Source organism: Oncorhynchus masou, chromosome 21 (assembly GCF_036934945.1).
Source record: "Oncorhynchus masou masou isolate Uvic2021 chromosome 21, UVic_Omas_1.1, whole genome shotgun sequence".
Lineage (NCBI taxonomy): Eukaryota > Metazoa > Chordata > Actinopteri > Salmoniformes > Salmonidae > Oncorhynchus > Oncorhynchus masou.
Window position 1 is genome coordinate 33,731,900 of NC_088232.1, and position 116,684 is coordinate 33,848,583.

A 116,684-nucleotide genomic window follows, 5' to 3' on the forward strand; every position below is an offset into this window, starting at 1 on the left:
CACACATATGCTCCCACAGGAAAGCTTGTATTACACAAACAATTTTTCTTAAAAATGATAACAGGATACACACCAGGCATATGACATTTAAAAATTTTTTTTGTTTCAGCAGCAAAATTTGATGAGCGTCCTGAATCTATTTTAAACGATCTGAAGATGGCTCTGTTTTTGCCCTAGTGGTTGCAATAACATAGACAGTGAGTAGAGTGTATGGCAAAAAAAACTGTAAAGCAGACAGGGAAATATAAAGGAAGCTGAAAACACACACACATAACTCAGCCAGTTGGTGTGAAAACTCTGCTCGTTGAATTGCACAGTGTTATATGAGACCGGGCTAATGAGGCACACTGTAATTGTGCATGTGTGCGTCTGTCCCGCCTGAAGAGTGTTGAAACTGGTAATCCCCTCTACGTGCAGGTTCAGCACCAGCCATCTCTTCTCTGGTCCAGATCCATCTGGCTGTGGAGCTGCCAGGAGGCAGGCGTGGATGGGGTTGGGGCATCCAGGACTCTGTACAATGGCTTTATGAGCTTATCACCTCTATTCATATGACCTGTGATGGACAACTGTCTCACCATCTCTCCTCTGTCCTCTCTCTCTCCTCTCCCCCAGTGTTAATGTTCCAGGAGGTGTGGGGTCGTAGTTTCTGCCGGACCATAGAGAAGCTGGTGGAGGTGGTCCAGGAGTACCCCGGGGAGGTGGAGCACATCTATAGTCCCTCCTGTGTGCCCCTGGTGCGCTGCGCTGGTTGCTGTGGCGATGAGAATCTGGAGTGCCATCCTACTCAGACCTCTAATGTCTCCATGCAGGTAATAGGGCCCGTCCCTTCTGAGGATGGCTGCCATGTTGTGAGATCATCAGTGTATTATATTTGCATGCCAGAACAAAACATATATATATACTTTTTAACTTTTCCGCCCGCAACATGTTCAACAATTTGTCTTAATTCTCAGTTGTTGAAAATCAAGCCAGGGGAACAGGGTCAAGAATACGTTGAGATGTCTTTTGTGGAGCACCAGACATGTGAATGTAGGTAAGAGACAAAAAGACTTCCTGCTTTGGTAATAATCATTTTGGTCATGTAAATCAGTTGCATTGTAATAGGATCTTATGTGAAATGATATGACTGAGTTTTATATAATGAATCTGTGTTGTTCATATTTCATTCTCAGAATCAGGAAGGCTGTGGTGAAAAGTGAAAGGTGAGCATAGCAATTGTCATAATATCCATTGTAAAGTTTGAGAGTGGGACAGAAATCTTGCTGTCTCTATAACAGTGGATACAAGCATTTCGCTACACTCGCAATAACACCTGCTAACCATGTGCATGTGACCAATAAAATTTGATTTGATGTGATTTAGTTGAGCTCATATTGCTGATGTCTTTCTGCAGGAGGAGACAAAGAGGAAGAGGAAGAAAAAGAAAGGAGAGACAGAGAGTGAAAGATTGTGACAGGTGAGTACTGATGTCTGGAAAAATAAGAAATAAATCCATCCATCGACCACACATTACCCCTTCTACTTCCATGTACAGTAATAATGCCCAACATTTTAATGTGTCATCTATCTTGTTTGTGTCCAAGGTGTCAGCCCCCTCGCAGGTAACTGCAGTAGCAGCCCTACACCTGTTGCAACCGGCATCTCTATTTATTCTCTGCCCAGCGCTAACAGTATCAAGAGTCTTCTAAACACAATACTGTGTCTCTCTGCACCTAGAGACTCAATCAGCTGGGTTGTTATGGTGACTGAGAGGCCCTCCAGCCTAGGGGAGTTTTTCTGACTTAAGTTCTACAGGAAGCACATGTTGCTGGGTGAACAAAACACCTTGGTGACAACTGACCTGACAGACGTTTCTGTGAAGCAGTGCAATGGAGGACCAAACTTTTTAAGGTTTTAGACTAACAATCATGATGGATATGTTTGGCATTATTACATGATTATTATTGTTTAGTGTTGTTTTTTATTGCTGTGGTTGTTTTTGCTGGTGATCCCATTTAAAAATAATAGGTCTACTTATGAATAAATGTTCTATTCATGAAATTGCAATGTTGTTTTAATAAATCTTTAGGACTAACCGACTAACCAAATACTTGTGGTCCTCTCATGGCACGTAGGTTCCTAAGTAGACTAGCAACTCGTTTTCACAACTGAATGAGTCATATTTAACTTTTTGTCTTGTGGTATAAAACTTTGTACAATCATACATGGACTATGGATTAGTACAGTTAGTGCTATCCTTCAGGGTTGGGTAAGTTACTTTCTCATTGTAATCTGTTACAGTTACTAGTTACTGGTCCAAATTTGTAATCAATAACGTAACTTTTGGATTACCCAAACTCAGTAACGCAATCTGCTTCCCATTAAGAGGCATTAGAAGAAGACCAAAAGTATCCATCAAACGCATTTGGTGTGTCATCATAGTGGTCTCTGACTTGTAGACCGACTCGCTCAGGTGGAACAAACTTAAACTTGCACCTTTTTTCAATTTTGAATTGAATGTCATTGAGAAAACAGAAATGTGTAATTTACATATTCACAAACATCCTTTCTGAATTTAAAGTAATCCAAGAAGTAATCATCTAGTTTTTCAAAAGTATCTGTAATTGGATTACAATATTTTTGCTGGTAGCTGATTACAGGTTAAAAAAAATGTGTAATTGGACTGCGTGTAATCAGTTACTCCCCAACCCTGCAAGCCTTAAGTGGAGACCAGGATGTACTGAGCGCTCAGTAGACACTGCATCAGTAACAGGACTATACTAGTAGAATATCTCCCTCCAGTGGTTACAGAGGGAATTTTCAGATTAATGTATTTACATAAAAGACAAAGGTTTGTTTAGTATTAAGTCACAGGAGTCTGCTGAGGGGAGGACGGCTCATATGGCTGGAATGGAATGGTATCAAACACATGGAAAACGTGTTTGATGTGTCCGATACCATTCCATTGATGACTTTTCAGCCCGTCCTCCCCAATTAAGGTGCCACCGACCGCCTGTGGATTAAGTATATAATGATATTATTGATATAATAGGTACAGTTATATGTCTATTGTCTTTTTTTCCATAGGACAATGTGTTGGTATGCCCCTGTGAGTTTGTACGTTTAGGGAATTAAATAGTGACATCATAAAAGGACTATGAAATCAACATACATGTAAGGCTATGCAATATACTGTAACATACACATCGTATCATTCATCTTAGTGTTAAAAAACCTGGCACCAAGTCATTGACCATGTAGCATAATAATGAATAACTCCAAAGCAAGTAGACCTATACTCCAGTATCAATGTAAGGAGCTGCATTAGAACGAGCTACGTTAAACCAATTTAGGCAACTGACTGGTTGCTGTGAAAAGGGCCTACTGGACCATATCAACTCTGTTAATATTTTAACCTGCTGATCAAGACCCTCAGAGTAGGTGGGCTCCTTGTTTCTCTATTTCATTTATAGGCCTGTAACTTCTGCTGTCGTTATTCCTTGACTTATGGCGTCATTGTGCCTTTTCAGACTAGTTTGTCATTAAGAAATGCAGTATGTCAAAATACAATGGATGTTTCTGATTGTCTCACAGCTGAACCAAAGAATAAAATGAGTTGCTGCTCTTGGGGTTTCAATGTTTTCTATTCTCCTCTCATCCTCTCACCTATCTATCAAATATTGCAAGTAATTTTACAGTCACACTAATCTAGTACACTATCACATCGCCCTCCACTGTGGTAGGTCTGTCTTTAACATGACTTTCATTCTGGCCTTTTTGTGTATTGTTCATTGAATAAAGAAGTGGCACGTGTGTGGGTTGATGTGTACATGTACAGGACTATGAATGACGTTGAACATTTGGGAGAGGACAATTATTTCATCGTTTGTGCTTGTTGTGTATTTTTGTAAACCACTTGAGGACTAAGATCTCAAATGTCATGAAATATGACCAAGAACAAATTTGCTCCTGAGAAGTGTACTGCACACCTATCCATTTTATCTCAAAATAAAATCTGTGATGTAATCAATCATGAAAAAGAATATGCCCAAACCTCTGAGTGAATATTATGTATTGTAAATAGATATAGATATATTATAACTGTGAAGCGTGTGCAACAGTTAATAAAGAAATATATAACTGTCTTATGGGGCTAAAATATCATTTTTTGGGGTTGTTGTGATAAACCCTTTGTTGGGAGGATGGATCGTATGTGTGTGTGTGCGTGTGTTAGAGAGAGAGAGAGAGATGGAGATATAGAGAGATGTTGATCACAGCTCAATCTGTTTTAAAGGGTTTTTATTTCTTTTTTACTATTTTCTACAATGTAGAATAATAGTGAAAACATCAAAACTATAAAATAACACATGTGGAATCATGTAGTAACCAAAAAAGTGTTAAACAAATCAAACTATATTTTATATTTGAGATTCTTCAAAGTAGCCACCCTTTGCAAAGTGTATTTGTATTTATTAAGGATCCCCATTGCCAAGGCAGAAGCTACTCTTCCTGGGGTCCAGCAACATCAAGGCAGATATATACACAATTTGCAATATTACATGACACTACATTTCATAACACTTTTCACAAAACATTAAGTGTGTTCCCTCAGGCCACTACTCTACTACCACATATTTACAATACAAAATCCATGTGTACGTGTGTGTAGAGTGCTTGTCTTATCATGTTTATGTGTGTCTGTGCCTGTGTGTGTGTCTCTTCACAGGCCCCACTGTTCTGTAAGGTGTATTCTTATCTGTTTTTTAAATGTGATTCTACTACTTGCATCAGTTATCTGATGTGGAATAGAGTTCCATGTAGCCATGGCTCTACGTAGTACTGTACGCCTCCCATTGTCTGTTTTTGACTTGAGGACTGTGAAGAGACCTTTGGTGGCATGTCTTGTGGGGTACAGTGCCTTGCGAAAGTATTCGGCCCCCATGAACTTTGCGACCTTTTGCCACATTTCAGGCTTCAAACATAAAGATATAAAACTGTATTTTTTTGTGAAGAATCAACAACAAGTGGGACACAATCATGAAGTGGAACGACATTTATTGGATATTTCAAACTTTTTTAACAAATCAAAAACTGAAAAATTGGGCGTACAAGTACACCCGACATTAGAGTTGTGTATATTTTTAATTGTTTTAAATACATTAACCAATGAGAAGCGATTGGGAAGAACTCTTAGATTTCATTGGTGTTCTTATTTAATCAGACAATATTTTAGCTAGCCTAGCAATATGTCCTCCAGTATTTGTCGGTCTACTAGATCAGGGTTAGACTGTATATTACTCACTGTGATACTTCAGAGGGCTGTACATAAAGCTTTTGTATTAATCTTATTATATTGTACATCTAGTGAAATAAGGCTTCGTTGTTGATGATGCTATTTATTTTTAACCTAGCTTTGAATTATGACAAAATCAAGAACTGAATCGAGGGAAGTTAATCACATACAGTTGAAGTTGGAAGTTTACATACACCTTAGCCAAATACATTTAAACTCAATTTTTCACAATTCCTGACATTTAATCCTAGTAAACATTCCCTGTCTTAGGTTGGTTAGGATCACCACTTTATTTTAAGAATGTGAAATGTCCGAATAATAGTAGAGAGAACAATTTATTTCTGTTTTTATTTCTTTCATCACAATTCCAGTGGGTCAGAAGTTTACATACACTCAATTAGTATTTGGTAGCATTGCCTTTAAACTGTTTAACTTGGGACAAATGTTTCGGGTAGCCTTCATCAAGCTTCCCACAAAGAGTTGGGTGAATTTTGGCCCATTCCTCCTGACAGAGCTTGTGTAACTGAGTCAGGTTTGTAGGCCTCCTTGCTCGCACACGCTTCTTCAGTTCTTCCCACATATTTTCTATTTTCTAACAGTTCTATTTTTGGTTCATCAGATCAGAGGACATTTCTCCAAAAAGTATGATCTTCGTCCCCATGTGCAGTTGCAAACCGTAGTCTGGCTTTTTTATGGTGGTTTTGGAGCAGTAGCTTCTTCCTTGCTGAGTGTCCGTTCAGGTTATGTCCATATAGGTCTCGATTTACTGTGGATATAGATACTCTTGTAACTGTTTCCTCAAGCATCTTCACAAGGTCCTTTGCTGTTGTTCTGGGATTGATTTGCACTTTTCGCAACAAAGTATGTTCATCTCTAGGAGACAGAATGTGTCTCCTCCTGAGCGGTATGTTGGCTGCGTGGTCCCATGGTGTTTATACTTACGTACTATTGTTTGTACAGATGAACGTGGTACCTTCAGGCGTTTGGAAATTGCTCCCAAGGATGAACCAGACTTGTGGAGGTCTACAATTGTTTTTCTGAGGTCTTGGCTGATTTCATTTGATTTTCCCATGATGTCAAGAAAAGAGTCACAACGTTTGAAGGTAGGCCTTGAAATACATCCACAGGTACACCTCCAACTGACTCATATTATGTCAATTAGCCTATCAGAAGCTTCTAAACCCATGACATAATTTTCTGGAATTTGCCAAGCTGTTTAAAGGCACAGTCAACTTAGTGTATGTCAACTTCTGACCCACTGGAACTGTGATACAGTGAATTGTAAGTGAAATAATCTGTCTGTAAACAATTGTTGTAAAAATGACCTGTGTCATGCACAAAGTAGACGTCCTAACCGACTTGCCAAATGATAGTTTGTTAACAAGAAATTTGTGGAGTGGATGAAAAACTAGTTTTAATGACTCTGACATAAGTGTATGTTTTATTTATTTTACCTTTATTTTACTAGGCAAGTCAGTTAAGAACAAATTCTTATTTTCAATGACGGCCTAGGAACAGTGGGTTAATTGCCTGTTCAGGGGCAGAATGACAGATTTGTACCTTGTCAGCTCAGGGATTTGAACTTGCAACCTTTCGGTTACTAGTCCAACGCTCTAACCACTAGGCTACCCTGCCGTAAATTTAACTTACTGACTTCAACTGTAGTTACAATGCACCTTCTACTAATTAAATACATCAAATGTAGTTCCTGTTAAATGCAATAAATGATAGCTACTGAAGTACCGGCACCTATTCTTATGTTTTGTTATTGAAATAACTGCTTGCATAATAGTTTGTACTATATATGACATCATGATATTTAATTGAACATTTGAGTTGAAAAACCCACCAATGGTTGCTGGCTAACAAATTTTTTTCACAATGTTTTTCACTCAAATCTGACCCGAGCTAGATGGCTGATGAAAAGTAGCATTATGTTGATTAGTTAATAAAACTAGTCCTTCACATATTGTGCATAAGACAGAGAAAGATATTGTCACGCCCTGACCTTTGTTATCTTTATTATTTTGGTTAGGTCAGGGTGTGACGAGGTTGGTTTGTGTAGTTTTTGTATTGTCTAGGGGTTTTTGTATGTCTAGGGGTTTTTGTATATCTAGGTGTTTATATGTCAATGGTTGCCAAGATTGTTTCCCAATCAGAAACAGCTGTTTATCGTTGTCTCTGATTGGGGACCATATTTAGGTATCCATATTCCTTGGGTATTTTGTGGGTTATTGCCTATGTGTAGTTGCATGTCAGCACTAGTTGTTTATAGCTTTACGTTTGATTTGTTGTTTTTGTATAGTTTGTTCATTGTTCTCTTTTATTAAAGAAGGAATGTATTCATATCCTCGTGACTGTATTGGTCTCCTCGTGACAGAATAACCCACCAAACCAGGACCAAGCAGTGTGAAAAGGAGGAACAGCGCTTAATGGGGAAATGGACCTGGGAGGAGGTATTAGATGGAGCAGGACCCTGGACACGGCCGGGGGAGTATTGTCATCCTAAGGAGGAGTTAGAGGCAGTGAAAGCGGAACGGCGATACTACAAGGAGAAATACAGGAGAATAGAGGAACAGTGACGATATGAAGGTACACGGCTAGCACGGAAGCACGAGAGGCAGCCCCAAGATTTTTTGGGGGGAGGGGCACACGAGGAGATTGGCTGTGTCAGGTAGGAGACCTGAGCAAACTCCTCGTGCTTACCGTGGGAGGCGTGTAACTGGTCAGGCACCGTGTTATGCAGAGATGCGCATGGTGTCTCCAGTGTGCTATTCTAGCCCGGTGCGCTCTATTCCAGCTCCTCGCATTTGCCGGGCTAGAATCGGCATCCAGCCAGGATGTATTGAGCCAGCTCCATGTTCTGGATCTCCAATGTGTCTCCACGGTCCAGTGTATCCTGTGCCTCCTCCCCGCACTAGCCCTGAGGTGCGTGTCACCAGCCCGGTACCACCAGTTCCGGCACCACGCACCAGGCCTCCAGTGTGCCTCCAGGGTCCAGTACGCCCTGTTCCTGCTCCTCGCACTCGCCCTGAAGTGCGTGTCCCCAGCCTGGTACCACCAGTGCCGGCACCATGCACCAGGCCTATAGTGCGCTTCGGCAGTCCAGTACGCCCTGTTCCTGCTCCTCGCACTCGCCCTGAGGTGCGTGTCCCCAGCCCGGTACCACCAGTGCCGGCACCACGTACCACGGCCTACAGTGCGCTTCGGCAGTCCAGAGCGTCCGGGGGCGGTACCCAGTCCAGAGCTTCCGGCCAGAGCATCCGGCGACAGTACCCGGTCCAGAGCGTCCGGCGAAAGTACCCAGTCCAGAGCGTCTGGCAACAGTACCCTGTCCAGAGCGTCCGGCAACAGTACCCTGTCTAGAGCATCCGGCAACAGTACCCAGTCCAGAGTGTCCGGCAACAGTACCCGGTCCAGAGCGTCCGGCAACAGTACCCGGTCCAGAGCGTCCGGCAACAGTACCCGGTCCAGAGCGTCCGGCGACAGTACCCTGTCCAGAGCGTCTGGCAACAGTTCACAGACCGGAACCTCCAACGACCGGCCACAGACCGGAACCTCCAACGATGGGCCACAGTCCGGACATTGTTGCTTAATACTCTAAATGGTTTTGAAATTCATTTACACTCTGTTGGCATAGTGTTTTTGTGAGCTCACCCAGTCTGAGCCAGGAAAGACCACTGCCATATCAAACAATATTATTGGTATAACAGGAATAGAAAATTGACAATAGTTCTACAAAAGCAGTTTGTTATTCCCTAAGATAAATCCTTTGGTCTTGTTCAGATGGAACCTAATACCAGATATTTTCATGACAGTTAGTGACAGGCTGTAAAATGTTGTGTTGCTAAAGAAATTGTCCAGTCTTTAAAAGTGTCCAGTCTTTATTGTAGGATCCAATCATGAACAAATCCATACTGTGTATGGTTCATCATCTTTGGGGTCATTTGTAGGTATAGGACAATAATATACAGAATAGTTTGGCACTTCAGGATCAGCAAACTACATTTTTAGCCTGTTTCCTCTGCTGTAGAAAAAAACATGTGTTTCTCCTTGTATGTGTAACTACAAATTGCCAACACATTTCAGCACCAGATGGTGAAGCGTGATTCATCACTCCAGAGAATGCGTTTCCACTGCTCCTGTCCAATAGTGGTGAGCATTACACCCCTCCAGCCGACGTTTGGCATTGTGCTTGGTGATCATAGACTTGTGTGAAGCTGCTTGGCCATGGAAAACCATTTCATGAAGCTCCCGACGAACAGTTCTTGTGCTGACGTTGCTTCTAGAAGCAGTTTGGAACTCGGTAGTGTGTTGCAACCGAGGATAGGCCATTTTTACAAGCTTAAGCACTCTGCGGTCCCGTTCTGTGAGCTTGTGTGGGCTACCACTTTGCGACTGAGCCGTTGTTGCTCCAAGACGTTTCCACTTCACAATAACAGAACTGACCGGGGTAGCTCTAGCCGGGCAGAAATTTGACAAACTGACTTGCTGGAAAGGTGGCGTCCTATGATGGTGCCACGTTGAATGTCACTGAGCTCTTCAGTAAGACCGTTCTACTGCCAATGTTTATCTTTTGCGATTGCATGGCTGTGTGCTCGATTTTATACACCTGACAGCAATGGATGTGGCTGAACTTGCCGAATCCAATCATTTGAAGGGACACTTTTATATATATACAGTACCAGTCAAAGGTTTGGACACACCTACTAGATGGTACGTTCCTCTTTATTAATTTACTATTTTCTACATTGTAGAATAATAGTGAAGACATCAAAACTATGAAATAGCACATGGCATCATGTAGTAATAGCACCACTAAATGTAAAAGATATGTCATACATTGTAAATGATTATAATCTTTCCGCTGTCTCATGTTGCACAGACAATGAGCATTAAGGAAACATAAGTATTCCTGAGGCCTTTAACAGTTTCCCCAGGAGAGGCATGCAAAAGGTAGAGAGGTGTATGACATGGGATCCGACTTTGTAACAGTATTGCTTCTGTCCCACTCCTCACCCCAACCTGGTTGTGAATCAGGGAACCTCTGCACACAAAGACAAGTCACCCTCGAAGCATCATTACCCACCGCTCCACAAAGGCCACGGCCCTTGAAGAGAAAGAGAAACACCTACTGCAACGTCTCAGAGCGAGTGATGTCACCGATTGAAACACTATTAGAGAGCACAGCTAACTAGCCATTTCACACTGGTTGAAAACTTATTTCTATGTGTGAGAACTTGTTCGCTAAGGTCCAAACACTTAAAAGACACATGTATCACCTCAGCCCTCTAATTAAGTGGACACTTCTGATGACGTTTCATCACGTCTGACTTGTATACACTTGCAGGGCAAGGGATGAAGGAATTATTTTTAAATGGACCACCCTTGGGTGGAAATTTGTCCCGCGATGATTGTGTTTTTAGCCATCCGTAGCTTGTGGTTGCTTTATATGAACTACAGTCAATTATGAGAACATGTATATTAAATATATAATTATTATTAATTAATTATTAATATACGCCTACTGTTTGATAGCTAGCAAACGAATCAGCTAACTAACGTTAGCCTGGATAGCTGGAACTTCTGGAGAAGGAAAATGTTATATTTCTACAATTTCCAAAAGTGTTCCAAACTCTTAAAAAGACATCCCCTCGTCCACTTACCCTCGCCTTATGCCCTTGGGGGGAATCCCCGTCGCCATCTTAGAGAGTGGTCCAAATTATCAGCCAAGCAAGGGAAGTTTGCCATGTAAGCCCATCAGCCCTCGTTTTTAGTCGGCTTTGCGAGTGTACAATAATGTAATGACATGACTAGATCATAAAGGAACAATTGTCCAGACAGAGGATTGACTTTACGAATTGACGGTTTATTAACCCAACTTTACACAGTAGGGCTACTGTTTGGCCGTAGCCCACGCCAAATAAATGAAAGCTAACCCACAAGCCAACAGTGACCTTCTCTTGTGAAGCGTAAGAGAGAGAACAAAGGCTAAATCTGGTCTTAACTTGCAATGCTCCATCCCCATGCCCAACCCCCCCTCCGCCAACCTCCAGGATGCCCGGCATCAGAACATTCCAGGCATTCCCGTGATTGGCAGATAGCAGGTTGATTGGCATGTCGAACCCCGCGAACACTGGTAAGTACAACACAACCCACAACAAGCCTAACACATAACACACAGCTGTCTGTGCGGGTCGCTACAATAATATTCACTCCGGTGCCTGAAACTCTCCATAATTCAATTTGCGATGATTGTACATCCGCTAAGAAAAGTCTGCGAAAAGTTCAAAACAACATCAATGGAGAAGTCATCATACAAGTGTAAGTAAAAAACAAATGCAAATAAGTTAGGAAATTGTGCTACTAATGCACATGATGGCACAACCATGTCTTGTAAATATGTTTTTGTTAAGTTTATCTTTATGAAATTGTAGAAATAAAACATTTTCCTTCTCCAGAAGTTCCAGCCAGGCAGGCTAACGTTAGTTAGCTAATTAATTTGCTAGCTATCATACAGTAGGCATATATTAATAATGATATATTTAATAGAAGTAGGCACTCAAAATTGACAATAGTGCATATAAAGCACCCACAAGCTACTGGTGGCTGAAAACACAATCATCACGGGATGAAAAGTGACGAATTTCCGACCATTAAATAGTAACATACAGAACATTTTTGACATTTTGTTTGGAACACAATTGAAGTCGGAAGTTAACATACACTTAGGTTGGAGTCATTTAAAACTCTTTTTCTCAATCACTCCACAAATGTCTTGTGAACAAACTATAGTTTTGGAAAGTCGGTTAGGACATCTACATGCATGACACAAGTAATTTTTCCAAAAATTGTTTACAGACAGTTTATTTCACTTATAATTCACTGTATCACCCAGTGGGTCAGAAGTTTACATACACTAAGTTGACTGTGCATTTAAACAGCTTTGAAAATTCCAGAAAATGATGTCATGGGTTTAGAAGCTTCTGATAGGCTAATTGACATCTTTGAGTCAATTGGAGATGTACCTGTGGACGTATTTCAAGGCCTACCTTCAAACTTTGTGCCTCTTTTCATGACATCATGGGAAAATCAAAAAGAAATCAGGCAAGACCTCAGAAAAATAATTGTAGACCTCCACAAGTCTGGTTCATCCTTGGGAGCAATTTCCAAACGACTGAAGGTACCACGTTCATCTGGTCAAACAATAGTACGCAAGTATAAACACCATGGGATCACGCAGTCGTCATACCGCTCAGGAAGGAGATGCATTCTGTCTCCTAGAGATGAAAGTACTTTTGTGCGAAAAGTGTAAATCAATCCCAGAACAACAGCAAAGGACCTTGTGAAGATGCTGGAGGAAAACATGTACAAAAGTACGGTAAAATGAGTCCTATATCGACATAACCTGAAAGGCTGCTCAGCAAGGAAGAAGCCACTGCTCCAAAACCGCCATAAAAAGCCAGACTACAGTTGGCAACTGCAAATGGGGACGGAGATTGTACTTTTTGGAGAAATGTCCTCTGATCTGATGAAACATAAATAGACCAGTTTGGCCATAATGACTATCATTATGTTTGGAGGAAAAATGGGAGAGGCTTGCAAGCCAATTAACACCATGCCAACTGTGAAGCGCGGGGGTGGCAGCATCATGTTGTGGGGGTGCTTTGCTGCAGGATGGGCTGGTGCACTTCGTGTCTTTCCGTCGGTAGATTAGTGGGGTTCCGTGTGGTAGAGGGGACCAATCCAATTGACAAAATAGATATAGTTATAGTGATCCAAGAAAATTGTCTGATAAACCTATTCAGATAGCAGCCGATAAGACAGCTAGAGATTAGTGGGCCGCTGATGGGCGTTCAGGTAACGTCACGACGGAGGGGCCAGTTGGACAACTCCCTCTGGCAGATAACGTCGGTAGTCCAGTTGTGAAGGCCCGGTGGGGCTCGGCGTCGGCAGTAAAACGGGTCCGGATAGGTGATTGTAGCTCAGTGTAGAGTGCCATTGAGGGCTTTCACCATTTTGAAGTAGTCAACTAGGTGGGACTTGTTATGAGTTAAGGAAGAATCACAGAATTCAACAGGAGGGGTCAGACAATGAAAAATATACTCCTGAGCAAACATTTCATAATTGCAGATGGCAGTAAATTAGCAACCTTATTTTTATTTCTGTTCAAACTATATAAACTCCAGCACAGTAGGTGGTTGTATGCACATTTTCAGTTTACTTACAAACTACCAATACACTCATAAAAGTAAACAAAGAAGAAATTGACTACTTTAATATGGATATAGCATCAATGGTGCTGCCCATGCTGTCACAGAAGCAGCCATTGCAAAGGTAAGAGATGAGCTCTCTAGTACATCTGTATTGCCAGCAGCCTTCTATAAAACAAAACGTTACTCGTCACATACTCTGTTAACAGCAGTGAAATGGATGTGCGCTAGCTCCCTCAAAAGTATTACTGAGATTTAAAAATATTTTCATATCTGTCACATAATTCAACTGTATAATTATTGTCACTTAAGGTAATTGGTTGTCTATTTCAGGAGAGGAAGGACATGCATGACTTTCTTTCTGGCTCTCCTCTCTGCTAAGGCCGATCTGGCCCCTGCAGCGCAGACCTCTGCCAGCCACATCACCACTGCCCCTGAAAGCTTCTCCCTGGGCCCATGAAGACAGGAGTTTGTCCTGGACCACTGCTAGTGGACAGAGCCATTGAGAGAAGCTATTAATGGGCTACTGGCCAAGCACCACAGGAAGAAAGAGATCCATAAGCAGTTGGATCTGCTCTGCTATTAACACCAGCCCAGAGAACTCCTGGAGTCACTCAGCTCTGGCATTATGTTACTGCAGAGACTGAAACGGTCAGTGTCCCAGTCATGTACACTACCATCTGCACTTACAAAGCAGAAGGCCTCATCAACTCAAGGATGCCATTTAAGGATTTTGCTACCTTCCTTCAGTGGACGCTGGAGGCCACGAAGCAGAGGGGGGGGGGCAGTGTGGAAGGAGCAAACAGAGGAAATAGAAAATCCCCAGAACAGCATCCTTCCGGCCATCTGTCCAGGTTCTGCCACCAGACGCTGAAACAAACCCCTAACAGCCCTCAAACACATACCGGCTTTCCTGGAGTGGCAGGAAAATATCTACTTGCTAGCCAAAGTGTTTTGCCTGCACCGGGCACAGGAATTGGAGGAGTTTCAACAGTGTGCCTTTTGATAGACTAGAAAGTAGAAATGGATGGTGGAGAAGGGGGAGTGACTCTAAAGACAGAACAAATCAAATTATTTGGGTCAGAAACACGTTTCAAAGATGTTAATGCGAGTGTAGCGAAAATTGTGCTTCTATTTCCGACAGATATTACTGCACTAACAAGTAATCTAACAATTCCAGACACACAAGTGCAGAAATAAATAGCTGAAAATCTATTTCCATTGAGTGAAGTGGATTGGACTCGTTTGATTTGTGCTTATTTCAGTTACTTTTCATTCTATTACATTACTGTGCATACATTGCCGTTTATCTATTTTGTTTAAATGTTGAACAAAGACTAACATTTTATTCTTATAGCTGTGATTATGTCTTAAATTATAAACCAATTGCTATAGTTAGTGTGTGAATGTTTGTTGAACAAAGGATTGTGCTCCAACACTATCATAAATATGCCTTTGATTTCAAAGTAAACCATTCTTTTTTATGTTGTCTTTATAAGATGGACATATATACATTACGATTGTGCTCCAACATTATAAATACGCCTTTGATTTCAGTAAAGTAAATCTCAACGATTGAGAAACATGGTAATGTTTCACTGATTGCCCATAAAGGAAAATGGTTCCTACATGATAGTGCTGCTTTGTTACCCAACTGATCTGGTGTCCTTTCTGTCATCCTGTGAACCCCGTTCATTGCTGCTCGCAGCTATATCTCGATTCATAATATTTCTGTGGTTACAATTATGACTGAGGCATCAGAACAAACGCAGCGAAGTCAGAATCCTGAAAAGCTAGTTTTATTTACAGCAGAATATACTTTACATGAGAACAGGACTTAGAATGAAACAATACACACTTTATTGCCTGTAAAACAAATGATATTTAAGTACAATGTAAGATAAGTTCATATGTATCCATAGTTAGATATAGTATTTAATTTAAGTTGCTATTCCCGACATACATCACATTACTTAGTACATATTATATGCTTCAATGAATAACACACACACAGTATGTAGACTACCTACATTAAAATATAAACATTTACAGAGTATTGATGCTGAACATGAGAAAGAATAAGAAATCGATACATGTATAACTTTCAAGTGGATCTCCCTCAAGATGTGGCTGTTACTCTGACTTGTAAGAACAGGAAGTTATTCTACATGGCACAGACACACAACCATGATGCCAGACCTAAACCCTGCATAGAGGGGCTCAGCGAATTGTACATTTACATTTAAGTCATTTAGCAGACGCTCTTATCCAGAGCGACTTACAGTTTGTACTTAAGGTAGCTAAGACAACCACATATCACAGTCATAGTAAGTAAAACGTTTAAAAACAGCTATCAGCAAAGTCAGTGCTGGTAAGAAAAGACAAGTGTGAGTGTTAGGCAAGCTAGATGTTTGTTTTTTATTTTCAAGGGGGATGTGTGCTGGGGACTCACTGGGCAGGGACTCTAAAGATGGGCAGGGAGAAGACTGTAGGAGGACTGTAGGAACAGGCTATTCTATCTGGCACAGGGACACTGCAGAATCATGACACCAAAGCCGAATTCCTAGGTAGAGTGGCTCAATGAATGTGGTGTGGAATGTGTGCAGGTGAGTCAGTGTGTCAGAGGAGACACTATAGAAGGACAGAGTGCCGGCTGACCAGTCCAGATACACTCCTACTCTGTTGGTGCTGGAAGGAGGGATAGGAATGGTAGTGGGAGTCTTATCATGCCTGGTAGTGAAGTAGTTTTTATAACAACTGAGAGCCCAGGAATTGTCATTGTATCCAAGCCCACACTCATCACCCCGTCCTTGCCTGTCAAGTCCATGGTAAGCCACTCCTATGTGAGCCTCTAGGCCTCTCCACTCCACCTCCCAGTAACAGCGCCCAGTCAGATGCTCTTTGGACAGTACTTGTTTCCAGAACAGAAACCTCTCTGGGTGATAAGGATACGACTGCTCATCTTCAAGCCGTGTCACTTTCCTGTTCTTCTCAGATAGAGTCATGTCATTGTGTGCTGTGTTGGGGTCCAGGGTCAACTCACAGGCATCTGATAGAGACACAAATACACATTTAAAGTAAGACAACAGATTTGCACCTCAAATCTGAATAGGTAGAATAAAAACTAGATGAGGTAAGGTTAAGAGTTTTGCCCAAATTTCAAGACTTCAAATATAGTCATTCTTCACTGCAACCAAGACTTACATTTCTTGAGTGCTGATTTCAAATAACACTCTTCATTATGGTCCACGCTGTGACAAAACAGAACACCACCATATTTTAGGGTGTGAGACACCATTAGAATCATAGGGTATGTTTTGTCTATTCAAAAATACAAAAGATATCTTTCAATATCATACAATTGTTCGCATCAATTACATTTCTACCTGAGTTTCTTCAGTCTGAAGTTTGGATCCCCTCGTACAGCAGTGAGCAGTTGCACTCCGAAATCGCCTGGGTGATTGTAGCTCAGGTCCAGCTCTTTCAGATGGGAGGGGTTTGTTCTCAGAGCTGAAGCCAATGACGCACAGCCTTCCTCTGTGACCACACAGAATGACAACCTGCAAAAAGAGTGGTCACTCTTAGAAATAGACCTATTGGTTCTGTGACATCCCAAGTATTATCCATGCCATGTGAAAGGCTGCTACACATCAAGGTTATGTTAATTTATGTACAAATGGGAGAAGTACTGACCTCAGTTTCTCTAGTTTACAGTGTGGACTCTCCAGTCCAGCAGAGAGCAGCTTCACTCCAGAATCTTTCAGGTTGTTGTCAGTCAAGTCAAGCACTCTCAGCTGTGAAGAGGTTGAGCTGAGAAGTGAGGCTAATGGTTCACAGCATCGCTCTGTAAGGTTGCATCCATTCAGCCTACACAATGGGAATATGAAAACAACACAATATCATGCTTTTAAAGTTCCAGTCATATGTTAATGTCCCCTTGCTGTGGTTTTTCAGCTATCTTACTGGAAATAATACAATGTCACTTTAAAGGAGTACTACCCTACCTACTCCTCTTGAGGTCAAATGTGGTACTCAAATGTGGACCTCTATTCTTTCTAGTTTACATTAAAATATCTGCCAAACAAAACTACTTTCAAAACTACATTCTCAGATACCTTATGAAATCTGTCTCTATTTTAAAACAAAATATTGTTTCATAGATGTATACTTACAGAGCTGTACTGGAGGCTTTGACCACTGGCAGCAGCCTTAGAAGACCTTCCTCTGATTTTGAGTATTTCTTCAGGTCAAACACCTCCAGCTCCTCTTCTGAAGTCAGTAACACAAAAACCAGAGCTGACCACTGTGCAGGTGAGAGTTCGGCTTCTGAGAGACTTCCTGAGCTCAGGTAGCTTTGGATCTCTTCCACTAGAGAATGGTCATTCAGTTCGTTCAGACAGTGGAACAGATTGATGCACCTCTCTGGAGAGGGATTTTCCCTGATCTTCTCCTTGATGTATTTGACTGTTTCCTCATTGGTCTGTGAGCGGTTTCTTGTCTGTATCAATAGGTCTAGTAAGTGAGTGTGATTGGACTCCATTGACAGGCCGAGAAGGAAGCGGAGGAACAGGTCCAGGTGTCCATTCCCACTCTGTAAGGCCTTGTCAACAGCACTCTTGTGGAGGATGGTTGCAGACGTGTCTTCAGACATCTGAAGTATTCTGGTAGTGGTTTCAGGTTCTGACATTAGATTTACATTGTCATTGTTGAATGTGACAAACACATACACAGCAGCAAGAAACTCCTGGATGCTCAGATGCACAAAGCAGTACACCTTCTCCTGGTACAGCCCACTCTCCTCTCTGAAGATCTGTGTGCACACTCCCGAGTACACTGAAGCTTCTGTGACGTCGATGCTACACTCTCTCAGGTCTTCCTCATAGAAGATCAGATTGCCTTTCTCCAGCTGTTGAAAGGCTAGTTTCCCCAGTTTTAGAATCATCTCTGCATCTGCTTTCATCTGTGAATCTGTCTCAGCTTTCTCTGGTCCCTCTGGATATTTCTGTGTTTTGCGCAGTATGTTGCAGATCAGGAAGTGGTTGTACATTTCAGTCAGAGTCTTGGGCATCTCTCCACTCTGTGCTTCCAACAGTTTCTCTAGAACTGTGGCAGAGATCCAACTGAAGACTGGTATGTGGCACATGATGTAGAGGCTCCTTGATGTCTTCATGTGTGTGATGATTCTGCTGGCCAGGTTCACATCACTGAATCTCTTCTTGAAGTACTCCTCCTTCTGTGGGTCACTGAACCCTCGTACCTCTGTCACCTGGTCAACATACTCAGGTGGGATCTGATTGGCAGCTGCGGGTCTGGAGGTTATCCAGAGGAGAGCAGAGGGAAGCAGATTGCCCTTGATTAGGTTTGTCAGCAGCACGTCCACTGAGGTTGATTCTGTGACATCACAACAGCCCTCGTTGTTGAAGTCTAGAGGAAGTCGACACTCATCCAGACCATCAAAGGCAAACAGAACCTTGCATTTGTCAAAGTTAGAGATTTCAGATTCTGCAGTTTCATTGAAAAAGTGATGAAGAAGTTCCATCAAGCTGTATTTCTTATCTTTCATCAAATTTAGCTCCCGAAAAGGTAGAGGAAAGATTAATTGGATATTGTGATTTGCTCTTCCTTCAGCCCAGTCCAGAATGAACTTCTGCACAGAGATCGTTTTCCCGATGCCAGCGACTCCCTTCGTCAACACAGTTCTGATATGTTTGTCTTGTCCAGGTAAGGATTCAAAGATGTCATTGCATTTGATTGCTTTTTCTTGTGCTGCTGGTCTCTTGGATGTTGTCTCAATCTGTCTCACCTCGTGTTCTTTATTGACCTCTCCACTTCCACCCTCTGTGATGTAGAGCTCTGTGTAGATCTTGTTGAGAAGAGTTGGGTTTCCTTGTTTAGCTATCCCCTCAAACACACGTTCACATTTCCTCTTCAGATTGGATTTGAGTTTATTTTTACACACAGCAAGCTCACCTAGAAGACCTGAAAATGCAGACATCACTCATGTGTTAGGGTTGAGAATCAAGTGGACATTTATGATAACCTATTCTCTTCATTGAGAAGAACATGTAAAAAGAAAATGGAGTATTAAAAAGGGGAAGTTCACCCAAAAACACTTACAGTAGCAAGCCAAATACATCACAAGCTACAGTAGCTCGCCGAATGGCAAACAAATAACGTTATAAATTACATTGTAGTGACTACAGGTGTTAGCAATTTAGCTTGCTAGCAACCTACTGTACCTCAAATGGTTGCATATTTTCCATCCATAGTGGAAAGACGGTAAACCCCCCCAAAAAATGCTGGGTTAAAAACAACCCATTTTGGGTTATTCAGTAACCCAGTGCTGGGTAAATATTGGACAGAACACACAGTTATTTTGAGCTAGCCAGTTGGGTTGTGTGAACAACCAAGCATGTTGGGTTGTTTGGATTACCCAAACATGGGTTAATTTAATAAGGATCAGACACTTTTTTTTCAATTTTCATCAGTTGGTTTATTTTTAACCATCAGCTGTAATCCTTTTCAGGAGGCGTGGCATATTAGGGAGGTGGCTTTCAGATCATTATTTTTGGCCACCAGTTAGTCATTGCTGTTCATCATGTTATGTATATACACTGCAAATTTCTATTTTCTTTTAATATGTTTTGCATATTATAATATAAAATTCATAACATGAATATTTGCATATCCCAACATAGTTTTTAAGCTTTAATGAGGCTTAAACAAGTGTATCAGTGTTCAACCTTAACAATACAACAGTACAGATGAACTGGAATGACATCTACTCTCACGGGTGGTCAAGAATAACAATACAATCCATATCTCAATAACCCAGCATCAATAGCCAAGCAGTTTAAAAAAGTAATAATAAATGACCCAATGCAACCCAGCTGTTGGGTCAACCAAACAACCCAGCATTTTTTAGTGTGTGAACAGAACCCGGTTTCAACCAGTCCCAAAATAATCAATAACCTTTTTTCATTAAAAAACATACTTTTTTGGCAATTTAATCCCGAGACACCAATCGTTGTTTATGCAACAATAAATACACATAGTTTTTAATGCATTTTAGGTCATTTCGGAAATGTACCATCTTGACATAAAAACACAGAAAACTATATACCAAAGCAATGGACCTGTGGTGGGGGATAAATTGAGCCAAAGGGGGAAGTTGAGACAGCCTTGTTTCTAGGAAACCATACACAAAAATGAATCATTTGAACAAATATTTAGGAAGATTTCATGGAGTCTGTGATAATTTCAGTCTGTGAATATTATCTGCTTGTAGTCATAGCAGATAATATTCTAATTTTTGTTGACTTTAATATTCAAAATGAAAAGTCCACAGACCCACTCCAAAAGGCTTTCGGAGCCATTATCGACTCAGTGGGTTTTGTCCATCATGTCTCTGGACCTACTCACCGTCACAATCATACTCTGGACCTAGTTTTGTCCCATGGAATAAATATTGTGGATCTTAATGTTTTTCCTCATAATCCTGGACTATCGGACCACCATTTTATTACGTTTGCAATTGCAACAAATAATCTGCTCAGATCCCAACCAAGGAACATCAAAAGTCATGCTATAAATTCACAGACAACACAAAGATTCCTTGATGTCCTTCCAGACTGCCTCTGTCTACCCAAGGACGTCAGAGGACAAAAATTAGTTAACCACCTAAGATGCAGTTGCACCCCTAAAAACTAAAAACATTTCTCATAAGAAACTAGCTCCCTGGTATACAGAAAATACCTAAGCTCTGAAGCAAGCTTCCAGAAAATTGAAACGGAAATGGAGCCACACCAAACTGGAAGTCTTCCAACTAGCTTGAAAAGATAGTGCACTGTACTATCGAAGAGCCCTTACTGCTGCTCGATCATCCTATTTTTCCAACATAATTGAGGAAAATAAGAACAATCCGAAATACATTTTTGATACTGTCGCAAAGCTAACTAAAAAGCAGCATTCCCCAAGAGAGGATGGCTTTCACTTCAGCAGTAATAAATTCATGAACTTCTTATAGGAAAAGATCATGATTATTAGAAAGCAAATTATGGACTCCTCTTTAAATCTGCGTATTCCTTCAAAGCTCAGTTGTCCTGAGTCTGCACAACTCTGCCAGGACCTAGGATCAAGAGAGACACTAGTGTTTTAGTACTATATTTCTTGACACAATGTTGAAAATAATAATGGCCTCTAAACCTTCAAGCTGCATACTGGACACTATTCCAACTAAACTACTGAAAGAGATGCTTCTTGTGCTTGGCCCTCCTATGTTGAACATAATAAACGGCTCTCTATCCACTGGATGTGTACCAAACTCACTAAAAGTGGCAGTAAATAAAGCCTCTCTTGAAAAGGCCAAAGCTTGACCCAGAAAATATTTTTAAAAACTATCGGCCTATATCGAATCTTCCATTCCTCACAAAAGTGTTAGAAAAGGCTGTTGCGCAGCAACTCACTGCCTTCGTGAAGACAAACAATGTATACGAAATGCTTCAGTCTGGTTTTAGACCCCATCATAGCACTGAGACTGCATTTGTGAAGGTGGTTAATGACCTTTTAATGGCATCAGACCGAGGCTTTTCATCTGTTCTCGTGCTCCTAGACCTTAGTGCTGCTTTTGATACCATCGATCACCACATTCCTTTGGAGAGATTGGAAACCCAAATTGGTCTTCACTGCTATGCGGATGACACACAGCTGTACATTTCAATGAAACATGGTGAATCCCCAAATTGCCATCACTAGAAGCCTGTGTTTCAGACATAAGGAAGTGGATGGCTGCAAACATTCTACTTTTAAACTCAGACAAACTAGGTCCCAAGAAACAAAGAGATGTTCTGTTGAATCTGACAATTAATCTTAATGGTTGTACAGTCGTCTCAAATAAAACTGTGAAGGACCTCAGTGTTACTCTGGACCCTGATCTCTCTTTTGACGAACACATCAAGACTGTTTCAAGGACAGATTTTTTCCATCTATGTAACATTGCAAAAATCAGAAACTTTCTTTCCAGAAATGATGCAGAAAAATTCATCCATGCTTTTGTTACTTGTAGGTTAGACTACTGCAATGCTCTACTTTCCGGCTACCCGGATAAAGCACCAAATAAACTTAAGTTAGTGCTAAATACGGCTGCTAGAATCCTGACTAGAACCAATTTTTTTATCATATTACTCCAGTGCTAGCCTCCCTACACTGGCAAGGGCTAATTTCAAGGTTTTACTGCTAACCTACAAAGCATTACATGGGCTTGCTCCTACCTATCTCTCTGATTTGGTCCTGCCGTACATACCTACACGTACGCTATGGTCACAAGACGCAGGCCTCCAAATTGTCCCTAGAATTTCTAGGCAAACAGCTGGAGGCAGGGCTTTCTCCTATAGAGCTCCATTTTTATGGAATGATCTGCCTACCCATGTGAGAGACACAAACTCGGTCTCATCCTTTAAGTCTTTACTGAAGACTCATCTCTTCAGTGGGTCATATGATTGAGTGTAGTCTGGCCCAGGAGTGTGAAGGTGAACGGAAAGGCTCTGGAGCCTTGCTGTCTCTGCCTGGCCGGTTCCCCTCTTTCCACTGTGATTCTCTGCCTCTAACCCTATTACAGGGGCTGAATCACTGGCTTACTGGTGCTCTTTCATGCCGTCCCTAGGAGGGGTGCGTCACTTGAGTGGGTTGAGTCACTGATGTGATCTTCCTGTCTGGGTTGGCGCCTCCCCTTGGGTTGTGCCGTGGCGGAGATCTTTGTGGGCTATACTCGGCCTTGTCTCAGGATGGTAAGTTGGTGGTTGAATATTTCCCTCTAGAGGTGTGGGGGCTGTGCTTTGGCAAAGTGGGTGGGGTTATATCCTTCCTGTTTGGCCCTGTCCGGGGGTATCATCGGATGGGGCCACAGTGTCTCCTGACCCCTCCTGTCTCAGCCTCCAGTATTTATGCTTCAGTAGTTTATGTTTCGGGAGCTAGGGTCAGTTTGTTATATCTGGAGTACTTCTCCTGTCTTATCCGGTGTCCTGTGTGAATTTAAGTATGCTCTCTCTAATTCTCTCTCTCTCTTTCTTTCTCTCTATCTCAGAGGACCTGAGCCTGAGGACCATGCCTCAGGACTACCTGGCATGATGACTCCTTGCTGTCCCCAGTCCACCTGGCCGTGCTGCTGCTCCAGTTTCAACTGTTCTGCCTGTGATTATTATTATTTGACCATGCTGGTCATTTATGAACATTTGAACATCTTGGCCATGTTCTATTATAATCTCCACCCGGCACAGCCAGAAGAGGACTGGCCACCCCTCATAGCCTGGTTCCTCTCTAGGTTTCTTCCTAGGTTTTGGCCTTTCTAGGGAGTTTTTCCTAGCCACCGTGCTTCTACACCTGCATTGCTTGCTGTTTGGGGTTTTAGGCTGGGTTTCTGTACAGCACTTCAGCTGATGTACAAAGGGCTATATAAATAAATTTGATTTTGATTTGTGAAGGAAGAAACCACATGGAAAAAGTGGTAAGCAAGTTAGGTAATTTGAAAAAAAATCACCAAGTCAATTGAATTTATTGCGTTAAGAGGTTTCCTGATGCTTGCATCTAAAACAAAGTAGATCAAGTACCAAATGTTTGTGAGGTGTTAAGCCTGTTTTGAAAGATGCTTAAAAGACAAAAAAATGCAATTGTGTTTCAGAAATAAAGATACACATGGTTTTAAAAAGGTTCTGGTAATATTCCATTCAGTACAGAAATTTGTAGGAGTTTAACTTACCCTGTCCCGTGGATCAACTTACCCCATACCCAGAGATCACTTTTTTTGGACAAGCTATGTTTTCAGAACTCTAATGTTTAAATGAATTCTGATTATTTCCAGGGATACACACAATCCTGAAATATATGTATATCTCTTTATTAGAAATAATACTATATTTTCCTCGACAGAGTGATGTTGAATAAATAAAAAAAGGCTCAACCCCACTCTCCCCTACTGACAAACAGCCAGGCAAGCATTATAAATGGTCCAGAAGTATTTTGGGGTGAACTTCCCCTTTACGGAATAAAGTAAGGAACCTCTTACTGTTCTCCAGTGTGTCAGCAAGCTCCTTCTGGTTCATTTTCCTCAGAATGTGTAGTGTGATCTTCAGTGCCCCCTCTCTGGGAATGCTCTCCTGCTCCACATCTTCAGCGTCCACCAATTCCTTATCCTCTGTCTGACTCTCAAAGCATTCTGGGAGATCTGGACACAGAATCTTCTTGAACTTCTTCAGCTCCCGTTTTACCAAAGCAATGGCATTCTTTTCCACCAACTGAAATGGATCAAAGGGTGTGAAAACCAATACAGTATGTATATGAATACAAAGATATAATACAAAATACTGAGGTTGGGAAAGTAAGGGAAATTGTAAGTAAGCATTTCACGGTAAGGTTGTATTCGGTTGTATTCGGCGCATGTGACAAATAAAATTTGATATGCAACCAAAAATACATTATATGTTAATGAGATACTTTGGGATTTTGGTAATGAAGCCCTTTTATGTCTCTGCATCCAGTATGAAGGAAGTTAGAGGTAGTTTTGCGAGCCAATGCTAACTAGTATTAGCGCAATGACGAAGTCTATGGTATCTACTAGCATGCTAGCAGTTACCACAGACTTCCAGCCATTGCGCTAACACTAATTAGCAATTGCGCTAACGTTAGCAACTTCCTTCAAACTGCATGCCGAGACATAAAAATGGTATCCACGAGTTCATCTGACTCTGGGGAAGTAGATTAAACACTGCCGAATAACACGTGAGACATAAGCCAGCCCACCCTGAATATGGAAGACAGGTCTGTTTGATGACTCTGGGAAGACTGACCACTGGGAACTTCTGACTCTGATCTCTCCTTTTTGTCTCTGTGGACAAAACATGAGATTTCACTTTACAACAACTGAAGGAAGGCCAGCTACAGGGGGTGGCACAGAGACGCCCCCGGCACCTCTCCACCACCAATAGATGTACAAGGAGAAAAGTATTGAGCAGTGTTGGTTCCCTGTCTGATGACCATAGATATCCAGAAGGAAATTACCTTCAACTTGTAAAAGCTGCACATTAATTAAAATGTACATATTTTAAATCGTTTTGGGTTATTATCAACGTTAATTAGGTTGCCATGTTACATCTTGGTTACAATTGTTACACATGTTCCGTTGTCCATGCTTGCAGAAAGCAGCGCATGTACAATCCGTCCAATCAAAGATGGCGTAGCAGTGCAGGCATGGTTTGTCGTCCTCTCGTGTACTTTTTTTTTTCTTTGTATTTTTTGTATATATATATATATATTTCAATTTATTTTCAATCTCTTTTCCATTTTTAAATTAAATATACCTTCCAGTAACCCGCCTCACCTAATGTGACACGGATCCGCTAATTTTTAGACCTTATAGCCAGAACATCCATCAGAAGCTAACCAGCTAGCCATCAGCTAACCAGCTAATTAGCGACTAGCTATTTAGTCATTGTTAGCCACTGCTAGCGGCCTTTACCTTCTGCACAGAGACCAGCCGTTTTTTTAAGCCTGAATAATACTTGCCAGGTTACCAGTATCGGACTGTTTTCTCCACTACAATGCCGGACTCCTGCCGTAAACCCTGGACCATTACTCCTGATCATCACAGCTAGCTATCTGCCACCGAGTGACCCAGCCCCGAAGCTAGCCCTGTGCCAGGCCCACCTCCCGGATTACTCTGTGATCACTCGGTTACACAGCCGATGCCTCCCGGACTACCCCAGCACGGCTAGAATCCACTACTCCACCGGATCCTTGCCGTAAGCTTTGCATCGGATCATCGTTGCTAGCTAGCTGCTACCGAGTGGCTATAGTGTCTAACACCCCTGCCCCGAAGCTAGCACCAGTTAGCCGCGAGCTAACTGCATCTCCCGGCTAGCAAACAAAATTACTACAACTACAATACCTCTTTCGCCATCTGGCCTGGACCCTTTGTCGACACGGCGCCCCGCCATACCACCATTACTGGTCCGTCGACGTAACTCCATCCGCTGTGCCCTCAACCGGCCTTTGCCGGATGTCGGAGCAGACGCCTCTACTTACCCCGGCCTGCTAACTTTAAATGCTGTGTCTCCCACGTGCCAGCGTAGTAACGACTACCCTGTACCCGGCTTCCCTGTTCCATCTATTGCTGTTCACTGGACCCTATGATCACTTGGCTACATAGCTGATGCCTGCTTGAATGTTCATTAATCACGGAACTCCATTTTGTTCATTTTTTGTTTATCAGTTGGCTCAGGCCCTGTGTGTAGTTAACCGACCCTCTCTGCCCATTCATCGCCATTTTACCTGTTGTTGTTGTCTTAGCTGATTAGCTGTTGTTGTCTTACCCATTGTTGTCTTAGCTAGCTCTCCCAATCAACACCTGTGATTGCTTTATGCCCCACTTTATGTCTCTCTCAAATGTCAATATGCCTTGTACACTTTAGTTTAGTTTACTGCGGAGCCCCTAGTCCCACTCAACATGCCTCAGATACCTCCTTTGTCCCACCTCCCACACATGCGGTGACCTTACCCAGCATAACTAGCACGTCCAGGAATGCAACCTCTCTTATCACTCAGTGCCTGGACTTACCTCCACTGTACCCGTACCCCACCATACCCCTGTCTGTACATTATGCCCTGAATCTATTCTACCATGCCCAGAAATCTGCTCCTTTTATTCTCTGTCCCCAACTCACTAAACGACCAGTTTTGATAGCCATTAGCCGTACCCTCATCCTACTCCTCCTCTGTTCCTCAGGTGATGTGGAGGTTAACCCAGGCCCTGCGTATCCCCAGGCACTCTCATTTGTTGACTTCTGTTACCAAAAAAGCCTTGGTTTCATGCATGTCAGAAGCCTCCTCCCTAAGTTTGTTTCACTCACTGCTTTAGCACACTCCACCAACCCTGATGTCCTTGCCGTGTCTGAATCCTGGTTTAGGAAGGCCACCAAAAATTTGGAGATTTCCATACCCAACTACAACATTTTCTGTCAAGATAGAACTGCCAAAGGGGGAGGAGTTGCAATCTACTCCAGAGATACCCTGCAAAGTTCTGTCATACTTTCCAGGTTTTTGCCCAAAGAGTTCGAGCTTCTAATTTAAAAAATAGTCTCTCCAGAGGTAAGTCTCTCACTGTTGCCGCCTGTTATAGACCCCCCTCAGCTCCCAGCTGTGCCCTGGACACCATATGTGAATTGATTGCCCCCCATCTATCTTCAGAGTTCGTTCTGTTAGGTGACCTAAACTGGGATATGCTTAACACCCCGGCAGTCCTACAATCTAAGCTAGATGCCCTCAATCTCAGACAAATTATCAAGGAACCCACCAGGTACAACCCTAAATCCGTAAACATGGGCACCCTCATAGATATTATCCTGACCAACCTGCCCTCAATCAGGATCTCAGCGATCACTGCCTCATTGCCTGCATCCGCTATTGGTCCGCGGTCAAACGACCACCCCTCATAACTGTCAAACAGTCCCCAAAACACTTCTGCAAGCAGACTTTTCTAATCGATCTGGCCCAGGTATCCTGGAAGGATATTGACCTCATCCCGTCAGTCGAGGACGCCTGGTCGTTCTTTAAAAGTAATTTCCTCACCATCTTAAATAAGCATGCCCCTTTCAAAAAATGTAGAACTAAGAACAGATATTGCCCTTGGTTCACTCCAGACCTGACTCCCTTGACCAGCACAAAAACATCCTGTGGCGGACTGCACTAGCATCGAATAGTCCCCGCGATATGCAACTTTTCAGGGAAGTCAGGAACCAATACATGCAGTCAGTCAGGAAAGTAAAGGCTAGTTTTTTCAAACAGAAATGTGCTTCCTGTTGCTCTAACTCCAAAAGCCCGAATCATATCTCTATGGCTGGCCATGCTTTCCTCCAGGCTACCCAAACCCTGGCTAACAGCTCCGCACCCCCCCTCAGCTACTTGCCCAAGCCTCCCCAGCTTCTCCTTCACCAAAATCCAGATAACAGATGTTCTGAAAGAGCTACAAAACCTGGACCCGTACAAATCAGCTGGGATAGACAATCTGGACCATCTCTTTCAAAAATTATCCACCGCCATTGTTGCAACCCCTATTAACAGTCTGTTCAACCTCCCTTTCGTATCGTCCGAGATACCCAAAGACTGGAAGGCTGCCGCGGTCATCCCCCTCTTCAAAGGGGGTGACACTCTAGACCCAATTTGCTATAGACCTATATCCATCCTGCCCTGACTTTCTAAAGTCTTTGAAAGCCAAGTTAATAAACAGATCACTGACCATCTTGAATCCCACAGTACACTCTCCACTGTGCAATCTGGTTTCCGAGCTGGTCACGGGTGCACCTCAGCCATGCTCAAGGTACTAAACGATATCAACGATATCATAACGGCCAGTGATAAACGACAGTACTGTGCAGCCATCTTCATCAACCTGGCCAAGGCTTTCGACTCTGTCAATCACCGTATTCTTATCGGCAGATTCAACAGCATTAGATTCTCAAATGACTGCCTCGCCTGGTTCACCAACTACTTCTCTGATAGAGTCCAGTGTGTCAAATCGGAGGGCCTGTTGTCCGGGCCTCTGGCAGTCTCTATGGGGGTGCCACAGGATTCAATTCTTGGGCTGACTCTCTTCTCTGTATATATCAATGATGTTGCTCTTGCTGCGGTTGATTCCCTGATCCACCTCTACGCAGACGACACCATTCTGTATACATCTGGCCCTTCTTAGGACACTGTGTTAACTGACTTAGAAACGAGCTTCAATGCCATACAACACTCCTTCTGTGGCCTCCAACTGCTCTTAAGCACTAGTTAAACCGTTTGCTGCCCGCACCCGCCCTACCGACTAGCATCACTACTCTGGACGGTTCCGACTTAAAATATGTAGACAACTACAAATTCCTAGGTGTCTAGCTAGACTGTAAATTGTCCTTCCAGACTCTTATCAAACATCTACAATCCAAAATTAAATCTAAAAATCGGGTTCCCATTTCGCAACAAAGCCTCCTTCACTTACACCGCCAAACATACCCTCATAAAACTGACTATCCTCCCGATCCTTGACTTCGGCGATGTCATTTACAAAATAGCTTCCAACACTCTACTCAGCAAACTGGATGCAGTCTATCACAGTGCCATCCGTTTTGTCACCAAAGACCCATATACCGCCAACCACTGCGACCTGTATGCTCTTGCCGGCTGGCCCTCGCTACATATTCGTCGCCAGAATCACTGGCTCCAGGTTATCTATAAGTCTATGATTGGTAAAGATCCAACTTATCTCAGCTCACTGGTCACGATAACAACACCCACCCGTAGCACGCGCTCCAGCTGGTATTTTGCACGGGTCATCCCCAAAGCCAACACCTCATTTGGCCACCTTTCCTTCCAGTTCTCTGCTAGCAATGACTGGAACAAATTGCAAAAATCGCTGAAGCTGGAGACTTATATTTCCCTCACGAACTTTAAACATCAGCTATCTGAGGAGCTAACCGATCGGTGCAGCTGTACAGTCCATCTGTAAATAGCCCACCCAATCTACCTACCTCATCCCCATAATGTTTTTATTTACTTTTCTGCTCTTTTGCACAACAGTATTTCTACTTGCACATCATCATCTGCTCATCTATCACTCCAGTGTTAATTTGCTAAATTGTAATTACTTCGCTACTATGGTCTATTTATTACCTTACCTCCTCACACCATTTGCACACACTGTATATCGACTTTCTTTTTTTTCTATTGTGTTATCGACTGTACGCTTGTTTATTCCATGTGTAACTCTGTGTTATCGTTTTTGTCGCACTGCTTTGCTTTATCTTGGCCAGGTCGCAGTTGTAAATGAGAACTTGTTCTCAACTAGCTTACCTGGTTAAATAAAGATGAAATAAAAAGTGTGACCGAAGGAATCCTGAAATAATATAATAATATATAATAATATAATAAGATAAGAAGCTGTTGAAACATGCTAAATATATTTTTTTCTCAGATGCCAGAACAGTGCTTTATTTAGCTTGCCAGGAGCTTGATTGTTTTGAGAGCTGGTCTAGCAAACATTGTGCTGTCATTATACAAAGGCAGGCAAAAGCAATACGGCCCTTAAAGGCTAAATACAGCTGCAAAAACATATTATAGGAACTGAGAATATCATGATAAATCCTGTTTATTCGTTGCGAGGTTCCTCCGGATCAGTGAAGGTAACATGTTGGTTCTTGAGCAGATGCAAGGACAAAGTTCTGTGCACCAGCGTGAAACAAAAGTAACCAAGGTGAAACACGGGAAATTACCCAAGATGTGCAACTTTTACATGTTTTGAATCACATATTGTTCATGTTAATAAAATTATATATATAATGATGTTGACATTTTTCAGTTTACGCTTCCTGGACCACCGAACACCACAACAGGTCTCTGAGATCACTTACCGTTGTCTTATGGTGATGTCTCTGAACTCTATTGGATGACCAATAGACTTGACACTCTGCATGGACACACAGCTGGGTGTAGAGGAGTCTGGTCTCTCCATCTGGTTCCTGTTGAAAGGAACACAGTAATCAGAGCTGTTAATACTATGTTCAGAATAAGTACATATTCTGCTAGTTTCACAACATGGTAATAAGGAGAGGGTCGAGGAAATCATCAAACACAAACTTGTGATCAGTAGAAACAGCTCTCCTCTGGAACTCTATTGGATGCCCCATTGACTTGTCACTCTTCATGGACAGACAGCTGGGTACAGGGGAGACTGGTCTCTCCTTCTGGATTGGGCTTTAACACATCAAAGACAGATCTTCAGACAAGCTAGTTTAGCACAGTCTGAAAAATACAGGCTAATTTAATTTCCATCCCTGCATATTATCACTGCTGAGCTTTGAGATGGATACACAAGATAACACCATCTCTTTTATACTCACCTTTCTGTTACATTGGTGGAGGCAGTGGCCCCCTCCTCTCTGTCCCCAGAAAGACTCCTTTTAGAAGCAGTGTCACTCTTCTCTTTCTCCCCAGAGACACTCATTTTACAGGCAGTGCTCCCCTTTCTGTTTTACTGTAGAAAAAGAAAGGGAACAAGTAAGATGAGATTCAGGGCAGCCTGGAAAATAAATCAAGAACTTGTACTGAGAGTGTTCTGACTGGGTGCATTACAGTATGTTTGGTATGGCAAATAACTGTAGCTTACACCACCTTAAGGCTTACACAAAGGAATGTGAAAACAGCACAGAAAATCACTGCAACAGAGCTGCTATACATAAATGACCTTTTCACCAATCACTGTCACAGCAAGGCACTCGTTCTGTATAGCCTAGTTAAGGACGGCCATTCTCATTGTATTGTTGTGGCAGAGCCCCACCTGTTTAGCTACACATATACACACATATACACACACACATATACATTGTGGTATCCCGGGAGGTCACCCTCTTGGTGATAGAGGGGAGGTACATGCCGCTACCGCTGGCTCCCTCTGCTGGGAGTACATGGGCTGGGTACCCCGACACTGATGGCTCCAAGTAGAGGTAATTAGGGGAGTGTGCAGGCCACATAAAGGGAGCACCGTGGCACACCGCAAGGAAAAACAGAGAGACAGATACGGAGCAGACCCTGAGAAGAACGACCGAGCCAAACCTACGTTATTTTGTTATGTTTATTTTGTTGCCTAGTCAAGTCGTGTTTTCTGACTAGAACCTCCATGTCTCTGTGTTAATCTTTGCACGCTCAACCCAACACCCCACGGATTACCACATATGGTGGAGAATGCGGTCATCTCAGTAGCTTTGGGTGCCGTGCGGTCGAGAGTACAGAGATTACCATGGAGGAACTGGTGGCTCAGTTTATCCTCAGCGAGCAGAAGAAACAGGCTCTCCAGGAGCGAACACTGGAGGAACAGCACCAACAAAACCTCAGACTGGTAGCAGATGTAGCCCAGATGAAGGATGGGATGGCTGAAGAGTCTAGCCCAAATTAGTTCCTGGTTAAGTTAATGGAGGAAGATGATGTGGAGATGTATTTGTGCACCTTCGAGAGGACGGCGCAGAGGGAAGGATGGCCTGAGCCCAAGTGGGCCAGCCTTTTGGCACCCTATCTCTCCGGGAAGGCCCAGAAGGCCTCCTTCGATTTGAATGCCGACCAGGCAGCAAATTATGAGGGATTCAAATGTGAAATCCGTTATGGATTCAGCCTCGCACACCATGCACAACTGGTCCATGACTGGGCCTTTGACTCCACCGTATCTCCCCATGCTCAGATGAGCGAACTGGTGCCCCTGACCAAGGGTTGGCTACGGACCGACGTACCATCCCTCCCAATAATCGATAAGGTCGTCCTGGATCGATACAGTCAGGCCCTCCCATATGAGATGAAGTCGGAGAGCATGCAGAACCCCCAGAGCCTGGAGGAATTGCTGACAGTGGTGGAAACCCACCAGAACACCCAGGACCTGCTGAAAGGGGCCTGGGATGAGAGAGTGGACACGGGGAGGGGGAAGAAAAGCACAGAGAGAGGCGAGGGGCTGAAGGGGGCCCAGACGGAACCAGCCGAGGCTGTGAAGCGGGAGGGCGACCTGAACAGACGCCGACATCCGCTGCTGGACCTAGATCAGAGGCGCTGCTATGAGTGTGCCGTGCCGGGACACCTTGCGTGGAGCTTCCCGGGCCGGGAGGAGTCCATGCCCTCTGCGTCCCCCCAGCTCCGGGGTAACCCAAATGGCGAGTTAAGTCACCTCCTGTTGGGCACACACAGACAGCCCCTCTGGTGGTTCCTGTACGAATCAATGGCGTCGATGCCAGCGCTCTGCTGGACTCTGGCAGCATGGTGACCCTGGCCCAACCGCAGTGACTCACAAGAGAGGGGAAAGACAAACCGGGAGATGAGGAGGTGACAGTGTCCAGTGTACACGAAGAGGTACCCAGCCGTGCCAGTTTGGATAACGGCTCCAAGGGGGGGGGGAGTGCCAGATGCGCGCAGGGGCTGTTCCTAAACTGCCCGTGCCCATTCTCTGCAGTAGAGATTGCCCTCTCTTCCAGGCATGCGCATGAGGTAGAAAGGAGAGGAAAAATGATGGCCGCCTGCACAACCCCCGACCTGCCGTGGGAGGTGTCCACTTCCGGTTCTGACTTGGTGTACAGGGAGAACCCTGTAAGAACGGCCCATGTTCTGAATTCTGTCGCTGTATATTTCAAAAGGGCTAAACAAATAGTTATTGAGTAACGTTACGTCCGTCCAAGCTCGCTCATTAATGTCTTAATCGAAATTACGGATGCCTCTTATCCGCTTGTCGTCCCCTTATACAATAGTTTGTACATCTCAATTGTCATTAGAAACCACATTTGTTTAGGCAAGTCAACCATATCAGCTATGTTTTTTTTTAAATGAGTAAATGAGGCTGAATGAACTGTTTCGCTGCCAGACAAGGCTCCGCATATAGCCAGGTGTTGCAGTGTTAAGATGTTGGGACAGCTTTATGTAGGCCCTAACAGTTCGTGGGCACCGTTATACTGCAATTAATGTGTTGTGTAGTGGCTTTGCTGGCATGCATCCCTGTTTTTTTGCCCCACCAAGATTTACATGCTAAAATAGCAACTGCATATGTATAACTCCCATTTATATATGGATTTGGTCATCGTCCAAAAAGTTATTACAGCTTTAAGACCAAGTGATATTCGCTGTTATTTTAGAAATGGACATCTACAAAATGACTTCGACAGTCTATATTAGCCATATATATAACTCAAAAGAGAAGTCGTTTTACAATCGGAGTTATTTGTATCTCTTATTGTCATACACTGAAGGTAAAGTATCTTTCCATATAAACCCCACACCCCTCGAGTGCAGTTCTGCAGCAACAAACATTGACGGTTTTAATATTAAAGCGTATTTTAAAGCCTACCTTTCATCGATCTAATGCGTGTTCGAGTTAAGTTTCACTTTCCAAATGAATGTGTTTCTATGAGCGCACGTCAATAAACAAAGGCGCTAGTGGAATGGAAAATGTTAAAAATAGTCAGAGGCTGCGGATTGTAGTTAGTAACCCTAACCATTTGACATTTCAACCATGAATGCTAATTCTTCAAATTTGACTGGTGAACTGTCCCAACCTGGACTCAGGGGTAGACGTAACATAGTAAAGTAAATCTGGAACAATCCAATTAGTATATGTTACATTTTGTATGGTATATATTAATTTGTGGATTTCCATCATCCATTTCGTATGCCATGTTATGAATTGCAATTCGTAGAATATGTTCAGAAATTGCTAAACGTATTTCTTACGAATGTCAATTTGTTGTGGGTAATGTTAGCTAGGGGTTAAGTGTTAAGGTTAGGTTTATTAGGGGAAGGTTTAGCTAACATGCTCTATACTACAGCTTTTGTCAAATAAAATAAAATTGTATTTGTCACATGCACAGAATACAACAGGTGTAGTAGACCTTACTGTGAAATGCCTACTTACAAGCCCTTAACTAACAATGCAGTTCAATAAATAGAGTTAAGAAAATATTTACTAAATAAACTAAAGTTTTTTTTATTTTTATAAAATCAAAAAGTAACAAGAAAAGTACATAACAACAGCGGGGCTATTTACAGGGTCAATGTGCGGGTACAGGTTAGGTAATTTGTCATTTGACTATGTATAGATAGAAAGGGAAAGTTCACCCTGGCTCTACCACTGCATATATATATATATATATATATATATAGTCATTACTACATTACGTGTTTGTCATGAACATCAAAAGTATCCACACCACAAGCTAGAACGAACGCAATTTCATTTTACTGGTACAATCATAATAATAGTATTCTACATAACATAACCGAAAATATAGTAGCACCGCCTAACGGCGTCAGCATGCTTCAGTTCTGTTTGTCCATTTTGAGAAGCCGTAGCCAGTATATGCTTCCTCGATTAGTCAGCATTAATCTAAAATAACTCAAGACATCTGTTATTCATTTTCATGTTTTTGGCTAGGAGATATTAGTCGCGCAATTTCAAATCAAACTACGATGTTTGGTGCCTCATTTCTAAATGAAAAAGAGTCGTCTCTCGTTGAATGATAACAAACACTTTATTGAAGAATTACTACAGTTGACCAATCGCTTACGAAGGGGCGTAGACTCCCGATCTTCCGCTGGCCTGGAGAAAAAAAAATGTGTGTCCGAACAGCCGAACAAATCCTTACCGATGTCTAAAACGTCACAAAACTCTCCCGAACTGTTTCGGTTGGGAAGAATGCAGCAACTAAAAAAACAAAACTATTTCTTATGAGATTTTAGGATGATTATGTGAATGGTCACATTTCTCTCATGATGCCACAACTCAACAACACGTGCCACCAGGCAAATATGTGCTGTCAATTAAACAAAACACAGGTAGTCTATGATACAGTTAACACTGTCTGCTCACTGTATAATTCCAAACAACACTGTACATAACTAAGAAGATCTAAATGCATATTCCATGAAACTAATTGGAATCAAATGGTTGGCATGCAGATGCTGCATAGACGTTCAGCCTGGTCTCAAGTATTTCTAGCCATGACCATCGCAAAGCGCATGTTTGTCAAAATTATTCTCCAACAGGTGGCGATGATGCTTCTTCAAACTCCCTGAGTGTGGCAGTGGTCTAAGCATTAACATATGCTTCTACTTGTAAAACTTAAACTTTCCAAACATACATACAGACAGTAGCTTCAGCTTACAATGATGGGCTACATGAATATGATATTGCTCCATATGAATTAAAACCGACTTGTTAAACGCAGCTCAATGTCATATGTTAAATTAAAACATGTGTAGGCTAATAGACCCGCCATTGCACAATTTCATATTAAGTGTGAAAAAAGTGAACTGTCATAGCATATAAAAGTGCGGCATGTAGCCCAGTGGTTAAACCGAAAGTTTGCTAGATCGAATCCCCGCGCTGACAAGGTAAGAATCTGTCGTTCTGCCCCTGAACAAGGCAGTTAACCCATTGTTCAAACTATAAATAAGAATTTGTTCTTAACTTACTAGCCTAGTTAAATAAAGGATACATAAAAAAATACTCAATATAGAAATGCAGTCAAAACAATAACATAAGGTCAACGTCGATGCTAAACTACGTTTGTGCCCTTATCTTGGACTGGTGTCTAATTTACAGGCGGCCTGTTAGCCAACCCCTGAGCAGGTGGGAGTTCCTGCTCTTATTTCTTGGAACTGATGCAAAATGAGCAGCAGTAATGCAGCATCCTTCCCGACCGGACGCTAGCGATAAGGAGCATTTGAGAGGTAATCCACATTCATTGGGCATTTAAATCAAATTTAGCTTTTGTGCAATCTAATTATATTTGGCGAGAGGTTGCTGGTTTTGGTTAAGTTATACAGCTTTAAAAAAGTGGACGGGTTGACTGTTTTGATTGTAGCCTGATAGTAGCGTACAGCAGTGAACAGCTAATAAAACCAACGGAATCACAGGGAAAATCGAAAACCTTGTTTCCTCATGCATTCCAGGATAATCCACATTTCCCTAAAAGGTTTGATGTGCAGCACTGGAGACTTGATGAAGACATCAATCAATCTGTAGGCTATTGGTTCATTTGAAGAACTTGTTGTAGTCTCTCGGTCTGTTAGGAAACAACTCTTTTTTTTTTTCATAATGGACCTATTTAGTTATGATGCGTGTCTGTGGGTCAGGATAATGTAATATTGTGCAGGTTTCAGTCGGTTAGTGCGACACTGAAGGTACATTGCAGAGATTTTACACCACTGACAGACACACCCCTCACTATACCGTCGCCGATATTGTGTTGATTAGTGCCCATGCACAGCCTGTTACTCTCGGGTCACTTTGAATACATTTAGGTTAAAGGCTATAACCTAATTAAATCAAACCAGCAACGGTTACACCAGCTTCTTCTTCTAAGATGTCTGATAAATGTGGATTAGATTGCCATATCAGTGTGTTACTGCAATCACCAGTGGGATGTAAACTCAAACATTACCAATCCCCAAAGCAACATGGTAATTGCTACTCCACCTTAAATTATTTTATGCTTTCAGTCACACGAGGTATTGAGAAGCCATTATTAGCATCCATTATTAGCCCCTTTCTTAATTTTCTGTGATTTTTATTTAACTAGGCAAGTCGGTTAAGAACAAGTTATTGTTTACAATGACAGCCTAGGAACAGTGGGTTAAGGGGCAGAACGACAGATTTTTTTTTTTACCTTGTCAGCTCAGGGATTCATTCGAGCAACCTTTCAGGTACTGGCCCAATGCTCTAACCACTAGGCTACCTGCCGCCCCCTGCATTTGGAAAGTATTCTGACCCCTTGACTTTTTCCACATTTTGTTACGTTACAGCCTTATTCTAAAATGGATTTAAAAATAAATCCTCAATCTGCACACATAATGACAAAGCAAAAACAGGTTTTTAGAAATGTTTGCAAATGTATTAAAAAACTGATAATTTATTTACAAAAGTATTTAGACCCTTTGCTATGAGACTTGAAATTGAGCCCGGGTGCATCCTGTTTCCATTGACCATCCGTGAGACGTTTCTACAACTTGATTGGAGTCCACCTGTGGTAAATTCAATTGATTGGACATGATTTGGAAAGGCACACACCTGTCAATATAAGGTCCCACAGTTGACAGTGCATGTCGGAGCAAAAACCAAGCCATGAGGTTGAAGGAATGGTCCGTAGAGCTCCAAGACAGGATTGTGTCAAGGCACAGATCTGGGGAAGGGTACCAAAAAATGTCTGCAGCATTGAAGGTCCCCAAGAACACAGTGGCCTCCATCATTCTTAAATAGAAGAAGTTTGGAACCACCAAGACTCTTCCTCGAGCTGGCCACCCGGCCAAACGGAGTAATCAGGGGAGAAGGGCCTTGCTCAGAGAGGTGACCAAGAACCCGATGACAGAGCTCTAGAGTTCCTCTGTGGAAACATACATTTCTGCAGCACTCCACCATTCAGGCATTTATAGTAGAGTGGCCAGACGAAAACCCCTCAGTTAAAGGCACATGACAGCCCGCTTGGAGTTTGCCTAAAGGTCTCTGACCATGAGTTACCAAAATCGAACTCTTTGGCCTGAATGCCAAGCGTCACGTCTGGAGGAAACCTGACACCATCCCTACGGTGAAGCGTGGTGGTGGCAGCATCAGAGACTGGGAGACTGGGCGATTAGTCAGGATCGAGGGAAAGATGAATGGAGATAAGTACAGAGATCCTTGATGAAGTATTTGCACTGGTGCCAGACAATGCTGCAAACATGAAGGCTGCTTGATGTAAAGTGGATGAGTCCTACCCTGGCATCACACCCGTTGGCTGTGCTGCTCATGTGTTGAATCTGCTCCTCAAGGACATGGCACTGAAAACAATGGATACACTCTACAAGAGAGCCAAGGAAATTGTTAGGTATGTTATGGGTCAGTAAGTTATAGCAGCAATCCAACCTCACCAAGCAAAGTAAGAAGAATAAGAGCACCACATTGAAGCTGCCCAGCAACACCCATTAGGGTGGTGTTGTCATCATGTTTGACAGTCTCCTGGAGGGGAAGGAGTCTCTCCAAGAAATGGCCATATCACAGTGTGCCGACATGAACAGCCCCATCAAGAAGATCCTCCTGTATGATGTATTTTGGGACAGAGTGGTAAGCAGCCTGAAACTCCCAAAAGCAGTAGCCATTGCATGGATTGAGGGAGACTGTGCCATCCTTTCTGATGTTCAGACTCTGCTTGCAAATGTAAGAGAAGAAATCCAAACTGCCCTGCCCACTTCACTGTTGCTCCAAGCAGAAGAAACTGCAGTTCTGAAATACATCAAAGCGTGAAGACTTCTGCTTGAAGCCCATTCACGCCGCAGCGTACATGTTGGACCCCAAGTATGCTGGCAAGAGTATCCTGTCTGGTGCAGAGATCAACAAGACCTATGCTGTCATCACTACCGTGTCTCGCCACCTTGGCCTGGATGAGGGCAAGGTTCTTGGCAGTCTGGCGAAGTACACTTCCAAGCAAGGGCTTTGGGATTCAGATACGATATGGCAGTCGTGCCAACGTATCTCATCAGCCACCTGGTGGAAGGGACTTTGTGGATCTGAGGCTCTTTCCCCTATTGCCTCAATCGTCCTCCAAATCCCCCCAACATCAGCCACCTGAGAGTGCAACTGGTCCTTGTTTGGGAACACACATACCAAAGCACGCAACAGGCTGACCAATACAAGGGTTGAAAAATTGGTGGCCATCCGGGCAAATTTGAGGCTTTTTGAGCCTGACAACGAGCCATCCTCAACAAGGTTTGAAAGTGACAGTGAAGATTAGGCCTTAGCATCTGATATTAAAGAGGTGGATATTGAGGAGGTCCAGTGAGAAGACATGGAAGCTTGAGAGGAAGACAACCATAACTTTAGTTTCTAGACTATCATGTATGTTGGAAAGATTTCTGGGAGATTTGTTGTTCAAGAATCAACTCATTTAATTAAAGTTCAATTTATAACTAAATAGGTTTTTATTTCTATTGGAGGGATGTAATAATTTGCAATTATGTCTACTTATGATAAGGTAAAAGGTGTATATTTCCAATGCAAAAAAAAATCTACATTTTAAATGGTATTAATTTGCATATATTTTTGTTAATTCCATGGAAAGTTTCCACCTCTGAATATTCCCCAAAATGTTGAACCCTAAATACCATATAGCTTCCCTGTTACGTTTCATGCTATTCAATAGGAATGCACGATATATCGGTGAGCTTATTGGAATCGGCTGATATTAGCTAAAAAAGGCCAAGATCGGCATTGGCCCAATGTCTAGTTTAACGTCAATGTCAAAACTGACGTGCATACCTAACGTACGCAGATGGCGCCATGAAAATTACAGCGCTACACACAACAAAAGCAGAAACGTACTAAGGGAACACTTCCAACAACTGTTCAAGTCGAGCAGTCATTTGAAAGAGTAAGAAAATTTCAGCGAGACAACTCAAAGGTGAAATCCTATTAACGCCAAGATAATGGAATTCATTGCCCTTGACAATCAACTTTCCTCTGTGGATGATGTTGGTTTTTGCCAACTGGTCAAGCCCCGGTACACACTATTTTTCAGATGTTGCCCTACTTGAGTTACACAGTATTGTTGAAACGTACATCTATGAGCTACTTGCTATGGGTGTCACTGCTATTAGCTTCAAGACTGACATTTGGACCAGCAACGTCAGCCCCAAGAGCATGCTGAGTCTGACAGCACAGTGGGTCGACGAGGATTTCGTACTGAGAAAAGCCGTATTGCATGTTCAAGAATGTGCTGGTTCTCATACCGCTGCTGCCATATCATTGGCATCTGAGAACATGTTTGAAACATGAACACCCTCCTAGTGCCATTCGAACAACTGACTCGAGAGAAGCTAATCAACTGTGTCTGCAGCAGACGTGAGCAGACGCTGGGCCAATTTGTGTGCCACCTTATGGGACTCCCAATCACGGCCAGATGTGATACAGCCTGAATTCGAACCAGGGACTGTAGTGATGCCTCTTGCACTGAGATGCGGTGCCTTAGACCGGTGTGTGTGAACTATTTAACTGTACTAGAATGCTTAAAATGTTTATCGTTTCTTTGGCAAGGAAAATATTGGATATCTGTATCGGCCAGAAAAGTCATATCGGTGCATCCATACTATTCAACGGCAGTCCTCAGGGACTCGTTCTAACACAACCCAACTCAAACTTCCTCTCACATCAAATATATCCGTTTTCCCCATAGACATGTACCGACAGTCATGTATCTACCTCGCATTTGCCTTTGGAATTATACTTCTATTACCCTCTCACAGGTCCCATTACTCCCAATCCATGACTCCCTACTGCCCAGGGCTAAGCTGTCTGTATTGGACTGACCCCTCTGCAACAGACTGGTTTAGGCCTCATATTGGGGCTTGGTCTAGTTCTGAACTGTGGGACTCTGCTCCACACAGAGATTCAGTCAGACACCCCAGGAGCCCGGAGAGAAGCCTGGGATTTGTGGTTTTACTCAGTGCCTCTAATTGGCTTCATTCGTGTAACTCATCTGTCTACCTGTTACATGGGTGATATGTGAGTTGTGTTGATTAAATACATTAATGAGATTGTTTGCCAGTGCCATTTTTTTAAATGTCATTTTTTTAATCATCTATTGATGTCTAAATCAAATCTGCCAGACATCACTGACTAGGAACAGAACTCTCAACAGAAATGTTATGAGGTTGTATCGCCACTGTTTCTTATTCCAATCTAAGACAGTATATCTAGATGTTTATATAAGTAGCCTCTAGTTTTTATAGTAGCATGAATGCTCTTCCTTTGTAGCCTACAAAATGAGAGCTACTTAAACTGCCAGCCTGGCCACAATTATCAATGGCATAGTCTATACAGCAGGCTGGGTATACACACAGTGACAGTGCTCCTTAGGGAGCCTACTGAGCATGTTCAGTGCAAACAGGAAACAGGTGTTCAGTTTGTTGAACAGGGCCAGTGTGTGCAGTCATCACCATCGTCACGTTATGGATCACCCAGCCTTCAGTAAGAGGCTGCCTTGGCCAGAAGAGTCCTTTGAGCAGCCATTCTGAGTGTGTGTGTGTGTGCATTTGTGTATGAGAGAAAGGGTGAGAAGGTAGTAAATAAGGAGAAAGCCCCCCTCCACCCCCACTTTAGAACAGGTGGAACAGCAGATTGTATCCCCTAGGCCTCCTCCAGGCTGGGCCTCTTAAGGACTCCCCTTCTTCCCCCTGTGTCTATGGACAGATGGACGTTCCTCAGTAGCCTGTGGTCTGCAGACAACCAGAACTGCTCAGGCCTAAACCAACTGTGATACAGAAATAAACCTGACATAATAACTAGCTTTATAACAGCGTTTTGCCTTTTCCAATAGAACCTACAGTATTAGTAGAAAGATAGTCTTATGGCTTTACATTCAATTGCATAACTAATGACCATTAACCTCTTACACTTATGGTGGCGCTATTTCATTTTTGGAAGAAAAACGTTCCCGTTTTAAACAAGATATTTTGTCACAAAAAGATGCTCGACTATGCATATAATTGCTACTGTTCGAAAGAAAACACTCTGACGTGTCCAGAAATACAAATATCTTCTCTGTGCGTGCCCTTTAACGTGAGCTTCAGGCAAAACCAAGATGACTTGGCATCCAGGAAATGACAAGGATTTTTGAGGCTCTGTCTTTCATGATCTCCTTATATGGCTGTGAACGCAAGAGGAATGAGTCTGCCCTTTCTGTCGTTTCCCCAAGGTGTCTGCAGCATTGTGACGTATTTGTAGGCAGATCGTTGGAAGATTGACCATAAGAGACTACATTTACCACGTGTCCGCCCGGTGTCCTGCGCCGAAATTGGTGCGCAAAATTGGTGCGCAAAAGTCACCAGTATTTTTCCATGGGGCACAGAGAGAGAAGCAAGCTTCCACGAACTGCATGTCAATGAAGAGATATGTGAAAAAACACCTTGAGGATTGATTCCAAACAACGTTTGCCATGTTTCGGTCGATTATTATGTAGTTAATCCGGAAAAAGTTTCACGTTGTAGGTGACTGCATTTTCGGTTCGTTACGGTAGCCAGGCGCAATGTAGAAAACGGAACGATTTCTCCTACACACAGACGCTTTCAGGAAACACTGCGCATTTGGTATGTGGCTGGGAGTCTCCTCATTGAAAACATCAGAAGCTCTTCAAAGGTAAATGATTTTATTTATTTGGTTAATCCGGAAAAAGTTTCACGTTGTAGGTGACTGCATTTTCGGTTCGTTACGGTAGCCAGGCGCAATGTAGAAAACGGAACGATTTCTCCTACACACAGACGCTTTCAGGAAACACTGCGCATTTGGTATGTGGCTGGGAGTCTCCTCATTGAAAACATCAGAAGCTCTTCAAAGGTAAATGATTTTATTTATTTGGTTATCTGGCTTTTGTGAAAATGTTGCGTGCTACATGCTACACAAAATGCTATGCTAGCTTTGCATACTCTTACACAAATTAGTCAATTTCTATGGTTCAAAAGCATATTTTGAAAATCTGAGATGACAGTGTTGTTAAGAAAAGTCTAAGCTTGAGAGCAAACGCATTATTTTAATTTTATTTGCGATTTTCAGAAATCGTTAACGTTGCGTTATGCTAATGAGCCTGAGGCTTAGTCACAATCCCGGATCCGGGATGGGGAGTTTCAAGAGGTTAACATAATAGGAGCTATTAGGGCTAGATTCAGTCTTTATCACTTGCTGTGTGATGCTGGTCATGCGTATATCACATCCTTCTGTTATTAATTTTTTTTTAATTTGACCTTTATTTAACCAGGTAGGCTAGTTGAGAACAAGTTCTCATTTGCTACTGCGACCTGGCCAAGATAAAGGAAAGTAGTGTGACACCGACAACACATGGAGTAAACAAGCCAATGACACAGTAGAGAAAGAAAGTATATACAGTGTGTGCAAAAGGCTTGAGGAGGTAGGCAATAAATAGGCCACAGGAGCTAAATAATTACAATTTAGCAGATTAACACGAGTGATAAATGAGCAGATGATATGCAAGTAGAGATACTGGTGTGCAAAAGAGCAGAAAAGTAAATAAAATAAACTGTATGAGGTAGGTTGATTGGGTGATCTATTTATAGATGGACTATGTACAGCTGCAGTGATTGGTTACCTGCTCAGATATTTGGGGGAAATGAGTCTCCAACTACAGCTTTTTTTAAATTATTTTTTGCAATTTGTTCCAGTCACTGGCAGCAGAGAACTGGAAGGAATGGTGACCAAATGAGGTGTTTGCTTTGGGGATGATCAGTGAGATATACCTGCTGGAACGTGTGCTACGGGTGGGTGTTATCGTGAACTAAGATAAGGCGGAGCCTTACCTAGCATAGACTTATAGATGACCTGGAGCCAGTGGGTCTGGCGACGAATATGTGGCGGGGGCCAGCCGACTAGAACACACAGGTCACAGTGGTGGGTGTTATAAGGTGATTTGGTAACAAAATGGATGGCACTGTGATAGGCTGCATCCAGTTTGCTGAGGAGAGTTTTGGAAGCTATTTTGTAGATGACATCGTCGAGGATCGGTAGGATAGTTTTGCGGCATGAGTAAAGGAGGCTTTGTTGCAAAATAGAAAGACAATTTTTACTTTGGATTGGGGATGTTTAATATGAGTCTGGATGGAGAGTTTAGTCTAGCCAGACATCTAGGTATTTATAGTTGTCCACATATTCTAGGTCGGAACCGTCCAGGGTGGTGATGCTAGTTAGGCGGGCGCGGGCAGCGAACAGTTAAAGCATGTATTTGGTTTTATTTGCGTTTTAAGAGCAGTTGGAGGCCACAGAAGGAGTGTTGTATGGCATTGAAGCTCATTTGGAGGTTAGTTAGCACGGTGCTCTGTTATCAGAGCTCTGCTGCTCCATTGCTTCAAAATGGCAATATTCACTCATCTCAATTCTTTAATTTGATAGGATTATCGGCGGGCTTTACTCTGACCTGTGAAAAGTGAGTGATGTCAGAAACCACCCGAGGAGTCTTTCGGTGTGTGCTTCAAAATCTCTCTTACATTTCAATTAGGGGGCTTCAGAACATTTCTTTAGCCTGTGGGGAGAACCTGCTACCTCTGCTTTAGCCTGTGGGGAGGACCTCCATGTCTGGACCTGCTATTGTTTTATTTATGCTAATTGCAAGCCCTCGGAGAGGGTCCTTTTTATATAGAGGTCGACCGATTAATCGGAATGGCTGATTTTAATAAATCAAGTTTTCATAACATTCGGAAATCGGTATTTTTGGACACCGATTTTGCAGATTTTATTTTTTTATGTAATTTTTTTAACACCTTTATTTAACTAGGCAAGTCAGTTAAGAACAAATTCTTATTTTCAATGACGGCCTAGGAACGGTGGGTTAACTGCCTTGTTTACCTTGTTAGCTCGGGGGATTCAATCTTGCAACCTTACTGTTAACTAGTCCAATGCTCTAACCACCTGCCTCTCATTTTATTAAACCTATCTTATAAAAAATCAATCAATCAATCAATCATAATCATTAGTTAACGACACATGGTGTATATTACTAGTTCATCTAGCGTGTCCTGTGTTGCATAAAATCGATGCAACGCAGGGAGATGATTTAACAAAAGCGCATTGGCGAAAAAAGCACAATCATTGCACGACTGTACAATGATTGTGATTACACACAGGTGGATTGTATTTATCATTAGTAATTTAGGTCAACATTGGATCATTCAGAGATCCTCACTGAACTTCTGGAGGGAGTTTGCGGCACTGAAAGTAAAGGGGCTGAATAATTTTGCACGCCCAATTTTTCAGTTTTTGATTTGTTAAAGTTTGAAATATCCAATAAATGTTGTTCCACTTCATGATTGTGTCCCACTTGTTGATTCTTCACAAAAAAATACAGTTTTATATCTTTATGTTTGAAGCCTGAAATGTGGCAAAAGGTCGCAAAGTTCAAGGGGGCTGAATACTTTCGCAAGGCACTGTAGGTCTATGATTTGATAGAGCAGTCTGACTGAGCGACGGTGGGCAGCAGTAGGCTCGTAAGCATTCATTCAAACAGCACTTTCGTGCATTTTGCCAGCAGCTCTTCGCAAGCCCAGCGCTGTTCATGACTTCAAGCCTATCAGCCAACTGGCTGGTGTAAACGATGTGAAATGGCTAGCTAGTTAGTAGGGTGCGCGCTAATAGCGTTTCAAACGTCACTCGCTCTGAGACTTGGAGTAGTTATTCCCCTTGCTCTGCATGGGTAACGCTGCTTCGAGGGTGGCTGTTGTCGATGTGTTCCTGGTTCGAGCCCAGGTAGGAGCGAGGAGAGGGACGGAAGCTATACTGTTACACTGGCAACTAAAGTGCCTATAAGAACATCCAATAGTCAGGTATATGAAATACAAATGGTACAGAGAGAAATAGTCCTATAAATACTATATTAACTACAACCTAAAACCTCTTACCTTGGAATATTGAAGTCTCATGTTAAAAGGAACCACCAAGTTTCATATGTTCTGAGCAAGGAACTCAAACGTTACCTTTCTTACATATCACATATTGCACTTTTACTTTCTTCTCCAACACTTTGTTTTTGCATTATTTAAACCAAATTGAACATGTTTCATTATTTATTTGAGACTAAATAGATTTTTATTGATGTATTATATTAAGTTAAAATGCGTGTTCATTCAGTATTGTTGTAATTGTCATTATTACAAATTTAAAAAAATGTAATCGGCCGCTTTAATCGGTATCGGCTTTTTTTGGTCCTCCAATAATCGGTATCGGTGTTGAGAAATCAGAATCGGTCGATCTCTAGAGGCTGCTTTGTCATAATTCTTGAACATCACTCTCTGTTCCTTGTTTTACTTCATTTAATGATTGAATCAGATTCAGATGGCATGCCTACTAATAATCAGTTTAATATCGGATTTATGGCAGAGTGCTGAGTATTGGCATTAGTCATGTAAACACCTTACTCTGCTTATCTTATCTGATTTTTCTGACCAATGTTTCGATTTATTAGGACATATAAACATCTTAATCGGTGTTCCAGTTGTGTATTTGATCTGCACATGTGCCAGCACCAGATAGCGCAAGCTTCCCTCTTATGCGCGACTGAAAGGTTGCGTCTTATAAATTGTTTCCACACACAAACTTTATTTAACCAAACTCCCAATCAAATAGCATCTCAAAAATAACAAGGTCACTGTGGTAGAACGTTTATTTTGATTGGCAAATTTCTGCATTTATCAAAAGTCTCATCAGTAGACAAGATTATTGGGGAAATCGTACTTCTTACAAAGCATGTAAACATTTTAAACAAACTATATTAACCTAACTATCCAAAATATTTGCATCATTGTGTGTGTGTGTAACCATTAGTGTGTTCCCCTCATGCACTGGCAGAAACATTGATCAGAAAACCGGCCATGATTACAACCCACTCCAACTGACAATTGCTTTCAGTCAGTATCCTGAGGTACAAACATGGACTAGGCCTACCTCAGTTGGCCTTTGTAACATAATGTGCTGTTTGCAGGCTTGATTCGTGTTTCACAATAACCTTTTGAAGGGGTACTCTAATTGGGATGACACAGCTGTTGGTCAGAGATGCAGATAATGGATTTCAGAGAATGATTTGACTGAACTGGTTGTGAGTAATGGGTAGAAGCAGACCCATTGAGCTGTTTGCATTGCAGGTTTAGTGTTACCCAGATTTACCCTTTCAGGGTTTGTTTGTATAAAGTATTTTTCTGAGCATCATGGCAGCAAAACCTCAGTTGAGCGCGCGCGTATGCGCACACACACACATCCACTTCTGCTGTTTTTCTGGTGCATTGAGCAAATTAGCCGGTCTGAGCTAGCATTGCTCTTTTTTTTTTAAATTGCCTCCTCGTCTTAACTGAGGTTTCAGGATCAGCTCTTTTCCCTTCCGCTTTCTGATGCTCTGGCCAGATGAGCCTCTGTTCCTAGTACTGCCTGCCAGCCAGTCATGGGAGAGAGGCACTTTTATAGCCTGAGCCAAAAATCCAGTTTCTAATCTGCTGCATTGGCTCATTGTTCTTATTCAGGAATGAGGATCAGAGGAACGATCAGAACACCCAAGGCTCTAATATTCCCACGCAGGCAACAGAGTCTGAAGGACTTATAGGAAAGTGTTTGTACATTTTACTTGATTGCCTTTTTTTAAACCAGGCTGCCATTTTGGAGGTCGGAATCATAAGTGAGTGTGTGTGTGGGTGTTTGTTTGTTTGTGAGGAAATGTGTGTGTGTGTGTGTGAGCCACAGAGACTTAGTGAGGGGTGGGGTGTAGTACTGTACAAAACAGTGTAGCGTAAACTGCTGAGTTGCATTGCTTGAGACTGAAGTTGGTTGTAGTGCCCCATGACCTGACAGTGGGTAGCCCACAGCATCCTGCCCTGCAGTGTGGAGCTTCTGTACAGTAGATGAGGCACACATCACATCAGGAGCAGGATCAAGCCCTCTGGTGATGAAAGACTCAGGAGGGATGCTATAGCTAGCAAGGAGTGGCTATGGAGGAAGGGGAGGGACATCTGTGAGCCGATGCAGGTCTGTCTGAACTACAGTATGTTAAGCTCTTATTTGTTGGAGAGTGAGTATCTCTACCTTAGATTGTCGGGCTGTTTCCCTGTGTGTTGTATACCTCTATTGTGTATCTCTCCCTGTGCACGGCCGTTCAGTTTTGTGGTCTGCACTTGCTCACCAAGCGATGCAGTCACAGCTACTGTCTTTAGTGAATGGTTATTGGTTATATTTAATATCTGTAATATTCACAATCCTCTCGGTGCTTATCATTTCATCTATAACTAGTATGATAAAGCATCACCATTATACACTAAAGTAAAAGAAAATATCATTTTAATACATGTCATGCAAGTCTCTCTTGTGCTTTTGGTTACTGATAGGTTGGGCCACAGTTGGGCATTTGTGTTATTCCATCATTTTGTTTGTTTGCATAAACAGCAGTGTTCATTGTTGGATAGCCCTTTCCGAGATCACATTACTGTGTCTCTGGCTGTATTGCTTGTTGGAAGAGCGCTTTTGCTTCAAGTCTGTAGTCAGCATATTTTTTACTGTGCACAGCTGTAGTTAAGTGGTTAGAACTCTTATTGGAAGTGAACACTCATTTAACAGATAATGAAAATGGCATGCTGGGACAGTGAGGAGGGCAAATTCGATCACTCGTGTAGAACCACATCTCCTCAGACAGTGTTGGGTCTGATTTGGTCCTGTATCCATGGGAACTTCCCTCCCAGTGTTGTCCTCAGAGAAACCCAGATGCTCTGGGCAGCAGACAGATGCTGCACAATGATCTGATACCAATCTCTTCACAGATAGCGCTCTACATGAGTGTGCCCAGTGTGAAGTATATGCCTAGTGGTTTTATAGCTTATAATGTCATTTTCAAATCTCCATTCATGTAGCCATGTCCCAGTCTGATTTTTGCATCTGCTAGCAGTTCATCAGCTCGCCCACTGATGCTTGCAGGAAATATCTGCTTGTTGCTCCAGCTCTCCATCTGCACAGCAAGCGCCCCATGGGTTACTCTAACATCACATACCGTAAAGTGCCCTAGATTCACAGGAAGTGACGTCATTGACGCAGTCAAATCACACCAAAGTGCAGTCCATTAATGTTTTGAGGGTTTGGATGCCTAGTAGCGTTTCCTTGCTCTCTGCAGTTTTGGCTGCCTTTTTACTGCTGCAAATAACTGACTCAGTTATTTGAGGAACCTTTAAAATTAAAGCATAACCTTGTTCAACATGTCTCCTACTCATGTCTAAGTATTAGTTTGCAGTACAGCAAGGTTCACATAGGGCTTAGGTGATGATATTGACTTTACTGTGTCCATTTGTAGAGTGAAAAGTGTATACAAATACTGTAGAGCTAAGAGATGATCTTTGTATTGATTGGTCAGAGAGCTTGGGAGTGTACGTAGCTGCAGTTAGCTTGCTCAGACCCTGACCGAGGCCACAGCAGCGTGAGTGATGTGCTTATCTGTGTTCTCATCCATACCCAGGGAAATCCACAGATACCGTCAATAAACTCTACCTCAGCAAGCTGCTCATGGATCAGTTGAGTACACAGTGGAAAGCCTCTAAGCTACGCAGTATCATGAATTACTTCATTTTTACAATACCAATTTAGTGTACATCACCTCATTTATTGTAAGCAGTGTTGTGGTGCATACTCTAATCAATATTGTCCTGCTCCTGCGGTCCATCTCTTGCTCATGATTTGCGGTTCTTTAATAAGTCATTCTGCTGGGAATGAAGCTGTATCTGTAGGCTACCCCACTGAATTGTTCACAGCGGCCAGGCTATGTGACCTGTCCACTTCCTGTCCGTCTGTGGGCCAGTGAAGATTGACGGCCGCTCGTTATCTCCACATGGCGCTCCAGTCCACTGCTGCCGTCACACGGCTTTTTAGAGACCATCCATGGCTTTTTAATAGACCTTCATGACTTGCTCATAATCAGCTCATGGTGAAAGCCACACGCTTGTGATACTAGGACTGGCATCACTCTGCCATGGCCTGTTGACAAGACCAGGGAATATTATTACTGCTTGATAACCACTCGGTGGGTGTTTCACCTGCCATAAATGTCATGATTGACTGTTGATGGGGTGAAAAATAGCGGAGGCACATGTTAAACCTATCCTAGTTTTTAAGATCCAACTATAACCAGAATGTTTGATTTACGGCTTAGTTTTCTCTGAGAGGAACAATAATATGCCTCGGTATGATGACAGCCTATGGTCTTTTGACAGGCTGTCTGTTTTTATCACTGGGAAGATACTTCAGATGATGGCTGTGCTGTTTAGTAAGACATCCAGGCTATTGGATATGCACACTTACTGCAATATCCCCAAGGATAGAAAGGACTCTACAGAGGGTGTTGGGTTACAGTTTCAGGAGTCACTTCTTGTTTGTGTGGGGTGCTCTGGAATCAGACTAACAAATAGGCCTTCTGTATTGGGGTGAATGGGGAAAACGACAAACTACGATGGCAACAAGCGACATGAAGGAAGCACATGCCAAACATTATCTCATTGGATTTATGGAAGCTATTAGTTTTCACCTGGTCCTTTGTGACCTCCAGATAAAATGTGTTGTGTGTGTGTGTGTAGGCACACAGACCAAGGTCAATGCCATGCCACTTGGGCCTGAAGGCATTGGAGGGATCCTCTTTGTGCATGTACAGACAGGCTGAGTGGCCCATAGGGAATCCACTCTGTTGTCCTATTCTTATTGGTCGTATGTGCAGGATACACATGGTGTTCACCGTCCAACTAAATGCTTATTTGTTCTTCTTTAAAATTGCATACTTTTTAAATCCTAATCGCTTTACTGTTTCTCTCCTCAGTTGTGTTTGTATGACTTCAGCCCCTGAGACATAGGCCGAGGCTCACTCATGGCGGACTCTAAGCTGTTTGTGACGGGGGCGCCCCCTCTGGATGAGAGGGATATGGAGCTGGATGTGCTGGGCTTCCTGGACTCTCTGGGGGAGGACAACATCACTGCAGCAGAGAGGTGCTACCGCTCCCACTCCCGCAGCAGTGTCCTGCAGGGCCTGCCCTTTGGAGGGGTGCCCACGGTCCTCGCCATTAATGTTGTCATGTGGATGGTATGTTGCTGACACAGAGATGTGTATACACACACACACACACACACACATACGGATACATTTATGTTCGCACACTACAGTGTTACGACAATCTCAACCTTTCATTTTATCTCTGATGCCATGATAGTTAACATTGTTTAGTACACTTTCTTATCCTTCCCAGATAGAGGAAGTGGTATGATATGAAAAGAAAGCCAATAAAAAGCTAAGCCTCTCTTGACAACTCCACTTGCTCTACCTACAAGCCTTCACGTTCGTATGCACATGATGCATAGACTGTACACATTCTCCTCCTCTCTCTAGCACAGTATGTCGCCATGCTCATACTGTTTCTAAATATGCAGAAGGATTACCCTCCCCACTCCAGGATAATAATAGATATAAAATGAGTGAATGGACACATCTGTTCCACTGTCAGTTCTTGTAAAACTAGATTCCCTCTGTTTATCAGTCTGTCTACCAGCCCTGTTTAATTGACTCACTGTGATTGTTCCCTGGTTGTCAGGACAACACAGAAGGTTTAGAGCAGTGTCTTAACGAAGGGTCCAAATGAAGTCAACTTGATTACCCCCATGTGACGGCAGCATGCCTCTGCACCAATCAGAACTTCACACAGAATAATAATCTGTGGGGCATCAGCAGAACATGGACACCCACGCAGGGACAAGAAATAGAAGACAGTAGAGAGAGGTGGAGAGAAACAAGGATATCATCTATGCAGAGAGCTTGCGAATTGCATTTGGCTATGAAAGTAAAAGCAGAATTTATTAATCTCATCACCGCTTAATCCAATACCTTGTCAAACATTGTCCTCATTACCCATGCATGGCTTTACACCATTAGGTAATGTATAGTTCAATCTCTTTAATGAGAGATCTTGCTTTTCTTTTAACAACATACTCCTCCTTACCCAGTCCCCAATATCTCATCTAGCCAGCAGATGATTTACAGTGCATTCAGAAAGTATTCAGACCTCTTGACTTTTTCCACATTTTGTTACGTTAAATAAAGCCTTATTCTAAAATGTATTAAATCGTTTTTTCCCCTCCGTCAATCTACACACAATACCCCATAATGACAAAGCAAAAACAGGTTTTTAGAAATGTATCACAACCCAGAAAGGTTTCCTTCAGACGTGACACTTGGCATTCAGGCCAAAGTGTTCGATCTTAGTTTCATCAGACCATGTTATTTTTTTACCGGTTTTTGCTTTGACATTATGGGGTATTGTGTGTAGATTGACAGGGGAAAAACTATTTAATATATTTTAGAAAAAGGCTGTGACCTACAGTGTAACAAAATGTGGATAAGGTCAACGGGTCTGACTACGCTGTTCATTTTATAGATCTATTCCACAGGATATTGTATAAAATGAGAGATGGTCATGTTTTTTCCATACAGTGTATTATGTGCTCTCCAACACGTTCTCACTCTCTCTCTCCTTCATAATGATTCCCTGGTTCTCACTTCCTGTGTTTGAGAGCAGGGGACAGGGTCTATTCACAGTTGTCTTGCTATTAACCAGTGGGCCTAAATGTTTTTGTTCCAGCACCAAACCTTTATTTAAATGTTTTGTCTGATAAGAAAATGTTTTACTGATACATTTTAATGACAAAAATAAACAATACAATGTGCTGCGCTAGTCAGTAGCAGGCACTGCAAGAAGCCTCTGTAGTGACGTAGCTACTGACTGGTTGGCTAGTTGAGACCGAAGAGACGAGAACGTTTTTCTAACTGAAGTATATATTCTGACTGACACAGTGCCCTCCTGTGGACTGAAGCAGTACTACAACATTTAACCCTGTTTTTAAAATTGGCAATGTTGAGGTGGTAGAACTGGCTAAATGAAGTGAGTCAGAGGTCTTATAACCTATTCCATTCTACAGGTAAACATTTCCATATAGGCTATAACTATTTGTAAAAAATAAATTTAAAAAAAGCTTATTAAATTGGTGAAATTATTTAATTGAGCATTTATTTTTATTCACTTAGCTATTTACTTTTTCTAGTGTTGCATTGTCAAGTAAGCATTTCATTGCAGTGAGTATTTCATGTGTATATGAAAAATAAACAAACTTGAACTTTGATGGGGAGAGGAGAAAAGATGGCCATTTTAGTGTTTGTACAGAATATTGAAAATACACAGGCCCTTAAATTGTGACCTCAAATGTTGTGTCATTTGAAAATCTCACACTAGCTGGTAGAACTGATGAGGTCTTAACTTATCCATTCTACAGGTACATTTTTAGGGGCTTATGTTTCTTTGTATTCATATAGTCTATATTGCTTCTTATCTGTCATATTCAGAGTTGTGTTATGCGCACACTTGAATTTGTCTTCACAGTTGAGATGCCCTGGTCATGTCAGTATACTGTAACTCTAAAGAGCAACTGGCCCTAAAAATCCACTTCTCCTTTAGAAAACTGCATGTGGCTTCGATAGGAGTCAGGATCAATTTGGTAATGAAATCGGTCTCATCCAAAAATGAGTTTTGTGAGACTTGTGGTCATGACTGCATCACAACGTAAATTAAGGTTGGTTTTGTTTCAATCCTGCCCACAGCTGGCAGCACACAAGTGATCATCAAACTTAAAGGTGTGCAACATGAACATATTGTCTCATTTACATTGTAAGTTATTCACCATCTCTAACTAGCCCTGGAGATAGGCTATCCAAAGTCATTCAGGTCGCACACCAGCTGGCTGACGCTATCAGGCGACATGATTTGGCTAACCCTTCCCACCTGCAAACACACGAGACACCCACATCAAGCCACACCCCAAAACTTACTCACGTTTGAGTCCAGTCGTGTGACTGCCAGCATTTCTTAATGACTCAAATCATCTAAAACGAGGCCATTTGCCCTTTCAAACTAGACAAGACAGAGATGGCAACAGAAGAATAGGTGCTGGAGAAAATCCCCAGACCGCACAGAGACCTATATTTGAAGTTGTCGGGTAGTTTTTGGCAATACACTATAGATGTATGTGTTTCAGAGTACAGATCCACAAAAGCAACTAATTGAGTACTTGCAGTGTCTGCTGTGGGAAGGTACACGTTACCTGAAAAATATCTAGTCTTTCAATGTTCTAATCTCTCAATATTCATCTCAAAGTGCACTAAATTCATGCATTTTGCTGTTGAAATTCCATACGGTCTTTGCGCTAAGCTCCCAATGTCTTCAAATCATAGAAACGCCCCTGCTATTGACTACACTAGCCTGACTATACATGCTGACCCCTCCTTTGGTAGTTTCCAAGACAACCAACCACATACAACTCTTAGGAAAATAGATTGTTATTGCTGCTGAATATTATTTGTGCATTCCTCATGATATTTATTTCCATCTGAACATCCATGATGTACATGCAAGTCAAAATAGAATTATTTTTATGTTTCAGACTTAAATGAGAGATGGGTGAGTTCTGAGGAGCTCCTTATGTCCTATAACTCATTCTTTATATTGCAGTTTCTGTTACTGATCTTCTCCTGTTTGAGGAAGGCTGCGTGGGACTATGGCCGTCTGGCTCTATTGATGGAGAATGACAGGTACAGTAAAGCCCTTGCTCTCATCCTCCATTCATACTCCGTAGGTTATAGGTTTGGTATATGAGTTGAGGCAACACTCAAGATCTCCATACCAGACCTATAATATACTGAATATATTGAAAGCATAATTCATGACCACTTGACAATGCTCCTTGATATTAGCTCCCCCTCCTGAGAAGGCATGGTACTGCTCAGGCATTCTCATACTAATAATAGCCATGTCTGCAAATCGTCATATCTAGGAGAACCAAAGTTCCAAAGGCTGGGCCTAATATAGTCTATAGGAGGTCATACAAGAAGTTCTGTAGTGATTCACATGTTGATGATGTAAAGAATATTTGCTGGTGTGTAATGAGGAGCAACCAGGTATGAGGCAAAAGGTATGGCAATTAAATCTGTCAGCCCAGCCCAACTGATTGGCAAACGTACTGCAAATTAAGAAATCATGTGACTAAACTAAAAAGAAATAGAAAATATACAATGAAACAAAGATGAATGATAGTAAAAAGCTTTGGAGCACCTTAAATTAAATTTTAGGACATTTTTGGCTCCATTCATTGAATCAGAGCTCATTCATCACAAAGCCCTGGCAAGATTAGCAAATTTAGGGATGACATGCTAGCAACAAACGCTGACACTACACATCCAAGTATATCGGACCAAATTATGAAAGAATTGTACTTTTGAATTCCGCAAAGTCTGTGTGGAAGAGGTGAAAAAATTCTTTCAACAATGACAAGCCACCGGGGTCTAACAATCTGGATGGAAAATGACTGAGGATAATAGCAGATAATATCGCCACTCCTATTTGCCACATCTTCAATTTAAGCATATTAGAGTGTGTGCCCTCAGGCCTTGGGATAAGCGAAAGTCATTCCGCTACCCAAGAATAGTAACGCCCCCTTTACTGGTTCAAATAGCCGACCAATCAGCCTGTTACCAACCCTTAGTAAACTTCTGGATTTTTTTTGTTTTAACCAAATGGCTTTCTTGCTTTGAATGAGCTGTTACAGAATTGCATTGCTTTACTATAATTAGTTTTTAATCACTTTTTACACACATCACAATCTGTGAGTATCTATTTTTGTTCCAAGATCTCCAATGTTGATACCATAATATTCATAAAGCATTCATGGCACAGACGCACGCGCACACACACACACAGTAGCTCTTTTGGGGGATTCTAATTTTTCTGACTTTTAGGACCTTTTTTTGCTTTCGAAACAGTGAGGTCCAGTCAGTAGTCTGTGTGGTTCTGCAGATTGAGGCTGTGCAACAGCTTACTTCTGCCTGACCTGGAGCTACTCTCCAGTGAGCGTGGGGTTGATTAGTTCTGCCTGACCAGCAGCGGCTCTCTGCTACCCCCGAGTCAGCGACATCTGCCGAGCGGGCTGCCGTCGCGCTAATTCAATTATACCGCTTAAAGTGTCTCGCTGTCAGTGACGTCGCCACGAGAAGCATCACCAAACTTGATCATCACAATGCTTCATTGGATTCCAGGAACCCTGTCTAGCTCCTTTATTTCCCCTCCTATCATTGATATCTCAGCTGCGCTGGAGAACCCTCTGTTTCAGTTTGACTTGAGTTCTAAGAGGAGTACAGGGGCCTGCATAGTAAAGCTATTAGACCCAGCCAACACTATTAGCACTCATGCTGTCTGCCATCTCTGTGCCCACCTGTCTGTGGGAAGGAAAGGATATTAACTTCCCACAGTCACTCAACGCTGTCCATGTGACTGTCTAGAAATCATCCTTCCAAGAATGTGTTTAATGGCTGTTGTCTCATATTGCGCCGACTTGTTGCTCATGCAGTACAGTATCTTCCCTCATGGGATGGCAATCTACATGATAAGCTTCCTTCCCTCCTATTCTGTAGGAAGGAACACATTGTCCATCAATATGATAATCCTGGTATTTCTTCTGTTTCTCAGCCTCACGTCCTTGTTCTACGGAGAGCAGAGTGAGAAGGAGAAGTCCCCGTCAGAGTCCAGCCCTTCAGACTCCGAGACGAAGGACTTGGTGAGTTCAACTGTTATTATGGCTCCAACTCCAGACCGTAGGATCGGTCTAGGGGTATAGCTTATGAAGGGTGACCTTTTTGAGTGAATAAACGTGGGGCACACCTTTTTTCTGACACTTGACCAAAGCACTTGTCCTTAATTGAGTTGATAAAACGTCCAACTGCGCAAACAAAATCTGGAAAGGCGGACAGTTCAGACAATGACTTCATAGACACCTGCGTGACTCGTTAGGGTCACCACCACCATCGACGTGACACACCATGTTTATGATGGCGTAGGACTGACTCAGACATGAGGTCTTCTCCAAGAGTTTGACAGCAGTAAAGTCGTTTATGCCTCAGACTAGACCTATTAAAGCCCCATTATCCTCTCAGCTCGTAGACCTTAATGTTATGCAAATGACAGATGCGTGGCGAGCCAGGCGTGCTGTGCAATGCCTACCACATAGTCTGTCAGCGATTTGTATTTAATAAGCGATCCACTGAATGTTTTATGTCTTTGCTCCATCTCTAGGGCTTCTGCTCTTGGCTTACAACAATCTATCATATGAAGTAAGTGTGAAACTCTTGACCCTTTAACTCTCAACCCCATCCTTGCTTCTATCGTGTTTTATTGCTCTTCTCTTCAATGTTGTCATCCCAAAACGCGAACTCGTGTTATATCTCATTAAGCAGTGAAAACAAAAGAGTGTGTGCTCATGGGATCATTTGTGCCATGATTTACCATGGAGTATTTGCACTTGCTCGAGTCTGACTCACTTTCACTCAACAAATTTAGGCCCGTAAAACAGTGACTTCCTCTGTGTCCATGGTTTCCAAAGTATTATGGTGGAGTTTGGGTGCATCTGGGTGCTGTTTTTAGTCCTTGTGTTAGTAGCTGACTGTATACCTCACCCTGGGATCCCTGGAAAAGTGCTAACCCACCCTGATAGAGCTGTGTGGCCTGGCCTGCCTCCCTGCCGTGTGACCAGCAGGCACCTCCTGTTTTTTCAGAGACAAGTGGGTTCTCAGACCCTCCACTTGGGCTCCCCTTAGCCACCACAGGTTTGGCAGGAGTGGAGTGGCGTAGTTACACTGAGGCATGAGGAGCAGGACCCACAATATAACTACTGTGGAGTAGCTCTGAATCTGTCTCGGCACAGAAGACGATTCTACACTTCCCTCCACAATCCCACACACAAGGTGCTATCTAGAACCTAAAAGGGTTCTTCGGCTGTCCCTGTAGGATAACCTTTTGAAGAACCCTTTTGGGTCCCAGGTATAACCAAAAAGGGTTATGTTATGGGGACAACTGAAGAACCCTTTTGGGTCCCAGGTATAACCAAAAAGGGTTATGTTATGGGGACAACTGAAGAACCCTTTTGGGTCCCAGGTATAACCAAAAAGGGTTATGTTATGGGGACAACTGAAGAACCCTTTTGGGTCCCAGGTATAACCAAAAAGGGTTATGTTATGGGGACAACTGAAGAACCCTTTTGGGTCCCAGGTATAACCAAAAAGGGTTATGTTATGGGGACAACCGAAGAACCCTTTTGGGTCCCAGGTATAACCAAAAAGGGTTATGTTATGGGGACAACCGAAGAACCCTTTTGGGTCCCAGGTATAACCAAAAAGGGTTATGTTATGGGGACAACTGAAGAACCTTTTTGGGTCCCAGGTATAACCAAAAAGGGTTATGTTATGGGGACAACCGAAGAACCCTTTTGGGTCCCAGGTATAACCAAAAAGGGTTATGTTATGGGGACAACTGAAGAACCTTTTTGGGTCCCAGGTATAACCAAAAAGGGTTATGTTATGGGGACAACCGAAGAACCCTTTTGGGTCCCAGGTATAACCAAAAAGGGTTATGTTATGGGGACAACTGAAGAACCCTTTTGGGTCCCAGGTATAACCAAAAAGGGTTATGTTATGGGGACAACTGAAGAACCCTTTTGGGTCCCAGGTATAACCAAAAAGGGTTATGTTATGGGGACAACCGAAGAACCCTTTTGGAACCCTTTTTTCAAGGTGTTTTTTCAATTTATTTTTAATTTCACCTTTATTTAACCAGGTAGGCCAGTTGAGAACAAGTTCTCATTTACAACTGCAACCTGGCCAAGATAAAGCAAAGCAGTGCGACACAAACAACAACACGGAGTTACACGTGGAATAAACAAACGTACAGTCAATAACACAATGGAAAAAAATCTATATACAATGTGTGCAAATGAGGTAAGATTAGGGAGGTAAGGCAATAAATATGTAATTACAATTTAGAAATTAAACACTAGGGTGATAGATGTGCAAGAAGATATACTTGGGTGCAAAGGAGCGAAAAAAGAATATGGGAATGAGGTAGTTGAATGGGCTATTTACAGGTGAAATGATCTGTGAGCTGCTCTGACCTCTGATGCTTAAAGTTAGTGAGGGAGATATAAGTCTCCAGCTTCAGTCATTTTTGCAATTCGTTCCAGTCATTGGCAGCAGAGAACTGGAAGGAAAGACGGCTAAAGGACGAATAGGCTTTGGGGGTGACCAGTGAAATATACCTGCTGGAGCGCGTGCTAGGGGTGGGTGCTGCTATGGTAACCAGTGAGCTGAGATAAGGCGGGGCTTTATCTAGCAAAGACTTATAGATTACCTGCAGCCAGTGGGTTTGGCGACGAATATGAAGCGAGGGCCAGCCAACGAGACCATCCAATTTGCTGAGTGTTGGAGGCTATTTTGTAAATGACATCGCCGAAGTCCAGGATCGTTAGGATAGTCAGTTTGACGGGGGTATGTTTGGCAGCAAGTACATGCTGTCCCCTGTAGTCCCCTTCTCAACAACACACTGCTTCTTTCTAACTCTGGGTTTAGTCTCTTTAGGGTGAGTTTAAATCCCAGCCTGCTGATTCTGCCACCCTGGGAAGATCCTCTCTCTGTGTCTCTCCAGGGATGATGAGATCAGGAGTAAATGTGGCATCGACGCTACAACCTACCTGTCCTTCCAGCGCCACATCATCCTGCTCATGACCGTGGTCTGCCTGCTGTCTTTGGCCATCATCCTGCCTGTCAACTTTTCCGGGAACCTCCTAGGTAATTTAGAGGGAGGCCTTGGCCCGTGTTGGGAGGCCCAGGGATATCCTAAACTGCAGGGGAGGTAGAGGGGCACCTCTCAAGGAGAGACCAGGCCACACATGCATATGCGAACACACAGACACACACACATGTGGGTGGGCTTGCACTCACACACACGTACACCACAGTTATAAACACAAACTGACAGTCTGTCCAGGGACATCCGAAACGTAGGCCACACAGTCAAATGCACACACCGATACAAACACAGACAGACATTGTCTGCAATTTGACTTACTGCTCAATTGAGTTACATTAGTGGTATTTAACTTAGGCCTTCCCCAAGCAAAGTATGAATATGACAACTTTTCCTCCCGACATACACTTTGGTGTCAGAGGTTGTTAGCTGTAATGGATAGTAGAGTAGATGACAGTTGGCAGTTAAATGTTGAGCAAGCTCCCATATAGAATGTAAAGCCAACACGTTTGAGGTCTGGGGGGACCAGGGTTCTCCATAGCCACTTTATTACTGTTGGCTGTCATCTATATGGACCATTGTGTCACCCTGTCATTAAATTAACCAACACCCTTATATCGGTCACCATAGAAACAGTAAATAAATGGAGCGAAACTAAAATAGAGGGTGGAGACGTGACTAATCTCGCAATTTTGTCTTAAACTTTTCACTGAGTTTTTACTAAATTGGATGAGACAATCCTCTGTTTGATCCATTTGCCATCTTAACCATTTAAAGACGAGGGTATTCCTCTTAAAGTGTATTTAAAGTTTGACGTCTCTTTCTTACAAAAAAATGACTGTTACACCAATAACTGTCATGTTTTCTTTTCTGTAGGGGATAATCCTGAGAATTTTGGAAGAACGACTGTGGCTAATCTTCCTGCGAAGTAGGTCAAAGGCCTGGGTCTTTCTGCCAACTTCAAGAAATGTTGCTGAATATCTTGACCATCATGGTTATGCCTTTTCTTTATCTTCTCTTAGGGACAGTTTCCTGTGGCTCCACAGTATCTTTGCTCTGCTCTACTTCATCATCACAGTGCTGTGTATGGCCCACCACTCCTCACGCCTGGAGTACAGGGAGGACGAGAAGGTGTGTGAGGGCTCCTCAAACCTGGCCAAATGCACTGGTGTAAAGTACTTAAGTAGTAATTTAAAGTATTTTTTGGGGGGGTATCTATACTTTACTATTTTATATTTTTGACAACAATTCCTAAAGAAAATAATGTACTTTTTACTCCATATGTTTTCCCTGACACCTAAAAGTACTCATTACATTTAAAATGCTTAGCAGGACAGGAAAATGGTCCAATTCACTCACTTATCCAGAGAACATCCCTGGTCAACTACTGCCTCTGATCTGGTGGACTCAATAAAAACATATGCTTTGTTTGTAAATGATGGCTTCGTGTTGGAGTCTGTAACTAAAAAAAAACAAAAAATGGTGCCCTCTGGTTTGCTTAACATACGGAATTTGAATTTGATTTATACTTTTAATTCTGATACTTAAGTATATTTAAAACCACATACCTTTTAGACTTTTACTCAAGTAGTATTTTACTGGGTGACGTTCACGTTTACTTGAGTCATTTTCTATTAAGGTGTCTTTACTTTCACTTCAGTATGACAATTGGGTACTTTTTCCACCACTGGCCAAATGTGTAATGATTACTAGGTAACAGTCAGGTTACTGTCTCTGAAAACTGAAAGAGACACCGTTTGATGTGTGTAATGCATGGTTACCATCTTACTTTTATTATTGGCAAACTTATTGTTGTTTTTTTTTGTCAGGTGGCCAGGACTCTCATGATCACCTGCATCCCCAGAGAGATCTCTGACCCAGGCCTCATCACAAAACACTTCCAGTAATCTTATGTTTACTTCTCACTTCTTTACGCACTCAGAATAATGCTGATCATAATAAACCTGGTCCCTCTTCCCTCCACTCTAGTGAGGCTTACCCCAGCTGTACTGTCACTGACGTCCGCTTCTGCTTCAATGTACACAAACTGATGATGCTGGACTCTGAGCGGTACAGTAACTATGACAATATAGAGAAGTTAGTCAGTAATCCAATACAATCACTGTTTTGTTGTTTTTTTTTCCTCTGTGCAGATTTGAGTTGTTGTGTTTCAGACGGAAGGCGATGAAGGGAAGGCTGTATTTCGCCACTATGTCCCAGAAGGAGGGGAAGATCATGATTAAGACCCACCCCTGTGCTACCATATTCTGCTGTGATGTGTGCGGCTTTGAGCAGGTACTTTTGTAACAAACGTTTGTGAACCTTGGTCATAGTAATTATGGTGCATTGATTGCGTTTTGCCACTGGATGGCACTAAAAAACTACATTTGATTTGAGCGGCAATGTGCAGTTTCGTCTGTGAATAGAAATTCAATAAAGGACATGACTAGACTTAATGAATAATACTGGTATGTTGCTTTTCAACTCTTTGCAGGTGGATGCAGAGCAGTACTACAGTGAGCTAGAGGAGAAACTGACTGATGAGTTTAATGCAGAGAAGCACCGCATCTCGCTCAAGAGGCTGGGCATCGCCTTCGTGACTTTTCGGGATGAGAGGATGACTGCTGTGTGAGTGAACTATGACCTCTGACATGTTAACTCACTGTTCTGCAGTGCATGCATGGCATGCCAACATGTTACAGGGTTTGATTGAATGTGCTCATGAGTGTGTCTGCCTGTTTTGTGTGTTGTTTCTCCCTACAGTATTGTCAAGGACTACAGCCGGGTTCGTTGCCGTCGGAGACCCAAGCAGTCTAGCATCACCACGGTAGTTCAGTCTCACAGGTGGGGTGTAGGCTATGCCCCAGCTCCAAGCGACATCATCTGGTGAGTGGGGAGGTTATCTGAAAGCAGATCATGGCTTGAAATTCCCTCCCATTTGGTTATCTAAATGTACTTAGGCCGGAATTCAACCTGACGCATATTAACGACTTTTAAAGCTGTTTGCAGAGGTCGTTAATCTGTTACTTTCTCTTACAAGAGTGCCATCTCTAGTCACTGCCATGTGGCCGTTCCACTCAACCATTTAACCATCTTAATTAGATGGATTTTAGAATTATATTTGTGTGGGTTATCTTAGGTGGTGTTTTTATTTTTTACCATGAAATTGTTCATTGGTAGTTTAGTGTATTTGAGATCAGTTCTAAAATGAAGGGTTTAGATGATAACCATCAGCCCCTCTGAGGTCACATAATGTGAGTGTTACATGTGTATGGTGGGATTAGCCGGTGAGGTATCCCCACCACGCGGCGCTCGCTGTTTGCTTCATGCCTCATTGGCTGTGTGTATGGCAGTGTGTGTTTGTGTGGAGGGAGTAGTACTGCTTCCTGGTGCAGGTAGTCTAGACAATTGTGGGGCTCCCGGTCACGGCCGGCTGTGACACATTGCCTCTGCATGTCGCTCTGGGTAACCGACTGTTTCCCTTCTTTAAAAAGGAGTGTGATGTGTCCAACCTGTTATCCACTCCAGAGTAGTCAGTGCGCTGGAGCATACTCCCTCTCACTTTAGGGGTTGCTTTTGTTGTATTCATACTTTGTGGGTTTACACAGTAGTACAGATTAGTGGCGATATGACGTGAAGGCTTTTGGATAGATGAGCATCTGACTTCTTGTTTACTTCTCTGTCTCCAGGGAGAACCTGTCGCTGTGTGGCTCCCGCTGGTGGCTGCGCTTTGTCCTGCTCAATATTCTCCTCTTCCTACTCCTCTTCTTCCTCACCACGCCCGCCATCATCGTCAACACCATGGACAAACTCAACGTCACCCGGCCTGTTGACAGCCTGAGGGTCAGAATTCATTTCAGAATTACAGTGTTTGTGTTGCTGTACCAAAGCAAATAAACTCCAGAATGAACTATATTAAAATGAACTCATGATGTTTTGGTTTCTCCCCATAGAGCCCGATCATCACTCAGTTCTTCCCTACCCTCCTGCTCTGGGCGTTCTCTGTCCTGTTACCCTTCATAGTCTACTACTCTGCCTTCTTCGAGTCTCACTGGACCAGGTAGAGTACTGAACTGCTGCAGGCCCCAGCAGACACTGTCTGACACTCAACCTATGGCCTAGTTCTGTCCCTGAACACCTTCTTCAACAGTTCTCTCTCCTCTCTCTGCGTGCTCTGTCTGCCTGTGCTACTTCTCTAGTCAGGTTGTCATAGTGATCTCTGTAGAGATAATGATATGCACAATGGTCACTATGCACTGAGGAGCAGAATAGCTCTGCATCCGGAGGAGACAACCTCACACGGCACCTATGAGCACCGTCTCTTTACATAACCGCCCCCACCACCCACCCATGTGTTGTGAAGGCGTGGTGTGTGAACGACTTAATGCAAATCAAATGTTTACAGTTATTGGTGTGAAAAGCTCTGCTCGTGGTAATGAGCCAACTATGAAGTCCTTTACATTTGAAATAGTGTGAGGGAGTGCAATTCTAACATATACTGCATGTTCCAAACGTGTTTTGTAACTACATGTCCTCTGTTGTAATGTGGTCTGTGTTGTGGGATCCTCAGATCCAGTGAGAACCAGATCACGATGCACAAGTGCTTTGTACTGTTGGTGTTCATGGTGATCATCCTGCCCTCGCTGGGTCTCTCCAGGTATGAATATAGAAACATATATGCTGACCTAACAGATCATTTATAGTTTCCTGCTATGATCGTTACAGAGATTACACTTGATCCAAGACCCTGTGGTTCTACTCTAATGTACCTGTGGTTCTTTCATCTCTAGTCTGGACCTGTTCTTCAGGTGGCTGTTTGATGTCAATTTCCTGGAAGACAAGAATATCAAATTTGAGTATGTTTAATTGTTCTGCCCTCTAATGCCATGGTACCATATGCTTAGCGGGCATTGAAACAACTGCCATATACAGCGAACATGCGCCTAGGCTTTGCTTCCTCTCCTCTGTGTGCAGGTGTGTGTTCCTGCCTGATAACGGAGCGTTCTTCGTGAACTACGTGATCACGTCCAGCCTGATTGGCACGGCCATGGAGCTGCTGCGTATCCCAGCTCTGATGGTGTATGCGCTGCGTCTCTGCTTGGCCAAGCCCGGGGCCGAGCGCATCCACGTCAAACGGGTGGGAGGAGCAGTATTTGACTGTTATTTGTGTGAATTATTGATGTAACTTTTCTTTTCAAGTGTGTTTTGTCGGTCTCTCCAGAGCCAGGCCTATGAGTTCCAGTTTGGTCTGCAGTATGCCTGGACCATGTGCATCTATGCTGTTAGCATGACCTACAGTATCACCTGTCCCATCATCATGCCCTTTGGTGAGTGTGTGTTTGTGCGTGCCCCCTCCTCCCTGTGTGTGTCTGCTCGGTGTGGGGTGGAAGCCTCTCTCCTGCTACTGTAATGTTGGTCACCTCTGCTGCCAGCCTGGTGCAGACTGTGTGAAGTGAATGTGCTGTAGTCCCAGACACTCAGACACAGCGAGCTGGGAGCCAGACGCCCACTTTACTCCTGTCTCTGCCCAGAGCCGCAACAATCCTTTATTTACTACTACTCTCCAGGCCTTGACACATGCCTTCCACATTGTATCAGTCCTGGGCTCAACTGCATGCTGTCTTTAACCTGTGATTCACTCTGTAGCCCAGAGTTGGTCAGTTCCAACTAAATTCTGAAGTCAACTGACAGGAATGGGAGTTGAATTGACCACAACTATGCTTTAGACAGAAGTTAACAATATTATAATAGGTGATTGGCTGCATATGTCCTCATCAGTCAACTCTGTAATGTCTGTCTCTCAGGGCTGCTCTACCTGATCCTGAAACACATGGTGGACCGCTACAACATCTATTATGCCTACGTGCCCACCAAGCTCAACCAGCGCATCCACACTGCAGCCATCAGCCAGGTCATCGTGGCGCCCATCCTCTGCATGTTCTGGCTCCTGTTCTTCTCCGTGCTCAGACTGGGTGCGTACTTCCTGTTACCGTAGTCTATCAAACGGACCAATACATGTGGGCTAGCCACTGTTCATCAGATATAGCTTAGTGGCAGCTAGAGTGGTCATATGGTGGTGAGGTCTTGATTGTGGTTCTTCTCTTTCCTTTGTGCTCCAGGCCCAGTGCATCCCATCACCCTCTTCACTTTTGTGTCCCTGCTCTCCTGTCTTGCCTTCTCCCTCCTTGGCCTATGCCTTAGGAAACAGCCTGACAAGTCATCAAGCTACCAGGTCAGCTACCGTATTAACAATGGGACATAGTGGAGTTTTTAATTTACATTTTATTTTACCTTTATTTAACTAGGCAAGTCAGTTAAGAACAAATTCTTATTTACAATGACGGCCAAACCTGGACGACGCTGGCCCAATTGTGCGCCGCCCTATGGGACTCCCAATCACGGCCGGTTGTGATACAACCAGGAATCGAACCAGGGTCTGTAGTGACGCCTCTAGGCTAGCAGAGCCTTAACAGTTTTTTACGATAAACTAACGTCATTAGTCCTAAGTGCTTCAACCATATGCAATGTCTATGTGAAGTAGTGTTTAAGCATCTGCTGTGGCTGTGCTGGTGAGATTGAATCCCAATCAGAGATTATTCTTGACCCCTCCTGGACTTCTGGTGGGTGTAGAGCACATGCCCTCAAAGGCTAAATGACTAAATGCCAATGTGTTTCAGATGTCAGACCAGGTGTCTGCTGACCAGCCAGCAGAAGGGGCCTTCGCTAATGCAGAGAGGAGCTCCACCCCCTCCACCACCCCATCTAATGTACCTGCCTCCCTTCAATCACACCACTCTCTCAATTCCTCACAGAGTTGTACAATGTTCTCATAACAAGAAGATCTGTATGGGTAAAGTCTCAGTTGTAGTCATTAGTAACTTATCTGTCTCTGTGTCCCTCTCATCAGCTGTTTCTGGCATCTGTGTTGCTGGAGCCGGAGCTAGGCCTGACCCCGATGCCCTCCCCAGCTCACCAGAGCTACGGGACCATGGCCAGCTCCCAGGACCGAGAGGAGGAGGAGGACCAGGTTGAAACCATTGAGACAGAGCTCCAAGAGCCCCCAGACCCTTACTACGCCATGGACATCCCAGTGGGTAACCAGTGACCTACACCTGTGATATAAGAGAGTGAAAGATGCCACAATGCTGCATATTTACCTTTTAACCTCAGAATCACATCCAACTGCCTCAGCCCCTCTGACTGGACCCATGTTTGTGAGACCATTTGGATTGTGTCTTTGGCGGTTCTTTGGAACCCAAGGCTGAAATAATTTCTTCCTCAGCCTTGTGGCAGGGATGTGGAGAAAGGATGCAAGTGGCCTTCTCTCCCTCAGTGTACAGAAGTCAAAGTGACCACACCACAACATCTCTCAAAGCTGTCATCATAAATGAACCATACGGAGGATACTTCAAACAAAAGTGCTGTCATTTTCTGACTTACTGCTTCATAATTTTCTTCCCTCTAAGTTGCATGGAATGAATTAACTAGCGAGGAAGGACACTGGGACAGGAGTAGGGGTGAATTTCACCAACTACCCTACGAGACAGAGTGGTCTTGGCTCTGGTGTGGTAGAGCTCCGTGAGGCAGAGGGTTGCGGGTTGTAATCAAGCCATCTGCAGTGAGAGAACAGGACAGACGGATGGAGGGCAGAGTGGATCTCAGAGCTCTAACACTCCCTATGGAGGAGAAGGCACAAGAAACCCAATGGGACCTGATGCTATTGTATTTTGTTTTGTCAAGGTTGTTATTTTTGCTTTTCTGTAGTTGCCCGTTGTATGTGATGTTATTGTGCTGAAGGGCGAGGGGCAGGCTGCTTATTGTTTAATAACAATGTATTTATGGTGCCATCCCTTTATTGTTTATAAATATGACTGTGAAAAAGGTGTCTTCTTGTTGGACAAGTCCAGGTAGTCAACCATTTCAGAACATGATCTCCAATTTACTTTGGTTTTATGTTTTGCATAAATGTCCGGCAGCAAACAATAGTCAAGAAAAAATACTAATCGTTCTCTATTGCATCGTGGTTTCAGTGGTCCAAACCAGTCCTCTCCACTGCATGTTGAGAATGCTATATAAGAGAAAGGATTTGTCTGTACATTGAGGGTGGACATGGAGTATAACAAACTAAACAGCTTTCTCTAATGCTGCATAAGACTCAGCTGACAGTCATACAGTAACCTTTGCTAGTGTTGTATTGCAAGTGTTTTGCTGCTCGAAGGAGAGGTTTCCTTGCCAAACTGAATGTAAACTGATTGTGGTTTGTAATTGTGCTCTCTTGCTGTGCCTTGAAGAAAATTGCTCTTTCGTCTAGCAATCCAGCATGGCCTGAAATATGCTGCATGGACTGAACTAAAAACCAGGGAAAAGATGTAGTCAAACACACACAGAGTAGCGTATGGCCATAGTTCTATCAAATGCCACCCATAACCAGCTATTATCTTACTCCCATTTGTGTGAGCAGCCATCTTCCTATGAATAGTTCCCTCAGCCAATAAACAAGCAGGGTTTAAATAAGTATTATGCAAAATACTTATTTTCGGTGTAATTTAAGTATTTAAAAATGTGGCCAAAGTCAGCTTCTATTTAAAGTATTTTGAAATAATTTCCTATAAATTGTTTTTTATTTTAAACGATTAAAAATGTCAAATTAAAATAACACCCCTAGGACCAGGTTCAAATGCATGGTATTAAAATATTTGAAAATACAATTGTCTGTATTTGACTATTTTCAAATACTTTACAAATGTATTTCCCAAAATACATTCTAATATTCAACTGCTTGTATTTTCATAACAAAAACATCTAAATACCTACTTCAAAGTGCATTTGAAAGTAATTTAAATACCCAGATCTGACAGTGTGCTCCACAGACCACTGTATTAAAGATGTTGACTCATTATGTGCTGACTGGATTTTCTAATCTCATTTTATTTTTTTCTTCCAATGAAATAATTTGGATTGTAGGCTAAGGTGCCTTGTTGTGGGTGTCACTCTCTCTGTCTGCAGTTTCTAACTGTTGTATTCTGTGATCATATAGCCAAGCTCTTTGTAGATTCATTTGAAACTTGTTTCTCTGGTGTCTTGGCCCTTCCTACAATGTTATAAGTTATTGTTAGTTATGTTTGTCTTCATGCAGAAATTGTGGTTCCTGGTTTTTCCTGAACCCAAAGAAAGCTACAGTATATATATATTAGAACTGTAAAATTTGTTTGCCTAAAATGTCACCCAAAGATACAGGTCCAGGTACTTTTTAGTGCATCCCTGGGAAGGTTGCCATTTTATGGTCATTGAAGTATATTCTTGATATACCCTGATGTCTTTATTTGGTATAATTTGTTATTATTATAAATAGTGTTTGTTAGAAGTGGTTTTGTGAAACGGACAGAATATTATAGGGTAAATCTAGTGTGTCTTATAAAATCTAAGTTATTTGTTTAATTTCAGGGGAACTAGAATTGTTTTATGAACAAATGTCCAGCATAAAAACAAACTGATCATCCCAAAACGAGTCACTGTGTTATGTTCACGGTGGAGGCCTACGCTACCATCTGAGATGTCAATTGTGGAGAGCAACACAGTAAAACAGCACATCACAGAAACCATAAACAAAAAAGTGCCTAAAGCTCACCAAATGTGTGCTCTGGATTTTAGCATGTCGTTTCACAGGCCAGGAAGTTCATATATAGGCGCTACTTGGTCAATCCGATGTCTGCATTTGCCGTGCTGCATTTACAGCGGTACGGCCTCTTCAGAAGTCAGGGCGTTCATACTTCTTGCGCTTCGTGGAGCAGCGCAGAGCTGTTGTCAAGGAAGTGAGCTTGTGTTTATACAGGACCTACCGTGAACCAGTCATGTAAATGCGGAGCTATATGGAGCTCTCCATTGCTACAAAAGTGAGGCTACGGCGACGCAGTACAGAGCTCATTTTGGCCTCTGCATTCCTCCGTAGGCTCCGCAATTGCATCACATCATCCACACGGTGCCTCCTACCACATTTTCAGATCAAGCATAAATTGTCTCTTCCTATTAAAACATGTTAATCAATTTATTTTTTATGGTGGTCATAACGGTTGAGTAAACATCAAAAAGAAAGCTTGGTTCTTTATGTTCCAATAACAATGGGTGGGGGAATGTACTTGTAAAACTCACTGAGATTTGATTCCAAATTAGCTCTGTTGTACCTCTTTGTCATTTGTGCTCATACATCAAATGCTCTTCACATGGATGCCCTGGCTCTATTTTAGGGATACAGTGGTTTTCCACTTAGGCCAAGCTCTTATTTTCATCCTTTACAGGAAACTGGTGTGTCCTTACTGAAGTACTACTTATAGATTTCTCTGAATCATTTACTGTTGCAGGGAAATAAAGTAAAACAAACATTCTGTCATCTTGATGTAAATGTGTGGCTTGTTTTTCTTTTTAACCTGAGGTTGAGGAACAGTGGAAGAGTGTGTAGCACTGAACTCTGACCGGACATGCCTGAGCTGTTCTGTGTCAAATGTCTTTGAAGTGCTGTGAGTGCAGTTCAAGTTGAATCCATGGCCACTAGTGCCCCACATCTTGTGCTACAGGGAACAGGCTCCTCTGTCTCCTGTGGTCTCAGGAAGTGGACAGAGTCACAAGTTCAGCAGAAGGCATGGCGCTTCCTGTCAAGGAAAAAACCAAGGGGGACCTGCTGAGAGTTGACCAGGCTTTTATAGTGGTTTTTATATGGTGTGGTTTCTCGTGCTGGCCATGAGAAAATGTAGCCTACAATTGACAGCGGCTCGTTGTCCAAGCATGTTTGGATATTCAGCAATGAGTGCTAGGTTCTCACACAGGGTCCAAGAGAGAAGGTTAATCTGCCATCATTGGTCAATTTGCAATCATTTAGAAACATTTTCATAAACTAGTATTGTTCTCAAACTATTGTCTTCAAATGTTCTGATTTGCAATGTATGTGCCATACTAAACATTTTTGCATCAAAAATTATATTTTACACTTTTCCAAATCCCCAATTTTGCCAAAAGGCATTTTAATGGTCAAGCATGTTGGTTCTAAATCAAGGTTGTGTGGGGAATGAGTTTCTCTGCTGATCAGATTTGTTCACAATGACCATGAATTTGCCTGGCAGCACTATGTCCCATTGTTAACGGGAAAGACTGCGCCCCGGTCAGAGCTGCAGAGACGGGGTTAATGCATGCAGGTGCTCACCTCCTTGATGACCCACTGTTTGGAGAAGTGCTTCTGCATACAAACTAGCCCTGGTACAAGCCTGTGTGCATACTGGAGACCTCATTGGTCCTGTAAGCTTCATGTGGGGATTGTAGGTTGAATGGGGGCAACTCATTGAGTGAGGCTGCCTGTCGCCAGAGCATGGTAGAGAAGGAAAGCTGAGTCTCCAATACCACTGAATAACATCGCCCTTAGTGCTGTTTAGGACAAATGTGCATCAGCATCCCTAAAATCTACCCTTAGTGCGCTATCAATAATTCATTTACAGAGACTTTAATATGGGGAAGATAAAACCTATTATTCTGATAAGTTTTTGTGTGGGATAAATCACTGCCATTTGACCATTGAGAGATATAAAACGCCTGATATTTTCCCCTGTCACCAGAGGCAACTGCTTGGAGCACGCTTCTTAGTGAAAGGTGAATTCCTTTGGGTGTGTGGCACAGAGCTTTTCCTCTCTCATCTCAGAAGCTCAGAATAGAATGTCTCTACCTCCTGCAGCCCACCATATTGTCATTTCCCCCACGGCTTATGCTGCCTCCTTATTTCCACATGCAAATTCCGCTTAATCAGTTGCTGCTGTTTTATATTTACATATCTTTAGTTAAAAATTATGTAAAGAAAACAAAGCACAGCTTATATTTTTCACCCCCAGATTGCATAAGTTTTACAGGAGACTTGGAGATGCAGGCTATAGTTGTGAGTGTATTCAGACAGATGATCAGTGTGTTCCAGGCCAGGCAGGGCTTTGAAGGCCAGACAGGGGGGACAGTGTCTTGCTCTCAGATCTTGGAGGAGATCGATGTGAGATCCAGTGTGGAGCTGTGAAGGTCTTGGCAGGCAGCGTGTCACAGAAGGTGGAGCTCATTAGAGGAACGTTGTCCTCATGAAATGCCACTGTCTCCATCTCCCAGAAGAGGTGTCAAGACCTGTTATCTAATGCAGGAGAACAGTGCCATTAGAGGGTGGCTTCATCTGAGTGTTACCATGGCTTCATACTTCAATTAGAATATAACCTTTCTAATATTTAGACTGCAAGTCAGTCAAGTGAGAGAGATACTACCTTACTGGAACAATGTTCTGTATCCCTGCCTGTACTTTTTAGTGGAGCAGTCTGTACCAACAGAGAAAAACATAACACGCACTCTATGCCAATTGAGGCACCTCAAGTTAACTGGGAAGTCCGTTGTAAACTTTAAGCTTTCAACAGAAAATCTTCACCTGTTTATGACATGTTAACAACACTGTAATAAAACTGTCATGAAACAGCAGACAGAAGTGCTTTTCCTCTGGTTGCTAAGGTAAGTGTTGCCGTGCAGCAGTGGTGAAGCCATCAGTGCTCAGCTGCCTCCAGGCTGGATGATCTTAGAGTGCTAACCTGATTAGCCCCAGTCTGCTAGCCCCCTCCATCTCTCTACAGCCCCCTTCTCCTCTGTATCATATATCTGCCGCCCGCCAGCCAGCACCACTTGAGGAGAGTGTCTGTCTTCCTTCCACTTTGGACCTTTGCTTAACAGTTTCCATGACAACATCCAATCCCCCTTCATTCCAAAACACATTGCTTGTCTGTTGTCTTTTCTGCCTGCTTTTCTCTATCAAAGTCTCGACTGATCCTCCAGCAGCTATCAGGTATGGTAATGTACAATGTCCTCAAGTGGCCTCATGGGACAACTGTTGATCACTCTGGAGTACAGATACTTACCTCAATTATTCTGTATCCACCATCTCTTGTGTATACTTTACCTATGGCAAGTGGCCAAACCGTCTCTATATCCCTACATATGCCACTGGGTTGTACAGCTGCTGCTTCACAAGACCTTTATACCTATAGTGGAGGTGAATACGCCATAGCAATCCTCAGCACAGCAGATCATCTCCATGTTATGTGATGAATGATGTGTTAAACTAAATGTTTTTCTCAGCTCAATCCCCCAAATTTACACCCCGGCCTAAGTGTTACTCCCTTTGAGTTACAGTAGGACAGACAGTGACTAGCATCAATCAACCAAAATCTCAGACAGAGAAGATGGAGAGCGCTGCAGAGAGACAGATTTGGTTCATGTCAATTACTGCTTTATCACCAGAGCAGACCGCCAGCTCATGGATGTGACTTTTACAATCATGCAAGCAAATTGAATATGCGAATGCTTTGTGGGATAAATTAACCCAATGTGCTGAATGGAGTTCGGGCAATCTAATACAGTACATAACTTAGTCCCCATGTCTCTCTCTCATCTCTCCCATTCCCTCCCGCACGCGCAAACACACACACAAAGCTTCGCTTAATACTTTCAAAAATTGTGTACGTCTGCATTTTGAGGGCAAGAAAGCACATTAGCCATGTAGCGGCTAAGAGTTCTTGGAATCCTGGGGATGTGATGTATGTGACATTTGCATGATTAAGTGGGATGATATTCACTCTGCTCTCTGGTTTTCAGATGAAGTCCCTCTGATCTCTATAGCCACAGGGAAGGGGCTAGCCAGTACACTGATGTTACATAATCCCAAGGAATAGCCAACCGGAGCGAGGGAAATTGTGCATCGTGTGATTGATTACAAACCCTGAACTCCGCATTACTACCATCGCACTGACAAACAAACCAACATAGTGGAAGAAAAACAATAAACATTGTCATCTTTTTTTCAGTAGTATGTCCACAAAAGATCACCTTTATTTACTATTAATTGAGTAAGCACACAACACATTACATAAGTACAGGATGGGGTCCATTTTACGAGCTGTTTGGTTGAGGGAGTATGTATTTGCATTAAGTGTCACGTGTTTTTGGTTAAAGGATAGTTGAAATCATTGCTGTTCGCAGCTGAGTTGACGAGGTAGACATTGAGACACTCATAAACAGAATATCATGTTATTTAAATGTACCAATGCAATTCACACACACACACACAAAACAGGCCTACTCTCAGATCTTTGAAATCGAGACAATACACACTGCAATCTGCCTAGTGCCATGTATAGACATATTAAAAAATGTGTTCAACTCATAGGTCTGGTTTCCTAGACTCAGATGAAGCTTATTCTTGGACTAAAAAGCATGTTCAATGTAGACTCTCTATTGATAATGCTTTTTGATTCAGGAGAAGGGTTAATCTGGTAAGGGAAACTCATTATGCTAGTTGGAAAGCGGGAGAGATGAGCAAATCTGAATTCGTAGTGCTGCCATGGCCTGAAAATAAAGCTCACAGGTGATTGAAAGGAAAGATAAAGTGAGATCTCCTTTAGACATGGTAATGAAATGGTTGTGTATTCAATGCCAACAGACATCCTTGTAGGGATCACACATTGATAATATGGCAATTATACTGATGGAGGAGAAATGTCTCTCTTACATTTATCATGACTTAAGGATAAAAGCTCACTCATCAATACTTAAAATGCTTAACAGCCTTGTGCTACAAATTAAAAGAAAAATACATTGATTTGACATAAATGTTGTGGTTAACGTAACAGTTTGGGAACAACTGTGTTTGCAATGGCATATAGTCATTCACATACGTAAAACACTTGAAAATACAAAAATACATTGTATAAAAGTAATCTCAGACTGAAGCAATATTCACCACATATCAGCAGATTGGAGATATAGTAATGTAGTGTTATTATCAAATACTTGGTGTATTATAGCTACTTGGCATTGTGACTTTCAATGTACAGGAAGATAACGAATGATACACACTGTATAGAAGCATATAGGTAAATGTGTTCATAGCAGTAAAAAGGACGTACACATCTCTAACTATCATCTCTATCATCTCTAACTATCATCTCTGTCATCTCTAACTATCATCTCTAACTGTCATCTCTAACTATCATTGCTTACTATTTCAGGTTGGATGTAGTGAAATTTGTTTATCAATATATGCTTTACGGTTGTCCACAGAAAGATACTTCAAGCTCTTAACTATGAGCTAAATAGGGAAGAAAAAATGTCTGAATAAATCCTGGCTTTGTTTTTTTTTACCTTTATTTAACTAGGCAAGTTAAGAACACATTCTTCTTTTCAATGACAGCCTAGGAACAGTGGGTTAACTGCCTGTTCAGTGGCAGAACGACAGATTTGTACATTGTCAGCTCGGGATCTGAACCTGCAACTTCTCGGTTATTAGTCCAACGCTCTAACTACTAGGCTACCCTGCCAACCCAATTGTCAATTACCTATTGGGTCCAAAAAGCCTAAATAGATTACTACTATATTTCTGGCCCGTTTACAACATATGATAGCAGTATTTACAATATATAGATAGAGTATGTGGTTCAACACCACTTTACATTTACAATTAGTGAAAACTGAATGAGCCTAAACTAAGTCAAGCCCAAAGACCCTCAAGCAAATAATCTACTGTTGAGTTCCATTACATCAATTAGCTAGAACGTCAGAGGAGAATAACCATTTATTTTAGAATAAGTAACAGTCAGTTGAAGCCTATTGAAATATTATGGTAATACGCATACGGCAACGAGAGCTTTACAACCTCTACTGTCAGAGGAGAGGAGAGTGCCACATACACATTTCAGACAAAGGTGCACATGGACACCCTAACAGTCATAGAGATCACATAGAAAAGCTTTAGAATACATGAACAGTTCTTGTCATTTTCTATTGAGCATCATCAAAAGTAATGTGTTTGTTAATAATACCAATGGCTTTAAGAATCAAGTTCACCTCTAAGGATTGTTACACTCCAGGTCATGGACACACACAAAGAAAGGAGAGCATTAGTATGTGCCATTATCAGGTCCCTAGCCTAACTCAAAGATATAAATATAGAATCATGACAATCACTCTAAACAATAATCTTGGACATACTGTACTTTTGTGATCAATGTTTCTATATCACTGGTTGATTTGGGAGAGGGCCCATATTGTAGCTGCCCATTCCAGCCAAGTAATGCAGCCAATATAGCCAGTGTTTGACAATTGTGTGACTAAGATACATCACAAAAAACACCACAATCAATGTAATTATTTGAGTAGATACATCAAGGCATTATTTACAGAGCAATTTCAGTTATTACCTTAATTTAACCCTATGCTTCCTCTAATATGAGGAACTCAAACTGCAGACCAAAGGCTGGTTGACCCATAACATCCCCACAATGTTATAGCAGCACTCTGGCAGCTACAACATCCACGGCAAAAACAGTTAACTCTGAACACCAGGTGATTCGACCATTATTTGTTGTGTCAAGTGTGATAACGCCATTCGTTCACCATATACAGCAATCAAACCTTTATGCTGTGAGTTATACAACCTTACTCCATTGCAACCATGAGGGTGATTAGACAGAAACTGGTAGCAGACCCCAAGCGTATGTTTCAGTCAGTCTTGTGTTCTCCGTTCTTGGCCCATCCTCTGCTCATGGCCGCCACTACAATGGTGTACATGTTGAGCCAGGCCTGACGCAGCGGGGCTGTGTACCCCTGACCCAGACTGCACTGCAACATGTAGAGAAGGGACTCCCCCACCACCTGCAACATACACACACATGCATGCAAATATTCTGAATATTGGCATAGATTGGTAAATTGTTGCAAGTTGTGTTTCTTAAAAGTTGTATAGTGTACAGTACACACAGTATGACAGTAATGTATTAGAGTAAGTGATCAGAGTGAGAGTAGTCTTACAGCGAAGGACTGGGTGTTAACCCCGACTGCCTGGTGCTTCTTCCCCAGGTTGAGCAGAAAATCCTCCAAGGTATGGAGGTTGTCCAGGTGACTGACTGCTGCATCGATCACCAACATTACCTGGACACACACACACAAACACGCACAAGAATGTACGCACACACACACAAACACACACAAAACAAAGAAACGTGAACATACACCAACATGCAGCAAGAAGTTAGACATTTCCGTGGATTTGTTTCCATGAATTAGCCATTTAACTGTCAGTTTTAACAGTGATGGGCTGAGCAGAGTTACCTTTGTGACATGGTCCAGGAACTCAGGGCTGGAGAGGCAGTCTTGTATGGTGCCACAGTTTGTGTTGTAGTGAAAGAGGTTGAGGAGTGCAGGCTCTAGTTCAAACAGTCTGCACAGACACAGAACACAATGCAGTACTGTAGGTGCAGATACTGTAGATACACGTAGTCGTAAGTCACACAATAGTTCTGATTTTAATGTCTGGTGTAAGCTAATAGGACTGTCGGCAACAATTCTTCTCTAGCGTCTGTTTTAGTAGCAGCAGTTCCAAAATAAAGACTATTGCAGCCAGTCGCCAAGCAACAAGTCAAGCCTCCAGTCCCGGTATTGGGAGTGTATGATGCACTATCTGTGTTGGTTAAGTGTATTTCTCTCTCCAAGTACTGTTTACTATTGCGACTACATTATTTACACTATGTTGCACTATGCCGGGATATTTTCAGTGCATACAACTGCAAATTGTAGTGAATGGTTAGGTTTCAGTAAACTTTCTTATAAAACAAAATGCTGCAGATATCAACAAACACTCTGTTTTGGTACACATACAGTAAAGGCTGATATATACGAATCACCATGAAATCTTCATGGAGGAACACATGCAACTTCTCCTAACACCTTTATTCCCTCCATTCCTAACTGCTCAAATAAAAAGCTTTAGCTCAGAACTGTACCTGGAGAACATGATGACTCCATGTGGAACTTTGTTCTTGCCAAGACTCTCCCAGCTGACTCGGATCAGCTCCTTCTCTTTCTCTGTCAGCTTCTCCATGCCCAGGGTCTCTCAATGTGAGGACTAGTTCTCGTTGCAGGAATACGCCAACCTCTTTGCAGGATCAGAGGAAAAGCCTCCCGTCTGGGCAACCCATTACACTGTTGTAGACTCGGCTTGGGAAACCTCTGACGACCCACCTGGAAACTAAGTGTAAGTACAAGAGGGAAGACATAACATAGGAAAACCAAAACAATAGAAAGAGGAACTTATGACCGTTGGATGTGTGCAAATCCCAGCATACCTTGGTTGTGAGACTCTTTTCTCCTCACAAGCTACCTGTGTGCGTGTGTGTGTGTGTGTGTGTGTGTGTGTGTGTGTGTGTGTGTGTGTGTGTGTGTGTGTGTGTGTGTGTGTGTGTGTGTGTGTGTGTGTGTGTGTGTGTGTGTGTGTGTGTGTGTGTGTGTGTGTGAGAGCTGCTTTGGTAGGCACCCTTGTGCACTTACTTGCTCTCTTGCTCACGGTGCATTCAGAGAGAGACAAGTCATCCGCCGCTCTTATCTGTCACACTGACTGCTGTCTCTGTCCCTCCCCCTTTCTCTCTCCCGCTATGCTCTCTCTCCAGCGCTGTGGATTTGTTCACCCCACTAAAGAAGGAAAGATTTCTCTCTTTTAATCTGTTGAGTATGTGATGAGCTACAGCTCCTCCTGCAGGTGAACCAAGGGCTGTCAAATACATCAACCTCCCCATAAATAAACAAACACATATAGGGTGCACCTTGACGTGCACTGTCACCTCCAGAGGAGGCTGGTGAGAGGAGCTATAGGAGAACAGGCTCATTGTAGTGGCATGGAATCGAGTCAAACATGTGGTTTCCATATGTTTGATGTGATTGATACCATTACATTCAGTCCATTCCAACCATTACAATGAGCCCATCCTCCTATAACTCCTCCCACTGGTCACCTCATATAAGGTTAGAGTGCAATGAACTAATGCGGGATAAGTAAACAGTTAATCATAAGCATGATGTTGCATAATGAGGAATGTCAGACCCTAATTGGGGGCCAAAATTATCATTTTAGAGTTGCTCTTTAACCTTGCTATGAATCTTTCTACCATCAGATAGTTTTATGCCCAAAAACTACACTGAATGAAACTCTGTAGTGCTTCAACCACAGACACTTAATCTGGAGCACTTGAATAATGAAATGTGTGGGAATTTTTATATTGTAGCTGAAGTAATAACAGACTTGAGGGCTCCACCTTTGCAAAAGTATATGGTTATTGTTTAACTGCTTGGAGAGGCGTCTTCTCAGACACTCAGATGACCAAGTCTGGTGGCCAAACTTACAGCATGTCATTACCCCACATAAGAGATGGGTTGTTTCTCAGCCATGCTATTGCCTGTTTTATTGGAATGCTTGCTCAACCGTTTCATTACATAGGTTTTTTCCCACACCTTTAAAGTTAGGATGTAATTAAACAGCCTTGCCCTACTATTCTCTGGGCCAGAGAGGTGATAGTGTTGTATTCCATATGATCTTATGCTGTTAGCCATGGCATTCTCTGTGTTTATAGTCACTTCTGTATGGAATATCCAAGATGGTAAAAAGCAGTCTCCTGCTTGACCACTGGGGGGTGTAAAGAGGAGAAACATGGTTTCCATGACAACCTCACTGGAGCCCTTGAACTTCTGTCATGTGATGCTTGAGCTCTCTTGGATCTGTCATTCAAGCATCTCCAACCGATGTGAACCTGGTTTGATTGATAGGATTTCAGCTGATTGGTGGGATTACAGCTAGTTTGATTGATGGGATTTCAGGCCTACTGTACAGTGTAAAAGACCATTTAAGGTCACTCAATGACTTCCATAGCCATCTTTATCCGAATACAGCCAAACATTTGAGGTGGGACTTCACATCACGGTTCTGGGATGGTACCCTCCAAATGACCATATAAACTGGTCTCCATGGAGACAACAAGGTATGGCTCTGGAATGGGTCCTTGCTATCCGGGATCCTTGGGACGTCACTACCCCATTGAAGTTGAAATGTAAAATGGTTATGATAAGGGTTAAGGTTAGGGTAGGGGTTAAGGTTTGGGTTAGGGTTTAGGGTAGAGTTGCCCCTAGGATTCCGGATAGCTGTTAGCCTTTGGAATGGTGGTCGGCTGCCAGCTACAGTGTGTAGGGATCTGTTGTCAGCTTCTTTGAGTGTGTTTCATCAGCCAACTTAAAAAATTATATCCAGTAATATACATACATATTCAGATATTTCCATCTGGTTAGCAAAATCCCATAAATACATGGCTGTAAACTGCTTCAGCTCACTGTGGAGGCCAGTATTAAACCCCATTTGAAGTGGAAATGGGCAGAGAGCAGTGCACTGAATGCCTTTTGTGATGGTAGATGAATGTCTAGACCTATATACTTAACTGGCACTGTGGCTCTTGAAATAGCCAGAGACCTTAACCAAAGCATCAAAGAAATGTCCATTTCGGACATTTCCTGTCCTTATTGGACCTGTCCATTGGCAACATATTTATGGCCTTGCATGACAGATTTAATATCGTACTATAATATCCCTTAGATCACTGTCAGCACTTTGATTTATCAGTGAGGGATGACATACTAACTACACCAGGACCATTCTGAATCTGTAGTATTGGCCTATGTTTTGTTTTAAACTCTTTTTTTCACATCTGGTTACTAAGTATCTGTTCTCCTTTGTAATGCCACGCGTATCCCGGCAAAATTGTATAAAACCAAATAAGCCCTTGATATTCAGTTTTAATAACGTTGAAATATTATGCAGCAATACATTTAATATTCCATAATACCCTGCCATTGTAAAATTCAAAATGACTTATAAATATATAGTTATATAAACCTTTATTAATTTTCTCACATTTGCTCCAGTTAATATCAATTTAAAAGCTCCAGAGGCCACATGTCCCTGTTTTGAAAGGTCATAATCCATAACAAACATGTCAGACAGTCAAAGACCGGGTCAACATAGTTCAATTAGACTAGAATTATTTTAGAACATAGTGCTCTTTGAAACAAAATGGCTATATGGAGTTTCATGCCGGGTCGACCTTTTTGATCATACATTTATTTCCACTCTGGTTTTCACGCTCTCTTCCTCTACCTCTTCAATTTTCTCCCAGACGTCTATGTTTCCATCCCTAAATCAGACATGTCGGGTTAGAAAATGTCTATATTGTAATTACATCAACGTTTTGCTTGGCTGCAGTATTTGTCACCTCTTCACTAAATACTTTATGACAGTCTCCCTGTATTATGTAATGCAACATTGTATAAATGACCAAACCACATGGCGCCCTTGGAGTTCCAGCTGCAGTGGTATTCCTAGTGGTATTATATATTGTATGAATACAACTAACAGTTAGTGGGTAGACACACTGCTACACACCCTTGTTGTCATTGTAGGTACCTTTTCTCCATGTTACTCTCAATACTTTGGTCATCACAATCGTCATCAGATTTGAAGATCGGTGTCGTTTCAAACTCTCATTCAAACCAGCTTCCCTCTGCATAGTCCCTCTGCATAGTCCCTCTGCATAGTCCCTCTGCATAGTCCCTCTGCATAGTCCCTCTGCATAGTCCCTCTGCGTAGTCGCTCTGCGTAGTCCCTCTGCATAGTCCCTCTGCATAGTTGCTCTGCGTTTTTCTAGAGCAATTACATCAAAAGCAATGGAATAGAAAAGGGTCAGTTGACAGTTCAAAGGCTCTTCTCAAGTGTTTGCAATTCCATAACTGTAGTTTCCAGGTCATTGCAAGCCCATGGTTTACCTGTGACACCTGTTCAAAGAGGTAAGGATGGTCAGTGACTCTGGTCTTCATATCCTGTAGCTACTTCTTATACTCTTTCATCCTTTGTTGCTCAGACACGCTACAAGTACAGAGCCACAGACACATTAGGTAAAGAAATACAGTACAACTCTTTAATCAGTCTGTTCTTTTTAGTTTTCATCTAAGGACTTTCAAGTACTCACCAGTGCTGTTTCAGCTTCTCACCTCTTTCAGGCTGCTGTGAGGGTCCATGACCTTGGCACGGACAGCCACTGTCTTCTTCATGGCCTGAGACCTCATCCTGTGTTTCCTCATAAACTCTGCACTCTCCTGCCCCGTGCCCTCCCTCTGCTCCACAGACCTTCTGATGGACCATAGGACAGAGAGAGTAATAGTCATCTTTACTGTGATCTGTGCGAATGAAAGAGACACATCTGATAGTGAAGTTCACAGTTCCCTCTTACCTAATGGCCATACAGCGTTTCCTTGCTGCATCTGTAATGTAGGTGGGAAGCGTATCTGTAGACAGCGATGTTAAACCACCAAAGGAATTGCTTCTCTTCAGGCACTGACTATGGATTCCTGAGAACAAAATAACACGAGGAAACAAACCAAAGCCAAAGTAATAAACATATCAGCTCTATACTGAACTCAGTTCTATTTGCAGAGTGCTACAGTAAGCTCACTTGTTCTTTTTCAGAGCTGCTCCTGCTTGTTCTTGAGGGCAGGGTTGATGTCCGCAGGTGGAAGGGCTGACACTTGGTCACATCTTTCCTCTCGGCCCTCCTCAAGGCTTCCCTGTGGAAAGCCTTGTGCAGCCTATCAAAGTCAGGGACCTGGGAGGTGGTCTGATCCAGGAAGGCCAAGACCTCCTTCTTAGTATGCTGGGAGCTGTGAGGTTCAGGGTTCTCAGTATGAGTTTGGTTCTCTATAGGTGCTGTGGACTTCCTCAAGTTCTCCTGGGCCCTCGGCTGGATGCATATCATCCTGCGCAGCTCTTCCTCTACAGAGCATGCAGAATTCAGTGGGGGAAAAAATAGATTTAGAGAGGATAATATATTTATAACACAATTTCCTGTACCTTAGCAACATCTCAAGAGATGTTTTTTTTAGGCAACACACCTTTCAAATGCTCTCCATCAGCTTCTCTCTCTTCTTCTCATCTCTCCCCAGGAAGCTGAAGGGCTTCTGCATGGAGAGCATGAAGTCCTTCCTCTGTTCATGGCCTTCCTTCCTCTCCCTCTGTTGCACCTGCATCATGGAGGTGCAAAAACACTTGGACAAGCACAGGAACAGCACGGAACTTCCTCTGACACTCCGCCTCCTCTTTCTCCTCTTTACTTAGTTGGTGCTGCTCTGTTTCTGTTGGCCTTGATGCTGAAGTTGCTGTGATCCTCTCTGTGTGACAGTTGTGACGGATGCCCAGGCTGCAGAGGATGTGATAGACCTCTACGATTGTCTGACCTGTTGGGAGGTCCTGGAGTACTAGACTACCTGTCGACATCTGCTGACAGCATAGAGTTCTGCTGGATCCTTCTCTCCAGGCCCTCTCCCTGTCTCCTCTCTGTCTCCTGCAGCTGCTGCTTGTGGGCCTCCTTCATTGCTTGCAGCTGGTGTTGGAGCAGCACCTCTGATCTCAGGCCATCCTCCAGGAAAGCCTGAAGATCTACAATGTTCCTCTGCTCCTGCATCCTAGCAGCAGTGTGTCCTCCTGAAACCAACACTCACCAGACATCTATGGAAAGAAGAAAAAGGAAGACATTTTGATTATATTCCAAAAACACCTCTTCAAGAAACACCTCTCACAGTGAGAAAACCCCAGCTATTTTTATTTTCCACAGAACTGACAAATATCAGAAAAAAAAACAGGAGAAAACTCCAGCAACACATAGTGTGAGCCTGCTGCAAGGGTTGCCCAAGCAACCAAACTGCTTCTCCTAACATTAGCAGAGAGGTATTCTTATGTCTATGGTGTTAACATAGTACATGCTAAACTACTGTTTTAGGGCAGAAAAATGGTATTGTTTCACAATTCATAACTACAATAAATTATGAGATGAAAATATAGTGGAATGTTGAAAAATAGATATTAGAAAATAACCTGATGCTCGTGCACGATAGAACTACCGTAGACTTATTCCAGCGCAACATTCTTATCCCCTTCTTCCTGCTTCACAATAAAGACAGTCGTATATCGACGTCATATATCCACACACACTGTTACAATGTGATAATTTTAGAATTACTGGATAATGTTTAGCAAAACCAATATATTTGACTCCACCCCCTGCAGCCCTCTAACGTTTGATTGGCTGAAGTAAAAGCCTAAGGTATCATGTTCATACATTTTAGGAACACATTTTTAATGCAAGCGGCGTGTTAACTGTATCTCTTGTACATTGCCCTTCTGAATTCGGTTTTGCATTATGTTTTAATATGAATAGCACCAAAGTGCAGATAACTTGTGAATAAAACTCGTGCGGTTCCTTGTTGTGATTGGTTAAGCAGTACAGGAAGTACCTGCCTCTGTTACATATTTCTTTTCGCCTTTGTTACATATATATAAATATACAACATGGCTGAATTATAGAATGGCCACCGCTGCGATTAGGACGAGTTTAGTCCTGATAAAGAACATCCCAACAATACAGTTGGAGTTCTTTTAGGGTTAGACGAGTCCCACGTTACGTTGTTTTAAAGATGCATAGTCTCACTAAAGCAACCCTGGTTTTAAATGGAATTGGGCGGCGGTGTGTTGCTGTGAATCGTTTTTCAGGAGCAAGAATCATTTGCAGGTGACTCGCGTGTGCAGCAGAACTTGTTGGACATGAAATTAGCTTTATGATGTCATTATATCTGGAGGAGGAATGGTTGGGACCGCTATGGCTTGGACTTTAGGTGAGTCGAGGTGATCTCCTGAAGCTGCCAAGAGACAGCCCAATCTGCCCCTACAGTTGCCCCCTATAAACTTATTTCTATAGCCACAACATCATAAACCCCGCCCATGTCTACAATTTATCTACATCAAATACTATTTTAAACTAAATCTTAACCACACTGCTAACCTTAAACCGAACCCTAACCTGAAATTAAGCACATTTTTTTTTGCACATTTTTACTTTGTCGCAGTGTCATCTGATTTTTGTGGCTGTGTCCTCTGATTTTGTGGCTGTGTCATCTGATTTTGTGGCTGTGTCATCTGATTTTGTAGCTGTGTCCTCTGATTTTGTGGCTTTGTCATCTGATTTTGTGGCAGTGTGATCTGGTTTGTTGCTGTGTAATCTGATTTTGTGGCAGTGTCATCTGATTTTGTGGCCGTGTCATCTGATTTTGTGGCCGTGTCATCTGATTTTGTGGCAGTGTCATCTGATTTTGTGGCTGTGTCATCTGATTTTGTGTTTGTATAATCCGATTTTGTGGCTATAGAATTTAGTGGAAACCCCTCTAAAGTATTTGTCTTAGTTCTATGTTGCTTAAGTAAGGTATAATTAAAACAAACATGTAGAGGAACTTTTTAATTTCTTGTTCTCTTTAAAACCACAAGTGGTGCCAAAATGTAGGCTATAACAATGCTTCACTGCTCTGAACATCATATCATTAGATAGTCTGTCTGTTTATCATTTTGGACGCAGCATCAATCAATTTCATAGATCCTCATTGTTTTTGACAGGCACAGATCCAAGCTTGGAGGGGGAAGAAGATTCTGCTGCTTGAGGCAGGCAACAAAAAGGTGATGGACAAGGTCCCAGACGCCTATAGTACCAGAGTCCGCTCCATCAGCCCGGGCTCTGCCACCCTCCTCAGTGGTACACAATTAGCAGCTCTGTTTTCCATTGGCAGCTAATAGCATCAGAAAAATTGAGGAAACCTCTCTGCCAGCAGATACACATGGCTTCAATAGTATGAGGTTCATAAAGAACAGTAGGAGTGAATAGTTGTTTATATCCAGTTTGGTTGTCAATATTATTGCCTGGGTTGGTTTATCCAGTTAATATGGACAGTATATCTTATCCAATGACAACATAGCTCTTGTTTAGGTGGCCAGCTTGCTGTCTGATTAAGCCTATTTGAGGTGTGGCTCAGTAGAAAAGGTTGTCAGGAAGTCGGTTAGGGATCAGTCCCATTCTGTCATGTCGCACATGCTTAGCAGGGATCATATCTGGCCTCTAGTCTACATCAGTCATTGATGGGATCCTCTAAACTATTATTCATGTCTCCTTGGGTTTTATTTGACACACTGATGATGAACTGCATGTCAATAAGGAAGTGAAAGTAGTGATTTGGATACCCATCGCTATGTCATGCCCAGTTAAATTGACTTTGCCCACTTCATATCTCATTTGATCAAATTCCTTTAACAAGTCATTATGGTGCTTGTATGCCTCATACATAACATTCCTACATTTTATAGATGAGCATCTTGTAGTATATAAAATAGTGTGTGTGTGCCTTTCAGGTGTTGGAGCATGGAATCACATTATGAACATGAGATGAAAGCCCTGTCAGAAGATGCAGGTCAGTTTTTGGAAACTCCACTCTACCACAAGCACTGAAGGTATTTTTTTAATTTGAAAACCCCTTTTCTGTAGATTGTTAGTTACAACACTATATACTTACTTCCTTGCGTCAGTAACTTGTCTGGCTATAGAATTTCAGGAAAATGTCATCTCCACTGCCATTTAACCTCCACTCAATCATGTACTTTGCTGAACGCGCTGTACAATGCCATTTCCTCAGGAATCTATTTGTTCACAACAAAAAGGCAAACCCAATAGTGGTTTAAAACACGCATTTCGTTCATTCCTCTGCCTAATTTATACATCCTCATAGGCCATGCAAATGCAAGGGTGCTTTCAAACCCAAAAGACAGGAGGAGGTACATTTAAAAAGATGACCAAAACTCCCTGGCTTTTGGTGAAAGGTTTGGTTTTTCTTCTGGCCACAGTGGCAGAGTGTTTATTTATTAGGAGCACATTTAATAGGAAGAATAAATCTATTTGGCAGCTTTGACTAGGCACTCATTTTCTGTGTCTACTAATTATAAAGATTCATGTGACAAACAGGAGGCTGGAGATGAAAGATGATGAGATGTATAGATGTCAGCAGCAAAGTGACCCTGTTTTACAGCTGTGGGCACAGGCTGAGTCCCTTCTGTAAGATGTGGTCAGTTTGTATCAAAGACCAAACCTCAGGGTTTCACTCATGGCCAAGGATGTCATCATAAAATGCCATATGGTGATTGTGGTGATATACCTCTCCCATAATACCTTAACTGCTCTGCTCCTTTTTCTGCTTGTTTGTTTCCTGATGCATATTACAAGGATAGAGGAGCAGTGCGTTGAGGTTAACCTAAAAAAAGATCTTCACTATCCCAAAAAGTTAACTACTGTCTTAAAAAGGAAATATAACCTGAAATAGGGTTTTGAGAAAGGAAAGGTTTCCCTATGAGTCATTAGTAAGCCATTTCCAATGGTCTCTCCCTTGTCTGAGTGTTAGGATGGAAAGATAAACTGGTTTTAAAGCTCCCGTTTGGGGATTTCTCCTAGCAAAGAGGACAATAAGTACATAGCAACAAATTTCTTATCAACAGAAGTATTATTTTTCTCCAACTTAAAAACTACTTGCATTTTGGTTTCATTAAATCTTTCAAGCAGCCAACCACTTGTCACAAGTTGCAAACCCACCACCATTAGTGGTTTTCTTGTAGAGTAAAACCCACTACTTTATGTTGGAAAAAAGTAGTTTAGCTGTGTTACTTCTGAAAGATAAGGTCTGTCACCTTGGTAGCAAGCCATCAGTCCTACATAAGCATAAACACTTTCTGCGTTGCATGACCCGTTTCAGAAACAATCTCAGACAGTCTCAATTGTGAGCCACAAATATGTTTTCGACTCTCAACTGTTTTGGGATACATGAACAAATATTTACTTGCTCAGTAATGTTAACTAATATTTTACTGTAGCTTACTTATTTGTTGGGCCAAAAATATTGCCATAAATCAACATCACTAATGACCTTTCATCGTGCTTCAGTAAACTTCCATAGAACCAAGTCAACCATAGAACCAGAAGGGTGTTGGTGATCTTCCTAGATCTTAGTTTGGTACTTGAAGTAGTGGCTGCCAAGTTCTGGCTGCAGATGAACAACTTTGATGTGTTCAGTTCAATGAGGCTGTGCTTCTTTGGCCAGCTAAATATAGGAAAAGGGGGTGCATTTAAAGATAGAGTTGTAGACCACAGGGATAATTTGTCTCTCATTTAGGTTTGGGATGCCTGCTCACATGCCCTGATTACATTCGATAAGGAGAACCTGCAGGACGAAATGGCATACATTGTGGAGAACGACATCATTGTGGCAGCCCTAACAAAACAGCTGGAGAATCTGTCTGGTAAGAAAAGCAGCTTCATGTACAGTCCAGTTGAATTGATGATTTTCACATGAAACCCTCTCTATGCACCAGCAGTGATGTGACTCTCCTTAGAAGACCTCTTGATTCCATTGACATCCTGTTAATGAGCACTGTGTCTGGCAGCTCATGTAATGTCACCACATTTGTTCCATCCTGTCCCTGTGTTTTATTTATTTGTACTTTCCCCAGTGTCTGTTTTTAAAGACCAGTGCAGCTCTTGGACACATCCAGGTTTTTCCTGCTATTTCAATCAAGCGCCATATTCCCTGTGTGCCAGTGAAAGCACTCCATAGACCCAGTGCCATGGGAAGACACGTGCAGTGGTCCAGTGACCTATTTAATATTGACATGTGCTTCCACACCATGAGGATGCTAAAGTGCTGACGTTGTATTGTTGCTGAAATTAGACAGACTTTTTTGAGGTTCACAAATGAAACTTGAGCACTGCTGTGTGATCGACTGTAAAACTACGTATTTATAAACAGCCTTTTTAACATTTTGCACTAAACAGATTTTCCTTACGTGCATGAAGTTGGTCCTCTACTTTCTTTTTTCTTCCTTTGTTCATGATGTTTCTCTGCTTCTGAGGAAGCACATGAAAAGCATACACTGAGCCAGCTGGTTTGTAGTAACTCTGCTCTCCAATCACTGCAAGCCAATATTTGTCACTCGTGTTCAGGACTAGTAGTCAATCTGCGGATGGGAACCTCTTCAAGTGGGCAAAGCCAAGTGTAATTCCAGATCCTTTCTTGTTCGGGATGACTGGCTACTGATATTCCAAGAAGGTGGGAGTTTTTAGTGCAACCCCAGCATGCTGGCAGCAAGTGGAAAGTGTGGCATGGTCTGCTTGTAGATAAACACTATTAGTCAATCCTATGCGGCAAGCCAAGACCATTTAGAAGATTGTCAATGTGAGCCTCGGCAACTGGTCCCTGCCAGAGAGGGAAACCAATGGTGTTTTACGAGGTGGTTTGTAGATCCTCCACCGCTTTAGTCACTTACAGCCAAACCTTACTCTCTTTTTTTCCTTTTCGGAGGGAACAAGTAGCAAAGCCTTAATTAGTGTGACCAATGCTGGTCCCTTTCTTGTTTAGTGAAAATAGGGGTACGCATTTGACCTAAAACAATTCTCTGTGGCGAACCCAGGCTCTGCTTTTGACCAGCTTTTTCTCTGTGTTTTGTCTGTCAGATCAGGTGAAGGTCCTGTACAAAACCAAGGTGGTGATGTACACTTGGCCCAAGTCTTACCAGATAGCTGAATCCATCCCCTGGGTTCAGGTCACCCTGGCCAATGGACAGACATTTCAAACCAAACTACTGATCAGTCCAACAGCTGAGTAGTAGCTCTTATTTTATGAATGTTGTGAATGTTATTGTTTTTTAGCATTTGACCATGATGCTCTAGGCTATAACCACTGTGATTGGCTGTTTTTCAGATTGGAGCAGATGGGCCAAATTTGATGGTGAGGCAGTGGAATTAAGACCAATCAGCTGTTGTGGCTGTCCTTCATCTGTGAGATGTACATCTTACAACCTGTCAATTTCACCAACACACCATGTATTACCATATAATAACACCTAGAGGGATACTCTATTATTTTCATGTTTTACCGTATTTACCAAATTGATTTATAAAGCCCTTCTTACATCAGCTGATATCTCTGTACAGAAACCCAGCCTGAAACCCCAAACAGCAAGTATTGCATGTGTAGAAGCACAATGGCCAGGAAAAACACCTTAGAAAGGCCAGAACCTAGGAAGAAACCTAGAGAAGAACCAGGCTATGAGGGGTGGCCAGTCCTCTTCTGGCTGTGCCAGTTGGAGATTATAACAGAACATGGCCAAGATGTTCAAATGTTCATAAGTGACCAGCAGGGTCAAATAATAATAATCACAGTGGATGTCGAGGGTGCAACAGGTCAGCGCCTCAGGAGTAAATGTCAGTTGGCTTTTCATAGCCGATCATATACCCTTCTTATACAGCCAACAGAGAACAATGTTGCGTGGCAGAGTTTCCTTCCAACAGGACCCATAGCAATGTTACCGGTAAGTGTGTATGTTCAAAATGCAAATGATCCTTTTTGCTGTTCCTTCTTTTTATCTGACATCCCCCTTCTCTCCTTTGGCTGTAGTTGTCGGACACAGAGAGCTCTTTGGTGTGGTCGACTAGCCACCGCCTCGCTGAGGAGCTACTGCAGCTAGTTGAGGAGAGCTTTGTGGACACCATCAACTCTGCCTTTGTGAGTCAGGCCTGACCCCACCAAATCAGCTAATGACAATGAGGAACAAGTGCCAAAATACAGCAGAGAGAGAAATGGATATCTGATATATCCATATGTAATATGAAAATAACATTTATGAATGGAAATGCTCTTGTTAAAATACCAACATATGCACACTGTAAGTGCGCCAATGAACCAGTTAGCCAATACCAATGCGTGCACTTGTCACTGTTCTCTATCTATACTACATCATACGTGTAGACAATGCCAACGTTGCCGGCCTAAAGTTGCTTTCCCAAGCCGGCTATTTTTACTGGTCCTGCCAATAGGGTCACCACGGTTCAGTCATGCTTGCTTTCAGGCCTGGTTCGCTAATTAAACCTGTGGTCTGCCAGTGTTGGTCATTACTGCATGGAATGGTTTTCAAACTTAGCTAATTCAACAGCATGGCCTGACCAGCTTCTTCTTTTAATTAGCAAGGCTCCTGTAATGCCGCCAAACCATTTTGTTAGAAAGGAAAAGTACACCCACTCTGCATTTCTGCTCTAGTTTGCATCTTTGTTAACTTCTTCTCTCTAATTGTCTACCACACCCCTCTCTATCTTTTCTGTACCGCCCCCTTCTCTGTCGGTCTATTCCTCTACCCTCTGTTACTGCCTCTCTGTCTCTTCCTTTCTGGCTTGATCTCTTCCTCTGTCTCTCTCTTCCTCTCTCCCTTTGTGTCTTTGTGTCTCTCTCTGTCTCCCTCTATCTGTGTCGTCTCTGTCTGCCAGTGGCGTGGCAAGAATCGGCCCAAAAAGCCAGGTCATGTTCCTCCTGGGCATGGGCCACGCATCAGAGTACATCAGGCACCGGGTGGCCCTCATCGGGTAAGTCAACACTCATCCCTGTGGGACATGGAGTTATTGAACTTCACATTGGTTTGCCTTGGAAAACCATGACTTATAATTCACTTGGAATTTTGTAAATAGAAAGTTTATATACCCTTATTCTGTAAAGGTATAAAAGGGTCATAAAAACAATCATTATCGACTGCATCTAAAAAAAATAGTTGGTTAATTCCTCAACTCAATCATTGGTATTTCTGTCTATTTGAAGGGAATGCTTGCTCTGGTCCTACCCCGTAGATGTAGTGACTAGGTTCCTACCCCGTAGATGTAGTGACTAGGTTCCTACCCCGTAGATGTAGTGACTAGGTCCTACCCCGTAGATGTAGGGACTAGGACCTACCCCGTAGATGTAGGGACTAGGTCCTACCCCGTAGATGTAGGGACTAGGTCCTACCCCGTAGATGTAGGGACTAGGTCCTACCCCGTAGATGTAGTGACTAGGTTCTACCCCGTAGATGTAGTGACTAGGTTCTACCCCGTAGATGTAGTGACTTGGTTCTACCCCGTAGATGTAGTGACTTGGTTCTACCCCGTAGATGTAGGGACTAGGTCCTACCTCGTAGATGTAGGGACTAGGTTCTACCCCGTAGATGTAGTGACTAGGTTCTACCCCGTAGATGTAGTGACTTGGTTCTACCCCGTAGATGTAGTGACTTGGTTCTACCCCGTAGATGTAGTGACTTGGTTCTACCCCGTAGATGTAGGGACTAGGTCCTACCTCGTAGATGTAGTGACTAGGTTCTACCCCGTAGATGTAGGGACTAGGTCCTACCCCGTAGATGTAGTGACTAGGTCCTACCCCGTAGATGTAGGGACTAGGTCCTACCCCGTAGATGTAGTGACTAGGTCCTACCCCGTAGATGTAGTGACAAGGTCCTACCCCGTAGATGTAGTGACTAGGTTTACATGGCGGGGGTCTTTAGTTTTCTTTGCAGGGATGCAGCACACCGCGTCCACCCTCTAGCTGGCCAAGGAGCCAACCTGGGCTTTGGGGATGTGGCCTGTCTCACTAACTTTAAGGATCTGGGTTAGTGACTATACTGAACAGACACAAAACACAGCAGACATAGCCAGTGGTTTCTCAAGCTTTTTCCCATAACCCAAGCTAGGACGCTTGCTGTTGTTCTTGATTATAAAAAGAACCGGCTTTCCTCCAAAGTTTATTCTTTTTTTTTCTCCCATTCTGCCAAGGACTGTATGTATATTGCTTTTTCATAGAAATGGAAATCCTGTTATGTGAATCTTTTATTGGTTTTATTTTGAAGTCAGAATAGCTCCAATGTATTGACTGAATGCAAAAAAAATTTAAATAAAATGTTCACAGGACCAGAATATGAAACTCTTTCCTCCATGATATGTAACCCCGGGTGTTTTGCTCTACTCTGTGTTGTGTTATGCAGGGGCCATGTAACCCCTGGTGTTTTGCTCTACTCTGTGCTGCATTAAGCAGGGGCCATGTAACCCCGGGTGTTTTGCTCTACTCTGTGCTGCATTATGCAGGGGCCATGTAACCGCGGGTGTTTTGCTCTACTCTGTGCTGCATTATGCAGGGGCCATGTAACCCCTGGTGTTTTGCTCTACTCTGTGCTGCGTTATGCAGGGGCCATGTAACCCCTGGTGTTTTGCTCTAATCTGTGCTGCATTAAGCAGGGGCCATGTAACCCCTGGTGTTTTGCTCTACTCTGTGTTGTGTTATGCAGGGGCCATGTAACCCCGGGTGTTTTGCTCTACTCTGTGCTGCGTTATGCAGGGGCCATGTAACCCCTGGTGTTTTGCTCTACTCTGTGCTGCGTTATGCAGGGGCCATGTAACCCCTGGTGTTTTGCTCTACTCTGTGTTGTGTTATGCAGGGGCCATGTAACCCCGGGTGTTTTGCTCTACTCTGTGTTGCGTTATGCAGGGGCCATGTTACCCCTGTTGTTTTGCTCTACTCTGTGCTGCGTTATGCAGGGGCCATGTTACCTCTGTTGTTTTGCTCTACTCTGTGTTGTGTTATGCAGGGGCCATGTAACCCCGGGTGTTTTGCTCTACTCTGTGTTGTGTTATGCAGGGGCCATGTAACCCCGGGTGTTTTGCTCTACTCTGTGCTGCGTTATGCAGGGGCCATGTAACCCCGGGTGTTTTGCTCTACTCTGTGCTGCGTTGTGCAGGGGCCATGTAACCCCTGGTGTTTTGCTCTACTCTGTGTTGCGTTGTGCAGGGGCCATGTAACCCCTGGTGTTTTGCTCTACTCTGTGTTGCGTTGTGCAGGGGCCATGTAACCCCTGGTGTTTTGCTCTACTCTGTGTTGCGTTGTGCAGGGGCCATGTAACCCCTGGTGTTTTGCTCTACTCTGTGTTGCGTTGTGCAGGGGCCATGTAACCCCTGGTGTTTTGCCTCTACTCTGTGCTGTGTTGTGCAGGGGCCATGCAGCATCTGTTGGAATATGAGGCGGAACGGCAGCAACACAAACTGCTCATGATGGCCGCCATCGACCTGATGAAACGACTCTACTCAACTAACGCTGCCCATGTGGTTCTCTTACGCACCTTCGGTCTGCAAGCCACCAACACACTACCAGCCATAAAAGTATGCTGTCTCTCTCTTTACTAAAGTGAACACCCAACTCTTCGATCATACAACACTTGTTCAAGTAGAATTGATCACTTCTTGAACCCCCAAGGTTGGGTCATCTCTCAGCAGTAATCCCCACCTTGGCTTTGCCCATGACCTCACCCCACCCTCTTCTGATTACATGGCTTTTTACTTCAGCACTGCCTATAATTTCCATGGTCGAGAACCTACTACTACAGCAACTAAGTTTAGCCCCAAATTTAGCGTTACCGAAAGTGTGTGGGTGGGGTGCAGGGCTGGCCCCGGGGCTGCGTTACGGCGGTATTGACTTGTGTTTTCACACCCCTTTTATTACAGACCGCTCATGTGAAATGGCTTTATTTCATACGAAGTGATTCAGACCAAAGCAACCGTAACTGGTTGTAAAGGCATTTCCCCCCCTGGAGACCCAAAGTTATGCTTGACATTTTTCCATATTAAATGTTCAGTTTCCCAGTTTACAGATATCGCATACAGAGGTTTGTTGTGCCACTTTTTATGCAGACAGTAAAGATGCTAGTAATTGGATTTAGTAACACTTGCTAGTGCTATACACAGATGGATAAGTATGGATGGATGGAAATGGATGTTTTAGATTTGTGAGTTGATCTGTTGATCTCGTTCTTTGTCTCTCCAGGAGCAGATCATGGCGTTTGCAAGCGAGTGACACGTACACTGGTCCTGAAGTGGCAGTTTGACGGGACTCCAAAGATGATATGCCACTGTGACTTTGTGAATGGAATGTAAAGTGTAAATTAATAAAGTTATATATTATGCTCTGTTATTACATGAAAATCGCTATACATGCATGTCTTTCGTTGTGTGTTGATGATTTTGGAAACTTCCAAGCATCATTCTGTATCACAGTTTCACAATCTGTTGGAATTTTTATGACAGAAAATTTGTTTCAGAAAACATGTATTTAAAATGTTTTAAATAAATATAGAATTTACTAAAGTATTCACCCCCCTTGAGTCAATACTTTATAGAAACACCTTTGGCGGTGATTACATCTTTGAGTCGTCTTGGGTATGTCTGTATCAACTTTGCAATTCTGGATTTGGGGATTTTTCTCCCATTCTTTCTGGCTGATTTTCTCAAGTTCTGTTAAGTTAGATGGGGAGCGGCGGTGAACAGCAATCTTCAAGTCTTTCCACAGATTTTCAATGGGATTCAAGTCTGAGCTTTGGCTGGGCCACTCAAGGACTTTCACATTCTTGTTCAGAAGCCATTCCAGTGTTGCGTTGGCTGTATGCTTGGGGTCATTGTCCTGTTGGAATGTAAGTCTTCACCCCCAGTCTGTTGTTTGCACAGGTTCTCATCAAGGACTCTCCCAGTCCCTGCCACTGAAAAGCATCCCTATAGCATGATGCTGCCACCACCATGTTTCACGGTAGGAAAGGTGTTTGTCGGGGGATGAACTGCCTGGTTTTCTCCAGACATAGCGCTTTGCATCCATTCCAAATAGTAACATTTTTATCTCATCAGACCACAGATTCTTTTGCCTTATCTGTCTTTCATGTGCCTTTTTGCAAACTTCAGGCATGCTGTCATGTGCTCTTTTTTTCAAGAGTGTCTTCCGTCTGGCTCTCTCCCTTAAAGCCCAGATTGGTGAAGTGCTGTAGATATTGTCCTTCTGGCAGGTTCTCCCATCTCAGCTAAGGAACTCTGTAGTTTGGTCAGTGTTCATTGGGTTCTTGGTCACCTACCTGACCAAGATCTTTCTTGTCTGGTTGATCAGTTTGGTCTGAACGCCAGCTCTAGGCAGAGTCTGGGTAGTGCCTTAGAAAGAAAATACACAGACAGGTGACCAAGAACCCAATCAAGTTGTAGCGACATCTCAAAGATGATCAATGGAAATTGGATGCATCTGACTCCAATTTGGAGCGCATAGCAAAGGGGTGTAAATACTTATGTAAATTAGATATTTCTGTATTTCATTTTCAATCAATTTGCTAACATTTCTAAAAAATAAGTCTTCATGTTTCAGCCTTTCGTGTGTAGATAGGTGTGATTATTATTATAAATTTTTATTCAGGCTGTAACATGGAATAATTCAAGGTATGAATACTTTCTTAAGGCACTGCACCTGTACAACAAGTACACTTTTTTAATATTTTATTCAAACATACTTGTATAATGTATGTTTTACTTGCACCAGGTTTTCATAAAATGTGATTTACATGATCAGTTATCCAGCAGTTCACATTAACTTTGAACATTATGCAGCAGAGATAAAGTTATCTTTTGCAAAGTCAAAGCAGTTACAGTCTGGTAAGTATTTTACTTATACAGGTTTACTTTGTAGTATTATATACAGCAGTAGTTATTGTACATATTTGCTACTGAACATATAGCGGCTATTGTTGAATAGGCTAATGCATTGCATTAGAGCAATTATACAGCGAAGTTCATTTTGTACAAATTGCACCAGCATTCAAAATAATCAGGATCTGAGATTTAAATATTTGTACAGTTCACAAGAAAATTCCAACCAGTATTAATAAGCATGTATGTGCCTTGCACCTAGAGCTATATCCGCACAACTGAAAGATTTATGGGTTTAAGGTCTTTGATATACCTGACATGCTTCTTAGGCTGTATGTATCAGTCTATGGATGATATAGTACGAGAGGGATATTGAATTGACTGGTTGCTGAATACAGCCACAAGCCAAAGCTACATTGTAATTTGGAGAGGGTCATGTAGTCTTGCCACGGTTGATCGAACAATGACCATTTAGTGCTGCACTGTAGACAACACAAATAACACAGACTTTACCAACAGTCAGAAACACAAAGCACTCACTTTTCTGATTCAATTCAACTGGCCATTCTACACAAGGCCACATCTACTAAGGCTGCACTTTCAAAACATAGGCATCAACGTCATAACGTATGTATTCATATATCAAATGCAAGACATACTCAGTGAGAACACTACCATCTCACCCTCTGTGCTTTACTTGCCCCCTGAGTTGTGGCAAATTGGTCACCTCCTTTAACATTGATGAATATGTACAACTCTGTAGACAACATCCAAGCAACAGTTCTCAGCTACAGCATAGGCAGTTAAAGTGTTATGTGCAAAGTATGAGGGGAAACGTTTCTGTTTACTTAACTTCAATGATATATTGCTTAACTCTTGTGAGGGAAAATATCTTGTTCACCTGTCCTACAGTATGATGTACTGGAAATATATTTCCAGATAGAATGAGTTGCATTCAGAGCTATGACTGAAGGTTGCATTCCTGCAACTTATTTTCTCTCCAAATATTCCACTGTACATTACAGTGCACTCCAGGACCACAGTAAGCACCAAAGTTCTCTAAATACCTGACTAGTTGCAGTGCTTCTAACAACTCTACATGCTCAAAGGTAGTCAAAAAAGACTGCATTTCAGGTCAGACACCCCGAAGGAAGCGCATATACTGTATAAACGCTTGCTTTACAAAAATAAAGTCAACTCACTAATTATGGATGAAACATACAGTAGAAATAGCTGTCCTTCATTATAAAAAATATAGTGATTTCTTTGTCAACAGTTCTTGGATTATTTGCAGGAGGGTGCTGGGGACGGAGGGGAGGGGTTGGCTGGAAAAGCTTGGCAGTGCTGCTGAGCAGGTGGGAGGGATGGTCGGGGGGGGGTGCCCCCATTAACAGGCTGTCCATCTCAGTGCCTGCAGGCAGGTAGAATAGCTGCCCTTAGTGGATGTTGAGGTTGTTGAAGTGATCGAATGTGGCTCCCAAGGCCCAACTTGTCTCAACATTGTTCACCTTCTTGGCGAGCTGTGGATCAGAACAAGAAAAAAAACATACAAAATAAACCATCATGTTAAGTTGACCTATTAACCTCTTGGTGCCTGTCCCCTCCCTGTGTGCCCAGTGACCTGTTCCTGACTGTCTCACCTGCAGCACTGTGTTGTCCTTGAAGCCAAAGCCCTCCTTCAACAGGCATGTGATATATGTCATATCCATGCAGAGGAAGGGGCTGATGGGACGGTACTTGGTCATCTTGTTGCACACTTAAACAAAAACAAGACGGCACTACATTAACAACTCACATACCACTGGCAGAAAGCAGAGAGCACAGGTGGGTGTATTTAGAGATATCTTGTGTCATGTTCAAAGTGGGGTCAAGCAGCACACAACCTCTAACCCGTATGCCACATTATAGAAAGCTGGTCATCTTGTTTTGTTTATTTAGTTTGTTTAGCTGACTGAGCAAGAGGGTGTGAGAAGAGTCAAGGGTCAACACATGTTGGTGAATCTGGGGGTGGGAGGCCGAGCCAAACAGACTAGCTGTACACAGCGTGTCTCTCTCAGTCTCAGCCCCCGGGTCGGGTTGGGTGTTGTGTGGCTGTCAGGTACAAGAGACAGAGCTCAGAGCTGCCCAGGTCAACTGCCTGCCAACCTGCCCAATGCCAGACGTGTTCATCGAGACCATGTGAAAGTGTTCTCACAATGCAAATAGACTTTACATAACACACCAACTCACTCCTGCTAGCTGTAAATCTAGCACAACATGGGTATTTATTTTGCAACATTATCTAATTGATTAACCAAGGCTATATGTTCATCTAACGCGTCAGGACACTTTTCACATCACATTAGTCAATTATGTGTAAATGTCTTAGGTAAATGTCCAAGTGTATATAGAATATTAATGTATTTGTGTATGCTCCAAGAACAGTTAAGAATCAGACATTTCATCTAATGGTCCTTGGTTATATTGGAAATGGCAGAAAATTGTGCCAATGTTAGGTTAGCTGTGTCAAGAAGAAGTTTGGCCACAAACAAGGTTGAATATTTGTGTGAGTTCAAACAGTGTGTATTTTTGCAGGCAAACTTTGTGGGGTAAGGAACTGATATTTTGTGAAGCCTTGTGAGATTGTTGGAGTCTAAAATAAACACTAACATTTCTTGATTGTACACTGTGTATCAATATAGTCAACATGTGTCTAAGAGAAAAGCCTAGGACTCTCTCACCTTCTTTGGCTCTCTTCTTGAAGTCCCTGACTTCTACCATACCACCCCGACTGCCATCTGGAAAACAAAAACAAGACTAGATTACTTCTAGTGATCTGCTACAACAGTTGTCATTTCAGTTTTCCAAGCATAATCATGAAAAATGCAGTAAATGTATTTGAGTAGAAAACAATTAAACCATTATTTTTATTTAAACACTTCATATCATTGAGGTTTTACTGGATGCAGACTGAAAGGGGATTTTGTAGCTGTCCTGCTCTGTGTGTCTCCTCACCAATGAGGCCTGACTCCACAGCTCTGTCGAAGTAGTAGGAGAAGGCGTAGAAGATGCTGCTGCCCTTTATCTCGAATGGCTGGTGCACGATGCCTTTCACCACCCTCATCACCTCATAGTAACACAGCTTGTACCCTGCATAGCCTGGAGAGAGATCACATCCTTAGTATCTAACACAAGCTGTACTCAATCTTCAAGGTAGGTATCATATTTACATTACAGCATTATGTCAGCTTTATGACAACAAAACACCCAATTCAGTTGTTATCAAGAATAATTCAAAATCAGCACCAACAATAAAATATTTATTTTCAAATGAGAGTGAAATAACTTAGTTTGCTGCATTCTTGTGGTGGAATGCACTGGGAGACCCTGGAGCCTCTTTATGGTGTAAAAATGGGGTTGAGGCTATGGGCTCTCAAGAGCACGACACTCGAAAAACCCTAAAAGTACACTCACAGCATCCTGGGATTGGTTGGTTACAACCAGGGAAACCAAGTGCTGACAAGAGTAGCACTTAGCATAGGCCTGTTGGGTGATCTATTTTTACCACATAATTGTGAGCGGTCAACATCAAGCCTTTCGTTACACAGAGAAATAACATCTCTGGGACTAACCCAGTATCTTTTGGCTACATGACTGTGGTATGGGAGTGTTGCATTATTTGCGGAGTAAACTGACAATTTTCCTCTCATTTAAATACAAGGTTTGCTGTATTATAACTGTTGAAAGTCTGAGTGCAGAGAGAAAGAATGACAAAACATGCATTTTGCACCACAGTGCAGCTGGCTCCAGTGGAAAAATGTTCCCAACTCTTACTCAACTAAACTCTTACATTGAGCTATCGGAGACAGGATAATTGATTTCTAGATTAGAGGATTATTTTTTTAAATGATGTTATCAAAATTGTATGTTTTATTTTGCGCTTACCATCAGGAATTCCGCTAACTTTGTAAGTGATTCCACCAAAAGTCCAGTCCTCTCTGAACTTCTTGGGTAGACAGGAGCTTGTGAAAACTTTCCACTCCAGACCTGAAAGAATAAACCAGATTGGTTATAGGATTGTCCATTGTCCCCCCGAGGATGACATTTAAATAGTGTCTCATTTATAGAAATCTTAAGTGTGTCTTGCAGCATTATACAAATCTATTCATCTGTCATGAACAGATGAATGACTGCAGATAAGCTTGCATATCTAAGTAAATATGCCCATTTTAAATTACCATCAGCTCCCAAAGCCCCAAGAGTTGCCAATCGAGCAGCTACAAGTCCATTTCCAAGGTAGCTGAATGAGGACAGAAATTCAGAATACATTCATGACCATGCCAAAGTAATGTGAGTATACTGTTTTGCATTGTATGCCATGACATATAAAGTACCTGCTGTACCAATGGTTGATTACAAACCTGTGAGTGTAGAGCTGTAGAGTGTTATTGAACATGTTGATGTTGGCAATGTAACTGGCTGGGGCGGTGAACACTGTTTTCTATGGGAACAGAGAGAGGTGTTCAGTAATATGTAATTAAATAGCAATAGTTCCCTCAATCTTTGCAAAACGTCACTAACAGTGGAGTTCAGTTGAACATTTACCTTTGATTTTGGAAGGAAAGTGATCTGGGTAGATCCTCCACCCAAGTCCAGGATACCCACTGTCTTCCTGGTCTTGGCATACAAGTGACCTAAAGCAAACAGATGGAAAGTCAAACACACATAATTGGAAATAGAAAACTATAGACAGGATGCTATCCATCATCAACATTATAAACAGAAAGTAGAACATACATGTACTGTACATTGACCACATACTGCATTTAGCATTCATTCATATTCCAACCACCCGCCTGAGACAAAGACTGGCATTCTAACAGATACAGTGGGGCAAAAAAGTATTTAGCCAGCCACCAATTGTGCAAGTTCTCCCACTTAAAAAGATGAGAGGCCTGTAATTTTCATCATAGGTACATTTCAACTATGACAGACAAAATGAGAGAAAAAAATCCAGAAAATCACATTGTAGGATTTTTTATGAATTTATTTGCAAATTATGGTGGAAAATAGTATTTGGTCAATAACAAAAGTTTATCTCAATACTTTGTTATATACCCTTTGTTGACAATGACAGAGGTCAAACGTTTTCTGTAAGTCTTCACAGGGTTTTCACACACTGTTGCTGATATTTTGGCCCATTCCTCCATGCAGATCTCTTCTAGAGCAGTGATGTTTTGGGGCTGTTGCTGGGCAACACGGACTTTCAACTCCCTCCAAAGATTTTCCATGGGGTTGAGATCTGGAGACGGGCTAGGCCACTCCAGGACCTTGAAATGCTTCTTACAAAGCCACTCCTTCATTGCCTGGGCAGTGTGTTTGGGATCATTGTCATGCTGAAAGACCCAGCCACGTTTCATCTTCAATGCCCTTTCTGAAGGAAGGAGGTTTTCACTCAAAATCTCACGATACATGGCCCCATTCATTCTTTCCGTTACACGGATCAGTCGTCCTGGTCCCTTTGCAGAAAAACAGCCCCAAAGCATGATGTTTCCACCCCCATGCTTCACAGTAGGTATGGTGTTCTTTGGATGCAACTCAGCATTCTTTGTCCTCCAATTAAATGAAAATTACAGGCCTCTCTCATCTTTTTAAGTGGGAGAACTTGCACAATTGGTGGCTGACTAAATACTTTTTTGCCCCACTGTATTCAGGGCCTTCAGAAAGTATTCAGACCCCTTCACCTTTTCCACATTTTGTTACGTTACAACCTTATTCCAAAATGGATAATATAAAACAAATTCTACATCAATCTACACACAATACCCCATATTGACAATGCGAATGTATTAAAAATAAAAAACTGAAATATCACATTTACATAAGTATTCAGACCTTTTACTCAGTACTTTGTTGAAGCACCTTTTTATGCAGCGATTACAGCCTTGAGTCTTCAAATCAAATGTTATTAGTCACATACACATGGTTAGCAGATGTTATTGTGAGTGTACCGAAATACTTGTGCTTCTAGTTCCAACAGTGCAGCAATATCTAATAAGTAATCTAACAATTCCACAACAACTACCTAATACACACAAATCTAAGTAAAGGAATGGAATAAGAATATATACATATAAATATATGGATGAGCAATGACAGAGTGGCATAGGCAAGTTGCAATAGATGGTATAAAATACAGTATATACATATGAGATGAGTAATGCAAGATATGTAAACATTATTAAAGTGGCATTATTAAAGTGACGAGTGATGCATTTATTAAAGTGGCTAATGATTTCAAGTCTGTATTTAGGCAGCAGCATCTCTGTGTTAGTGATGACTGTTTAACAGTCTGCTATATTTTAGTCTCTCAGTCCCAGCTTTGATGCACCTGTACTGACCTCGCCTTCTGGATGGTAGCGGGGTGAACAGGCAGTGGCTCAAGTAGTTGTTGTCCTTGATGATCTTTTTGGCCTTGCTGTGACATCGGGTGATGTAGGTGTCCTGGAGGGCAGGTAGTTTGCCACTGGTGATGCGTTGTACAGACCGTACCACCCTCTGGAGAGCCCTGTGGTTGTGGGCGGTGCCGTTGCCGTACCAGGCAGTGATACAGCCCGACAGGATGCTCTGAGTTGTGCATCTGTAAAAGTTTGTGAGGGTTTTAGGTGACAAGCCAAATTTCTTCAGCCTCCTGAGGTTGAAGAGGTGCTGTTGCACTTCACCACACTGTCTGTGTGGGTGGACCATTTCAGTTTGTCCGTGATGTGTACGCCGAGGAACTTAAAACTTCACTGCTGTCCCATCGATGTGGATAGGGGGGTGCTCCCTCTGTGTTTTCCTGAAGTCCACGATCATCTCCTTTGTTCTGTTGACGTTGCATGAGAGGTTGTTTTCCTGACACCACACTCCCGAGTGCCCTCACCTCCTCCCTATAGGCCGTCTCATCATTGTTTTTAATCAAGCCTACTACTGATAGGTCGTCTGCAAACTTGATGATTGAGTTGGAGGCGTGCACGGCCAAGCAATCATGGGTGAACAGGGTGTACAAGAGGGGGCTGAGCATGCACCCTTGTGGGGCACCAGTGCTGAGATTCAGCAAAGTGGAGGTTTTGTTTCCTACCTTCACCTGGGGGCGGCCCGTCAGGAAGTCTAGGACCTAATTGCATAGGGCAGGGTTGAGACCGAGGGCCTCAAGCTTAATGATGAGCTTGGAGGGTACTATGGTGTTGAATGCTGAACTGTAGGCAATGAACAGCATGCTTACATAGGTATTCCTCTTGTCCAGATAGGATAGGGCAGTGTGATGGCGACCTATTGGGGCGGTACACAAATTGAAGTGGGGTGACAGGTAAGGTGGAGGTGATATGATCCTTGACTAGTCTCAAAGCACTTCATGATGACAGAAGTGAGTGCTACGGGGCGATAGTCATTCAGTTCAGTTACATTTGCCTTCTTGGGTACAGGAAAAATGCTGGCCATCTTGAAGCATGTGGGGACAGCAGACTGGGATAGGGGGAGATTGAATACGTCCGTAAACACACCAGCCAGCTGGTCTGAGCATGCTCTGAGGACGCGACTAGGGATGCCGTCTGGGCTGGCAGCCTTGCGAGGGTTAACACTTTTAAATGGCTTACTCACGTCAGGCCACGGAGATGGTGAGCCCACAGTCCTTGGTAGCGGGCCACGTCGGTAGCACTGTATTATCCTCAAAGTGGGCAAAGAAGGTGTTACGTTTGTCTGGAAGCAAGACGTCAGTGTCCGTGATGTGGCTGATTTTCTTTTTGTCGTCTGATTGTCTGTAGACCCTGCCACATACGTCTCATGTCTGAGCCATTGAATTGTGACTCCACTTTGTCCCTGTATTGACATTTCGCTTGTTTGACTGCCTTGTGGAGGGAATAACTACACTGTTTGTATTTGGCCATATTCCCAGTCACCTTTCCATATTTATATGCGGTGGTCCGCGCTTTCAGTTTTGCATGAATGCCGCCATCTATCCACAGTTTCTGGTTAGGGTAGGTTTTAATAGTCAGTGGGTACAACATCTCCTATGCACTTCCTTATAAACTCACTCCCTGAATCAGCGTGAAGAGTCCTTATCATGGGTACATCCTGTTTCAGTTTCTGCCTATAGGAAGGGGAAAGCAAAATGGAGTCGTGGTCAGATTTGCTGAAAGGAGAGCGGGGGAGGGCCTTGTATACATTGCGGAAATTAGAGTAGCAGTCTTCTTGAGTATGACGCTACAAGCTTGGCACACCTGTATTTGGGGATTTTCACTCATTCTTCTCTGCAGATGCTCTCAAGCTCTGTCAGGTTGGATGTGGAGCATCACTGCACAGCTATTTTCAGGTCTCTCCAGAGATGTTCGATCAGGTTCAAGTCTGGGCTCTGGCTGGGCCACTCAAGGACATTCAGAGACTTGTCCCGAAACCACTCCTGTGTTGTCTTGGCTGTGTGCTTAGGGTGGTTGCCCTATTGGAAGGTGAACCTTCGCCCCCAGTCTGAGAGCAGGTTTTCATCAAGGATCTCTCTGTACTTTGCTCCCTTCATCTTTCTCTTGATCCTGACTAGTCTCCTAGTCACTGCAGCTGAAAAACATCCAAACTGCAAGATGCTGCCACCAACATGCTTCACCGTAGGGATGGGGCCAGGTTTCCTCTAGATGTGACATTTGGCATTCAGGCCAAAGAGTTCAATCTTGGTTTCATCAGACCAGATAATCTTGTTTCTCATGGTCTGAGAGTCCTTTAGGCGCCTTTTGGCAAACTTCAAAGCAGGCTGTCATGTGCCTTTTACTGAGGAGTGGCTTCTGTCTGGCCACTCTACTATAAAGGCCTGATTGGTGGAGTGCTGCAGAGATGGTTGTCCTTCTGGAAAGTTATCCAATCTCCACAGAGGAACTCTGGAGCTCTGTCAGAGTGACCATCAGGTTTTTGGTCACCTCCGTGAACAAGGCCCTTCTCCCCCGATTGCTCGATTTGGTCTGGCGACTAGCTCTAGGAAGAGTCCTGGTAGTTCCAAACTTCTACCATTTAAAAATGATTGAGGCCACTGTTTTCTTGGGGACCTTAAATGCTGCAGACATTGTTTGGTACCCTGCCCCAGATCTGTGCCTCAACACAACCCTGATTCAGAGCTCTGCAGACAATTCCTTTGACCTCATGGCTTTGTTTTTGCCCTGACATTCACTGTCAACTGTGGGACCAGACAGGTGTGTGCTTTTCCAAATCATGTCCAATGAATTGAATTTCACACAGGTGGACTCCAATCAAGTTGTAGAAACATCTCAAGGATGATCAATGGAAACAGGAAGCAACTGAGCTCAATTTTGAGTAACATAGCAAAGGGTCTGAGTACCTATGTAAATAAGGTACTTCTGTTTTTTATTTTCAATACATTTGTAAAATTAATTATTAATTGTAATTTTTTGCTTTATCATTGTGGGGTATTGTGTAGATTGATGGGGAAAAATATGTATTTAAACCATTTTAGAATAAGGTTGTAACATAACAAAATGTGGAAAAAGGGAGGGGATCTGAATACTTTCTGAATGCACTGTAGGTCTGTGGCCACCGAGAGGAAGAAAAAGGCTATGGTTTGGGCCATAGGATAGGTTTGAAAAGAAATCTCCTCTTATTACACAAACACTGCGTGAAAATTGAGGGAATTTTACATCAGATCGTGACCAGATGGTGGCCAACATGACTCAATACAAGACAGTCAGACAAAGACAGGAGTCTTTCACTGCCCGGCAACTGTGTACAGTGTAAACCTCAGAAATGACCCCCCTGACCATTAACACCACCTTAGCAAAACATGAGCAATGCCTTACCTGTCAAAAAGTTCACCGTTACCCAGGCCAGGACTCCTACGAGAGAGAGTAGATGGAGAGAGTGTAAACATTCCCTTGAACAGAATCATGTGCAATTGTTGCCTTTGTAGTCTTGTAGATGGAAGTTATCATATATATTGCCATTTGAACACATGCATAGAGGACAGACTGAACTGTCCAGAGATTGGAGTTTTTAAAAATATAAATTAGCAGCTGTGCTACATTAGTAATATTTGTCTGACATGGATAGACCAACCCAGGTAATTACTACTGTCTCAGATCTCATGTTATGGTTCTCATAAAGTGAGTCTAATGAATTGCACATCTGATGAAACAGGAGTTAGTGCGTGTGTCTTAATGAGTGATGTGGAGGATCACTTAATATTGGGCGTGGGAAGGGAACTCAGACAAGGTTATTTAGTTGCTCTATGAGGTAGCAATAGAGCTATTATGAGGAAAGAGTTGGTATATACAGTGGGGCAATAAAGTATTTAGTCAGCCACCAATTGTGCAACTTCTCCCACTTAAAAAGTGGGAGAAGAAAATCACATTGTAGGATTTTTTATGAATTTATTTGCAAATTATTGTGGAAAATAGTATTTGGTCAATAACAAAAGTTTATCTCAATACTTTGTTATATACCCTTTGTTGGCAATGACAGAGGTCAAACGTTTTCTGTAAGTCTTCACAGGGTTTTCACACACTGTTGCTGGTATTTTGGCCCATTCCTCCATGCAGATCTCCTCTCGAGCAGTGATGTTTTGGGGCTGTTGCTGGGCAACACAGACTTTCAACTCCCTCCAAAGATTTTCCATGGGGTTGAGATCTGGAGACTGGCTAGGCCACTCCAGGACCTTGAAATGCTTCTTACGAAGCCACTCTTTCGTTGCCCGGGCGGTGTGTTTGGGATCATTGTCATGCTGAAAGACCCAGTCACGTTTCATCTTCAATGCCCTTGTTGATGGAAGGAGGTTTTCACTCAAAATCTCACGATACATGGCCCCATTCATTCTTTCCTTTACACTGATCAGTCGTCCTGGTCCCTTTGCAGAAAAACAGCCCCAAAACATGATGTTTCCACCCCCATGCTTCACAGTAGGTATGGTGTTCTTTGGATGCAACTCAGCATTCTTTGTTCTCCAAACACGACGAGTTGAGTTTTTACCAAAAAGTTCTATTTTGATTTCATCTGACCATATGACATTCTCCCAATCTTCTTCTGGATCATCCAAATGCTCTCTAGCAAACTTCAGACGGACCAGGACATGTACTGGCTTAAGCAGGAGACACGTCTGGCACTGCAGGATTTGAGTCTCTGGCGGCGTAGTGTGTTACTGATGGTAGGCTTTGTTACTTTGGTCCCAGCTCTCTGCAGGTCATTCACTAGGTCCCCCCGTGTGGTTCTGAGATTTTTGCTCACCGTTCTTGTGATCATTTTGACCCCACGGGGTGAGATCTTGCGTGGAGCCCCAGATCGAGAGATTATCAGTGGTCTTGTATGTCTTCCATTTCCTAATAATTTCTCCCACTGTTGATTTCTTCAAACCAAGCTGCTTACCTATTGCAGATTCAGTCTTCCCAGCCTGGTGCAGGTCTACAATTTTTTTTCTGGTGTCCTTTGACAGCTCTTTGGTCTTGGCCATAGTGGAGTTTGGAGTGTGACTGTTTGAGGTTGTGGACAGGTGTCTTTTATACTGATAACAAGTTCAAACAGGTGCCATTAATACAGGTAACGAGTGGAGGACAGAGGAGCCTCTTAAAGAAGAAGTTACAGGTCTGTGAGAGCCAGAAATCTTGCTGGTTTGTAGGTGACGAAATACTTATTTTCCACCATAATTTGCAAATAAATTCATTAAAAATCCTACAATGTGATTTTCTGGATTTTTTCCCCTCATTTTGTCTGTCATAATAGTTGAAGTGTACCTATGATGAAAATTACAGGCCTCTCTCATCTTTTTAAGTGGGAGAACTTGCACAATTGGTGGCTGACTAAATACTTTTTTGCCCCACTGTACTAACCACCTGGTTTGACAATACTGCAGTGTTTTGCTAATCTAAACAATGTCTGCAATTAAATGATTGCATGAGTTTCACTCTTTACCAACATAACCAAAATACCACAGTAGCGTAAAATAAAATTTGAGAGATGTTGATAACATACCAACATAATGGCATACCTTCATTTGTTCCATTCATTATGGAGACACTGTTGTTTGGTACAAAGAAGGGGGACTCGTCAAAGACTTCCCGAACCTACATAGACAATTTATGGTGAGAGTGCATATTAACAAAGAACATCCTGAATAAAGACAATAAGAACAAAACATGAAGCTAAAATACCATTATATCTCTTATATCTAGAGTCAGGAATCATTCATTTGTCTGAGAATGATGGAATTCAAAAACCACAAGCATAGCTAGAGTAGCTGCATTAATTTAATAATTCAATTTAATATTTCAATTGAAATATTCCACTACATTTTGCACAGTGATGGCCACCAAAAAGTCAGAAGAGTTTTCCCCGTTCTTTCAAGGACACTTGTAAGCACTTAGCGGTTTCTCGACCCTATCCTTGGCGGGACGGGTCATCCCTGTGCCAAACTGTCTGAGGGTAGAGAAAACGTGCATACCTCATCCAGCAGAGCATTAGCCTTCTCCTCGGGTAGGAGGCGGAGCCCGGCTGTGGCTTTCAGGACCACCGGGGTCTGCTTCCACTCATGCTCTGGCACCGTCTTCTTAGCCACCTTCAGCAGCGCTCTGATCGTGTTCCCACCCTGAATGGGATAACAGGCATTAACAGATGAGCATGGTCGCCACTGGAACACTCTTAGCATATCCGTGACCAAACTCGGCTGATATGGATATTTCAACAGTGAATTAAGTATATAACGGCATTAACATATTCAGTTGATTAAAGGGTTGATATGTTTGTCCACATATGCTGTTCACATCAGGTTTGTAAAATGTAGATCAAGAAAGTAAAGATCAGACGTAGTGATAGCATCAGCAGAATCAGTTCATGTAATTATACGGTCTACATCACATTGCAGACTGTAATGTGGACTGTGGACAAACCTCCTAATTCCCCCAATCCCTAAATGAGAAAATGATAGACATGATACATACCTCTTCAGGCTTATCTTTATAGGCAGACAGACCAGGCTTCACTGCATGATACATCTCATTGTCCAGAACTGGCAGCTCAACTAAAAAGAGAAACAGTGGATGCATTCAAATGTCAAACAAGATGAACATGTGAAATAATAGAATTCTGTTGCATTTAGGTCTGCTTTTAAATTAGCTTTGTTGCCTCAATCACTCCATTACTTTACAATCGCTGATGTTTAGACAGAGTAAATACAAAAACAAATTCCCTTCTCGAGTCCATTGGAGGTCTGTTTTTAGGGATTTCAGTCACACTAACTACAACTCAGCTTGCTCTCTCCCCATGCTGACGGCACATGCTTGTGTTTACACCACTGAGCGAATGACCCAACAGCAAACAGACTCTCTGGGAGACCGCTGAGTGTAACGCCCTATTGGCTCCTGAGGCAGAGAGTGAATGAGATAGACAGAAAGAAAGAGAAAGCACTCACCAGGGTCTTTCTGAATAAACTTGTAGATGTGGATACGGGTGCCTGTGCTCCCAGCATCGAACATGATCCCATAGAAAGTGCGGCTGTTGACAGGTTGGGAGACCTCAGGCAAGACTTCAGGCAGGAGGTTTTCGGGCAGGAGGTTTTCGGGCAGGAGGTTTTCCATGTTAGCAGAGTGTTCGTGGTGGACTGTCTGGCGGTGATAGTAGGTTGCCTCCGCTTGGAAGTTCCAAGCCAGAACCCACATGCACATTACTGTAAGGATTAGCATCTGAAGAGACATCGTTTAACACCCGAAAAAACACTGATGTTTTTTTTAAAGCTAAGCAAAACACGTTACAGTGCCTTTTTCAAGTTAGTCTTCAGAGGAGCAGCACAAAATGCAGTGGCAGCAGCTTGCAGAGGTGATGAGAGGGAGGCAACCGGAGAGGCAGAGGCAGTGGGTAGCAATGCACACTCAGGACTGTCTGGTCATCTGTTTACAGTATATAAAGACATAAGGGCTTGGTGTGGGGCCACACCATCATAGGCCATCCACCAATCCTGTTGCGTTCCATCTCAGTTCCTTCAAGAGTCCCCCCTTCCGAAAGAGCTGAATACTGAATACCTGCTTATCAGAAGATTTTATTCCTAAACTGGGTAACACTAAACCATTTTTTTTCTTAATCTTTAGTGTGCAAACAGGAGCCAAAAATCCCCCTAAAAGAAGAGAGGATATATCAAGACATCAATACGACTGGCTTGCAGAAACTTGCAGCAATGTTCTTAAAATACATTTTATTGGTGTATTTAATTAAGACTTACATGCAAACTTGCCGATTACAAAAATTCCTTCCCTGTATCTTGACTTTTACATGCACACTTCAGTTACTTAAATTTTCCTGAATTTGCTTAATTAGCATGATGTCAGAAATAAGTTATTTTATAGTAGATTACTTATTTAAAACTCATGTTGCTTGCACTCATTAGTATTTTTAAACAAAACTTTATAACTAAATATAAATATAATAGTTATTTCATAATTGATTCAAATGTTTGTTTTTCTAGTCTTAGTTTTAAAAAAGCATATAAAGAAAAGTAGACAATCTAATATACTTTGGGACTCTATGGTGAGGATATAAAATGGCATTAAAATCATTAAAATTAGGAAACCCCAAATGCTTCAGCAGAATTTGGAAATTTAGTCGGAAAATATTAGTCATTGCGGGGTAGAGGAGTTGCAAGATGGATTGTGCATTACTACCTGACAGCCAAAGTTGTGACAGGCAAGATAATTTTCTCTGGGTATGCACAAGTCATTTTTTGCGTGTACTACATTCCGAACCTATCATGACGTGTGAAATTGACCACATTAAAACATGCTGCAACCCTTTAAACCCCAACCAGCCTTTCACAAGAGATGTGCAGATGCAACTTGCACTTCAACTTACATAAATGCTGAAAGAATGTAAGCAATAATCTCACTCCTACTCATCCCTGTGCTAACCACAAGCTTTCCTAGGAAAGAAATTTAAAGCAAGTTTCACAGGAGAGACCATGAAAAGCATGAGTGGCTGCTCTCAGTTTTAGGTCTGTGGTTGCCTGGTTGGCAGGCGTCTTTAACCAGTCTATCAGCAAAAGTATTCTAATGTACTGTTCAAAGTTTCCAGGTGGGAGAGAGGCAATAACGATGCGCTACTGCAGCTCAGCAAAGATGCCCTTCTAACTCAGAGACCTCATATGAACTGAGCTTTGCACCAGAGTGAGATTTCCTTCACTCAGTCCCCACGAGAAGCTGCAGCAACAGTGAACAAAGACTGGGCTGAAACATGCAGAATTTGTATATTTCTGAACTGGTCTCACCCAACTCTGCTTCTGCTACTAATGAAACTGGTTCACCACCCAGTCAAACAGAGGGTGAGTGAAGCACAAACTATGGAGGCATGTGTCAGCTAGCTCAGCGTTCAGGGTGAAATTGAACGGGAATGGGGGCGGCCAGTTGTCCTGCAGCAGGACTTGAGGAGGGCAGATAGGAGGTCCACATAGAGGACATTCCAATCCCGGGACACTCCGCTGTGCAATGCACTGTTCCAACATTGTAATTTGGACTAAAAATATTGTACTTTTCGCCTTCCTTTTTTTCTAAATACTGTGGGTTCTTTTTTCAAATCCTGTGGCTCACCAATACGGTCCGTTCCCCCTATCAAAGCATGCATGTGCTGGACCTCTCATTAACTTTGTGTCAATTTAAGAATATTCTGATCTGGCATGCCATGACAACATTGTAATGCTTTATGAGTCCATTTAACAGGTTGCTGGCTGCTCACACTCAAAAACACAAGATGTCATAGAGTTACTTACTCTAGTCCTTACGAAAGCCATGACGCGTGTCTGCTGTCCCCCCATGCTGCTATCTCCAAAGTCCTTTATGGGAAGACGAATCTTGCCCTGACAAAGACAAAAGTATTCTACTTTATAATTAAGTTTGGCATTCAGACATACAGTAACCTATAGTAAGTACTACTATAGAAAATTATGTACAGTATTCTGATCATTTGCAGTGTTTTGATGGATCTGACACTTGGGAGCTTACTACTTGTACATATTACACACTTTGTTTACGGTATGAGTCAAAACATACGCCATACCTTCATGATCCAATTACAATTATTTCAGAGGACAGCCATGGTCTGACAAGTTCTGACCAATGGAGGTCAAATGACTAATGTGAGCTGAGCTGCAAAAAGCGAAACTAGAACTGTTCAGTGGTTGTGGTTGAAAACCATGATAAAAATTATATTTTGTTTCTTTGACATCTGTTCATTTTTTGTTGTTGATGAAATAGTTGAGAGAAACAGTAACTTGTAAAGCAAGGTAATTGGTAAATAATATAAAAATCTATATGAGAAGTTTCGTTAGCCTATAGGGCTTTAGGGGGAGGCATAGACCTTCAGAAATGAGGCGGCAGTATGACACAGCACATACTAGTCAAAGGTCCAATAAGAAATCTTCAGTGGTGGCCTATCTTAAATACAACTTTTGATGTTTTGTTGCAACTTAAACAAATGCTTTAAAGCATGAGGTGACCCGGGCTTTGTAATCCAAGCCTTGCAATCTATTATTAATATACCGCAATGTTACCCTCAGGAATTTCATGTTTGTGGGTGTCCTACCCCAAAACTCTATTGAAGAGACCTAAACCTTGTCATTACAATTCCAATGATAATGACAGCTCTGAAATGCTCAGGGTTATTTCAGTTCTCTACTCCCTGTCATAGCAATTAGCTTTAAATTTAGTCCCCAAACCTTGCATGATGCCAGTGCAAAAAGATATATTCTAAAATTTACAGTAACTACAGCCTGAGATTTTATTATATACTTTTTTGTTCAATGTTATGTTAAATATTGTTCCTTGGGCACCCTCCAGTTTCCCCAAAAAGCAGAATTTGGAAGCCAGTTCAGCAATGTGGGCTTTGGATTCAAATGACCTGCAATAACTTTACATTGTTTATTTCAGTTGTTTGAGGTTCTCAAAATCTGCAAAGTCAACTAATTTTTTGTTGTTGAATTTGTGGATTCTCCGAAATTTATGTAATCCACAAAACATCTGTGTGATCCTGATGGCTCCAAGGTTCTTCCCAGGACACAGAACAAAATTCCTCTTAGAACGGGTGCAAATGTCATTCCATAGCAGCGGGTTCACCTCATTCCACATAGACCTATGAACAGATCCTTGTGTCATTCGGAAAGTATTCAGACCCCTTGACTTTTCCCACATTTTGTGGAATACCCCATAATGACAAAGCAAAAACAGGTTTAGAAAATGTTGTACATGTATAAAAAAATATAAAAAACAGAAATATCACATTTACATAAGTATTCAGACATTTTACTCACAACTTTGTTGAAGCACCTTTGGAAGCAATTACAGCCTTGAGTCTTCATGGGTATGATGCTACAAGCTTGGCACACCTGTATTTGGGGAGTTTCTCCCATTCTTATCTGCAGATCCTCTCAAGCTATGTCAGGTTGGATGGGGAGAGTCGCTGCACAGCTATTTTCAGGTCTCTTCAGAGATGTTCGATCGGGTTCAAGTCCTGGCTCTGGCTGGGCCACTCAAGGACATTCAGAGACTTGTCCAGAAGCCACTCCTGCGTTGTCTTGACTGTGTGCTTAGGGTCGTTGTCCTATTGGAAGGTGAACTTTCGCCCCAGTCCAAGGTCCTGAGCGCTATGGAGCAGGTTTTCATCAAGGATCTCTGTACTTTGCTCCGTTCATCTTTCCCTCGATCCTGACTAGTCTCCCAGTTCCTGCCGCTGAAAAACATCCCAACAGCATGATACTGCCACCACCATGCTTCACCGTAGGGATGGGGCCAGGTTTCCTCCAGACGTGACGCCTGGCATTCAGGCCAAAGAGTTCAATCTTGGTTTCATCAGACCAGATAATCTTGTTTCTCATGGTCTGAGTCCTTTAGGTGCATTTTGGCAAACTCCTAGCGGGCCAACATTTGCCTTTTACTGAGGAGTGGCTTCCGTCTGGCCACTCTACTATAAAGGCCTGATTGGTGGAGAGATGCAGAGATGGTTGTCCTTCTATAAGATTCTTCCATCGCCAGAGAGGAACTCTGGAGCTCTGTCAGCGTTACCACCGGGTTCTTGGTCACCTCCCTGACCAAGACTCTCCCCCGATTGCTCAGTTTGGCCGGTCTGCCAGCTCTAGGAAGAGCCTTGGTGGTTCCAAACTTCTTCCATTTAAGAATGATGGAGGCAACTGCGTTCTTGGTGCATAAATGTTTTGGTATCCTTACCCAGATCTGTGCCTCGACCCAATCCTGTCTCGGAGCTCTACGGACGGTTCCTTCGACCTCATGGCTTGGTTTTTGCTTTGACATGCGCTGTTAAGTGTGGGACCTTATATAGACAGGTGTGTGCCTTTCTAAACCATGTCCAATCAATTTAATTTAACACAGTTAGACTCCAATCAAGTTGTAGAAACGTCTCAAGGATGATCAATGGAAACAGGATGTACCTGAGCTCCATTTCGAGTCTCATAGCAAAGGCTTGTATTTCTAAAAACCTGTTTTCGCTTTATCATTATGGGGTATTGTGTGTAGATTGATGAGGAACATGTTTTATGTAATCAATTTTAGAATAAGGCTGTAATGTAATAAAATGTGGAAAGTCAAGGGGTCTAAATACTTTCTGAATACACTGTATATTGGACATATTCCCAGAAGCAGAAAATGATCATGTCTTTCTTGATATTCATGCAAAGGTCTGTTGATGGGATGTTTATGTATGCATCGTAAATTCATTAGACCCTAATCTATGGATTTCACATGACTGGGCAGGGGGGCAGCCATGGGTGGGCATAGGCCCACCTACTTGGAAGCCAAGCTCACCCCCTGGGGAGCTAGGCCCAGCCAATCAGAATGAGTTTTTCCCCACAAAAGGGCTTCATTACTGACAGAAATACTCCTCAGTTTCATCAGCTATCCGGGTGGCTGGTCTCAGACGATCCCGTGAAGAAGCCGGAAGTGGAGGTCCTAGACTGGCATGGTTACACGTGGTCTGCGGTTGTGAGGCCAGTTGGACATACTGCCAAATTCTTTAAAATTACGGAGGTGGCTTATGGTAGAGAAATTAGCATTCAGTACTCTGGCAACAGCTCTGGTGAACATTTCTTCAGTCAGCATGCCAATTGTACGCTCCCTCAAAACTTGAGACATCTATGGCATTGTGTTGTGTGACAAAACGGCACATTTTAGAGTGGCCTTTTATTATCCCCAGCACAAGGTGCATTTGTGTAATGTCCATGCTGTTCAATGGGCTTCTTGATATGCTAAACCTGTCAGGTGGATGGATTATCTTGGAGAAATGCTCACAGACAGGGAAGTAAAGATCTGGAATCTTTTATTTCAGCTTATGAAACATGGGACAAAAACTTTACATGTTGAGTTTATATATATTTTCAGTGTATATTATGTAATTCTATGGTGTGTAACTTAGCCCTTAATTATGACTCTCAGTTCAATTAGATTACACATAAATCATTGGACAAAGGTGTGTTTTTATAAGGGGGTGTTTTGTTAAGAGCTGATGCTCAGTTTAACATTAACACGCTTGCGGTATGGTTTTCAAACCATAAGAACCTTATCTTTCACATCAGCGAAAAATGAAAAAACAAAAGGTTAAATTCACACACAATAGTGGCTGCTGAGTAGAGAACAGCACATAATAATGGCTGAAACGGAGCAAATGGAATGGCATCAAACACCTGGAAACCATGTGTTTGACGTATTTGATACTATTCCACTCGTCATTACCACGAGCCCATTCTCCCCAAATAAGGTGCCACCAACCTGCTGTGATACACACCTTTAAATAGGGTTAGGATTTCCATATTTCCATGTTGCAGTGCTTGTTCACAGAAAACAGACAGAAGACAGAGTGGACCACCTGTGCTAATTAACTATCTGCTTCTCCAAACATCTGTGTGTAAACAGAAGACAGAAGTGACAAAAATACAGTTGGCTGCAACTGTGTTTAAACCAGTTAAAACAGTGTGTATTTTACATTTGTGAAATGTTTTTGATGTGATATGAAATTAGAGGGATTTATGTTTCTAGAACCATAGCGCAATTGAGAATCAATTCAAGATCAGATGGATAATTTGCTGTTTTGGCTTCCAGAACCATTTCACCAATAAAGGAACATGGCCCTTGGACTATAAGGAGTAACGTTAGGCTCCCTTTAGTTAGTCCATTGTAGAGCTCGCCAGGTTGCAGTTAGAGCTCCTACGTCACATGACTTCTTTTCAGCATTTATCAAAAAACCTTACGAGTTAGTGCTCTATAGAGATGGGTTGCCTGACAACGTTACGAAAAAAAACGTCCATGTGGTAGATGGTGCGTTCAGGACAACTGGGAACTCGGGAAAATACGAAGCCAAATCATGCAGTCAGTGATCTTAAAACTATTTTTCAGTTGGAGCTCG

The 116,684-nt window shown here is 42.6% G+C and overlaps 7 protein-coding genes across 13 annotated transcripts in view; 3 read left to right on the top strand and 4 right to left on the bottom strand.

Annotated features, from left to right (window-relative positions):
• Positions 1-3,604, top strand: part of LOC135508192 (placenta growth factor-like) — a 24,510-nt gene extending 20,906 nt beyond the window's left edge. The window contains exons 3-7 of the mRNA XM_064928218.1: positions 613-809; positions 954-1,033; positions 1,173-1,202; positions 1,394-1,456; positions 1,584-3,604. Coding sequence (XP_064784290.1) covers positions 613-809; positions 954-1,033; positions 1,173-1,202; positions 1,394-1,456; positions 1,584-1,605 — 392 coding nt within the window. The 3' untranslated portion in view covers positions 1,606-3,604. The remainder of the gene's footprint in view (positions 1-612; positions 810-953; positions 1,034-1,172; positions 1,203-1,393; positions 1,457-1,583) is intronic.
• An 11,664-nt stretch (positions 3,605-15,268) lies between these two features.
• On the bottom strand, positions 15,269-34,549 carry LOC135508193 (NACHT, LRR and PYD domains-containing protein 3-like). Its single transcript, XM_064928219.1, is given in 12 exon segments — positions 15,269-16,045; positions 16,047-16,534; positions 16,690-16,736; positions 16,872-17,045; positions 17,179-17,352; positions 17,658-19,464; positions 24,545-24,773; positions 25,279-25,363; positions 30,918-31,025; positions 31,144-31,260; positions 31,407-31,540; positions 34,379-34,549. Coding segments are annotated over 11 exon segments (3,378 nt in total). The 5' UTR covers positions 31,511-31,540; positions 34,379-34,549; the 3' UTR covers positions 15,269-16,000.
• A 1,773-nt stretch (positions 34,550-36,322) lies between these two features.
• On the top strand, positions 36,323-70,615 carry LOC135508194 (calcium permeable stress-gated cation channel 1-like). Of its 2 annotated transcripts, XM_064928220.1 has the most exons (24): positions 36,323-36,420; positions 36,632-36,759; positions 51,384-51,644; positions 55,114-55,193; positions 57,124-57,211; positions 57,727-57,764; positions 60,127-60,269; positions 61,105-61,156; positions 61,251-61,359; positions 62,058-62,131; positions 62,218-62,298; positions 62,403-62,523; positions 62,723-62,856; positions 62,992-63,114; positions 63,918-64,071; positions 64,182-64,288; positions 64,799-64,885; positions 65,019-65,084; positions 65,203-65,365; positions 65,450-65,555; positions 66,033-66,200; positions 66,348-66,460; positions 66,906-66,995; positions 67,136-70,615. In XM_064928220.1, the coding sequence occupies exons 3-24, from the start codon at positions 51,432-51,434 to the stop codon at positions 67,331-67,333; spliced, it is 2,508 nt and encodes an 835-aa protein (XP_064784292.1). In that variant the 5' UTR covers positions 36,323-36,420; positions 36,632-36,759; positions 51,384-51,431; the 3' UTR covers positions 67,334-70,615. The 2 variants fall into 2 exon arrangements, with proteins under 2 accessions (XP_064784292.1, XP_064784293.1); XM_064928221.1 differs by lacking the exons at positions 36,323-36,420; positions 36,632-36,759 and adding an exon at positions 48,364-48,565.
• Positions 70,616-74,098: 3,483 nt separating this feature from the next.
• Positions 74,099-78,649, bottom strand: LOC135508195 (neuroglobin-1). Of its 2 annotated transcripts, none has more exons than XM_064928224.1 (5): positions 78,607-78,649; positions 78,063-78,307; positions 77,392-77,500; positions 77,092-77,211; positions 74,099-76,935 (listed from the first exon to the last, which is right to left on the bottom strand). In XM_064928224.1, the coding sequence occupies exons 2-5, from the start codon at positions 78,158-78,160 to the stop codon at positions 76,783-76,785; spliced, it is 480 nt and encodes a 159-aa protein (XP_064784296.1). In that variant the 5' UTR covers positions 78,161-78,307; positions 78,607-78,649; the 3' UTR covers positions 74,099-76,782. The 2 variants fall into 2 exon arrangements, with proteins under 2 accessions (XP_064784296.1, XP_064784295.1); XM_064928223.1 differs by lacking the exon at positions 78,607-78,649 and adding an exon at positions 78,405-78,606.
• Positions 78,650-80,928: 2,279 nt separating this feature from the next.
• Positions 80,929-84,170, bottom strand: LOC135507386 (protein FAM161B-like). Its single transcript, XM_064926935.1, has 7 exons — positions 84,020-84,170; positions 83,041-83,653; positions 82,605-82,921; positions 82,383-82,500; positions 82,122-82,282; positions 81,919-82,018; positions 80,929-81,796 (listed from the first exon to the last, which is right to left on the bottom strand). Exons 3-4 carry the CDS (start codon positions 82,902-82,904, stop codon positions 82,480-82,482), a joined length of 321 nt encoding a protein of 106 aa, XP_064783007.1. The 5' UTR covers positions 82,905-82,921; positions 83,041-83,653; positions 84,020-84,170; the 3' UTR covers positions 80,929-81,796; positions 81,919-82,018; positions 82,122-82,282; positions 82,383-82,479.
• Positions 84,171-84,464: 294 nt separating this feature from the next.
• On the top strand, positions 84,465-93,995 carry LOC135508196 (ubiquinone biosynthesis monooxygenase COQ6, mitochondrial-like). 5 transcript variants are annotated; one of them, XM_064928226.1, is made up of 10 exons: positions 84,465-84,816; positions 85,589-85,724; positions 86,375-86,433; positions 88,180-88,306; positions 89,517-89,659; positions 89,764-89,790; positions 90,311-90,373; positions 90,460-90,567; positions 91,323-91,418; positions 93,841-93,995. In XM_064928226.1, exons 3-10 carry the CDS (start codon positions 86,428-86,430, stop codon positions 93,898-93,900), a joined length of 630 nt encoding a protein of 209 aa, XP_064784298.1. In that variant the 5' UTR covers positions 84,465-84,816; positions 85,589-85,724; positions 86,375-86,427; the 3' UTR covers positions 93,901-93,995. The 5 variants fall into 5 exon arrangements, with proteins under 5 accessions (XP_064784298.1, XP_064784301.1, XP_064784297.1 ...); XM_064928229.1 differs by having other exon boundaries at positions 85,589-85,648; positions 86,375-86,473; XM_064928225.1 differs by having other exon boundaries at positions 85,589-85,648.
• A 2,112-nt stretch (positions 93,996-96,107) lies between these two features.
• LOC135508197 (ectonucleoside triphosphate diphosphohydrolase 5-like) lies at positions 96,108-110,154 on the bottom strand. The gene is made up of 13 exons (XM_064928230.1): positions 109,708-110,154; positions 109,238-109,317; positions 108,742-108,885; positions 108,289-108,364; positions 106,112-106,147; positions 100,884-100,972; positions 100,700-100,779; positions 100,517-100,578; positions 100,224-100,325; positions 99,294-99,437; positions 99,020-99,076; positions 97,940-98,055; positions 96,108-97,819 (listed from the first exon to the last, which is right to left on the bottom strand). Exons 1-13 carry the CDS (start codon positions 109,988-109,990, stop codon positions 97,736-97,738), a joined length of 1,353 nt encoding a protein of 450 aa, XP_064784302.1. The 5' UTR covers positions 109,991-110,154; the 3' UTR covers positions 96,108-97,735.
• Positions 110,155-116,684: the final 6,530 nt, after the last annotated feature.

What these genes read in the sequence shown, in the direction of transcription:
- LOC135508194 (XM_064928220.1), top strand. Translation starts at nt 51,432, where the DNA reads ATGGCGGACTCTAAGCTGTTTGTGACGGGGGCGCCCCCTCTGGATGAG. An exon ending in GGCCTGTTGACAGCCTGAGG is followed by an intron (nt 64,072 to 64,181) that starts GTCAGAATTCAT and finishes TTCTCCCCATAG; the next exon opens with AGCCCGATCATCACTCAGTT. An exon ending in CCCTCGCTGGGTCTCTCCAG is followed by an intron (nt 64,886 to 65,018) that starts GTATGAATATAG and finishes TTTCATCTCTAG; the next exon opens with TCTGGACCTGTTCTTCAGGT.
- LOC135508195 (XM_064928224.1), bottom strand. Translation starts at nt 78,160, where the DNA reads ATGGAGAAGCTGACAGAGAAAGAGAAGGAGCTGATCCGAGTCAGCTGG. An exon ending in GGAGTCATCATGTTCTCCAG is followed by an intron (nt 77,501 to 78,062) that starts GTACAGTTCTGA and finishes GTGTCTGTGCAG; the next exon opens with ACTGTTTGAACTAGAGCCTG. An exon ending in TTAACACCCAGTCCTTCGCT is followed by an intron (nt 76,936 to 77,091) that starts GTAAGACTACTC and finishes TGTATGTTGCAG; the next exon opens with GTGGTGGGGGAGTCCCTTCT.
- LOC135507386 (XM_064926935.1), bottom strand. Translation starts at nt 82,904, where the DNA reads ATGATATGCATCCAGCCGAGGGCCCAGGAGAACTTGAGGAAGTCCACA. An exon ending in GCAGCTCTGAAAAAGAACAA is followed by an intron (nt 82,501 to 82,604) that starts GTGAGCTTACTG and finishes TTTTGTTCTCAG; the next exon opens with GAATCCATAGTCAGTGCCTG.
- LOC135508196 (XM_064928226.1), top strand. An exon ending in CAGATGGGCCAAATTTGATG is followed by an intron (nt 89,791 to 90,310) that starts GTGAGGCAGTGG and finishes CTTCTTATACAG; the next exon opens with CCAACAGAGAACAATGTTGC. An exon ending in GACCCATAGCAATGTTACCG is followed by an intron (nt 90,374 to 90,459) that starts GTAAGTGTGTAT and finishes CTTTGGCTGTAG; the next exon opens with TTGTCGGACACAGAGAGCTC.
- LOC135508197 (XM_064928230.1), bottom strand. Translation starts at nt 109,990, where the DNA reads ATGTCTCTTCAGATGCTAATCCTTACAGTAATGTGCATGTGGGTTCTG. An exon ending in CTAATGCTCTGCTGGATGAG is followed by an intron (nt 108,365 to 108,741) that starts GTATGCACGTTT and finishes TTGTCTATGTAG; the next exon opens with GTTCGGGAAGTCTTTGACGA. An exon ending in TGGGGCTTTGGGAGCTGATG is followed by an intron (nt 100,326 to 100,516) that starts GTAATTTAAAAT and finishes TTATTCTTTCAG; the next exon opens with GTCTGGAGTGGAAAGTTTTC.